The sequence below is a fragment of the Hoplias malabaricus genome, chromosome Y (assembly GCF_029633855.1).
Source record: "Hoplias malabaricus isolate fHopMal1 chromosome Y, fHopMal1.hap1, whole genome shotgun sequence".
NCBI classification, from domain to species: domain Eukaryota; kingdom Metazoa; phylum Chordata; class Actinopteri; order Characiformes; family Erythrinidae; genus Hoplias; species Hoplias malabaricus.
Genome location: NC_089820.1, coordinates 60,413,659 through 60,539,495, shown reverse-complemented (window position 1 = coordinate 60,539,495; position 125,837 = coordinate 60,413,659). Strand labels below are relative to the sequence as shown.

Here is a 125,837-nt window from a genome sequence, read left to right as displayed (position 1 = left end):
TACGTCCCAATAACTACAAAGACCACATTAATAACCAGTTTAATGATCCACGCGCAGGGCCGTTAGAGCCTGGAAGAGCGCTCAGAGCACATCCCTCATTAGAGCGATTGACATTTCTGGGTTTTTGTTTTTTTTCGCCTTTAATCTCTGGATCTGTGCGGAAACAAAGGGAGGTTGGGATTTAATTGTGCTCCTGAATCAGGTGGAATGAGCTTGTGGAAATGACGACCAGAAACACAGCAGCACCACGATGTCTTTAAGGCTTTCGAATTCATCAACATAATTGTCAAAATCAGCAGAAGCTTTTGATTAACGCAAGCACTAGGCCCAGGCTTTACCTTTCTATTTATTCTAATGGGATGTGGACGTGGGTATTTTATTTTATTTTATTTTATTTTTTATTTTTGTACATTTAACAAATACAAAAAAATGCAAGAAAAGCATGTGATGTTTGTGATAAAATATTATAAAATGAGTATAATGTATAACCCTTGCTTAAATTAAACTTGAACCATTAGAAAATAAACCAAAATAAACACTGTCACAATGTTGTCTCTGTGGTGGTACTGCACCTTTAATTGGTGAACATAATTATACCTTATTTTATAATAATTTCAGATTTTAAATTGTGTTGATTTCATACGCCATTTCATCTCCTGGACTTTTATTGTGTTTATTGGTGTATTTAACACATGGGCGGCACGGTGGCGCAGCAGGTAGTGTGGATAGTGTCGCAGTCACACAGCTCCAGGGACCTAGAGGTTGTGGGTTCAGTTCCCGCTCCAGGTGACTGTCTGTGAGGAGTGTGGTGTGTTCTCCCTGTGTCGGTGTGGGTTTCCACTCCGGGTGACTGTCCTGTGAGGAGTGTGGTGTGTTCTCCCTGTGTCTGCGTGGGTTTTCTCCGGGTGACTGTCTGTGAGGAGTGTGGTGTGTTCTCCCTGTGTCTGTGTGGGTTTCCTCCGGGTGCTCCGGTTTCCTCCCACAGTCCAAAAACAGCTAGGTGGATTGGCGACTCAAAAGTGTCCGTAGGTGTGAGTGTGTGAGTGAATGTGTGTGTGTGTTGCCCTGTGAAGGACTGGCGCCCCCTCCAGGGTGTATTCCTGCCTTGTGCCCAATGATTCCAGGTAGACTCTGGACTCACTGTGACCCTGAAATGGATAAGCGCTTACAGATAATGAATGAATGAATTTAACACAGTTCTATAATGAATGATGACAAATCTCTCCTTCTGAAGAAGAGAATGTAATGTACCTTTAAGGAACAAAACTGGACTTTTAAACACCGTTGTACCTTTAAAGGTACAATTACAAAGTTTGTACCTTTATTGACCAGCAGTGCACCTCTGAGAGTGTAAAAATTGTAAAATTGTGCTGATTTTGTTAATGAATGTGGAAATTAATCACCTTTAATCTGTTCAAATGTGTACCTCTCTGCTTTTAACTCAATAGAAAAAGGATAGAATTTCACTCCCAAATAAGACCCCCTTTAAAAGTTACAGATCAGTGACAGTGTGATAACAACAGAAACGTCCAGAGCCCCAGAGGCCCATCAGAGGAACTGAATGCTCAATGCAGTCACTTTCCAACACAATCCAGTTCCACTTGTTTTTTTTTTCTGGTGGAAACAGTGCTACTTTCCTAAAGCTTCGATTCAAGGCTTAGTTTCTGAAGGTTTAATCCTATAATCCTATAAAATACTTTGTAATCCATTCCTTTCACTTCACTGCAGCTCATGGGCTGCCTTTAAGCCATTGTTTCCCAGCGGTGATCTCGATTCCTCCCGCTTTAAGATGATATTCCCCAGGTCTAATGGACTGCCACTGTTTGAGCATTTTTTATTTTATTTATTTATTTATTTATTGGAATGAGAATGACTTAATAATAAACAAATAATAAAACAAAATAAAATAAAAAATAAACAGGACTGAGGGGGTCAATTTGCTTAATTTCAATAGATTCAAGTTGCATCCAAAAATGTGCCCCTTCGTGTCTCAAAGGATCACTATGCAATATTTTAACCTTAAAATTACAACTTTTAAGGTTAAACAGAGGAGAACAGAGCTTCTGTCATTGCTACTTTGGGCTCAGCACCGCAGAAACGGCACTATATCTTTCGGAGAAAGGTAGAAACCCGACCATCCCGTACCCTCCTATTGATTTCAGTACAGTGCTGTAAACATATATTACACTGGGGGTCATTCCAGGAGCAAAAACCCCAAATCTTACCTAGTGTTGCTTTAAACATCATATAGAGGGACAGTTCAGGAATTCTTAGCCATTGTTACATTTTTAGTGCTATTTTACATTCTGTATTTCACACTTTTGATAATCACAAACTTATACGTTTACAGTAAATGTGTATTTAACGATCTGTGGCTATATAATGGCCTCCTTTGGGTGTTTTTACTTGGTCATTTCTTGCAGTCACACACCCTCACATCCAGCTAGGACACACACACACACACAAACACACATACACACACACATACACACACACTGATCAGAAACATAGAGAAATCTGCTCTCATGCACTGTAGCCAAGCTTGCTAGTTTTTATACATTATGGGGTCTGAGCAATACTGTGTGTGTGTGTGTGTGTGTGTGTGTGCGTGTGTGTGTGTGTGTATGTGTGTGTGTGAAGATGTTTTAAAGTTAGACATTCATTCATTCAGTTGAAGCCCACATTGATTCATATCCCGCAAAATACATTCAGACTCACTGTTGTAGTCCAACAAGTCTCTGATAAAAAAATCATTATCAGAGTCTAAGAACCTGTCACAAACACACACACACCAACACTACCCCCCATTCACACACACATTCACCAGTCTGAAAATAACAAGACTGATGAATGCTTCAGAACCTCCCAGACACACATTAACACCCCAGAGACAAACACACTCACAAACCACCACACACACTCACATCCAGCAGAAAACAATACGACTGTTCAGAGCCTCAGAGCTATCTCTCTCTCTCTTTCTTTCTCTCTCTCTCTCTCTCTCTCTCTCTCTTTCTCTCTCTCTCTCTCTCTCTCTCTCTCTCTCTCTCTCTCTCTCTCTCTCTCTCTCTCTCTCTCTCTCTACCATCTAAACCACTCTGTCTCTGATTCTCGCTTAAAGCAAACTGTCAACACACTCCAGAATGTCCACAGCCTCTCCTTGTTGTTTTCCCACTTCCTGCAGGTTTTATCCTCAAATAAGAGCGGAGGTGCCGTCCAAGCTCTTTAAAAATCCTCAACATCTTACAAATCCTGACATTAAATCTATCACAGTGTACTGTATTTCCACAGAGGTGGAGTCAAAAGGCCAGCTGTATTTGCAGTTTTATGCACATGCCATATTTCATACACCCATGCATGGTGGAGTTTCACCTTCAGGACCCAGAACACACACACACACACTCATGCATCTCATCATGAGTTTGGACAGTCAGAGTGTTTGGCATGTTCCAGCGGGAAGAGATCACTTTAAATCACATAGAGACAGAGGTGTACAACTGGATAGAATGAGGCCATATGTGTGTGTGTGTGTGTGTTGTGTGTGTGTGTGCTGGAGGCCAACATGAAGCTGTCGAGGTGGTCCCACTCGCCTTCTTCTTCACACATACCTGTCCACACTCAACATCTAAGCCCCAACGTGTGTGTGTGTGTGTGTGTGTGTGTTAAACAGAGAGAGTGGAATAGAGAGACACAAACAATTTATTAATCGATTTATGTGTTGGGGGCTAAGCCTTTAAGGGGAGTCTTGAGAAATGCCTGGAATCTGTCTAATGTGTATAATGTGCGATATATATATATATATTTTAAAGGTTAGGGACGTATAACAAATCCGTCTCTTAGTGTAGACAGAGGAAAATGGCGTAAATGGCATTAAAATGTTTTATTGAAACGGGAAACTAGCTTTTATGGTCTGAGCACATATGAGGAATATGAGGGATATAAAATTACGTTATGGCCCCTCACCCCCCGAAAAAAGAGATAAAAAAACATAATAAATGAATAAAATAAAAGTCACTGTAAATATTTAAACTGCAGTGTTTAATGCATAAATCGTTAATAATCTTAATACTGAGATGTTACTGAGAAATAATAATAAAATATTTATAATAATAATAAAAATAATTTTTACAAAATTTTAAGCCTACGGTTAAAACTAGATATTAGATTTATTATTATTATTATTATTAGTAGTAGTAGTAGTAGTAGTAGAAGTAGTATTAGATTTATTGGCAACTCTTCTTACCAGCGTGAAAAACGGAGTGTTTATTTCTGACTGATAAAGCTCTTTTTGTGATATTTTTGACTAAAAATACAAAACGGCAATTGAAAATCTGTGAAACAGCGAGAGTATTTTAACACTGATATGACTGATGTTTAATAGCTGCGACATCCGGGGATTTTTTTTAGCTTTGAAATAGCGTGCAGAACCGTTGTGACGTCACCGTATCACCATGACACTGAGAAAGAGAGAGTCCCGGGGCTTTCTGCGACAGACTCCATTTTGTGAACTGCAGAAACTGAGGTCTGGTTTAGCTCTGTCTTCAACAAAATGTATTCGTGCTTTTTCGCGGTGTTGTTAGAGTTGGGTAAGTCTGAATGTACCATTTTACAGATGATTACTTTAGTAAATATAATCAGTTTCTAAATATTCTGAGATACCAAAAGGAAAAAAAAACACACTAAACCAGCTCCCATTTTCACTTCCCTAACACTTATTTCAGTTAAACACCTCAGTGCTTTTGCAAGTAAACGTGCATTACATTTCTCTCTCTCTCTGTGTCTGTGTGTGTGTGTGCTGTCTAGAATGAGGCAGAGATTTAGTGCAGGTGTCAGGAGTGTGGCTCTAACTCTGCCAGCCCCAAGTGGAATTTCCACATGCTACCAAGGTAAATACTAACAGTGTGTGTGTGTGTTGAGGAACATAACTCCAAAAATTAGTGAGCAGTTCAGGAGTTCACCACTAGATGAAGATCTTGTTCACCCAAATGTTTACTGTTGACTCACACTATTGTTGATTTTTAAAGAATTAAAAATAACTAATAAATAAAGAAAAACAAATCTCCATTCATCAACATTCACTCTCTCACCCCCCCCTCTCTCTCTCTCTCTCTCTCTCTCTCTCAGTGACTGCTCCTGTTGGTTGTCCTGCAATGACGAGAGCGTCACCATAAAGACAGGAACGGGTTGTCCACCAAAGGGTGAGCAGTGCTTATGTTTTACTCTGTGAAAGAAAGTGAGCTCTTACAGTTCTTTCAATATTTAGAAACATCTGATTAACAACACAGGACAAAGATCTGTTGTTCAGAAAGCTTTATTGTCAGATCTGCTGCAGTGTTGGGATTAACAGCGTAAATGATGGGGCAGATCAGACGTACTCAGAAGTCTAGTAGAGAGCAGTGTGTGCGAAAGCAGTTGTTTTTGGAAATGGGTTTTCCGTCATGAAGCTTGTAGTTTATTCCTCATCTTCCTCCTGAGCTGCTCCAGAGATGGAGTATGTTCTCTCCTGGACATCACTCTGCACCGTCTCATCATCACCTTTAATTGTTCTACAGGAGAAACATAGGCCAGTTAAGTACACTTTGTAACTATCAATGTTTTAAAGGGATGTTTAACAGAAATTAAAATGGTATGATGGAGAATGCAAATATTAACAGCAGCTTAATGCTATTGTCACACCAGACGTTTGCAGTTCACGTCGCTATGGAAAATAAGTATATATATATATATATACACACACACCAAGCAGTATCCTGACTGACAGTTTCCTGGGCCGCCTAATGTTTATTGGACCGTGTTAAAAATTTTGTGCTTAACCATGGCTACAATTACTTTGTCTCCATTCTGGATCTGCAATACTGCTGACCAAAGCCCCGCCCACTGGTCTGTTTATCGTGGGGGTAAATTTATGTGTCAGTTTTTACTCGCAAAATGTATTCTCCCCCGAAAGCTGCTGCAGGAAATGAATCAAAACTTAATGGGATTTCATTGATGAATATTTGCGGACTAACCTCTAGTGCGAATCCAGCCATTCATTCTCTATTTATAGCAACAAAGAGTGTGTTTCTCCCTGGATTGCTTTGTGAATGAGGTGAAATACAAGGCAGCCAATCAAAACAGAGACATTAAGTGTACAAATACAAATAATTCAAAGCTTTTTTTATGTAAAGTAGAATTGAAATTTAAACTTCAAACATTCTCCAGCTCAATGTTAATTTCACATCAACAAGAAAAATTTAACAGTGAAGTAGTTTGAAAATTGCAAGTGAGAAGAGTTTACACATCACTGCATTCCTTTCTGTTCTTGGGGATAATACTGTATACAAAATTACATGTGAGTTTTGGTTTAGATGATTTAAAGGTGATGATGTTGGCCATTGTGGATGTAGTGGATTAATACTAATTTTTTATTTGTTTTCTTTTGATATAAATCTATGCTAATTTTAACAAAGTTACAACAATTTAAAGAAAGGTTTAACATTTACAATTAAAGATTACACAAAAACATTCTAATCTTTTTATACATCTATAAAATAAATTACCAAAGCAGTTGTTTTAATAGAAAGGGGAAAATGTAAATAAAATCAAATAAATAATATAAAATGCAAGATAAAGGAGAAATGTAGGGTATGGGCCCTTTAACTAAGCTGTGTTTTTACTCAGTGCTTTTCTTCCTTAGTAGAATATTTCCAAAAGTAGGGTTTATGTTCTAATCTCACAAATAAAAATGGATCCATTACCTGATCAGAACGGTCTTTCTCTCTGTCATTTCCACAGCCTGCTCTTTGATGGTGGTGCCTTCTCCGACACTGGATCCAAAACCTCCACCCATTCCCATTACTCTGGCTCCAACACCTCCTGCAATACCACCTTTGGTCCCTAGGGCAGCACCAGTACCATCCAAGCTACTGCTAGAACCGGAGCCGGCTCCCAGTCCACCCCCAGTTTTAATCCCTCCCATGCTACCATCGGCACCAGTATCAGTAGCTCCCAGTCCTCCGTCAGCGGCCCCTAGGCCACCACCACTGCCTTTGGCCTCCAATCCTTTATCAATGGCCCCTATGCCACCATCAATTCCAGTTGTTCCCAAACCACCACCAGTGCTTTTGGCACCCAGTCCGGCTGCACCAGTGGATGCCAAACCACCACCAGTTCCTTTGGACCCCAGTCCACTACCAACGGACCCTAGACCACCACCAACTCCAGTGGCACCCAAACCAATGCCTCTAGCCCCCAGTCCACCAGCTGTAATGCTCCCCAATCCACCACCAACTCCAGTTACCCCCTGTCCACTAACAGTAGCTCCTAGTCCACCACCAGCTCCAGTTACCCCCAGTCCACTAACAGTGGCCCCTAATCCACCTGCTGCACTGCCCCCCAATCCACCACCAGCTCCAGTTACCCCAAGTCCACTAACAGTGGCCCCTAGCCCGCTGCTAGCCATCAGGGCCAAGGTCTGCATGCCGTGGAACATGCCGCTGAGACGGGAATCTTCACCTTCAATCAATTTCCTGTGGAAAACACCAACAATTATAAAATATAATTAAAAATATTTATATATTTTTATCCATATTCCAGTTGTCTGGGTTTTACCTGTAAGTGGTGATTTCGATCTCCAGAGACATCTTCACGTTGAGGAGCTCCTGATACTCGCGGAGGTGAAGAGCGATCTTTTCTTTGGTGGATTTCAGCTCCAGCTGAAGAGCTTCAATCCTCGCCTGGGAACCGAAAACAGCCCGTTAAGGTATTTTTTCACCCTGTTCTTCTATTCTTCTCAAGGAAAAAATCTTTATTAAAATGTGTGTGTGAGTGACTGTGACCTGCAGAAGCTCAAGCTCTTTCCTGTGTTTCTCCTGTTTCTCACGGATCTGAGCTTCCAGTAGTTCGTTCTTGTTCTTTAGAGCGTCCATGTCTCGTTCCTTGTTTTGAATCTATTAATATACACAAAGAGAAACACGAGTTTAGATCCAAAAAGAGGTGCATGTATGTGAGCACATGGGGAAATAAATGAGTGAATGCTTGAATGCGTGAGTATATATGAGTTAATAAGTGAGTGTTATGTGAGTGAGTGAAGGAGTATGTGAGAAAGTCAGTGTTTTCCAAGCCATTTCCATGAGGTGTGTCATGAAAAATAATGATATCAGTGTTGATAAAAAATAAAGCAGTAAAATACTCTTTTTCATATATTGTAAAACTCACATCTTTTTTGGCGTGTGTGATCTGATCTCTCGCATTCCGGACGGCATCCACCTGTTTGGTTGATTTGTTGCTCAGGTCATCAAATTTAGTTCGGTACCAGGAGTCCATTTCCTGGAGAAAATCAATATGAACGGATTATAATTTACTGTAAAAACTGACTAAATCCCCACACACACAGCTTCTTTATGCTAACAAAGCTTTACAAATATTTATTTATTTAAGAAACAGAAATGTAACAAGAAGCAGAGTGTCCATTAACATTGATTTAGTTGATGGAATAATGCAGGTAAAATGGCTGCTGACTCTGCTTTGAGATCCAGTTACAGAGACCTACCTGTAAGTTTTTGGAGGCGATGTCTGCGTACTGCAGCTGGACCTGCTCCAGCGCGCCGGTGATGTCAGGGAGGGAGTACGCGTCCTGGACTGAGACTTGGGCTAAATATATCTGTTTCAGTAGTTCTTCAATTTCCTAAAGAAAGCGCATGATATCAACACATTCACTAATCATTTAAAACATACTTAAAGTAACACTAGGTTGTGCTCCTGGAGCTCTGGTTTCCTCCCATGGTTATGTACATCCATCCATCCATTATCTGTAACCGCTTATCCAATTTAGGGTCGCGGGGGGTCCAGAGCCTACCTGGAATCATCGGGCGCAAGGCAGGAATACACCCTGGAGGGGACGCCAGTCCTTCACAGGGCAACACAGACACACACACGTTCACTCACACACTCACACCTACGGACACTTTCGAGTCGCCAATCCACCTGCAACGTGTGTTTTTTGGACTGTGGGAGGAGCACCCGGAGGAAACCCACGCGGACACGGGGAGAACACACCAACTCCTCACAGACAGTCACCCGGAGCGGGAAGCGAACCCACAACCTCCAGGTTCCTGGAGCTGTGTGACTGCGACACTACCTGCTGCGACCCAGATTTCAGTAGCATATACTTTGCCTCACCACTTTTAGAGGCATGGTTTCACCCATGGAACCAATTATATTTGCTCTGCCTTGAAGGCAGCGCTGCCTTCAGAACCATTTTGTGTAGTGATATTTCGAGAGAAAGAAGACAAACTTGCTCTATTAATCTCTTAGTTACGGATGACTGTGGCATCACTAAAGACTTGCTAAAGTATCCATTTAAATACAAGTTTAGCCCCACTGCTGACCTCTTTGTGGACCCTCTGAATGAACTCAATCTCCACCTCCAGGGTTTCCAGCTGTTTTTCCAGAGCAATGCGAGCAGAGGTTGCAGCATCAACATCCTGCGAATAATCAGAAGGCCACATACAGTAAAAAAGGATGTTTTATGAGTCAATGCTAATATGAGATGCTGAATGAGAGACGATCCTTTACCGGGCGGAAAGCTTCTATGTCCAGCTCGGCCTTCTTCCTCAGCTCCACAGCCTCCTCATACTTCACCTTCATCATTTCCAACTGACCAGCCATCGCGTCTTTGGCAGCAACAGCCAGTTCCTTAAAACCAACAAGGATTAAAGGGGTAGTGTCTACTAGCCGTGGTGGTATCTTTCTACCTTGGCCTACAAGGCTACTTGTTCAGCCCAGTGTGCATCAGCCATAACATTAAAGCCACCTTCTTGCTTCTACACTCATTGTCTGTCTTATTAGCTCCGCTGTCCATAAATGTGCACTTTACAATTGTACAATCACACACTGTAGTTGATGTTGCTCTGCATACTTTGTTAACTCCCTTTCGCACACTTCTTCAGTGGTCAGGATCACCACAGATTCGATTACAGAGCAAAAGAGGGTCCTGTGGGCTATGATGTCTAACAGAGTGGACACGGTTTAAAAACTCCAGCAGCACTGCTGTGTCTGATCCACTCGCACCAGCACAACACACACTAACACACCACCATTACATCAGTGTCACTGCAGCGCTGAGAATGATACACCACCACATCACACCTGCTCTCTGGGGGTCCTAGGTTTCTTCTGACCTTTGAACAGTAGGATGAAAAAAGGCTAATAATGTATGAACCGATGGATGAGTGTAGAATCTAGGTGATTTTAATAAATGGGCAGATCCATGTAAATGTTTTCTATGTTGATGTATTCTGTTGCATCACCGTAGATGACTGTCATAAGAGGGAAGAGTCTGTATAGTAATGTTCATTACCCGTTGCACTCTCATTTGATCTGCAATTCTGCGCAGCTCCTTCAGCTGCTCCTCATACAGCATGCGGATGCCGGTGGGCTTCAGGAAGCGGTTCTGGAGAGCTTCAATCTCAGACTCCAGGAGCTTATTTTGCTGCTCCAGAGAACGGACCTGCAAAACAGCACAGAGATGCTCTCCATTTCGAGTCTCAACATGGGAGTCCACTACTCTACACTTGGGCAAGAATCCCAATGCTATATTCACTTGTATCTGTAATGTGATAAAAATGTTAAAGTAACAGTAGGTAGTATTTGTACTTTAAAATGACAGCTTCAAAATCATTGGGATGCTTCACTGACCGGTAATAGGGAGAATAGAGCCTCTTTCTTTGCTACTCTAGGCTCAGCACTGCAGAAACGGCTCTATGTAACTTGGGGAGGAGCATAGGAAAACACCCCTCCTCCCTTCACTCTCCCCCTTGATTTCTGGACGGTGCTGTAAAAGTACGTTAGATTCTGAAAGTGTAGAGTTAACCCAGAAGCAAAAATACCAAGTCTTCCTTAGTGTTTCTTTAAGTGTGTGCCCGCCTCCAGAAGTCACATAGTGTGGTTTCTGCAGTGCTGAGCCTGGAGTAGCTCAACAGAGGCTCTGTTCTCACTATTACAGGTCAGTGAAACATCCCAATGATTTTGAAGCTGTAATATTTAAAGTAAAAATACTACCTACTGTTGCTTTAAGTTCTCCCATGTCTCCAGCATTGAGCTGTGGAGCTGGGTGCTCTGGAGAAGTGGAGATGGATGAGTTGGAGTGATGTTAGTGATCCGCAGCGTATCATCCAACACTAACGCATGATCTACGCAGTACACAAAGCTCAGGCGTCTGAGTGGAGTGTACTCTCTTGCCTTTTCGATGTAAACCGCCAGTCGGTCGTTTAAGGCCACCATCTCCTTCCTCTCTCCAGTTCTGGTGCTGACGAACAGCTGGTTTTCAGCAGCCACAGCGTCCAGATCGATTGCTTTTCCCCCAGCACTCACACACACTGCACCTAGCCCCATACTGTAACACACAACAGAACAATTACACACATAGCCCCTATCACACACAACACAATAATTAATAATTATTTATATAAGCTGCATTTAAATCCATATTCAAGCAGTAACACACAACAACAGCTGCACACACTCTGGAGCAACTGCAAATGAATATAAAGTCACCATGCCTAATATCAAACATGGGTTTCTAGGTTATAAAGTCCCTGCAGGGAGCACTGGGCTATGGAGCAGTAGGGCTGTGTTCTTTTGAGCAAAGGAGCTCCATCCAACACTTCTGGGATGAACTGGAGTTGTATTTATGATTCAGAACTCTGTAGCATCCACAAACTTTTGACCATATGGTGTATACCTTAATTTCTTTATGGATTTAGCCATTGTTGTTGTTGTTGTTGTTGTTAAAGCTTAACATAAATCAGGGGGTTTCAGTCTAGTGGGAGCCCACAGCCTTAAACAGCCCTCATCTGCATATCTTCCAGCTGTTAACACACCTGAGCCAGGTATCAGCATCCAGAGCCCCTGGTTACCTGGCTCAGGTGTGTGTGTGTGTTTGTGTAGAGCTGGAGGAGAATTAAATAAAAGGATAAAAATATCCTGCACTGGCTGAGGGTCTCTAAGGAGTCGCATGAAACCCCCTTGATGTCTTTGAAGACGAAGTGGCTGATATATTAATATATCACAGGGATGCTTCGTCTGTGTGTTATTAACCAGCTGTCCATCCGAGTAGACTGTTACTAGTGTGGGATATCTAACACTGACCTAATGCCAATGATGTTAAAGTCCAGCCGTTATTAAAATTCTGACATCGTTTATAACACTGTTGATCAAATTCATTGCTATAAATAGAGAATCGGAGCACTGGATGCTGGGCCATTTGTTAGCACACATACACAAGCACTTTGTAATACAATTACAGACTGCAGTCAACCTGTTGCTCTGCATACTTTGTTACCCAATTCTTCAGTCAGGACCTCCACAGGGTCACCACTGAGGGTGGTGGACCTTTCTCAGCGCTGCAGTGACACTGAGGGGTTTAAAAACCCGAGAGTCACTGCTGTGTCTGATCCACTTGTACCAGAATGATCTACCACCTGAAAAACCTACTCTGTATTGGTCTTAAGGGACACTAAGCATTGAAGAAGAGGGTGAAAGTTGGCTAACAAAGTATGCAGAGCAATAGATGGACTACAGTCTACATTTGCAGAACTAAGGGATGCAGCCATATGATCAGTAGAGCTGATAGAAAGGACTATGAGTGAAGAAACAAGCAGGTAGTTTGAATAATCAAATGACTTGCAGGCCACTCAAACAAACCTTACCTGCTGGTTATTGACCTGCCGCGAGAACTGGACAGCGTCCGGTGGCTTATGGCTCGGCCTCTAGTTGCTGCCGCAGAGGTGGTGCGGGTGAGACTAGCCGAACGACATCTCCCAGAGTCCCTTCTGACTGGTGAGGGGCTGCTGACCCTCACCTCATAGGACGAGGTGGAGGTGTCCTCAAAGTGGCGGCGATAGGAGGAGATTCTCTCTGGACTTCGACTCATGTTGGAAAAGAAATGGGCTTAACTTCTGTTCACTTCTCCTGACCGTAGCTACTCCTGACCCTTTCTGTGGCTTCTCTGCTCTCAGATCTAAACTGGATTGGTCCTAATATACTCCCAGCCCCAAGATGATCCAGCAGGTCTGGAATTTGGAGCTTCGATAACATAGAAAGCCACAGTTGCCACTCAAACATCTATCATATACATGTGAGGGCCAGAAGATGCCCCCATTAATCGCCAGAAGCCGATCTGATGAGATACACTGCGATATGTGCCTTTAATTACCAACTCAGCAGCAGAACGGGCCACTGACGCTGAGGTCAAGCTGTTAGCTGCAGCCCTCTGTCACCAGTGGTCCAAGGCTGTTGCCTGAAAAAAGAGCAGAACTGTGAGATTTTAATAGTCTCAGAATGAGATTGAGATGAGATGAGTAAGACTGGGGTTAAGAGCAAATCTAATATAACTTGATAAGTAGCTATATGTAACTTGTCAATCAAGGATAAATGATTAAAGTGGGTTATTTACTTTAAAATCATACACTGTATGGACATAAGTATTAGAAAACACCTCCTAATCACTGAATTCAACTGTTACATTCAGTTTTATTGCCACAGCTATATAAAATCAAGCACCTAGCCATGTAGTTTTTTCTTTACAAACATTTGTGAAACAATGAGTCATACTAAGAAGCTCACTGGATCCAAATGTGCTGTTGTAATAGGATGCCACCACTGCAACATATCAGTTTGGGACATTTTTTTTCCCTCCTAGATATCCCACAATCAACAGTGAGGGGTATTTTTTAAATGTGGAAGCATTTAGGAACCACAGCAACTTAGAATCAGATTGGCAGATCACAGAATGTTTGAGTGGGGGAGTGCTGAGGCGCATAGTGCGTAAAAGTCACAAACGCTCTGCTGACTCTGAAGGTCTGTCCCAAAACCCAGTGTGCTTCCTAAGTAGGCACTGAATATGTAGACAGCTGTTTAAGTCTGCAGCATTCTAACCGACCTCTGACCTTATGAAACGCTCTAGTTACAGAGTGAATGCTTAACTGCTTGTCCCTGCAGGCTTTACAGCTCCAAAATCAATGCCAGCACAACTATGCCCCAGTGCACAAAGCAAGGTCCATAAAGGCATAGTTGGGTGACTTTGGTGTTGAAGAACTTGACAGGCCCACAAAATGCTATTCTGGATGAATGCGCAAAAATTCCCATAGACACACTCCAAAGTCTTGTAGAAATCCTTTCAAGAAGAATGGAGGCTGGTGAAGATGCAAATGAGGGACCCACTTCATGTTAATTTCATTGGCTTTAGAATTGGATGTCGTAAAAACTACTGTAGGTGTAAATAATAACAAAAATAACAAATTACCTGCCAAATGGTGAGCCCCCATTAGTCTATAAGGTAAACCCTAGATCTTACTGGTCACTGACATCTATTCTGTCAGCTTCACTACATGTTCATATTCATTAACCCATTTTGTTAATGTGCTATAACTGCTTTTCAATTATTTATTAATGGTTTCCTGAGAGTAAAATTGCTAAAGCCTGACACTCAGCAGAGAAGGTTTGTTCATTTTGAGCAGCTCTGTGTTTTATCAACAGTGAAAGCAGGGAGAGGACAGGAAACAAATGTAATCAGTGTTTTGGAGATAGACAGTTATTTAAAGGAACACTAAGTAGTATGTTTAACTTAAAATTACAGCTTCAAATTCATTGATGCTTCACAGACGGAGAATAGAGCTTCGGCCATTGCTACTCCAAGCTCAGCACAGCAGAAACTGCACTATGTAACCTTTGAAGGAGGGTCAGAATCCACCCCCACTGCTCCCCCTTGCAATGTTCCAAACACAGTCTCAAATTTAGACAGCCAGGGTTTCTTACATCACAAACCTAAGGAACCAATCCTATGGAGGCGGGGCTTTGAGCTGCAGGTGTGTTGCCGATAAGTGGGTACAGACAGAGTCGGGGGCTGCTTGCATATTCATAGTTTAGAGTGTACACAATTAAAAATAAATAAAAGAATAGCAGGTAAGATTTTTATATTTAGCTATTGATTGCTCTTGAGTCTCCTCCTAGTTTCATTCATTTTACAGCACATTGCTGAATCAATGAGAAAGAGATGGTTTCCTACCCTCTTCCAAAAGATACATAGTTCACTTTCTGCAGTGCTGAGCCCAGAGTTGTAACAACAAAGGGACTATTCTCTTTATTACAGCTCATTGGAGCATCACAATGATTTTGAAGCTGTAATTGTAAGGTAGAAGTATCACATAGCGTTCCTTTAATCGACAGCACAGTTCCAATAATACAGAGAACAATGAGTGAGCTGGGACAGACAACCGAATGCAGGTGAACTGTTGTGTTTAAGAAGCTTGAAAGAGCCACCCCTCTATCAGTCTTTGAGCACTCTGCATTTCTAATATCATCCAGATTCCGTGGGCGAGATTCTTTCCAGAGAAGCTCAGTTGTGCCTTGTCTGTGAGTGTGTGTGTGTGTGAGTGTGTGGGGGGTGTTTTCAACATTAGACCAAGTCCAAACACTCAGGTGACATTTTCTCATTCAATTACAACACAATGAATCATCCACACTGAACTATCACTGACCACACGCCACAACCTCGCTTTCTCTCTTAGGGTTTATTTATTTCATTCATTGAAAAAAAAATTCAAGCAATTTAACAAATTAACGTTTTTAGTTTTCATTGAAGTTTTAGTAAGATGGAGAATTTTTCTGGAAATGAAGATTTATAAAACACATGTCTACGAAGATGACATAATGAGTTTGATGAATAAGATACTGAAGTGGATCATGGAGGACTTTCATTCATCAGAAACCCACTGGATCTCATAGGAACTTGCTGGGAATCACAAAAATGAGAAATTGAATCCATTCCCAGAAAAATATTAAACCTATTATTGTACACTTGCCTTTAAGTGAACCCTCAGCATATAGAGAACTAACAATTCTGCTGCGGATTTTTTATTCACACAATATTCTTAGGTCACAGGACTTTAAATTTCCAGATAATTAATACAATATGCATTCATTGTTTATTTCCACATAAGGCAAATTTTATTGATCTTTTTTGTTAGAGAATGTTAGAGCACCATGTCCTGTTTTTCATTACAAGTATAAATCAAGCCACTGTAATTTTAATGTAGATCATCCCAAGAGTTTCTGACAAAACTTCTACTGAACAAGCCCTTGTACTTCTCAATTTGTATAAAAATCAATTTCCTACTGATTTTTAAAAAATCCTGATTCATAAAGACTCACGTGTTTACTGCTCTGTTCATTTCCTGCTGAAGTAGAGGTGCTTCATTACCTTGTATCTGAACATTAATAACAATATAAATCCATTCTTTGGCATAAAATGCAAACGTTTTCTTATGTTTTTAGCCAATTCTATTCCAGTCTGAATTACTGTGTTTATTATTATTTCCGTGACACAAACCAGTTTAAAATAGATGAGGATAAGAGACATTATATAGACTTAAGTGTAATTCCAGTTCTTATTTTTTGGCGTTTATAACATCAACAGTGTCTGCTATAACACAGATAAAAAGAGGCCTGTCAGATTCTTCAGAAAGATTTAAAAGACTATGTTCAGGAGAAAGAGGAAAAGTGCTCCTTCAGGTGAAATGCAAAACTAATGATGGGGTTTTAAAGTCGTAGTTTGACATCAGTTCAAATTGACATTATTTTCAACTCCAGATGAAGTCGTTTGGAGCCCAAGAATTGCTTCCTTGTTTAAGACCTTGCGCTACAAGGTTAAAATAACTAACAAACAATATAAACAGTAGATGAATGGCCTTTAAAAGCATGTCTACAAATTTCTCTTAATTAAGATGGAACTGATGAGTCAATGTGTTTAGGATGCATTGTAAACAACTGTGAACTAGAATGTCAAAAAACTTTGTTGTATAGTTAAAAACATGACTATTTTTTAATCCATCTTGGATTTATGAAGATTTTTTGGGTGACTTTTAACGTCCTGTGTTTGTTGGACATATTTTTCTTGTAGCTCAAGTTCTAAAGTAAGGATGCCTTTAACTGGTGCGATACAATCAATAAAGAAAAAAATTGAGGCAGACACTTGAGGTCTGTCCCAAAACCTAGTGAGCTGCCTAAGTAGGCAGTGACTCCGTAGGCAGCTGTTTAATCGGCAGCATTCTAACCCAGGTCTGTCCTCATGAGGCAGATTATTGAGACGCTGTAGTTAGAGAGTGACTGTCACGGCTGGTTCCCGACCACTGCACCGAACTGGTGTTTACTTCCGTCAGTAGCCAGCGTAGCCTCAGCTTTTCATTGAGGTGGATTCTAGTCTTACCATTTTAATAGTGGTTTCAATTAGTTTTGCTCTAGAACAACAGCAAAGCAGATGGGAGTTGTTCTGCTGTTGCATCATGGGATAGCTTTAATGGCTGACGAACGGCATAATGCTGCTTTAAAATTCAGCCAGATTAAGGTATCTCAGTAGACAGCATATTTAATGTGTCTATGAATTAGGACAGTCTAGGTGTCGGGAGCACGGTGCACTGACATACAATGATCTCTTTATAGACAGCTCACTAGGATTTGGGACAGAACCTTCATATATATATGTCAATTCCACTCAGACAGAAATGGTAGTGAATATAAAACTACCACTCAGTTCACATTAAGCACATTAGCTATAACAATAACAAAAGGATTCATTCTTAAGCATGTTTATACTACTTTGGCTTAACTTCTCTTTTTCTGACAAAGTGAGGTCCATTATTGATACCATTCCAACAGCAGAAATGTTAAAGCTCTGCTGCTGCAGTTAATTGTTATTTCCCCCAGAGTTCTGAGGTATAACAATATACCATCTGAAACTGCACCTCACTGTACGCAGTTCTCCTTGTTTTTCCACTTTCATTTTGTCCACTAACACAGTGTTGAGAACTTTCCACGATATGCTTTAAATTATTCGATTTTTTGTTTCATTAAATCACATTGCTACCATAAAGCTGAGGTCATTTTTTGGTCTGCAGGATTTCATGTTTCGCCCAGTCCTGCCATCCTCCAGGATAATGCTGCGCACTGGAAAGAGAAAAGAAGACATTTAAATCCATTTTAAAATTTAAAGACAATGAATTATGTCAATTAAATATATACATTTTTTGTTTGTTTTTACAAGGGGTTTATTTTAATAATTTGAGTCCTTTTAGAACATCATACTATAAATACAACACTGCACTAATGATTAACAAAAATATACATGTATTTATGAATATTCTGAACAGCAGAAGTACATGAAAAAATGATGAATAATATAGGTGTGCTGTGTCTGTTTTATCTGAGTGTCACTCACTTTTGTTCTCAGTTTTGTAACTGTTGCAAATTCCAGCTAATGGCTGAGTGTCCCCTACTCAAAAACCTTTAAAACCGTGTTTAGGTGAAAAGGTGAGTCAAAACGACTTCTTACTTGGAATATCCTAAAGACAAAGCAGCTTCTAAAGCTCTGGAACTCCTAACTCCTGCCAGACAGGTGAAGACCACATTTTCGGTGGTTGATGGCATGTCGCCTCCGTACTTCTCCTTAAACTCTTCTGGATTCAGCTGTAGGGCTGTACTCAGCTGCCCCACTGTGGGTAGAACAACGCCATTAGAACCTGTCCAGACTCATGTTTATGTGGCTCAATAGCATCAAATACTATTCCAATATCTAGTGTAAAATGTTCCTAATTTAGCAGAGGCTTTTAATACAGCAAGGAAAAATCTACCTATTAATACCCTTTAATTCAGAAGAAACACTGGGCTAGTGTGAGTTTGCAGCCTAGTAGTGAACATATACCAACAAAATCACGTGTTTTCAAAGTCATATAGAAGAGTAAAAAAGGCACTCACACGGGACATTAATGGACCGTGGGATACTGCCATATTCACGTAGCTCCCAAGGCTCACGAACATCTATGACAACACCGGACCTGGACACCAGCAGCTTCTTCAGCTCTTCATAAGAAACGCCGACTGAAGGGTGGCTCGATGAGCAAAATCTCCTCCACAAACACAAAGGCCTCTGTTTTGCAATGCTTTGGTTATCTAAAAGAAAAAACACACCACAAGCAAAAATAAGCCTTTAGTTTAACTAAAGCCTTGCTAAAAATGCTCCTAATTAAACATTTGTAAAAGAAAATTATTAAATTATTGTAGCACCTTTCTGGAATATTATTGGAATAGTGAAACTGATAGAATAACTACAATAATTTAATATCTAGCACACTGGTTTTAAACCAATGCAGCTTTACCTCAAAGAATTTTTTTATTCAAGAGACATATTAGTACTATTGTAACATTTCCCTGTTTTATTGTATGATATGTTAGTAACTTACTAACTTTTAAAATACATGTATTAAACAAAGTGTCTTTTTTATATAACGCTGCTCAAAAACTATTCCTAAATGTATAGACTTAGCATTAGTTTGGAAACCCCAGTGTTTACAAGTCAGTCATATTCACTGGCCGAATCCTAAATGTCTCCCTGCAGCCTACATAGTGCACAGTTAGGCAATCCATTTTAGCTTCTGAACCCAAACTGCGCAATATCTGTCTAGCTCGGCAAAGTGTATGTAAATAAATCCTAAATGTCTCAGATTATAAACTGTGGATGTGACGGAACCATTATTTAAAACCTACTAGGTTCTAGTGCACTTCATAGGGCGTAGGGAGCGAGTTTCAAGACCCAACACATACCTTTACAGCAAAAGTAAAGCTGTAAACATGCCTTTATTTACGTATAATTACTAAAACTTATAAACACTGTAAATAATTCCTTACTAAGTAAATACTGTGTGAATGTTACGGTTCAGCTCTCACACTGTAAAGACTCCGCTGAGTTCAACGCTGGAGTTCTCGGTGTAAAAAGGACGTTTCTTCTCCCCAAACCTCGCACCAAGCACCATGTGAGGCGACAGCAGGTCTTCAACGCCATGTTACAGTTGGGTTTTACTCGCTAAAGCTGCATTAGACTGTGTTTTTTTTTTGCTTTTATATCTCTTTCGAATTGAAATCTCCCAGTTGCTCAATTCTTCACACAGGAGACTATCAGCGCGAGCTGCCCTCTGCCACCCCGACCACGAGACCTGCGTCATCACAACTTCCGTTTTTCAATTTGCATAATTACAAATAGACGTATAAATATGTGGATATAGATACACCCTCCTTGTTCAAAAGTAGTTACCTTTACTCAATTGCATTGAATATATGTACATTCCATATAGAGTATAATTTCAAGTCAAGTCGTTCAAATATCAAAATCTTTATACACCGTCTTATGTGAATAGATTGTATGATTATCTCTGGATCATAACAACACTCCAACTCACAAATTTTCCTGATGTAGCGTTATCACTTATAACAGTTCCACAGCTCTACGCCCACCATACTGTGAGCTTTATATTGCTTCATATTTGCATTTAACCCTTCAAACAAACTAGTTACCATAATTTAATTGTAATTATATAGTAATTACAGGATACGTGGTCCATTTATCACTCTGTTCTTCAACGATCAGAACCCCCTATGCACCACCAAGGAGTATTATTTGGGTAGCGGCCCATTCTCAGCACTGCAGTAACATTGACATGGTGGCGGCCTGCTTGTGTACTGTGCTTTGTGTGGGTGGATCAGACACAGCAGGGCTGCTGGATTTTATTATGTATTTTTTTATATATCAATGTCACCATTGGACCAATAAAAATCCACCAAGCAAAAACATCCAGCCAACTGTGTCCTGTGGGCAGTGTTGAAAGAGTGATGAAAGAGTAGAGGAATGTATGTAGCCAAAACGAGCTATTGTCTGACCTTACATCTGCAGGGTTGACCAACAAGGCGGATATGTCTAGAGCGGAGAGTGAGTAGCTGACCAGAATTCTGATCTGATCCACCAGTGCTACATATTACACAGTGCTTGGGATGATCCACAACCCAAATAATACCTATCACGACACCTGGAGAGGTGAACAAAGCACTGGAAAACTTAAATTCCACTGTACAAATGTCAAATTTCACCTGTATGATTAGTGGAGTTAATAAAATGGACAATATTTGCATATTGTCATAACGTTTTTATCTGTGTAGACACTTTTATCTGTTGTTTGACACTTCATTATTATAATTTGTAATTGTTTTTTAATTATTAGGAATATTACATGTTCTTATTTACAGTTGTAACCTGGTTATTATTATTATTCAAGGAAGAATGGTACATTTTCCCGCTTGATCGTTGTGGGCTTCCGTCGTGGTCCCGTTTGATCACGTGATCAGAGGTGTGCGTTTCTGTGGAAATGTCACACGCTGCGCAGAGAGTCTTTAATAATCGCAAACAGCCGCTTTATTTCTGTTGTTTCTGTCTTATTCGACCCTTAACCGCGTACAGATTGGTGCACAGGGGCAGATAAAGCCCCTGCTCTGTTTATTTCAGGAGTGTGGATCTTTTACTGCAGCTCCATTTTCAGCTGAGTGAGAGAAGGTGAGTTATTCTCACACTTACAGAACACAGGCAGCTTTTTGTCACCAATATTCTTATTTGTATACGTTTATTAACTCCCTCAGAGCGCTATAGCCCTTAATTGTATTGCTGTGGTGGCTTTAAAACGAACGGTATTAGTTTATAACTGAAACTGAAACTGGTCGCTTCTGTCTAATGCTAGCTGAATCGGTCAAGGATCCCGAATTTCTCTTTGACCCCTACTTCCTACTCCCTACATTGCGCCATGCGTAGGACACGAAATAATGACGTACATCTGAAACTGTTCAATTACTGTTAGACACGGGACCGCACACATTGTGGCTGAATATAAATTGCTTTATGTTAGCGCTATAAAGCGCCATTTATTTGTAGAAATGTAGTTTCTTTCCCTATTTAGTGCACTACGTAGGGACCATGGAGGTAATTGAGATTCAGCCTCTAGGCACTAGAGCTGAATGATTTGGGGGACATTCCTAATTGGGAATTGTTTCCTCACCAATATTGATCTTGAACTGGTATTATTTTTATAAATGGAACTTCAAAGGTTTGTTTTCTTAAGAAAGCAAGGGTATTTTTCTGGTTTGGGAAGTGAACAGTGACAGTTTACAAAGATTAATTAAATCTGGATATTGTGGGAAATTGTAAAATAAGAAAAAACAACAATAATAACTTTCAAAAAATAACGTAACATTTAATGTATATAATGCGATTCAAAGTGATTTACAATGAGAAGGAAAAACAAAATAATGGAAAATCATTAAATCTAAAAATATATTTTTAAGTTGTTGTTATTAGACTAAATTCTGAATCCAACCCGATTATCAGATTTCTGACATCTGTGAGAGTGGGATCTCAGTTTTTTCTGTATACATTGTGTGTCTCTCTGCTATATTTTGATTCACAATTTGTTTCACAGATACAAATGCGGCTTAAAGACCCCTTCTCCTTAAAAAACACTGAAATGACAAAGCGGTCAAACAAACCGAAGAAACCTCGCGATGAGGAATCTTCGGATGAAGTTAGCGGTAAGAAAGTTTTTGTCATTGGAGCAATTTTTTTTAGTGTTTTACAAAAGGGACTGTTCTGAACAAACGTAAAGGTTCTCCTTTCATATTAGTTTCTTAACAGGTTTTAAAGGCAACATCTAAGATTGTGGGCAACTGCAGTTCTCTCTGGTTTGTTGACGTTCAGAAGCTCTGTGTCTTTTAAGGTGGAACAGTGTGTTTGAGGGGGAAAAACGGTTTAACTTGTAGGTTTTTATCCACAGTCTGAATTACCACAGAAGCCTAGCATGTCTGACCAGCCCCCAGTTTTATAAAAAGTGTTTTATGATTACAACACTGAATATCGACTTTAAAGGTGTAATTCACGATTGTAATGAAAAATCACTTTTTATAAAATTCACCATTTCCTCACTATTTGCAGCCCTTCAGGCTGTTTGTGTGCTCAAAACCGCTCTGATGTGTTTGCGAAGCCCCACCTGTCTCAGTCCCGCATGCTAGTTTTTTTAGTTACTTGTGACAGAAGGTTCTGGAGTTGTTTTCGACAACAGAAAGAACTGTTTTGGATCACTTAAGGTGGAAATATATGTACCAAAAGTGCTACAAAACTAAACAACTCGAATTACAGATGAGTTTCTGCGGTAATTCAAACTGTGGATAAAAACTTAAAGACAAGTTACATTACAGCTGCGTACAGGCAACACTCGTTATGTCCGTCAAACATATCTTTCCACCTTAAACGACGCAGAGCTTAGAGCGGGGTTTGCCTACAATCGTAGACGTTCCCTTTAATACAGAGATTATTAATTCCTGGTAATGTTGGACCATTTAATTGTCCATTCATCATGTTTTTTTGCACATTGAAAAGAGCAGCTGGAGTAAAGGTATTTGCAGTGAAAGTGACGAAGGACATTTGGGTTTTGTCCTGTGTGTGCTCAGGGCTCACGTGTCAGCATGTGAGTAAAGCTGTGGAGCTGAACTCGGTGAAGAAGGCTGTAACTGGAAGCCTGTGGTCAGTGTGTTCAGACTGCATGAAAGAACGGGATGCAGTGGAGATGGAGCAGGTCGGGTCACACGACATCAGAGTGTGCCTCAAATGTGGCTTCCAGGTAAAACAGCTTGTAGTCTTACTGTATCATTTAACACTTAATGAATAGCTTTATTAATGTTTCTAGAACCACATATTGATGTAATATAATTACTTAAATGGCACTTCTGACATAATAAAGGAAATCTTTGTGCCACCCTCTCATCTGAGGATTGTCAGTCATGAATTGAAAGTGAAACGATCATTTAAAGGAACAGGCACTGAATCTGGTCGTTCTGAACGGCTTAGACAGGGCAAGCACAGTGCTGTGGTGTTTGATCCTTGTGGTCGTTTGACCAGACCTTTCATTAATACCTCAGAAACTGTGTTAATATGTGAAGAAGGGGTAAATCTCTCTCTCTCTCTCTCTCTCTCTCTCAAAGCAGGCATCTGTTACTAATCTAATGTGCTTCTTAATGCTCTAAGCATATACAGATGTCTATACTTATAGGGGTATAATTGTCATCGTAAAATTGGGGAGCATTATGTGTTAAGAAATCATTATTATCTGGTGTTTTGTTTTTAGGGCTGCAGTCAGTCAGAAAGCCAGCACTCGGTAAAACACCAGCAAACTCATCACCCGGACTCTCACTGCATCAGCATCAGCCTCAGCACCTGGAAGGCCTGGTAAACACACACACACACACACACACACACACACAACCTTTACTACAGGTCCAAAAGGCTCTGTAATTCCAACCTCCAGATTCCAACACAGATCAGAGATAGAGGTACATTACTATCACTAAAGGCATAAACGGTGTAAACGTACCTTTTTAAAGATACAGCAGTGGTGATAAAGTCCAGTTGTTTTCCCTAAAGGTTCATTACATTCTCATTTCTAGAAAGAGAGGTGAATGTTTGTACGATTTCATTATAGAACTGTCTCATAAAAAACAGAATAAAAGTCCTAGAGAAGAAACTGTGTGAATGAAATCAACACAACTTTTAAAATCTACAATTCTAATACAATAAGCTACAAATATCCATCAATCGCTAATTAAAGGTACAGAATAGGTTCTTTTGAAGGTACCACCACTGTAACGGACACAGAGAGTGTGCTCTTAGTGCGTTAGATCACTGCAAGTTATTTTTGAAGAAGCCGCAGAACGTTTATTTTAGAGTTTCAATATCTGCACCAAACACAAGCAGGTTGTTCCCCCACCACAGCTTCAGAAGCAGGTTAATACCGAATACAGACATGGATTTAAATCTGTGTATAGCACAATTTCAGATGATACGAGCATGGTTTTATCCCTGTGTGAAACTGAATGAGCAAATCGTGTGCTGTGTTCTGCTGTACTTACGTTTGGTAGAGAGATGGTCCACCCACTGGCAACTGGGTTTTCATATGTGCCGCATGTTGGGCCTTGGACATTACTGTAGCTCGTTTTAAAGCTTTAGTATCTGGATATGGTGCCAGTATTCTCAATATCTGAGGTTTTAAATATGGAAACGAAAAATACATTTGTGAGCTCTGTAGTGCTTTGACATTAAATTTCTCTCATTTATCTTTCTCTTTCTCCAGGTGCTTTGAATGTAACGAAGAACTCTCCACTCACTGCAATAAAAAAGCCTTGGCTCAAACACTAGACTTTCTTCAAAAGCACTCGGCAAAGACAGCCTCAGGTAATTCCACCTCTCAACTTCTCAAGCAGAGATTATACTGATGACCTGTTGGTATTATTGTGGCTCACTGGCTCCTTCTGGTGGCCAAGATTTCCACAGGTCAGTCTCTCTCTCTCTGACTCTCTCTGTCTGTCTGTCTCTCTCTCTCTCTCTCTCTCTCTCTCTCTCTCTCTCTCTCTCTCTCTCTCTCTCTGTCTGTCTCTCTCTCTCTCTCTCTCTGTCTGTCTCTCTCTCTCTCTCACTGTCTGTCTCTCTCTCTCTCTCACTGTCTGTCTGTCTCTCTCTCTCTCTCTCTCTCTCTCTCTGTCTGTCTGTCTCTCTCTCTCTCTCTCTGTCTCTCTCTCTGTGTCTGTCTCTACACTGTTGCTAAAGCATATTACAGAAAATACATAAACATATAGATACAGATACAGTTACAACAACAGGAAATGATATTTACAAGATTAATGATAATTAAATAAGAAAAGGAAAATAAGAGCATGGAGACAATATAGATGTTTAATAATCATTAATAATCAGTAATATTCAGTAATAATTAGTTACACTGTTGATTGTCCACACTGGTTGTCCCTCAGGTTGTGGCAGTCTGTCATGTATTTGGCTGCGTGTGGGATCAGCTCCTCCTTCTCTCCCAGTACATACTGGAGCTTCTCTGTATCAGTGAGGAGCAGGAACTCAGGACAGACTCGACTCGCTCTCTGGTAGAACCTGCTTCTGATGGATACTTGGGGCATTGGGTTAGGAAGTGCAGCTCTGTCTCCACCATCAAGAGCTCACAGTGAGAGCACAGCCTGTCCTCTTTGGGGACCCAGTTCTGTCTGTGACGACCTCAGTGACTTCTCTCTGATGGTTGTGAGGTATTTGGCCAGTTTGTAGTCTTTGCTGAGGGCTGAGTAGCTCTGTAGTTTGTGCTGTTGTTGTATGGTGTGGGTCCAGTGTGTGAGGTAGTTGTGTTGTTGTTGGGAGATGATGTTTTGGGGTCTGATTTTCTGAGCGAGCGTGGGGTGAGGATGTTTGGACTCGGTGATGTCATTGGGTTGTAGGTCACTGTGGGCCAGGACCAGCTGGCTGAGGGGACTCCTATCGATGTGGAGCTCCTGATTGGAGAGGGCTTTGTAGCACAGTGACTGGGGGTCACTGGATTTTAGATGCGTCCAGAAGTTCAGAGCTCTTTTCTGAATGGCTTTTCTGAATGGAGGGGGTACTGCCCTAGTTCGGCCCTGCAGCCATTATTGGGGGCCTTTCTCTGCACATGCAGGATACTTTTGCAGAATTCCATGTGCAGGGTTTCAATTGGATGTTTGTCCCAGTTGGTAAAATTGTTTTGTGTTAGGGGTCCCCACACCTCACTGCCGTACAGAGCGATGGGTTCTATAACCGATCTGAACAGTTTCAGCCAGATTGGAATTGGTATTTCGAAATTAATGGATTTTTTTATGGAAAATAGGGCTCTTCTGGCCTTCTCTCTGAGCTCCCTCACAGCCGAGTCCAAACCTCCCGTGGAGCTGAGGGTTATCCCCAGATACGTGTGTTTTAGTGTGTTCAATGTTGGTGTTGTTTATTGTAAAGGTGTAGTTCCCCTGATTTTTAGACCTCCTTTGAAATGTCATTATTTTAGTTTTTCTGTGGTTTACTGTTAGAGCCCAGTTTTGGCAGTAGTTCTCCAGGACGTTTAAACTTTCCTGGAGTCCTTCTCTGGTCGGTGACAGCAAAACAAGGTCATCTGCGTAGAGGAGGCACTTGACTTTGGTGTCCCCCAAAGAGAGGCCGGGTACTGAGTCACTCTGGTCCAGTTTATCAGCCAGTTCATTGATGTAGATGTTAAAGAGAGTGGGGCTCAGGCTGCAGCCCTGACATACTCCTCGAGACTGTGGGAAGAACTCTGTCCTGAACGTTCCCATTTTCACTGCACATTTACTGTGAGAGTACATTGATTTAATGACGTCGTATGTTCTCTCCCCAACACCGCTTTCTATAAGTTTATAGAATAATACTGTGTGCCAAATGGAGTCAAACGCTTTTTGAAAATCTACAAAACGACAAAAAAGATTTTGTCTTTATTGTGATGTACATGTTTATCTATCAGTGTGTGGAGGGTGAAGATGTGGTCAGAGGTTCGGTGGTGCGGGAGGAAGCCGATCTGAGCTCTGCTGAGGATGTTATGGTCAGTGAGGAAACCCGTGAGTCGAGTGTTGAGGACGCTACAGAAGACCTTGCCCAAGTTGCTGCTCACACAGACTCCTCTGTAATTGTTTGGGTCGTATTTGTCTCCGGATGTGAATATGGGGGATATGAGACCCTCGCTCTAGACGCTGGGGAAGTGGCCTGTGTTTAAAATTAGGTTGGAGAGTTTGAGAATGGCCGATTTGAATTTTGAATCTGTGTGTTTTATCATTTCATTCATGATGCCGTCTGTACCACAGGCTTTTCTGGGCTGGAGGCCTCTGAGCTGTTCCTCTAACTCTGACTCTGTGATGTGGAAGTCCAGTGGGTTCTGATAGTCTTTCTCTGTCTCTCTCTCTCTCTGTCTCTCTCTGTCTCTCTCTGTCTCTCTCAGTCTCTCTGGCTCTCTCTCTCTCTCTCTCTCTCTCTCTCTCTCTCTCTCTCTCTCTCTCTGTCTCTCTCAGTCTCTCTGTCTCTCTGTCTCTCTCTGTCTTTTTTTTCTCTCTCTCTGTCTCTCTGTCTTTCTCTCTCTCTCTCTCTCTCTCTCTCTCTCTCTCTCTCTCTCTCTCTCTCTCTCTCTCTCTCACAAACTCCTGATGCTTGCAGCTATTTTGACCAGTAACTGTCCTGTTTCCTATTATTATGTTTTTTTTATTTGTGGACGCCCCTTCTGAACTGAAGGGTATTCCTAGAGAGGGTTCCTACTGTTCATGGAATTTTTTACACTAGATATCAGACCACTTTCTTGAGGATTTGATGGCATTCAGCCACATAAACAGTTCTGAAGGCTGGTGCTGATTTTGTATTTTAACGTCTGAACCATAAATATAGGCATCAAAATAAGACTGAACATCATCATCATTATTATTATTATTATTATTATTATTATTATTATTATTATTATTAAAGGACAGCTTGTTGTGCTGTTCTCTCTGGTTTCTCTGTTCTGGGGCCATCGTATCAATTTGTTTGTCAATAGTTAAATTTCACAGGTTTTGTTTTTATATATTTTGGATATTTAAACATGTTTCATATTCCAATACCTTAACATTCTTAACAAATACATTTTTTCTAAAAGTTCATTGCTCTTTAAAGGGGTGCAATTGCTTTATTATGTCATTATAATAATATTATATCAGTGGCATGTCTTAAAATGACAATAACATTGTTTATCGCATATATATATAAAGATTTAGCTGAGGTTACAGTTGAATAAGCAGGAGGCAGAATGTGGTATGGTTTCTAGGAAGCACTGCAGCTGAGCTCTTCGACAAGGTTGTCTCCGGCTTTAATGCGTGCCACGGCATTTCGAGAGCTGAGAAATTTCAGTGCTTAGAGGGGGCAGGACCTTGGATCTAAGCGAGGGATTCCAGGAGAATTACAGCAGTTTGCGAATTGGAGAATTGATTTGTCTGTGTGCATTTACCATGAATGCCATAACATATTTGTATGATATTAATATTCCTTGGAGTGTTGTAGTCCATTGGTATTAAAAGTATATTGATATTGGCTTGGTATTCCTTTTTGGTCTTGTTTGAATTGGCTCATTTTGAATCATTCTGTTGATGTGTGTGTGTGTGTGTGTGTGTGTGTGTCTAACAGTGCCTGTTTCTGTCAGTTCAGGCTACTAATAGCTGAATAAAGAGAATGCGGCAGTATAAAGGTAATGAATATACGAGACAGAGCATTAATTAATCAGCACCAGCCCGAGCACTCAGTCCTGTTCCTGTGCTGGAATTCCAACAGGTTGCTCATGCTCAACTGATCTACCTTATTCATGTTTTTGATTAAACGCAATGAAAAGACACCCGTTTCTACAGTTCCGCTTTTTTGAAATGTTGAGTTAGAAAACCTAGCATGTAATTGTGCCCCCCCCCACCCACTCTACAATACTCTCTGAAAATGACCCTGAGCAGAGAATCTGAGCTTTTTAAAACAAGTTTACGCGTATTAATCCATCCTCCTCTGGCTGTACGCGCTGCAGTTTTAAAAGCAGCTTGAGCAAAGCCTCTGTTGTTTCTCTTTCTGGTCCATATTTGTCCTTGCAGTTTATTTTGAAGGCCATGCTATTAAAGACTAAAAAAAGAGAAAGAGAGGGGAAAAAAAATCCAAAAATTCATCCCTATAGCAATGAACGACCTAAAAAAGAAATAAAATAAAATTCCAAAAGTGTCCTGATTGGGTCCTTTTCTATAAAAGTAGTACAAAATTGCTAGGCTTTCAGACGGGACACAATTGCTGCCCAAATTTCTGTAGCTAGCCGCCTTAAATGCCACTGCTGGGAAATTTTTAAAAAATGTATTTATTTATTATTTGTGTGTGTGAGTGTTTTAAGCTCAATTCTTGGTTGAATTTATAGCTTTCTTCTTTATGAAGATTATGACTTATGGCCATTTAGAGCTGGACGATACGGCCAAAATTTATATCACAATGCATTTATTAATTTCAGTCGATACGGTATACTTCAGATATCGATATGAACAATGCAAAAGACACGGAAAAACTGCCCAGAACCAACAAGAAACATGACATTTAACATCAAACAACAACCTCTCGGCTTTTTCAATATTTATGTTTTGAAATTAACTTTTAAAATTGAGGGCAGTGAACTGACGGCGGCGCCCTGTAACCACCCCGGTGACAGATGTTGTAAATAATGAGGTTGCTAGCGCGTAGGTTCATGTGCAGCTGCTGTGGAATGTCCCACTGTATTCTCACGAGAGAGAGTTGCATTTAAACAGTTGTTGCTTCCTAAAGTAGTGTAATTCACTTATTATAAGGTGTGATCAGAAAGAAATTGAAATTAAATGTAATGGGAGAATGAGTTTAAAGCCAGGTTTAAGGACGTAGAGGAAGCTCTTGGCCTTTAAACTAAACTACAGCTGAACCCTGGATCCAGTCAGTTGCTTGAGTTGAGCTGCTGCCGCTTGGACGAGTTTGTTAAAGGCGCCAGGCTCCTGTGCAGGTTCCCTGAAGAACGGCAGCAGCTGCGTGGAAACACCCCCCCCCCCCCATAACAGCCCCCAAACACCCCCCTTCCCTTGCTAAAGAAACTCCAACGCCACCACCCCCCTGCCCCCACTTCCCAAAAGCCTCTTCCTTTTAACACTCTCTCAGGGCTCAGCCGGAAATCAATGTACAATAACACACCTGATTCTTTTAGAAATTTCAGCTAGCGCTGAACTCTTCTGGGAAAATATCAGTGTTATTTTAACGTTATTTTTTTAAATATATAAATGAAGTCCAAATTTATTTATTCCCATTTTTGTCCATTTTTATCGGAAACTGGCTTTAAATGCTTAAAAGGAATGTTATTTGATTTGATTTAGATTTTTATTAATATTTTAAAGGAACACTGTGTAATATTTTTACCTTAAAATTGCAGCTTCAAAATCATTGGGAATACTTCACTGACCTGTAATAAGGAGAATAAAGCCTCTGTCATTGCAACTCCGCACTGGCTCCACACTACAGAAACTGCACTGTGTAACTTGGAGGAGGGTAGGAAACCACCCCTTCTTATAGGTTTAGATGCTGGTGAAGCATGTATAGATAGATGTAGGGGGTAGGTTTAGATGCTGGTGAAGTGTGTATAGATAGATGCAGGGGGTAGGTTTAGATGCTGGTGAAGTGTGTATAGATAGATGCAGGGGGTAGGTTTAGATGCTGGTGAAGCGTGTATAGACAGATGAAGGGGGTAGGTTTAGATGCTGGTGAAGCGTGTATAGATAGATGTAGGGGGTAGGTTTAGATGCTGGTGAAGCGTGTATAGATAGATGAAGGGGGTAGGTTTAGATGCTGGTGAAGCGTGTATAGATAGATGTAGGTCGTAGGTTTAGATGCTGGTGAAGCGTGTATAGATAGATGTAGGTCGTAGGTTTAGATGCTGGTGAAGCGTGTGTAGATAGATGTAGGGGGTAGGTTTAGATGCTGGTGAAGCGTGTATAGATAGATGTAGGGGGTAGGTTTAGATGCTGGTGAAGTGTGTATAGATAGATGCAGGGGGTAGGTTTAGATGCTGGTGAAGCGTGTATAGATAGATGTAGGTCGTAGATTTAGATGCTGGTGAAGCGTGTATAGATAGATGTAGGGGGTAGGTTTAGATGCTGGTGAAGTGTGTATAGATAGATGTAGGTCGTAGGTTTAGATGCTGGTGAAGCGTGTAGGGATAGATGTAGGGGGTAGGTTTAGATGCTGGTGAAGCGTGTATAGATAGATGTAGGTCGTAGGTTTAGATGCTGGTGAAGTGTGTATAGATAGATGCAGGGGGTAGGTTTAGATGCTGGTGAAGCGTGTATAGATAGATGTAGGTCGTAGGTTTAGATGCTGGTGAAGCGTGTATAGATAGATGTAGGGGGTAGGTTTAGATGCTGGTGAAGCGTGTATAGATAGATGTAGGGGGTAGGTTTAGATGCTGGTGAAGGGTGTATAGATAGATGTAGGGGGTAGGTTTAGATGCTGGTGAAGCGTGTATAGATAGATGTAGGGGGTAGGTTTAGATGCTGGTGAAGTGTGTATAGATAGATGTAGGTCGTAGGTTTAGATGCTGGTGAAGCGTGTAGGGATAGATGTAGGGGGTAAGATTAGATGCTGGTGAAGCGTGTATAGATAGATGTAGGGGGTAGGTTTAGATGCTGGTGAAGCGTGTATAGATAGATGCGGGGGGGAGGTTTAGATGCTGGTGAAGCTTGTATAGATAGATGTAGGTCGTAGGTTTAGATGCTGGTGAAGCGTGTATAGATAGATGTAGGTCGTAGGTTTAAATGCTGGTGAAGCGTGTATAGATAGATGTAGGGGGTAGGTTTAGATGCTGGTGAAGGGTGTATAGATAGATGTAGGGGGTAGGTTTAGATGCTGGTGAAGCGTGTATGGATAGATGTAGGGGGTAGATTTAGATGCTGGTGAAGCGTGTATAGATAGATGTAGGGGGTAGGTTTAGATGCTGGTGAAGCGTGTATAGACAGATGTAGGGGGTAGGTTTAGATGCTGGTGAAGCGTGTATAGATAGATGTAGGGGGTAGGTTTAGATGCTGGTGAAGTGTGTATAGATAGATGTAGGTCGTAGATTTAGATGTTGGTGAAGCGTGTATAGATAGATGTAGAGGGTAGGTTTAGATGCTGGTGAAGCGTGTATAGATAGATGTAGGTTGTAGGTTTAGATGCTGGTGAAGCGTGTATAGATAGATGTAGGGGGTAGGTTTAGATGCTGGTGAAGCGTGTATAGATAGATGTAGGGGGTAGGTTTAGATGCTGGTGAAGCGTGTATAGATAGATGTAGGGGGTAGGTTTAGATGCTGGTGAAGCGTGTATAGATAGATGTAGGGGGTAGGTTTAGATGCTGGTGAAGGGTGTATAGATAGATGTAGGGGGTAGGTTTAGATGCTGGTGAAGCGTGTATAGATAGATGTAGGGGGTAGGTTTAGATGCTGGTGAAGTGTGTATAGATAGATGTAGGTCGTAGGTTTAGATGCTGGTGAAGCGTGTAGGGATAGATTTAGGGGGTAGGATTAGATGCTGGTGAAGCGTGTATAGATAGATGTAGGGGGTAGGTTTAGATGCTGGTGAAGCGTGTATAGATAGATGTAGGGGGTAGGTTTAGATGCTGGTGAAGCGTGTATAGATAGATGTAGGTTGTAGGTTTAGATGCTGGTGAAGCGTGTATAGATAGATGTAGGGGGTAGGTTTAGATGCTGGTGAAGCGTGTATAGATAGATGTAGGGGGTAGGTTTAGATGCTGGTGAAGCGTGTATAGATAGATGTAGGGGGTAGGTTTAGATGCTGGTGAAGCGTGTATAGATAGATGTAGGGGGTAGGTTTAGATGCTGGTGAAGGGTGTATAGATAGATGTAGGGGGTAGGTTTAGATGCTGGTGAAGCGTGTATAGATAGATGTAGGGGGTAGGTTTAGATGCTGGTGAAGTGTGTATAGATAGATGTAGGTCGTAGGTTTAGATGCTGGTGAAGCGTGTAGGGATAGATGTAGGGGGTAGGATTAGATGCTGGTGAAGCGTGTATAGATAGATGTAGGGGGTAGGTTTAGATGCTGGTGAAGCGTGTATAGATAGATGCGGGGGGGAGGTTTAGATGCTGGTGAAGCTTGTATAGATAGATGTAGGTCGTAGGTTTAGATGCTGGTGAAGCGTGTATAGATAGATATAGGTCGTAGGTTTAAATGCTGGTGAAGCGTGTATAGATAGATGTAGGGGGTAGGTTTAGATGCTGGTGAAGGGTGTATAGATAGATGTAGGGGGTAGGTTTAGATGCTGGTGAAGCGTGTATGGATAGATGTAGGGGGTAGGTTTAGATGCTGGTGAAGCGTGTATAGATAGATGTAGGGGGTAGGTTTAGATGCTGGTGAAGCGTGTATAGATAGATGTAGGGGGTAGGTTTAGATGCTGGTGAAGCGTGTATAGATAGATGTAGGGAGTATATTTAGATGCTGGTGAAGCGTGTATAGATAGATGTAGGGGGTAGGTTTAGATGCTGGTGAAGCGTGTATAGACAGATGTAGGGGGTAGGTTTAGATGCTGGTGAAGCGTGTATAGATAGATGTAGGGGGTAGGTTTAGATGCTGGTGAAGTGTGTATAGATAGATGTAGGTCGTAGATTTAGATTTTGGTGAAGCGTGTATAGATAGATGTAGGGGGTAGGTTTAGAAGCTGGTGAAGCGTGTATAGATAGATGTAAGGGGTAGGTTTAGATGCTGGTGAAGCGTGTATAGATAGATGTAGGGGGTAGGTTTAAATGCTGGTGAAGCGTGTATAGATAGATGTAGGGGGTAGGTTTAGATGCTGGTGAAGCGTGTATGGATAGATGTAGGAGGTAGGTTTAGATGCTGGTGAAGCGTGTATAGATAGATGTAGGGGGTAGGTTTAGATGCTGGTGAAGCGTGTATAGATAGATGTAGGGGGTAGATTTAGATGCTGGTGAAGCGTGTATAGATAGATGTAGGGGGTAGGTTTAGATGCTGGTGAAGCGTGTATGGATAGATGTAGGAGGTAGGTTTAGATGCTGGTGAAGCGTGTATAGATAGATGTAGGGGGTAGGTTTAGATGCTGGTGAAGCGTGTATAGATAGATGTAGGGGGTAGATTTAGATGCTGGTGAAGCGTGTATAGATAGATGTAGGGGGTAGGTTTAGATGCTGGTGAAGCGTGTATAGATAGATGTAGGGGGTAGGTTTAGATGCTGGTGAAGTGTGTATAGATAGATGTAGGTTGTAGATTTAGATGTTGGTGAAGCGTTTATAGATAGATGTAGGGGGTAGGTTTAGATGCTGGTGAAGCGTGTATAGATAGATGTAGGTTGTAGGTTTAGATGCTGGTGAAGCGTGTATAGATAGATGTAGGGGGTAGGTTTAAATGCTGGTGAAGCGTGTATAGATAGATGTAGGGGGTAGGTTTAGATGCTGGTGAAGCGTGTATAGATAGATGTAGGGGGTAGGTTTAGATGCTGGTGAAGCGTGTATAGATAGATGTAGGGGGTAGGTTTAGATGCTGGTGAAGCGTGTATAGATAGATGGAGGGGGTAGGTTTAGATGCTGGTGAAGCGTGTGTAGATAGATGTAGGGGGTAGGTTTAGATGCTGGTGAAGCGTGTATAGATAGATGTAGGTTGTAGGTTTAGATGCTGGTGAAGCGTGTATAGATAGATGTAGGGGGTAGGTTTAAATGCTGGTGAAGCGTGTATAGATAGATGTAGGGGGTAGGTTTAGATGCTGGTGAAGCGTGTATAGATAGATGTAGGGGGTAGGTTTAGATGCTGGTGAAGCGTGTATAGATAGATGTAGGGGGTAGGTTTAGATGCTGGTGAAGCGTGTATAGATAGATGGAGGGGGTAGGTTTAGATGCTGGTGAAGCGTGTGTAGATAGATGTAGGGGGTAGGTTTAGATGCTGGTGAAGCGTGTGTAGATAGATGTAGGGGGTAGGTTTAGATGCTGGTGAAGCGTGTATAGATAGATGTAGGGGGTAGGTTTAGATGCTGGTGAAGCGTGTGTAGATAGATGTAGGGGGTAGGTTTAGATGCTGGTGAAGCGTGTGTAGATAGATGTAGGGGGTAGGTTTAGATGCTGGTGAAGCGTGTGTAGATAGATGTAGGGGGTAGGTTTAGATGCTGGTGAAGGGTGTATAGATAGATGTAGGGGGTAGGTTTAGATGCTGGTGAAGCGTGTATAGATAGATGTAGGGGGTAGGTTTAGATGCTGGTGAAGGGTGTATAGATAGATGTAGGTCGTAGGTTTAGATGCTGGTGAAGCGTGTATAGATAGATGTAGGTCGTAGGTTTAGATGCTGGTGAAGCGTGTGTAGATAGATGTAGGGGGTAGGTTTAGATGCTGGTGAAGCGTGTATAGATAGATGTAGGGGGTAGGTTTACGGGACCTGTGACCAATGACCTACACTGACCCCTACGAGGGGCCCTTCTTCTCAGACAGCTCCTACTTTTTTAAAAGCAGCAGTGTCCAGATCCAGACGAGCAGCTAAAGAGGAGAGAGGAGCCCTCATCTTCTGGTGACCTGGCGGTGGTTTATTTGTTTATTTGTTTATTTATTTCTTTCCTCTGAAGACCATGTGCTAGCTGGTGGTCAGGCTGGTGGTGTTGGGGCAGAGAGGGCCAAACTGGCCCGGCCACCTCCAACCTGCATCCATTCCCTCCGCTTCTTTAAATTACCTGCCTCCTTTCTTCCCTGGACATTATTCCCGTCGGTTGGACTAAAAAGGAGCGGGCGGCCATTGTTGCAGTGGAATAGGCAGCTAGCTTGTGTGAGAAGAGCTGGTGAAATTGCATTTTTGCTCGAAGGCCAGGGTGTTCTCTCTCTCTCTCTCTCTCTCTCTCTCTCTCTCTCTCTCTCTCTCTCTCTCTCTCTCTCTCTTCCCTAAGGCTGCTGTTGTATTATCTTTCTCCCATAGACCCCTTTGGCACAAAAGAGCCCCGGCAAGAATTTTTTCCAGAGCCATAATAGTTTTGTACAACAACAGCGGCAGAGAAGAAAGAAAATCTATTAACTGTCCTCTCTCACCAACAAGGCCTTCAGCTCGAGTACCTGAGGCCCTCTGTGAGGAGACTTGACCTCAGTGAGCCAGACTCGCGCTTCAAACACAGCTGGCAGGCCTTTGTTTGAGGAAATTAAAATGTTTTTTCTCTCTCTCTCTCTCTTTCGCTTTTTCCCCTCCCCTCAATAGGCATCAGACCTGGCTCCCACAGCATTTCCCTCATTATTTTCCGCCATTGATTTGCCATACTTCCTCCTGAAGCTCTGTAAATGCTGGTTCATATTATCCCCAGCAGCAGGGTTAAAGACTGTGCTGATTTGTGACGCTCTGATTCTCAGAGCTGGAGTGGCAACTTTTTTACCTGCGGATGCACTGAGGTCTTCAACCGGGGCTCATCAGGGTCGTGGTTGCAATAAAAGCAGCGAAGAGCCTTGGTTCTGTTAATTAATAACAGCTCAGCAAAAGGGAAAAGCACTGGTTTGATGCTCTCCCAGTTTATCATTAATAATCACAAGTCTGAATTTTTTAGTGGTCAATAGTAAGTTAATAATTTAGAAATGCTTACAGAATAAAAAAAAGCAGACTGAGCCTTACATACATTATCCATAACATTTAAAGTCACCTCCTTGTTTTTGTGCTTAGTGTCTGTTTTATCAGCTCCACAGAAAATGTACCAGCTCCCCCAGAAAACTATTTCCATATCAAATGCTGTTGGTGTTTATTTAGTTATTTATTGTTTTTCTAATTATATTTCCTTAAGTACAACATAAAAAATTTGGATCTGACCTCAGTCCGAACAAAGCTCCAGAAATGAATTGAAAGAATGAATTGGATTAATGTGGTGGGGTGCTTCTTTATTTACTTTTTAAACTAAATAACATGTAGTTATAGCTAATGCAGTCAATATAGATCTCACACCTTCAGCCAGAGAAGTGTGGACTCAGTCTTTGTGTCTTGTGTCTGCCGCACTGAATATGGAGGAGAGAAAGAAGAGCAAGGAAGTATCAAAGTGGGAACCGGAATTGTCGAAAAACGTTGACAGTCTCAAGGCTACATTTGCAGAGGTCTTAAAGCAACACTAGGCAGTGTATTTACTGTAAAATTACAGCTTTAAAAATGATTATGATGTTTCACTGTTCTGTTGTAGGGCGAAAAGAACCTCTGTCATTGCGACTCTGCTGCATTATGTAACTTTTGGATGCGAGCAGAAAACCTTTAATTAAAATTAAAATAATAAAATTTCATGTTAATGTGCTTTAGTAAGTGGTTTCTGGGCTGTTCATTAATTCAAATCTCTGGCTAAGTATTTTATTTAAGAACTCTTTGTATTTATGGTGAAGATAACCCCCATCACTTTTTAAATTTCTCTTTACAGAGATATGGGACCCCCCCTCCCCAGCCCTTGATGATGATGATAATAATAATAATAATAATAATTAGGAATAATAATATTTAGGAATATGCATTAATAAGGCTGAATGTTTTGGGGGGAAATCATTGCTATTTTTAAATAATTCTTTACGTTTATTTAAGTTTAATAACTAAGTCCATATCTGTTGTTTTAAAAATGATGGTGGTATAAGGCTTTAAAGCTGACTGTGCTGTAACGCAGGGCTGGCTATTCGTGATTGTGATGTCATAGCAGGTTAGTTAGCAGATTCTAATTGGTCCAAGCTCTGACTTGAGTACAATGTCATAATCTAAAGCTAGTTGGCTGTAAATACATTTGTGGCTATGTCAATTTTAATATATATTTGAATTAAAATGACATGATTTAAAGCACTTGTACTGGATGATGATGTTCTGAAATGGCGGTCACTGATGTCAGTGTTAGTACTGTGTGCATGTTGCTGCTTATGTAGGCCAGCAACGTGTGTGTGTGTGTTTGTGTGTGGAATAAAGACGTTGGCCTCAGATGGCTGAGAAGCATGGTTTTTCATGCCCTATGGTTATAACAAATTAACAAATTAATAAGACATTTGGTGTTGCTCGTCCTTCCTCATGAGTGACTCACGATCTTCAGCTTGACGAGAGCCAACCTTCAAAATAAATAAATAAATAAATACATTTTAAAAAGCAGTCCATTGTATCTTCGCTCTGATTTCCACTCGTTTGCGTTTTTATAGATCAGTGGTGACCAACATTTTTTAAACCTGGATCTCGAGAACCTGCTGCGTTACAGGCTTTAGGACAAGGGCTTCACAAACTGATTACATATATTTTCTGAACTCTTTCATTTATGGTTTGGTTCTGATGTTTTTGGTATGATTCTGTATTATATTTGAAAGACATTATTTACAAGAACAATGAAACTTACAATAAGGGCTTGACGATACGGGCAAAATGTTTATCACGATATATTTCTACATTTCTGTCGATATGATATAATTCTGATATTGGTGTAAACAATATAGAAGCCACAGAAAAATTGTGGACATCACCTTCAAACATAAACATCTTGGCTTTGTCAGTAATAATATTTTTAAACAAACTTGAGTTAACTGAATGTAAAGAAATGACAGTGACCCTTAATGAACGTCAGTCAGTGACAGAAGCTGTTTACTGAAATATTGAAAACGTGATTAAATCTTTTCAGCTGAATACATGGCACAGAGACTACGTCTAATTTATATTTCATTGTAAAATCTTTTTATCTGCATTAATTTGGGACAAACACAAGCTATTTTTTTTAAAATTGGTTGAATATGTAACAAGGAATACACCACTAGAGGTGTTCAAGAATGACTCAGAGTTAATTTTGTGCCATTGACTTGCTCTGAAAGATAGCGATGTTTATTCCTCTTACTGTGAAGTAAAATTTTTGAAAACTCTGTTTCACTTCACGTGTTTCTAAATGTCGGTACCTAACTCGGCGAGAGCCAAGTCTCTGGGAGCCAAGTTGGTGACCTCAGAGCTGTAGATGCTAAGGAATGTAAATCATTTTTTTTGTGTGCCAGCACTCTTGTCGCTCTGGGGACATTGTCCACATATTTTCGGCTGCTGGCACTCGGTGGCTGGGTGCGGAGAGCCAGGTGGTGGAGCTGAGCCTGGCCTCGCTGAGTGCGGACGTTTCCCTGCTCCCAGAGCTGCGGGGAGAGGAAAAATCTGCTTTTCCATATGCTTGTGTTGGCCCGGCCCTCCCCCTCTCCAACCCATCCCTGGCAGATGGCTCCCTCAGCGCTGTTTACCTTGAGCATCCGTCCCAGATGCGGCATGTGTCCATGGGCGTTGCGGCTCTGCCCTAATATTAGATGGTCAAAAGTATTGAGACACCTGCTTGCCCAGTGGTTGTGTCCATGTGAAGATGCACCTATTGTCTCTGTCAGGTGCAATAACAGGTGGGACTTTGGACCTGAGCCTAAGTTCACCATGCTCTGTACTGGCATCAGTTAGAGGGGTTTAAATCCCCAGCCCTGGGATTGAGTCATGAAACACTGGACCTCTCGGGTTAGAGGATTTGATGGCATTCAGCCTCGAGAACATTAGAAAATCAGGTGCTTAATTTAGTGCCACGATCTGCACAGCTTTTTAAGGCTCAAATACAGATCACTGTGCTCTGAGCCCTAATCTGTGCCCCTGAAACCAGCTAATTTTTCTTTATAAGAACAGCTGTATGTGTGTATGTGTCCTGTGTCACATCCCTGTTCTTTTGTGTTCTTGAGGGATTTTTATTGATCGCTGTTGTGCGTCTACACTTTTTTTTGCGTTCGCTGTTAGTTTACGGACATATGGACTCTCTCCCGGATGACCATGTGGCTGCAGACTGGCTTCCAGATGTTTCTGTGTTAGATCCAGATGCTTTTGGCTCCACTAGGGAAGAGCAACACTCCAGTTGATCGCTTTGAAGCCTGATTAACCTCCGCGTCCCTTTTGAGGAAGCAGCGTAGGGAAGAGATCCCCTTGTGGACTGATAAAAAAGCTTTTATAGCCACTGTTAGGTAGATCACTGCTGTGAAGTGGCATTAAGTGTTTGATGAGGATTGGGATGCTGAGGGATTTACAGCCAGAGGACCATAAAATGCCTCTGTTTATCGTGAAGACTTTTAGACTGTTTGTCTAATCTATTGTTGAATGTTGGAATGTACTAGTTGTAACATATAATTGTATTTCAACATGTAAACATTCTACTCTTTTGTCTTTTAATGGTAATACATGCATTAACAAAATCACCATTTTCATTTTATAAAACAAAAAATGGAAGCATTAATACTCAACATTCATATTCACAGTTTTTAAATCATCAAAACCAAGACTCACATGTGCTTACAGTATTATCACCAAGAAGACAACAGGTTTATTTCCATTTTTTGTCATGCTTTTTCATTGGTGGAATTCGTAACTAGGGAATTCTGGGCTGATGCTGATTTCCGATATTATACATGTACATATATACAGATGCCAATATAGATAAGATGCCCCTGAGTAAAATTATGGACAAATCTAACATTTACTTGCAGAACATTTTAGCTTTTAACTTACTCTCTGCAGCCAGTAAAATGAAAGGTGTGTCCTGAGAAAATTGTTAGGAACATTTAGTTAATAACAAAATAATGGTCAAAATAAAACAATAGGTCTACACAAGGAAAGAAAATATAATAATAATAAAGTTAACTTAAAGCAAAGGATTAAACACAAAGAAAAACGACAGGACCTTTAGCAGTGTGACTGTTCCACTGTGCTTCAGCACTGCCTTTGAGCTTCTCCACACTGTCTGTACACTGACTGCATTCTTCAGTCTTTATTTTAGAACAAGAGCATTGCCAAGTTGTCTTGGTGATACCAAGTACCAGCCCAAAGCCATTATCTGCTGATACGTATGTAATGACAATATCATCATGCATTTACTCATAATGAATGCAATGAAGAACACATCTTTCTCTGCTTAACTTTTAGGTTGTTTTTGTTGAATAAACTGACAGTTGTCATTTTTAAGACCATGCAAACGTTACCATAAAAAACGAGCTGGGGTATGTTTGAATTTTGATTTACAGTCATGCGTTACACTAAAAAACACTTTAAAACCTGCACCTCATACTAGGATAGTAATACAAAATGTTTTCATTTTTTGGCAAATGTAAAACCCCCAAACAAAACCTTCACCTTTCTGGGAGTGTGTTTTTTAAAATGGCTCCATTTTGGCCAAAAATGCTCAAATGGAATGGTGAAATGCTTGGTGAGATTTCATTATGCTCTGAATCCTTTCTTTAGGACCTGTAATCCAATGAGAATCCCCTGGTTTCTGGACTCTGAAACGCTCCTCTGCGCTGTTTTTCAACTTGTTTTAAGAGCAGAAGCTTCTAAATAGGTCGAGTGGTTGGCAACTTCATGCGTCCAGCGAATCTGCAGGAGTGCGGCCCGTGGGAACTGTGGCACCTGGGGGATAGAGCAATTTACTTCTAAATCTGAGACGAGTTGACCTTGGTTCATCCCTCGATAAAGGCTACAGGGCTGAAGGGACACAGCAGAGGAGCAAGCAATGCAAGATGAGCCTGGGAAATAAAACTGTGGTGTTCAGTGTAGTGTTTCAGAACAACGCGTGCTGATCGTGAAGGACACAGATGAAGCAGATGCTTATTAAAAGAGAGGTGTACAGTGTCGTGGACACAGTTAAGTGTCTATAAATGGGACACGCTCTCCGCAGTGGGTGTCCAGTATGAGGTTGTGTTCTTCTTGTTGTCATAAATAGTGTCGCAGTGTGATGGCCGTTTTTAAAATTAGAGTGTTTATGTAGTCTACAACACCCACAGACATGAGTGAAGTTTGGGACTTGTCGGGGGAGGGTCGAGTCATCTCAGTAGGCTCAAATTACATAGCTCTGTATCTCAAATAAGTACCTGAAGGATATAAAAGAGAGAAATGCATGTGTCTAGGTTTCGAATATTTCACCCCCTCGCAACTAATTTATGCCATTTTAATAAGTTAAGCTATTTTATATTTATTCACGTATTCCATCTTTTATTTAGCAGGGACATTAAGACATTAATTATATCAAAATAAATCAGTCATCTCATTTTCATCTATTATTTCATTTCATTCTTAATGTTAATTAAATGCCATGTAATGGTTATTCAACTCTAAACATTTCTGATGAATGTAATTCAGATATTCAGATTCAGATACTTATGTTTGTGATTTAGCTCCATAATTCTGCGGATGAGGGTCAGTGGTCAGTGGTGAGGGAACAGGGCATGTGATCGGAAGGTTGCTGGTTCGATCCCCAGAGCCAGCAGGTCATGACTGAAATGCCCTTGAGCCAGGCACCTAACCCCCAGCCGCTCCCCAGGCGCCGTGGCTAGGGCCGCCCACCGCACCGGGCACTGCTCGCTGCCCCTAGTTCACTAGTGTGTGTAAATGTGTGTTTCACTGCACGGATTGGGTTAAATGCAGAGGACAGTAGCCAATAAAGTGATTCTTTTTCAAAACATTAACCAACAAACAAAACAACCAGATATGTTCTAATTCTAATATGTGCAATAAATCAGATCTGAGCCAATACCAGTCCAAACCCGGGCAGAATGACCTAGAGCCAGCGCTTCACTCATCACTGGCTCTCTGATGGTCACTTTGTGAGTCGCTCTGGATAAGAGCATCCGCTAAATGCTGTAAATGTAAATTAGCGTACATGATCCATTAAGCCACCAACCTTTTAACATTTCCCTCTCTCTTTTTTTTAAATCCTAAATCTTACCCCATTCACTGATCATTACCTTTATGAGCTTATAGCTAGAGCTCCCTCTATTCATTCACACTGACACCAGCCTCGCGATGTGGAGGCACGTATATGCACACGTTTAATATAAACTATCAATAGATGAGATTAACGTGAGCTCGTTTTACAGTAACAGTGAGGTGGAATGATAGCGAACAATATTAATAGTAATAATTTGCCCGTAGTACGGTTTGTTATACTTTAATCTTTGAGTTTCAGGAAATAATAGGTGGATAGTAAATGCAGGTGGATATTTTTGTAATGAAAGTATATTTTTAAACAAATAAAACTCATGGTAAATGTGCTTGCGTGTGAATGTGAATAGGAACACCAAGTAGGCAGCAAGAATTAATGGCATTTGACATTGATTTTAATGGGTTGCACTGGAACTAATAATTACTGCAAGGTTGGAATGCCTGGTATTTAATGGAGAAAATTATAAAATTATATTCTTCATTATTGTTAAGGCCTTGGTTTACTGGGATTTAATGATGGGTTTTAGAATCAGAGTTTGCAGTAAGCTGAGTGTGTTAATACGACCTAAACACTTAAGCATGAGCCTTTCTTATGAAATTTACTTTCTCTAGGATTGCCTGAAAATACACAGTATTTGTGGCCGTTTTATTTTTTTCCCCCTTGCCCCTCTCCATCAATTTTACACAAAGCCAAGTGTTTATTCTGTGAAAGTGACTCTGTAATCATCAGGTAGATGCTGCTTCTATACACACACACACACACACACACACACACACACACACAGAGCAGGAAGGACGAGCTGCAGAATGTGCATTTATTCTGATTAAGTGCCTTCACTATTGGCTGGTGTGTGAATAGCAGAGGCCAAAATAGTGTAAATAGCATGAGGGGGTTCTCTCTCTCTCTATTGCTCTCTCTCTCTCTCTCTCTCTCTCTCTCTCTCTCTCTCTCTCTCTCTCTCTCTCTCTCTCTCTATTGCTCTCTCTCTCTCTCTCTCTCTCTCTATTGCTCTCTCTCTCTATTGCTCTCTCTCTCTCTCTCTCTCTCTATTGCTCTCTCTCTCTATTGCTCTCTCTCTCTCTCTCTCTCTCTCTCTCTCTATTGCTCTCTCACTATTGCTCTCTCTCTCTCTATTGCGCTCTCTCTCTCTCTCTCTCTCTCTCTCTCTCTCTCTCTCTCTCTCTCTCTCTCTCTCTCTCTCTCTGCCCTGGGGTCTCTCGCTCATTTTGACCATTAAAGCTTAATGTGACGGAACACCACTTGTCGAGTGCTTCACGGAGCTAAGGGTCTGAATTAAAAACCATGAGCCGGGAGATACGTGTTTTATGCGTCTCTTTTGTTGGTTGTTCCAAGGCCTCGTCTCTGAACGCTGTGTTTACCAGGTCTAATAACAGGGTGGAGGAACAGATTAAAACCAGAGGATCAGGATGAATAAGAAAAAATAACAGCGTTGCAGACAAAAGCCCTGGAAGCTTTTAGATTATTTATTAATTATATTATTCCTTTATATTTTACGTGTCTAGGTGAATCTAGTTTTAAAGGCGGCCTGGATTAGAATCACAGAACATTTGGTACTGAAATGTATTACTTTAATGCTGTAATTACTCAGCTGTTTTAATTTTCTATTTGTAAGCGGACATACAATATGCAACATTCATCTTATAATCCATTTTTGATTTTTATTTGTCAGAATTCAATGGATTAGAAACAATAAATATCATTGTGGTGAAATTAGTAAAATACATTTCTCAGAAAACGAATATCAGTGAAGTGTAATAAATAAAGGGAGTTAAATTATATATATATAGTTATTTAATGCTGCATTTATGAAAGGCGGGGGTGGGGCTTCCCTACATATAACTTCATTTCTATAGGTATGTGAAGGTCAGTATAAAAATAAATGAATGTTGTTAGGCTGTGTACCAGGCATAAAGCGCTGAACAGACTGTATTCCATTCGCAGCACAGCCTTGAACAGACATGAGCCGAGAAGTCAAAGATGCTCTTGACACAATACAGTTCAGAAATATGAGAAACCAGAGCTGTTTCTGCCCACAGCTTTGAAAAGGGCTGTTTGGAAGACGGAACGTGGTGAGAGCTTTTAAAGAGAGCGCATTTCAGGCCCATCATACCAGTATACACCCACTTTAATCAGCTCATCATCACACGTTCTGTATCTCTTAGTCACGTTACGTCCAGAGGTCACTGCGTTCTTTCTCCGTGGCCTGGTGCCTCGTGGATAAACACAGGGTCACTTTTTTCCTTATATTTCTTTTTTGAAGCTGTGAATTCCTCCCTCGTTTGTACAAGAGCTCTCTCTGCTTTATGTAGCTAAACTCTTTTCACTTCATAGAAACACAAGAACAACTCGCCTTAACCTGTATTTTAGAAAAGGACTGCCATGTTCAAAACTAAGCATGTGTTGAATGCACCACAGAAGCCCAACTTTTATTTTTCAGCACTGTGCTCCTTCTTTCAAGAGCTCCGTAGCTTTTTAATGAATAACTCGTACTGAAATGGGAAAACATGACTTTAAATAGGTTTCAGAGATTTTGAAAAGAACCGGAAGACTAAACCTAAAGTGCATGACGTTATCACAATGTCTTCAAGGTTTAATAAGTTTCAGACACAAGCCACAGCTTATGTATGCACCGTATGTGTAGTTTTATTATTATTATATTCACAGTAATAGATTACGGTGTGAGTATATAGTGAGAATTTCTGTATTGTTTATTGAATTCTGGCCTAATATAATAATTATGATTATTTTTATAGATAGGGCTGGACGATACAGCCAAGATTTATACCACAATATTTTTCTATGATATAATTCCAATATCAAAATAAGCAACGTAAAAGCCACAGAAAAACTGCCCAGAACCAACAAGAAACATGGCATCACCATCAAACATGAACCTCTTGGCCTTGTCAATATTAATACTTTAACTTTAAAATTGAGGGCAATGAACTGGGCAGTGCCCTGTAACGACCGTCAGTCAGTGACAGATGCTGTAAATTATTTAAATGTTGAAAATGTGTAAAGATTATATAATTATTGAAACATTTTATATTGCGATATATATTGATATAGAATTATTGTCCAGCCCTGACTAATTAATATTGACTGCAAAATATATGCACCTGCCTTCAGTGAGGTAAAGAAAATATCAGTTCATCCGTTATTCTCCTTTTCGATATCACATTTTTATTACCATGTGTTGCAGCTGCAACCCCCCCCCCCCCCCATAGACATTGGTGTAGGCTCTCCTGGACTTGTGCTTTTCTCTGCAGACTTGCTGTTTTTCTCTGTCCCTTTCCCTGAGCTCTCTCACTTTCTCTCTCTCTCTCTCTCTCTCTCTCTCTCTCTCTCTCTCTCTCACCCTCCCTTCGTGGGGAGCAGCTGTGACTCACTTCTCGCTCCCAAAACATCTCGGTCCACTCCAGCTGTCGTCTCTCTCTCTCCCAGCTGCTGCCCAGCACGTTAACCCACTTCTCCTGTGTAAAAAATAAAAATCTAACAAATAAGAGAGAGATAAACAGAGCAGGCAGAGCCACTGGGACCAGGCCGAGTTCCAGTCTGGAACTAGCTGTGCTCAGCACACTCTCAGGAGACTGATATCACCATCCCTCACTCTTTAGTTCCACGTGTGTGTTTAAACCAACACACCTTATCCACTTGTGTATTCCCAAGGAACATCTGATACTTCAGAACATGGTGCTGCTCAGTAGAACTGCAGGCTACAACAGTTAGAGCTGCTTTAAACATGTCTTTATTAGTGCAATACCTACTGGTGCCATCCGTGTTTTGCCATTTTTGCCATTTGTCATTTTTTGGCATCAACACTGCCCTTAAGATTGTGTGAAAATGTCAAGATGGACAGAGCAGTAAAAGAAAAAGATCATGCTTCATTTATTTCTTCAGAAATAGTATCATGTTTTGAACTGACAGTGGCAGTGTGTTTATACAGAGCTCTTGTCTTTTTAAAAGCCCATTGTTTACTTGATTTCAAAAAATCTTTGACTTGGTGTCCCTTGTCTGTTTTCTTTTAATTCTTCAGGAACAACATCAAAACTCATCAAACTTCTAGAGGAACCAGCAGAGTACACTGACCCCCAGAGAGGGAAGAGTCTGGCCAACAGCACCTTAATCCCAGTCAAAGGCATCAATAACCTGGGGAACACCTGCTTCTTCAACGCTGTCATGCAGGTAAACACTGACTCCTCTTCAGTTCCAGGTGATAAATGTATTCATATAATCACCGCTGTAGGACAACCTCTGCTTCTTGAAGAACACCTTCAGCCCTGGTTTTTCATGCCAGTTGTGGGGTATGAACCTGTGACTTTCCAGTTCCAAGCCTGCAACCTCATAATTAGATGCCACTTAACCTTACACACTGCACCTTTAAGGAATGTGTTCTATGGTTAAGAAAGTACAATACATACTCATTATTTAAAAAGCTTTCACTTCTTAACTCACTTTTTAAAGGCTCATTAATAAGAAGCATTTTTGCTTTGTTACTTACAGCATTTTAACTTTAATAGAATGCAGTTGGACCTAATTTGAACTGTGTTATACATGTACATGTAAAGAAATAGATATTATTTATTGGAAGCAGTGCTACTAAAGCTTGGTATAGTGATTATAAACATGTGCAATTTGGTGTAACCCCAGACATCTACTGATAACCAGCCCAGCTTTTGTTAGCACTCAGATTCAACTCAATGTCTCATACCTTGAGACTGATCCATGTTTTTAATTTTTCAGAATCTGTCTCAAACACACATGCTCAATGACCTCATCCTAGAAATGAAGGAGAAAGGACACAAGAGGAAGATCTGTCCTCAGCCAGACACCAACCTTGTATGTATTTCTCTAATAGCTTCTAAAGTGAGAAGAAGAATATTCCACATGTAGGATGACCACTGATCATCACTGTGCATGCTAGACTGTTGTTAATCTACTAAGGGGATGTAACAGTAATAAAGCTGTGGTCCAAGGTTCATCATCATCTTCACCACCAGTGATGGACCTGTTTACTTCCAATTAGCTAAAATTCTTAGCATAACATAATCAACTGCTCCCTCACCATGAGTCCAGAAATGGTGCAGTTGGACCTGACGTTGTGTGTATGTTTTTATCAGGGTCCACTGACTGTAACCCTGCCGTCTCCTGAACCCCTGACCTCCGCCATGTTCCTGTTCCTCCACGGCATGAAGGAGCCCGGCAAGGGGCCAGTTTCTCCAAAAATCCTCTTCAGCCAACTCTGCCAGAAGTAAGAAAACATTGTGTGTTCATGTTAAGATTTTATAGAGATTTTATTAACTCTGTTACTCTGTTATTTCAATGAAACACCATCTGTTTCCAGAGGAAGATTAGAGAAGAATATAGTAAACCTTTCATCGGACTGGTTTACTTTTTATTCTGATTGCATAAAATGCAGCTTGGAACCACCTTGTGTGTGTCTGTGTGTGTGTGTGAGGAAGAGTGAGCTGAGAGAAAGACACTAGTAAACTAGAATGAACAGAGTGAAAACACTGTGACTTTAAGCATGGCTGTGGTCAACAACATAATAAAATAAAATAAAATAAAAAACATAAAATACTGCCCATTGTATCTGTGAGAAAGCAACATTAGATTACATTATGAATTGTGAGCACAGTCTAAGAGACGAGGAGCTGGTTTCAGCGCTGGATTACACTGACACATTTGAATTTATGAAATCAATTTTTTTCTGTTTTCAAGGATGTAAAAAATATCGAACCCAAAATTGTTGTCAAAAACGTGTTCACAAAAACTAATGTAAAATCTCAGATATGCAGCAGGGGGCCACTGATGTCTGAGTTTTTTGCTTATCAGATAATTGGGTAGAAGTGCCAAATCTCTGGCCAATTAAGTCATTAATTGCAATAAAATAATGCAATAAAATAATCCAACTTTAAATGGGAAGTTGCAATCAGGGAAAAATCAATTATACACTTTACTCAGTACTTAAATATGATCTAAGAATGATTTTAAACTTCCTACCCTCCTCTGGTCATTGCTTCTTTTTAAAGGAACACAGCTTCTAAACCTTTATGATGCTTCACTGACCTGTAACAGGGAGAATATAGACTTTGCTGTTCCAGTCTTAGCTCTTCAGAAATTGGTTGGTTGTGAAAACGTTGTTGTAATTTACCATCTGTGACAGTCACTCAAAACCTAAAATGTTGCCATGGTAAAACTTTTAATGGTTGAAAAATCAGATTATATTGACCTGCCCTGGGCTCTAGTGGTCACATCCGCTCTGTACTGCACTGACCAGCTGCCGCCTGCCCACACCTGGCACACACCTGCTCAAATGTGTTTGTGTAAATGCATTCACACTTTTGTCCGTACATTCAGACTCACTTTTTAATGACATTCAACAATTTTGGGATGCCTCATGAATTGTAACCACGGAAACGGGTGCATGGCAGCAGTTCAAGTTGCATGTTGCACTTCATTTTCCATCGTCACGGACATGAGTTACCACGGAAACAGTTGTAGAGCGAATGCGCATCATAACGATGGCAATAAAAATTAATAATAACTTGCCGGAATGAAAATGCTTTATTGGCTTTAATGCGGGTGGCGTTTTAAGAAAAAATCGGTTCCTTATGTTGATTTTTTTAAACACTTTTTGTTAATTCCAGTGATGAACTCCTTTGTAATATATATATATATATCTCAGCATTTGAACACACTGAACTGGAGCTACACTCTGCCCAGATGAAGTGAGTGTGTTTAAAGCTAGTGCTAGCACTGGTACCATCACATCATAGCTTTAAACACCACACTGCCACCTGGGCTGTGTCCCTTTTACCCAGCCTCTGTGTGTGTGTGTGTGTGTGTGTGAATGGTAGAGTTAGGATGGGCTCTGGCTGAGTTTAAAATGCACAGGTGAGGTCACTGAACTTTACATGGCTGGTTGGGCCTCTTTTTATGTTCCAGGTTGCTCTTTATTTTGAGCATGAATGAGTGGAGAATGTGTGCTTTATGAACATGGTGAATGGCTGGTTCGGCTGTGTGTGTGTGTGTGTGTGTGTGTGTACAGAGGGGGGCACTGCCTGCCTGTTGTTTTAGCCTGGTTTAATGTCAGGAGGGTACTTCTGTGTTATATGTGTGTGTGTTTGAATGTGTTTGTATGCATGGTCTCCTGCTCACCTGGTACCACCACAGCCTGAAGCATGAGAGGTGTTCGCTTCAGTGTACCTGATGCACATGCAAACACATGTGCGTGCACACACACACACACACACACACACACACACACACGTATCTACATATTTATCATTATTCACATCTCTCAGGGGTTTGTTCTTCTTTGCTGCGATGAAACTCTCCACTTTTCTTGGGAGATTCTAGACTAGATTTTGGAACATTTTCTGTGAGCATTTCCTTGAATTCAGCCTCAGAAACATTACCAAGGTCAGCTACTGATGTCAGACTCCTAGCTCAGCATTTCAACTTTCTCCCAAATTATGGAGCTCCGTCACCCCAGAGAACAACGTTCCACTGCACCACAGCCCGGTTCCTGAAGGCTTTGCGTCCCTCTGACTGCGTTTGACTTTAGACTTATTTAAAACTTTTAAATTCAGCAGATGTGGCAGGTGCCAGAATTGGTCAGTCATATTTGTACAAATTGAGGGGGCACAGATTTGTGTGTGTGTGTGTGTTGGGGGGCAGGGGGTGGGTGCAGCTGGAGGTTGCTGGCATAGTTTCTGTGGTCCAGACCTAATGCCAGCTGGACTGATCAGAATTAACCAGCGCCAGACCCAGTTCAGCAGGGACACAACACACACTGCTGACCACACACTGCTTCTGGTGCCAGTGAAGGTCACGGCCTGTGACTGTTCTCTTTAACACACACACACGTTGGTTTCACTATAGATGTTAGGTCTTTCCATAGACATAATGATATGTGGCTAATGTAACACTACACCTAACATTAACCTCAGTAAATAAAGGTTCATTTGGATTTAAAACGTCATATTTATATATATTTGGAATGAAAACATTTAGAAATGTCAGGACATGCTTTTTTATGTCCTGCCATTTCACCAAAACTGAGCATTGTAATGAGAATTGAGTGTGTTTTCCGGAATTTTGCCCTGACTCTTCATATAAACACACACACACACACACACCACACACTCCCTTCTATATACACCATACACACATGTGAATTTGATTAAAAGTCATCGTCAGAGATGTGTATTTTATAAAATAATTTTGTAGCTGAATTGAATGATTTAGTTTAGAGCCTTCTTAAAGAATACAGCGGTCAAACTACAGGTACATATTCCTTATTCCTGAAGAAATGTAGCATGAGCAGGTGTCAACAACCCTTTGTCCATGTAATACAAACTCAATAATACAAATACAAAATAATTCATTGTGTAACTAGCCTTGAAATTAAATTTGCAGAACAACTTTAACAGCTATAGACCTCTGATGGTTAATAGTCCATCTATAGAAGCCATTTATAAGGATTTTCTCGTTCCAATGTCATCCTTTGTTGGCTGTGGTGGGGTTTTATTATCGGCTGACTCTCTTTATCTCTGAGCATATGAATGTGAAAAGCCTGGTTATTTTATTGCGTATGGATTATCATGGGGTTTGAAACTGCAGCATATAGAACATACCGCTTCTGATTGGGGTTTATTCTTTACATATGCTTTTCCAAGTGCGTGTTTTATGTCCTTTTTTTAATGACAGTCAAGTGCTGAATAGAAAATAATAAGCTGGTGTGGAGTGATATAAGTAAGCCTAAGTGCATGTCTTTTTAAGTGCACAGAAAAATGTTTTCAATGCATTTAATTCCACATGAACGGCGTGTATTATTAGGTGTACAAATACATTTTAAAGCATTTTTGTGTAATTTTGTTTTATGTTAACTGTGGTGTAGTATTAAAACTATACATTGTTATTTTATTCAACATAAAATACTCTAAAATATCAGTGTTTAAAACGACTTTACAACATTTTTTAATATTTTAATGTTGGCGATTGTGAAGGTATTCGTGCCTCTACAAAGGTTAAAAAAGGTTAATTGTAAGCATTGTCAAACACAACAAGGACTTGCTGAACATTCATCCGTTTTTTCATTCACTGTCTGTAAGTCTTTATCGAGTTCAGGGTCGCGGTGGGTCAGGAGCCTACCCGGAATCACTGGGCGCAAGGTGGGAACACATCCTGAAGTGGGCGCTAGTCCTTCATATGGTGACTTGCTGAACGACTTGAAGTAACTCAATAAACTGCTTTAAATCCTTGACTCACAACAGGAAAGATTAAAAAGTAAGGTCATGTGTGGCAGAAGGGTGAGTGCAATTATGTCCGTACAACGAAACATGTCTTCCACATTTTACTCATCGGTGGCAGTGAACACACACACACTAGTGCACTTGGGGCTGTGAACACACACCCAGAGCGGAGGTTTGTGGGTTTGGCGCCTTGCTCAAGGCCCTCTCAGTTGTGGATTGAGGAGGAGGACCGTGCTGTTCCTTCACTCCCACCGCACCCAGTTTTCCTGCCACTCGTGGGAATCAAACCACCGACCTTTCAGCCCTAAGCCCTAATCTCTAACCATTAGGCCACATCCTGGAGATGTGAATGGGGTATAAAGGGGGTGCTGGTATGTTTTATTATGAACTTCTGGAACCAGGTGAAACTGAAACTACAAACAACTGATGCAACTGAAACCAAGGAATTGGTGGAAATCGTTAATTTATGGCAAAGTAAATTTCCCCAAAGCCATTTGTCGCAATCGATGCAGATGTTGCTTTTCAAAACCTTTAAAGACATGCGAAAATGAGTTCATGATTTATCGCCGTAAAAGATGAAACTTTATTCACTGCTGGAATTCATAAGCTGCCCGAAAGATGGCGTAAGGTGATGGATAACAACGGAGAATACTTTGATTAACATTTTTACATTGTTAAAATAAGGCATTTGCATAGTTGTAGAATGTACTTTTAAACGTTTTGGAGAAACACATGAGTCTGAACATATTTAGTGCTCGCTAGAGAGGTTCAAAGCCTAGGTCAATGCCTATATCTGATATTATACACTACATAGCCAAATTTTTATTCACTCATCCATCCAAATCATTGAATTCAGGGGTTCCAATCACTTCCATGGCCACAGGTGAATACAACCAGGCCCTCTGTCTACAAACATGGGTGAAAAAATGGGTCACTGTCCATCACCAGAGGGAACGCCATTCTCTGCAATGAGTTAGGGTCCAGAACTAATCATCCAACATCAGTACTTAACCTCACTAAAGATAATGTGGCTGGAAGCCACCAGATTCACAGCAGAGTTCCTACATCTAGTGTAAAGCCTTCTCAGAAGAGTAGAGGCCCTCAGCTCTTACCTCTGAACATCTGTGTCTTAAAGTAGCTGAACTGATTTTAAAGAGGGGCTAAACATCTTTGACATGTAGCGTATTGTACAGGGTCAGAGAGCACGTAATCCAGGCTGCTTCAGATTACTTGTGTCTCAGCTGAGTGGCTTCATTAGAGGGAAGAGGGAAATGACTGTACAGTCAATGCTTTTCACTGCTCTGTTGTACGAAGCCAGTAGCAGTGTGTGTTGTGTGTATTTAGTGCAGTGTATGTGATGTGGGGCTAACGCGTGTGAGTGTGTGTGTGTGTATCTGAGCATGCAGGGTGTGTTTTGCACGCTCAGCTGAGGCTGTGTGGTGTGTGGAGGGTGGGGGTAGGTTGGGGTAAGAGCAGTCTGGTACTAACTCATCCGCTGTTAATTGTGTTAGCGACTGCAGCTGTCCCACTGTGGCACGGCCAGATTGGACAGAAACGCTAAAGGCTCCTTCTGCTTCATCTTCCACTGCACTGAGCTTCCACAACATCTCTCTCTCTCTCTCTCTCTCTCTCTCTCTCTCTCTCTCTCTCTCTCTCTCTCATGTTCTTGCTGACTCTCTCTCTCACTGACTCTCTCTGTCTCTATCACGCTCTAGCTGTCTCTAGCTCTCTGTCTCTCTCTCACGCTCTAGCTGACTCTCTCTCTCTCTCTCTCTCGCTCATGCTCTTGCTGACTCTCTCTCTTTCTCTCTCACATGTTCTTGCTGACTCTCTCTCTCTCTTTCTCTCTCTCTCTGACTCTCTCTGTCTCTATCACGCTCTTGCTGACTCTCTCTCTCTCTCTCATGTTCTTGCTGACTCTCTCTCACTGACTCTCTCTGTCTCTATCACGCTCTAGCTGTCTCTAGCTCTCTGTCTCTCTCTCACGCTCTAGCTGACTCTCTCTCTCTCTCTCTCTCTCTCTCTCTCTCGCTCATGCTCTTGCTGACTCTCTCTCTCTCTTTCTCTCTCTCACATGTTCTTGCTGACTCTCTCTCTCTCTCTCTCTGACTCTCTCTGTCTCTATCACGCTCTAGCTGACTCTCTCTCTCTCTCTCTCTCATGCTCTTACTGACTTTCTCTCTCATGTTCTTGCTGACTCTCTCACTGACTCTCTGTCTCTCTATCACGCTCTAGCTGTCCCTCGTTCCCTGTCTCTCTCACGCTCTAGCTGACGCTCTAGCTGACTCTCTCTCTCTCGTTCTAGCTGTCTCTAAAACTCTCATTCTGTCTCTCAATTGCTCTCTCTTTCTCTCTAGCTGACGCTCTCTCTCTCTTGCGCTCTAGCTGACTCTATCCCTCTCTCACACACTTTCTCTCATTGCTTTCAATCTTCTCTTTATTCTTTTTCTTCACCTTCTCTCTGTTGCTCTCTCTAACTTTCTCTCTCTCTGTCTCTCTATCACGCTCTAGCTGTCCCTCGCTCTCTCTCTCTCTCATTGCTCCCCATCTTCTCTTGGTGTTTTTTCTCTCTTCTCCCTCTACCATTTCAAGTTCAAGATTTGTTTTATTGACATGACAAAATTACATTATAATTGTCAAAACATCTTACATTATTCATCAGATTCCTGCTCACATTTTTCTACCTTGTGATGATCTGCGAGGACTGATGTAGTTCTGATCCATCCACCGTGGAAAAGAGGAAGTGGCCGGGCTCTGAGCAAGGCACCATCCCACCATCTTCTTTTTTTCTTCTTTGATGGTGGGGTTTGACCCCTGACGGAGGGCCCTCTGGGCAGAGCTCTGTAGAGGAGAGAGAGGACAGCAAGTGAGGAGGAGGGGGGAAGGATGGAGGGATCTGGCCTGTGTTGAAGCAGGTGGCAGAAGCTCCTTCTCTGGACAAACCGTCAGAACTCATCAACACAGTGTGCCTGACCATTCATACTATTTCTCTCTCTCTCTCTCTCTCTCTCTCTCTCTCTCTCTCTCTCTCTCTCTCCTCTCCCTTTCACACACATAATCTTTAACACAGTGAATGAGCCAAGATGATTTTCAAACCTGGAATATTCAGTAGTTAATGATAATATACAGAGCCCTGAAGAAGGTAGATAATTATTTATATTTAAATACATTTTTAAATCCACTGTTAAAACATGATGTGTTTGTTTAGTGATGACTCTGCTCTGAGAGAGTAACACAGGCTTTTGTATTTTGTGATTTAGTTGTTATTGTTATTATTATTATTTTATCTGCAGTTTTCTTCTGTTGGAGTTTAGGGACTAAATTTGCTGTACGTATAATAACATCTGCCACCAAAGCAATCAGGAGATAGCAGTAGGTTTATGGCATTCACATCGACGAAGACACTGTTGGTATGGGAGTGTTTATTCAGGTTCAGTGATATCAGTGATGAAACTCTCTATGACGTGTACAAATACGTTTTAAAGCCTTTCTTCAGTATTAAAACATTCTCATGCTTTTGCCTTTTTACTGTAACTGTTGTGTAGTATTAAAAACAACAATTGTTATTTTATTCAACAAAATATACCCTAAATATTATGTCATTTAAAAATCGCAAGAGACAAGAGTCTTATTATTGAGCGCCACATTCGTTCTGAGCTCCATCAGCAAAAAGAACTGAAGACTGATGGATTTGGTCTGTTCTTGGGGATAATACTGTATCCAAAATGATGTGTGATGTTGTGTTTGGGCGATTTAAAGATAAACTGAGAGTTGTAATTTTTAATACTATGCAACCATTTGAGAATGTTTTGAATTTCAGTTCTACACTCATTAAGCACTGAATTATATTGGAAATTAACACAGGTAAATTATTTTTGTGGATCTTCAGGATTTAATATACTATAAAAACAAGTGGACAGTTATTTTAAAATATGTAGAGGCTGTGAATGAATAAACTAAGAGAACATTTTAGTTTTATTCATGAGAGAAAAGCCCAAGCATTTCCCTGAACTGTTAAGGCCTTCTTTTAAATGCGCACTTCAAAGACAACAGAAGCTTGAATGCAGAATTGGGACACACTCACACACTCCGCTCATGGCCTTTTTACTTAATAAGTACTTTATCAGTAAATTATCTCCCTAACTTCAGCTTTTTAAAACATATGGCCCTCAAACTATTCAATTTGTTTTATTCCGTTTTGACAAAAGAAAAATACAGAGACTCTTTTACATTTTCCAAGCTCTGTTTGTAACTGGGTTTTATGTGTGAGACATGATTTGGCAGTGGATTGTGGGTAATAGCCTTCACCAAAGTGTGGCTTGATGCGCACTTGCAAGAAGGGTTCATTTAAGTGCTCACGGGGGTAGGGGGGGGGGGTTAAAGAATGAATGACACTGGACGCCCCACAGCCGTGTGCACTTAACTGTGCACACAAAGGAAGGGTGCAAGTGTAAGTAATGGCACAGGGCTGTGACCTTTGGCCTTCCTTAAATTTGACGTCTGCGTATGACACCACACCAGCTGCTGCTGCACGGCTGCCACTGGAACAACAGGTTCTTCCAGCTCTGGCCTCAGTTAAACATCTGGCCACAGCATCTGGATCACATCTGGCCCAAGGTGGACAGGGAGAGTCCAAGGAGAGTGTGCTTCGTCATCTCCAGCATGACGGAGAATTGTACACTGAGTTTACATCAGGGTTAATTTAATGTTTCGTTATGTTTCAGCTGTAGACAAATGCAGTGGTGTGGGGTAGTTACCTAAGTGGAGAATCAAACCCTAGTCTTCTGCAAAGAAGGCAGTGATATAACCACAGGACTACATCAGCCGTACAGTCGGTTTTCTCCAAACTAACTAAACAACTTCCAACAGTTGGTGGGGAGTTTTCTCACTTCTCAGCATTTTCATGTCTCAACTTTGACTGATTGTGGTCAGATTTACACCATTAAAGGCAAAGTAGACGATTCTGATGATTCACTCGCAGCAAAACACACCCCCTCTGGTTGTGTGCATTCAGAAGCTCCACATCTTTTAAGGTGGAATGCTATGTTTGAGTAAGACAATCGACTGTTGGTTAAAGTTTCACTTGTCTCTATGTTTTTATTCACTGTTTGAATTACCACAGAAACTCATTTATAACTCGAGCAGTTTAGTTTTGTAGCACTTTCAGTATTTGTTTACGTTCATGCAGTAAACGCTCTCCCGGATTTGAAGTCAGTTCCTCCTTAAGTAAGAGTAAGCGCAAAAATAAGCCAGTGTTACCCCCCTATGGAGCAGGAATAGAGCAACATCCTCGTCTCTTTTCATGCTTTTCAACGTTCTGAGGTCTCGCCACCATCTAAATGCCTCCAGAGGGTTCAGACCAAGACTCTTAGTTTGTTTCCCATTTACTGAGCTAGGACTGCGTATAAACACCGGACCTTTTTCCAGCACCTAAACAGACTGGAGATTTAGCAGATGATGAGTTAACATTCTCTGAATGTTATACACAGAGATTTGAATTAAAATCATGAACATCACTTCATATTTCAGCGTCTACTTCAGTTTTCCAACAGCAAACTCTTAGTGCCTTAGTTTAGATCGAATCGGTAATACATTTCAGGAAATTATTAAACAGATGAGAGCAGCTTTAGGCAGCTATAGAAATGGTTTAACACTGTTTTATCTCAGCTAAACATATGTATTTGCTGTTGAAAAGCTATATATATTTAGATACGTTTATATTTTTGGCTTGTGTTAATCTAGAAGACATGTCTGTTCTGTCTTAAGATTTATGTGGCACCATTTGATCCCTCTGCCTTCTGTGGTGATGCCTTTAAAAAAATTAACAGAAAACCTGAAAATACGCTGTTTCCTTCAGAAGATTGTGTGTGTGTGTGTGACCCCAGCTGGTTGAATGAAAGCTGTCAGCAGGAGAATAAAAGCTGCTGTAAAGGACTGAAATCTGGAGAGTTTCCGAATGCAGTAACAGAGGAAAGGCCTTGAGCGAAGAGAATGGACATTCTTCCTCTTTTCTGCATTTGGTGGATGCTGTTGATTTGTATTTGTGAATGTGTGTGTGTGGGTGTGTGTGTGTTCGTACTGAAGTGTTTATGTTTTTGTTTGTTTATTTAGGGCTCCTCGATTTAAAGGCTACCAGCAACAGGACAGTCAGGAGCTCCTCCATTACCTGCTGGACTCGGTCAGAATGGAGGAGAGTAAGGTGAGTCAGTCAGTGTACAGTATACCACATTTTTGGTTTATACACTGATCGATCACTGGATTAGGAACACCCACCTTGTATCTGCACTCACTGTCCTTTTTATCAGCTCCACTGATCATACATTTCTCTGCATACTTTCTTACCCCCATCTTCCCTCTGTTCTTCAACGCTCAGGACCCCCAGAGAAGCAGGTGTGATGTGGTGGTGGATCATTCTCAGCGCTGCAGTGACACTGACGTGGTGGTGGTGTGTTAGTGTGTGTTGTGCTGGTGCGAGAGGATCAGACACAGCAGTGCTGCTGGAGTTTTTAAACCACACAGTGTCAACGCTGGACTGACCAACCGAAAACAGCCGGCAGCGTCCTGTGTCACTGATGAAGGACTAGAGGCGACCGACACACACTGTGCAGAGACAGATGAGCTACTGTCTCTGACTTTACATCTACGAGGTAGGTGTGTGTAACGGAGTGGACAGTGTGTGGACACAGGGATTAAAATTCGAGAAGCACTAACACACCCCACCACGTCTGTGTCACTGCAGCGCTGAGAATGATCCACCACCCAAATCATATCTGCCTCTGTGGGGGTCCTGAGCGCTGAAAATCGGGGTGAAATGGGGGGTAAGAACGTCTGCAGAGAAACAGGTGGACTACAGTGGGTCTGTGATTGTAGAACTACAATGTGCTCCTGTGTGGTCAGTAGAAACATGGTACGTGTTCCTAATCCAGTGATAGAGCTCTCTAGTGAAAATATTATGGTGCTGTCTGATCCATGCAAATGTTACAGAAAAGGGATTAAATAAAATAAATTATCGTCCCTTTCATTTTAACACGGAAATGGAGCCCAGTGGATAAAAGCCCCACAAACACAGCTATAATAAAAAATAAAAAAACAAATAATTAAAAAAGTGTGTTCATCAAACTATGAAACATCACACACACACACACACACACGATGGGGAGTTTTTGGGTCACCCCCCTACTCCCCTGTAAACCGCCCATTGAAACAGGCATGTGGTCAGAGTGTGGTGGTCTTGGCCGGTGGTCCGGAGGGTCCTGGGTACCCAGTGGTCTGAAGGATTTGGAAATAAACCTCAGTCAGACCTGTGAATGCTCACAGTTGTGGCACTTAGAGACCCTGCAATTGGGCAGGATGCATTGTAAAAGCCTGGGAAACACACAGCTGCTGAGTGAGACAAACACACACACACACACAGGGGGGAGGGGGCGAGACGAGGAGGGCTCACTCGTTAAACACATTTGTTCATTCATGCATGTGTGCGCGTCCCAGCCACAGTATTTACAGTTACATTATGGACATTGCTCTGAGGAAGTAAAATTACTGTAAGATTTTGATCCTGTGCTGATTCTCCGTCCTACATTGTTCTTCCCCGAAGTCCATTAACAAACTACAGCACTGTGCCTTAATCAGAACACCCTTCATTTATTCTATTTCAAGTCAGAATCACCATTAAAATAATTGATTATTCATTGTCAGAAAATGCTTTTAACAAAACGGTAAACAGAATCCTCAACGAATCTGCCCCGTGATTTAGAAATATGACAGGAACTTATAAATATTTCAGGACAAGACCTGTTTAAAGCTATTTTAAAGCTGTCTCCGGTGTCAAGGCAGCAATAAACTCATCAGCAGACGTCTGGTTCCTAATCACCTCCACTGTTAATAATGTATTTATTCATTTATTGATTTTAATGAAGCACTTGAATTACGATGTTTACATCTTATTCTTTTGATCGTACTCCTGTGTGAAACCTTGATTTCCACTTTAAGGTGTGTGTGTGTGTGTGTGTGTGTGTGTCTCTATGTGTGTCTCTATGTGTGTGAGAGAGAGAACCAAAAGCCCTTGAGCCAACCTACCACCAAACACCAACAAAATCAGCGTTTATTAGCTGTTAGCATGAACGATCAGAATATGCTAATTTGACCCTAGTAATTATCAGCAATTAACTTATCGTCTGATGATCCGGTGTAATGATAGGTTTGCGTGTAAGGAGGGATTCTTGAGAGAGGGTCACATAGTCTCCATTAAGATGTGTGTGTGTGTTTGTGTGTATGTGTAGGGCTGGTGATTAATTAGTGAGAGGCTCAGCGGGGTGCCTCTGTGAGAGGGGTTTTTTGGGGTGAAGGAGAGGGATTAGCCAGGCTTTTGACCTAAATAGCCGTGGCACGGAGACGGGACAATAGCAAAACCGGTCAAAACCCCCAGACAAACGCCACCACGACCAATTATCTATTGATTGGTGCTTTACTGAAGCTGTACGTCCTCACGGTTCTCTCACTAACACACTCACTGACCATGTCACCTCCCATTAACCTCACACACTCACTCAGACCCAAACATATATGGCCCTTATAGCCCTCATAATTAGCTACATATTTGAATATTTGGAGTATTTGTAGTCATAAGTAACCCACTCCGCATGAAGAGCATGACCAAGAAACATGAGACGTGGGGAAAGTAAGTGGTTTCCACGTCTCAGCTTCACTGAAAAATGACTCTAAAATAGACATACAACTATGCGCTCACACGTGTGTGTTCCAGCACATTCAGACGCAGTGTGTGGAAGGTCAGGGGGCTTTTATTTATGTAAATAATTGAAATTTGCATTCAGCAAACTCTTAAACACATGGAACATCTCACAATAAACACTCTGAGGTAAACACTATCTGGGCCACGGCGAGTGTTAATGAGTCCAACACACTCCTCACGAGAGGAGTCACGGCGTAAACGCATATGTATTTAATGAAATATAATCATTATAAAACAATAATAATGGAAATATAAATGGGAAAAAATAACGTAAATATGAATAAAACCAGTCGTGCAGTAAGACATTTGAATAAAAATGAAATAAGTGTTTGAAATGAGTTTGACCTTTTGACATTGGTTCTCTATTCATCCTTTCATTTTCAGTAAAATTAGGAAATAAATTAAAAGGTGTATTTGCTCTTTTAATATTCCATTTAATGTTGTGAATGAGTGGTCTAGGTCGAGGTCTCGAAACATAGACCATAATAAGCCTTGCAAACTGTTAGGAAATGTCACAATTAATCATTAAGTAACAATAAGAAACAGAACTAGCTTTAGCTAGAGTTGTTTAGGATTTTATAAAATATTAAAATAATACTAGCTCTTGATTAATAAACACTGTGCTCTGAATGTGTTTGTATGTGTGGAGTGTGAGGCAATGCTGGAGTGTGTGTTCTGATCAAGTCAGTGATTAGAGCTTTACCTGATCACTTATAAATTTTGTTATAATATTTTCTCGTCTTTGCGTCTACAGCGAATCAAATCTGCGATTCTGAAAGCGTTTAATAATCCAACAGAGAAGACTGCTGATGAGGAGACCAAGCGCAAAGTGAAAGGTAGTCTCTCTCTCTCTCTCTCTCTCTCTCTCTCTCTCTCTCTCTCCATTTATGTACACATTATATTTTTAGTCACTTATTCAGAACAATAGCACCATCTAGTGGCAGCGCTTCATTATAATAAGGGCTTGCACAAACTCACTCTCTCTCTCTCCCTCCCTCCCTCTCCCTTCTATCTTACATAATATGCAAATTTACCGTTTTCTAGATGTTAGAGGTCTGCCTGGGGCTGCTAAGCCACTCCCAGTCACTAGAGGGAGACATAGAGACACTATTCATTAATTTGAGGCAATTAGTTCCACCTGGGCCACTCCTGTTTAAGGGAAACCACCCTCGCTGCAGCGCTCAGTCTTGGGTTTCTCTTTTCAGGGTGCCACACAAGCATGACTGGTAATTTGGTAAAGCCTCCTCAAGGTTTCTGCTGGGTCTCCCTTTCTCTCTGTCTTCTGGTTCTCCACCAGAACATTCCCTCAGAGTTTTGTCTGAGGGTTTCTCTGGTTTCCTTTGGGATTCTATGTTTTCTTTTTCTTTTTTTTTTTTACCATTTTTGTTATAAATAAATAAGCAGAAATAAAATAAGTTGTGTTTTTGTTTCCCCTCTTATTCTTTGCCAGTGACTGCGTTCTATCATTAATTTGTTTTGTCTCTTCTTGTCCCTCACTTTTGTTTTGAGAAACTCTCTTGCCTTTGTTTTCTTTTGCTCAGTAATTTTGAGCTGATCAGTTTTCCTCTCTTGTGTTTCATTCGTCCTGGCGCTCTTTTACATTGAGGTTGTTTGTGAGTCTCTGCACTCGAGTCCTATTTCTCTAGTGCTCTGTTGGTAACTCGCCCTGTTTACTCTAGTCTCCCGAACCTGTGTGAACTGCCACGTTAAAGTAGATGCAAGGTTCCTGTCTAACAACAGTCTGTTGGTGGGTCCTTAAAGTCTGTTTTTTAGTTTCGTACCCAGCAGTGTTTATTTGATTGTCACCTTTTTATAGTCTTTCCGTGTCCAAAAATATTTTTCCTTGCACAAATTACCAGAACCTTTGGCACCAGGAAAGGATCCAGGGCTTAAGTTTAGTGTGGAAATGACCTGCTGTTTATTTGACTGTCTGCTTGGTGACATTATGTAATACTTTAGTCAATTTAGAGAAGTGCAGCTGAGGATAAGGGACAAACACTATATCATCACCAGTAAATCCACCAGAAGATTGTACATTGATATGCTGTCATTCGAAAGAGTTTATTAAGGTAATAGAAGGGAATTCGAAAGCTAACGTTAATTGCATTTATTCCCGTTTTCACAGAACATTTAAGGATTTAATAATCAGAACATCCTTTGAGGCCAATAAAAATGTCAAATTCTGTTTTATTTAAATAGCGTACGGCAAAGAGGGAGTGAAGATGAACTTTGTGGATCGGATCTTTGTTGGAGAACTGACAAACACCATCATGTGTGAAGAATGTGAGCATGTAAGTGTGTGTTTACCTTGTCTTAGAAGAATGGCCCTTGATGTCAATTGCTGGGAGCGAATGTGAATTAAGAGCTCTATAAAGGGCCTTGAACTGAAGTGTGTTTGTCCTCTCTCAGATTTTCACAGTGAAGGAGGCCTTTATCGACATCTCTTTACCCATCATCGAGGAAAGGGTGAGCCACCATTTTCATGTAGCCCCAAGTTTCATGACCTCTTGACCTTGAGGAGGTAGATCTGGCAAAAGAAATTATTATATCACGACTTACGTTTCATTGTATTTTATTATGGTCGCTTTTGATTATAATCCGTTTCAAAAGTACAGGGTCAATGTGTTTAAAGTGCTACGTTCATAAAGCTGCAGTGACATGTTTTAAAGCTCCAAACATCTGTTTTAAATGATTTTATTACAAACTCTTGTAGATCTCGAAGCCCACAAACCCCAGCAGATTGGGCAAATTTGGGCGGGATCAGGATGCCCCTGGTTTCCAAGGTGATGAGCCATCAGCACCACATCCTCAGGTGAATAAAAACAGCCGGAGACCCAGTGGACAGGTAAATAACTTACTACATCAAACAAGAAACCAAGAGAATCCCACATATTAGAATTTTTTTTGTTTTTAGACCTACCCTGTTTTTACACTCACCGACCACACAGGAGCACTTTATAGTTCCACAATTACAGACTGTCATTCACCTGTTGCTTTGCATACTTTGTTAGCTCCCTGTCATCCTCTTCTACAATCGTCAGGAACACCTCAGGACCCCCACAGAGCAGGTGTTGTTTTGGAGGAGGATCATTCTCAGCGCTGTGGTGACACTGATGTGTGTTTGTGAGAGTGGATCAGACACAGCAGTGCTGCTGGAGTTTTTAAACCCTGTGTCCACTCTCTGTCCACTCTGTGAGACACTCCTCCCTCGTTGGTCCACCTTGTAGATGTAGAGTCAGAGACAGTAGCTCATCTGTTGCTGCACAGTGTGTGTCGGTCGTCCTCTAGTCCTTCATCAGTGACACAGGACGCTGTCGGCTGGATGTTTTTGGTCGGTGGACTGTTCTCAGTGCAGCAGTGACACTGAAGGGTTTAAAAACTCCAGCAGCACTGCTGTGTCTGGTCCACCACAACGTCAATGTCACTGCAGCGTTGAGCATGATCCATCACTCAAATCTCACCTGCTCTGTGAGGGTACGAAGTGCTCCTATGTTGTTTTATCGGAGCTGATAAAATCAATGCTTGTTGATAAAAGGTAGAGGTCAGTGCTTAAAATAATGTAGATGTAGAGGTGTTAAATAAAAAATTGTCTTTTTAATCATAGTATAATCAGACAGATCTACTGATTTGTGCATGTGATTGTGTGTAAGAAGCTGCAGGGTCGAAGGTCATCCACGTGTCGAGATGAAAAAGGTGCAGACTCCCCTCAGAAAAATGAAGATGCCTGCCTTTCTGGGCAGGGCTTATCCGGTTGCCATGGAAGCACTGCAGGCAGTCAATCAGATGCGAGCGAGAAAGATTCATCTCCTCAGGACAGCAGCAATGACGCGGACAGCGAGGCGTCTGAATCCGAATGGTCGCCGAGATTTTCAGCAGGAGTGAGCCAGAGCAACACGGGGAATAAATCCTCTTCATCAGGAAATGCCTCTACACTGAGCCCCGCCCCTTTCTCCACACCAAGCCCTGCCCCTTCCCCTGTTCCCACCCACGGTTCTGTCCGGAGCCAGCCGTGTGGTGCTGTCGAGCAGCTGGTGAGCGCCGTGTCAAAACTGGGGCTTGTCCACACTCCCCTTGACCCTCTGCCCCTCGGCCACACCCTGGAAACACAAGCAAAAACACAAGAAACACAAAATGAAAGAGAAAAGGAGCGTTCCTACCACCACGGGGCATTCCAGGCCCTGTCTCACAGCTACACACCGGCCTCCAAAGAGTGCTCCGTTCAGTCCTGTCTGCACCAGTTCACCTCCGTCGAGCTGCTGATGGGAAACAACAAGCTGCTGTGTGAAAACTGTACAGAGCGAAGACACAAACAGATCAGGAGGAGCGGAGCTGCAGGTCGGTAGAGTGTATAGCATGGTGGATAACACCACACTGTAAACTAGGGTTCGGATCACTACACTAGTCCCCCCCCCCCGCCCCCCTGCCAAGAGTATGGGGAGATCAGGAGCAAAAATACCAAATCACCTAGCATTCCTTTAATTACTGAAATAATAAGAACTGATCCTAAACAAATGCTGCTCAAGAATCTAAAAATAAATGTGGACTCTTGCAGATAAGAAAGTGGAGAAAGTGTACACGAGCGCCCGGAAACAGATGCTGATCTCCGTGCTGCCCCCAGTGGTCACTCTGCACCTCAAACGCTTTCATCAGGTGTGTGTCTGTGTGTGTGTGTCAGTCTGTTTGGGTGTGTGTCTGTGTGTGTCTAGACTAACTGTATGTTCTCTATGTAACTATAGGCTGGGATGAATTTCAGGAAAGTGAATCGTCACGTGGACTTCCCCCTCGTTCTAGACCTGGCTCCGTTCTGCTCAGCTTCCTGCAAGGCAAGACCCATTATGTTCAGTACTAACACACTACAGTGCGGAATTAGTGCTGTCTTTTAGATATTCTATATATATTAATATGATTTTTAACTAATTTCTGAGTGTTATTAAGAAAATAAATGCACCCTTCTCATTTTACAATGATTTACAATGAACAGTCCAAAAACATGGAGGGTAGGTGAATTGGCTTCTGTAATAACTGTCCTGGTTTGTGAGTTAATGAGTGTGAATGTGTGTGTGCCCAGATATGGATTGGCGCTCTGTCCTGGGTGAAACCCTAGTGCCCGATGCAGTCCTCCAGGTGGACGGTCGTTTCTGGTTGAGAGTACGCTGTGCGCATTTGGCTGCCGCTTCTCACCAGTGTGTGTGTGAATTGAGCGTTCTGAGCCGTGTAGATTGTAAAGCGTCCTTGGGTATCTAGAAGGGCGCTATATAAGTGTAACGATAATAACAATAATAATAATAATTTACATTTTTTTTAATTCCAAAAAATTGCATAGATATTTAATATCAGCTTCACTGTAGATGCAAAAGTTAAGAGACCTCTTATACTTCTTGAATTCAGAGAATTAAATTGTATTAAATTGTGATTCCGTGTGTGTGCGTGTGCGTGTGCGTGCGTGTGTGTGTTTGCGTGTGTGTGTGCGTGTGCGTGTGCGTGCGTGCGTGTGTGTGTGCGTGTGCGTGTGCGTGTGTGTAACAGAACCTGGGCTCTGGGGATAGAGTTCTGTACAGTTTGTATGGAATCGTGGAGCACAGTGGCTCGATGCGTGGTGGACACTACACAGCGTACGTGAAGGTTCGGACACCACAGCGCAGGAACCAGTCAGGTACAAACACACACACACACACGCACCCGGACCCTAACCCCATTATTATTATTTTAAATTATAATAAAAGTGGGTGATGTATTTGAACGTATTCATATTTGCTCAGTGTTAGCTGTTGATTCAAAATCAAAGTAACTAACAAAACCTGCTCCTCACATAAACAGCTGAAAGCATAGTATTCTCAGGTGAACTAAGGCTGTTTTTATTTCCTATAAAAATGAAGCTTGTCCTGTGGCTTTGCGGAGCTGGTTGTGAAGTGTGTGTGTTGACTGTGTCCTGCCACTGTCTCCCAGCAGCCTTGAGTGTATTATTGGGGCTACGCTGAGCTGTTCATGTCTCTGTGTGTATTCTTCTTTCAAGGAGAAGCACTGATTGTCCTGGTAAAGAAATGAAGAACCCAAGGTTCTGCGTTTTCTGGGCCATCAAAAGGGCAGTAGTCCAGTTAAAGCCGTGGAATACAGACTTAACATCCACTTTACTCCCTCCAACACGTTCCCTTTTTACTCCCATCTTACCCAGATGTTCACAACCAGATGTCTGAGGTCAAGGCACTTAACAAACAGTCATTAAGCAACAAATAATACAGAATATTTTTTTTTATTTCCCCCGATCAGCAAGACATCTGCTCCACCAGTTAGCAATGCTTTCATCTTAAACTCAACCTCACCTTAACCTTCATTCATTCATTATCTGTAACCCTTATCCAGTTCAGGGTCGCGGTGGGTCCAGAGCCTACCTGGAATCACTGGGCGCAAGGCAGGATTACACCCTGGAGGGGGCGCCAGTCCTTCACAGGGCAACACAGACACACATTCACTCACACATACGGACACTTTTGAGTCGCCTATCCACCTACCAACTTGTGTTTTTGGACTGTGGGAGGAAACCAGAGCCCCCGGAGGAAACCCACGCAGACACAGGGAGAACACACCACACTCCTCACAGACAGTCACCCGGAGCGGGACTCGAACCCACAACCTCCAGGCCCCTGGAGCTGTGTGACTGCGACACCTACCTGCTGCACCACCGTGTCGCATGTCACCTTAACCTTGCTTTTAAAGTAAAAAAAAAAAAAAGGTGTATTTGGAAGCACTTTTCATTCTCACAAATGTGCTTTCAGTTTGTTTTATTCAGTAGTGTTCATAAGACTGGAGGAATAAAATATTTTATTGTAGTCGAGGGCTGGGTGGTAGTCGACAGCAGGGTTTGATAAAGTTGATCGTATTTAAAAATGATTGATACATCACACGTTTCTGTTCTACATCTGTCTGGTAAACTGCTCGAGAAAGAAGCAGGTTAGAACCACAACAGAATCACCCCCCACTGTTTATTGGGTCATGGTGTGAATGTTCTCACAGCGATAAGAAAGAGCAGATCAAACTAAATGGGCAGTGAATAAAGCTTTTGATTAAACTTCGCTCTACCTGCTTCACCAGCTGCTACAGCACAATAAAATCTCACTCCCTCTTAGTCCCCCGCAACGTCCAGCCGAGTCAGAACACATGGGATAAAAGGAGTCATTCTGATTTCACGCTGGTTCTTATTTAGAGTTGAGCTGTGCTGTTTGATCCTTGTGGTGTTTTTTGAAATAAAAATCTTTTTCTGTCCACAGGTTCAAGAGAAGCCGTCTGCCCTCTTCCAGGACAGTGGGTTTACGTGAGCGACACCAACGTCCAAACTGTGCCGGAGTCTCGCGTCCTGAACTCTCAGGCCTATCTGCTCTTCTACGAAGAGATCCTCTAGGAGGCGCCGTATCATCACAGCGGATGCACAGCTATTTTATCAGCACTGAGATTCTCTCACGGATGATATGGAGCTCATCCACTTTAACACCATACGAACTCTTCATTACAGAGTGCACTGCAGTGGACAAGTGTGTGTCTGAGATCGTATTATACACAGAAAATTCTATTCTAAATGTAGAAGTATTTATATTTTACGGTTAATTTCTGATTGTAGACTATCGTAAGCGTTCATCAGTTTGAAAACGAAAAAAGGAAATAATGTTGTTAAAAAGAATGCCAAAGACAATATAGGACACTGGAGGCTGGAGTAAAATGTGCCAAACGATTCGCACATACCTCAGAAACAGTACGCGGAAGTAGCTTAAGTGGAGTGAGTGGACGTCAGTGAGCGGATGATTCCGTTTCGTTTTGTTCAACACCAGGCAAACAGTCACTCATCAGCAACGTAGACACATTGTGCTGTGCTCATGAAGGGACACTTCTACACTCACCCTGTTGCCTAGCTACTGAAACAGTTACAAAGGCATATTGTTATATATTTTCTTTTTGGTTTTTACATTTATTTCATCATCTTTCATCATCTTGCCTTGTGTTTCAAAGACAGGATTCATTTGTAGGAACCCTACCAGCTCCGGAACTTTTGCTAACTCCATGACGTGTATTCAACTGAGTCATTACTTAAAAGGTCTTACAAAAATATTACAAATATCTTAAAGGAACACTATGTATGTTTTTTACCTTACAATTACGACTTCAGAACGAACGTGAGGCTCCACCGACCCGTCATAGGGAGAACGGAGCATCTGTTGTTGCTACTCTGGGCTCTGCACTGCAGAAACCGTGCTATGTAACTTTTGGAGGAGAGTAAGGAGATGGGGAACAACCCCTCTCTCCCACCCCCTTCCCATTCATTTCAGTACAGTGCTGTAAATATGAATCATACTAGAGGTCAGCCCCAGGAGCAAAAAATATATATATAATAATGATACTAAAACAAATCTTACCTAGTGTTCCTTTAATTAAAGCCTGTTTTTGAATGACGGCAAAACATGAGGACAATCTCAAAAGAGAAGAGAAGTCTTAAAGGGGAGTTCCACCAATGAATCAGAGTTTCTGCATAATTCTACTACAGCTAAATATATCTCTTTAATTTTTCTGATCAAGACTGTGACTGATTTTAGATTGCAGGGTTTTTTCAGTAAATATGACCCAGTCTGCATTATTGCGTTTTTTCAGGAAATCTAAAAATGATCCAGTTACAGAAAACACATCAGTGCCAGTTGTGCACAGGTTTTAGAGGCAATAAATGTATTGCGATATTAAACACTTTGGACGTTTGGTTCCTGTCACCATCAGCATAAGTGTAAGTAGTTCTCCAGGCCTCAGCAGGTTTCTCTAAGTCTGTTCTGATTATGCAGGAAGGTTGAAAAGTGGTGCTATTCCTCTTTACTCCTCCCCTCTGTGGCTTGTCTTTTTGCTGCTATATCAGTGCCTACAGCATCCAGGTCGGCTGTGCATGGACAGAGATTATGAACAATAACTGAAATCATATTAAAACCATGAGGAGAAGCTTTCTGCTGGTGGTCCGCAGTATGTTTGTATGTTAAGTGTGTCCACACTATAAGGTTAACATGTATAATATGTATTTAGTGGCGTATGATAATCACATCAGCGTGTTGCCTCAGGTTCCAGGCCTCAGGCCTTTTTTCTTCAGCTTGGTTTTTGTGTATGATCAAACAGTACCCAGATAATTGAAGATGACATTTAAAAAAAACATCTCAGTGAAATGCATTCAATGCTGTGTTGGGTTTGACTCATTCATTGCTTTTAAAACATTTTTCATCTGTTTTCTTTTTGTGCAGCTTCTGCCGAGTCAGAAAACATGGGATAAAATGAGTCATTCTGATTTTACGCTGCTTCTTACATAGCGTTCAGAGACTTTAGAGTGTGGTTTGAGTCTCTCCAATCACAGAGATGGGACTGCGTTTATGTGAGAGCGCAAAAGCCAGGTATAATCAAGTAAAACGAACACCGGTGCGAAGAAATTATAACTAATTAAATACAGTTAAAACGAGAGCCCAGAAGAAAGGGAAGTAAAAACCAGAGCTTCTGTTCCTTGCTCCTCAATCCTTGTGCTGAACCGAGCTGTGGCTCATTCTCATTTAAAAGAACAGGACTCACAAAACCAGCTGTTCTGAATTGTGCTGGTGGTGTTGGATCCTTGTGGTGTTTTGACAAAAACATTTCACAGAACACCTGAGATCTCTTCATGTTCACACACAGAGGTAAGGAATGTTGCTTTTATTAAAGAGCCATAGGCAGCTTTAAGGCCTTATTTAAATGAACAAATGCTGTTATTACTAGGTTTTTAAACCATAACAAAAAAAAAAACTTGTGGAAGCCATGTTTTAATCTTCAGGAGGTTGTCGAATGGGTATTTTGCCGAGTTAAATGTTAAATTTAAAATTCAGTTCACAGTAATTGACATGAATTAACATTATTCTAATATTTAAAATAAAGATCTTTCACTGGAACTATTAAATTAGTTCATATCTTTTACGTCCCCAAACATGCCACTGGTTACGGCCCGCTGCTAGTGTTTAGAGAAAGCTGTACGCTATGATTATGAGGACACACTGCTGCCCTTTGCGTACACTCCCTTGTGTAGAAATCTGTTCTTGTGCCCATTAGTGTGTTCTGTCACTGCGTATTTTCCAGTGCGGCACAAAAAGGAAAAAGGCCACTGTCCCAAACCATCCAGCAGCCTCTCAGTGACGCCCTCGGACCAAAATGTTGGGACATGCGAATGTCACGGCACCAACTCGAGCTGGCGATGGATTCCGGCAGGGTGTCAGGACACCAACGACAGCTGGAGATGTTTTCGTGAAGCTTGTGTCCTGTTTTTTGCAGCTGGGAGATGATTTAATGTGAGTTAATGATGACAGGGTGACAAGGGGGTGATGGGTGAGGGGAGGGGGGTCCTTCACACACAACCTGCTGCTGAATGTGTGGCAAAGCAGCGCGGTCTAAAAGCATCTACCAGACAAGCTTTACATGTCTGTAGCACTTTTAATGTCCTGTTTTTAGTGTGTGTGTGTGTTCCTTACTCTCGCCTCCAGGGGAGACAAACCAATTGGTCACATCACATTTAGCCTCAATGATGTGCTTCAACCTTTTTATTTCTTGCTGAATTTGGCTTGTAGGCTGTCTCTGTCACTTCAGAGAGTTTATATCTTGTTTTAAAATCCCATCCAAACCCTAAATTCCTCAAAACCATATAAAATATTAAAAATATATATTAGTCCCATATTAACAATGAGTGTTATTTTCGAAACACAAAGCTCACACATCAGTCTGCCCTCAGGACGACGGGTCTCAGAGTCTGTGATCGAATGTGTATTTATTTATAAGATAACAACATATTAAAGTAACACAAATACATATTTCACCTTAAAATTACAGCTTCAAAATCACTGTGATGCTCCACTGAGCTGTAACATGGAGAACAGAGCCTCTGTCATTGCTTCTCAAGGCTCAGCACGACAGAAAGTGCACTGTGTAACTTTTGGAGGAGGGTAGTAAACCATCCCCTGCTCTGTTCCTTATGTTACACAACAGACTTTAGGTTTAGATATTAACAGGATCCGTTTTTAAAATGGCTGCCTCCATGTGGGGGACCCATGCTTCAGAGAATAAACTGTATTTATCAGACATTACAAATCAATTTGGTTGTTGTTCCAGTTCATTAACAAATTCTAAAAATGATAAATAATCACTTCCATAAATAAATACAGTGGAATTATAGAGTGGTAAAATAACATACTGCTACTTTGATGATCCACAAGTGACAGGAATCTTACTGAAGATTCTCTAAGTTTGAGCTTCACAGACGGCTCTGAGTTGAGAAATCTCCGTCTTCTGTTTAAATGCTCTCTCTTTGCTGCTGTTGGTCCAGGTCCCTGGGGGCAGTTTAATGGACTTCATCAGCTCAGTGAGTCGATTCTGTCCAATCCTCACCCACAAAGGCCCGGAGACACGCCCCCTTTTCAGCTCAAACCCCACCTCTTTCTGGTCCAGCTCAGACTCAATGCTCAGGAGATCTTTCCTGTTCTCTTTCTTGCAGTAGTCCAGAGCAGAGCTCCAGCTCATAGGCTCAGCACTCACATGGATGGACGCTGACGGAGGAATAAGAGCAGAAATGGATTTATCAGAAGCTGATTTGTGTGTGTGTGTGTGTGTGTGTGTTTGTGTGTGTATGAATGCTGAAACAAGTGATTGTGAAGTCTTGACTTACTGCGGTAGCACAGAGCAGGCTCAGAATTAGTGCATGACACTGAGTGATTTCCCATTGCTCAGTTTTGTACAGTTTGATGGTGATGGTCGAGGCTGATACGTCCCCCAGTTCCTGTAGGTAGAGCGTCCTCCATCAGCCCACTCCCAGTCGTCCCTCAGCAGACCGATCCAGAACGATCCACTGCTGCTCCCCCATTCTTTCTTCACTTCTTCATTTTGGGTCTGATCTCTGATGCTGACCAGATCAGTGTAGTTCTCCCTGCAGTGACTCTGAGCTTCGTACCAGGTCAGATTCTTCAGAACTAAACTATAGCTGAAGGTGAGGTCAGTAGCATCTGTGGAGGTTAAGGAATATAAAGATAGGAATAAATAATTAATAGACTGTGGTAGAATTAATTTGGCTGAAGTCTCTGTAGTTAATGATCAGTAGTTACCTTGTTTATAGCACATGAAAGTTCTGTTCTCTGTGCACTTAAGACTTTCCCATGATCCATCAGCCTTCACAGCAGCACAGCAGGGCCCTGTCCCACAGTCCCCTGTCAGATCACTGAATGTAACATCATCACCATTAGACCATTTAAAACTGGGCTGACTGCGGTACAGACCAAGCCAAGGTGGATCAGTCGAGTTCTTGACCAGATCACTGAGTGCAGCATTGTCTTCCTCACTGTACACAGTGACCAGGTCAGTGTAGTTTGTTCTGCACGCTGCTCGAGCCTCAGACTGAGTCATCCACTTCTCAATGAGGTGGAAAGTCCTAAGACTGCTTTGATCTGCAGGACGAAGACCTGGAAACACAATCTCTGGTTAATGTACTAGAACAGAACTGACATCCTGTTTTCTAAAAAATCCTGTTAAAACTTTGTATGTTAAGCTAAAAATAGTACAAGGTTTCTTTTAAACAGCCTGCAGGATACTGAGGCATTACTGAAGTCTTAAAAAGGCTAAAGCACTGTCGTTGTGTGTAGTTAGAGTTAAATAATGACCCATTCCTTAAGAGACAAACAAATAAATTGTCATTTTAAAGCACTTGTATGTTTCTTCCTCCTGTGTCAGAATGATTGACTCTGCGTGGGTTGTTCATTATTAAAACACATCTCCACATTTACTTACGGCAAGAATGTTGATGTACCATTCACATGGAGCCAATGTAAACTAGATCTTTGTCTGCCGTGCACATGGGGTTTGTTAATATAATCAATAATGACAGCCCTAATCTTCCTGTTTATGTCCAGTGCATGTTATTAAACCATATTTATTTAGAATGTAAGGAAAATGGCCTCCTGGAGAGACACTGTGGCCTTGCCCTTAAGCGAGGTAATGCCTCACACTGCAGGACTGAAATCTCAGTCTCAAAAGACAACCTTCAACTCGCCAGATGTGAGAATGTGAGACACTCCCTCGCTTAAGGGCAAGGCCTCCCTGTCTCTCCTCTGGGAAGAGGAAACTCCAGGCAGGAGTCTCACTCGAGTGTGGGAGGCTGGATCTATGGGAGCACAAGCAGAACAGTGGTCCCCCCATGACACATAGACCTTCACCTTTAAATCCTTAAGGAAAACTAAAAATATAGTTTTAATGTTGGGTTTATATCAATATAAATTCTATTAATGAGGCTCTTTAGCCTCTGAATGATGGGGAAAGTGTAAATTCAGCATTAGATCTTTTAAATAACCTTTATTTTATTATCTATATCAGGTGTGAAACAAATAGTGATCATTGAGTGACCATTGATTCTGTACTTTTACATACTGTACTTGAAGTATTCACAGCTGCATTAACATCCTTTATTTTATTAATATTTCCCCGTGTACTCTCTAGCATTAGAGCAACTTTAATCTGGTAAAATCACCCCTAGATAGATGTAGCACACTGAGAAAGTAGAGCATTACTACACTGTAAAGGACATGGTCATTTAAGATTTGATGTTTATTCCATCATTTCTTCTTGATATTAATGATGTCTACACAGTAATAGTTCATAAAGTCTGGATATTTACCAGAAAGCAGGAGGAGCAGGACAGAGATGAAAGTCATGGTAATGCCATGTTCCTCTGGTGCTAAGCTGGTTCCCGGCTGGATTCAGAAAGATTGACAGAGGCAGGAGCACAGCTGCAGTCTTCGTGATGGGCTGCTGTCGCTGAATCAGTAGCTAATATTTAATCCATAAAAGTGATATTTATTATTGTGATATTAAATATACATGAGTGGGCGGGGTGTTCAGGAGCACACTGCTGTCGTTGTTAGTGGGTAATAAAAGCGTCAAGCAAAACAAAGACAACCTCAGAGTCAAATGTAAATGAAACCCATGACGCAAACGAACACAGAAAGAGGGCCTTCTAGAGAAGTGCAAACAAACAAAAAAAAAACTGCAGACGATGACTTACAACAACCAACAAATATCTAGAAACTGGATAATCTTATAATAACGTCACACAAACCTAAGATACATGTTCGTGTGTGAACTATGACCAGTCTGGATCTTCTCTTCCAACAAACATGCATCAAGATGAGGTTAAACCTTACAGGCCTGGTATCATTGCTCATGCCAGTGAAATATATTACAATATTACGGATGGTTTCCGTGATGCAAATCTATTTACAGTCGTGATGATGTTTCTATGAGCAGCCCTTGTTTTTACAGGACACACATTTGCCTTTAGTTTCCACAGCTCTCCTCTTCTTTCATAATTGTATGGGCTCCAAACCGCTCCCATGTAAATCATCGACACTGAAACTACAGCTTGTGTTTACAAAGCAGTGAGCTTAGATTAGAAGCAGATTTCTTTATATATTCATCATAAACCTTCACATATCCCAGCAGCAGCAAGGTGACCTTTACTCGTTTATAGAGGCACTTGATTAGATTCTTCTCCTCATGTTACGTTGTACATTATTGGACTGAGCAAGTGTGTGTTTGTTGATTTTAAAGGTTTGTTTACTAGTACAGTCTCAGAAAAAAACTGTGCCTGTGTTGGTACCTTTTGCTGTCACTTGAGGTTTATACAGGTACCACATTTATACCACTGTTGTACCTTTAGTGACAAAAACGTACCTGTACACTGCTTTATTTTCTGACAGTTGTGTTACTTTTTGTCCTTTTCTTACAACTGCAGTCAGAAATAAAGAGTGGTGACCATTTAGTCACAGCCCTAAACAATCACCAGATCGGTGAATATTTTCTTTTTAGTGCACAATAATTTAAACAGTAAATTATTTTTTAAGTAAAAAATGTTGTATATTTTCTGTAGTAAATGTCATTTATGTAGATTTCAGTATCTACTTGAGCACCAAACATCTAACATAAAGTAATCATAAATGTTATATGTGAGGTGGAAATGCTCTCTGTATGCACTGGACGGTCTGACTGTAGAGCTACCGTTATTGGTCGATAACCTTCTCTGTAAACATTTAATTGGTCAGTCTGCACGTCAGTAGTCCTTGTTTACGTCAGGCAAAGCTCATGTAATTCCCATGTTTTGTGTAGCAAATAAAGGTGTAAGGGACCTAAGAGCATACATAGGTTCAGCTAAGAATACAACGGCAGCGAGGGGCGAGACCTAATCCCCCCCAAGGCGTGTCCTCTTTTTCACCATCTCAGATCTGGTCACCCTAATTAAAATCAAATCTCAGAAAGTCAACTTTCTCATTAGAAATTAATACACATTCATCATATCACACTACATATCCCCCTTTTAGTTTGATATTTTCCCTCAGAAAACATCGGACCAACAATATGGCAATGAATGGAGATGGTCAATGGAGACATTCATTCATACACTCAGGGTGATACCTTTCTGGGATCATTTAATATGGGAATAAACCTTTACTGGACTTGATCCAATCTGCTGGTATGAGTGTTCACCTTACGTTAAAAGTGTCTGTTAACTAGGAAATATTATTGTTATCAAAAGAAATTTTCAGGGGTAGTTACCCATGTAAATGCTTTTAATAATGTTTGCCTTAGTGATAATTACTGGATAAGCAGAGTGTTCCTCTATAGCTGAGCTGACTACTAAGAACACTGATTTAACCTAACTAGTGGGAATAAACCTGTTCGGCATTGAATGTGTGCGTTGTCACCTTAGATTACTGAAGAAACAAAGAAAAATTTCAGAAAAAATGAAAACAGTACTGTGTGCTGACTGCATCAACCCCCTTTTGAATAGTTTTTCGTGGATTAATGAATTAGCGATGGACGGCGATACACAAGTTAGAATGGAATACAATGCTTAAAATAGAAATTAGAATTATTTTTACTTCTAGATCGATATACCTCGGATTACTTTATCAGACGGACGCAACGTGAGTACAGATGAAATTGTGTTCGTTTTTTTTTTATATATATATACTCTGTTCTGGAAGCTGACGTTTAATACAATTAAAGGTATTCTGGGTGTCTGCTGCTCTTTTATGTCTTAACAAGGGTGTGGTTGTTCCCTACATGTCCCATGGTGATTTGGTGAGGTTCCATCTGGTTGTGGTGAGCCCATTTGAAGTCAGCGCTTTGCTGATCTTTATTCACATTCCTGGATAAAGGATGAATGGTGGGGGAAAGATTTAGGACCCTGTGTGGGTCTGACCCATGTGGCAGGAGCTTATAAACTTGTTTCTCACTTTTCATGGACTTTTAGGGCAGCAACAGAGTTGTACTTTTGCAACTTGTCCCCCCTTTTCAGCCTTTCATGGAACACATTTTGGTCATAACCATTTTTGCATCCCCTTTTTGCTCTTTTCCAGCCTTTGTTGGCTGACTGCAAATGCGGCTCTGATGAGTTTTGCAAATTGTCCCTATACTGTTGTGTGTTGCAGTTGGCTAAGGAACTTTCTCACAGACCGTGTACAGAGAGTTAGAGTTGGCTCACATCTCTCCACAGCCCTCACAATCAACACTGGGTCTCCACAGGGTTGTGTGCTGAGCCCACTCCTCTATACACTGTACACGTATGACTGCATCAGCAGCCACTCAGACAACGTCACAATCAATTTCGCTGACGACACTACTCTGGTCGGACTGATCTCTGAGGGTGATGAAACGTCATACAGGGGAGAGGATCAAAGGCTAGTGGAGTGGTGCTCAGTGGACAACCTGGACATTAACACCTCCAAGACCAAAGAACTGATTGTAGACTTCAGAAGGAAGAAGTCCAACCAACTCTACTTCCATTCCCGGTTCATTTCAGGGCCCGAAATATACTTGTCTATAGTGATAGTATTCAGAAGGAAGAAGTCCAACCTGCAATCAATCTGCATCAATGGACAGGATGTGGAGAGGGTGTCCTGCTTCAAGTTCCTTGGGGTGTATATGGACGCAGAACACTTCAGTGGTGGTGAAAAATGCCCAGCATCGTCTTTATTTCCTGAGGATCCTTAAGAGGCTGAATCTGGATAAGAAATTGCTGACTGTCTTCTACCGCTGCTCCGTGGAGAGCGTTCTGACATACTGCATCTCTGCATAGTTCTCCAGCTGTACCACAGCACATAAAAAAACCTTATAGAGGGTCATCAACACGACACTCTCTCCCCTCCATGGAGGACCTCTACAGCACTCGCTGCCTTAGGAGGGCTTACACTATTATCAAGGACTGTTCACACCGAGGACACCAGATGTTTGAAATGCTGCTCTCAGGCAGATGTTACAGACAACTTAAAACAAGGACAAACTATTTGAGGGACAGTTTTTACAACAGGGCCATATCTTTGCTAAACAAATACCAAATAGTTCCGGTATAAACAGTTCTGGTTTTGTTTAAACAGGTTCAGTGCAATAACTGATGCTGCTAAAAGTTACATTGTGCAATAAGCGATGCTGCAGTTGTGGATTGTGTACATAGGAGAACTCATAGGTAATTAATTATGTTATGATCTTAAATTCATTTACTGCTTCCTTAAATAATGTTCTTTTAATTGTTTCTTGTGTTAACAATTTTTTCTCTCTTAATTGCACCAAGGAGGGGGGGGGGGGGGGGGGGGGTTGTGGTCACTCTGGTTTGTCAGGTCTTTTCATTTATCTCTTACCGGAGGCCATTTGGGATCTGAATGGGTGTTAGGAAAAGGAACTGTTACTGTTTGGACAGTCATTTGCGAAAACACCTGTTCAGTGGTTACTAGAATTTCTGTGCTAATTCCAGATACTTCAGACACATTCACATCATCTGAGCTTTCACACTGGTGCCAGTTCTCATCCCTGTTCTCGTTACTCGAGTTAGGACAGGGGCTTTTGTCTAGGGTTTCGCCACGTGTGTGCGAGTTTTGGGGACACACGTAGTCCACCATATTTTCCTTAGGTGCTGGCTTCTCATGCCTACTGGCGGGGAATTTATTCTGACGGTGCCCTGACATTATCGGATTAACACAGGGGTTTGAGTGATGTTGGGTTTCACCTGACCATTGAGGACTAGAGTGAGGAGAACTCCTATTGTTTTGTAATGTTTTATTATTCTCCTGATTTTCTGTAAGCCTGTGAGATGGAGAGGGTTTTGGATACCATGATTCAGCCTTAGGGGCTTAGTCTAGCTCCATGGGGGAAGGCTGAGTATAACGGCAAACATTTTGTGGTATTTCTGGCCATTGGTTTAAAGTTTGCTGGTCTTTAAAAAAGCCTCTGAGTGCTAAGTCACGCAGCTCTTTGCTAGACAAGGTGCGTGGACATGCTGCAACCCCTAGATAATGAATAGTGTTGGGATGGAGATTTAGGACAAACAGTGTTTTGAAATTCAACTCTACTTCCATTCCCGGTTCATTTCAGGGCCCGAAATATACTTGTCTATAGTGATAGTACTGATGGTGTGACTGCCTGTGAAAGCTGATTGGAGAACTCCTTCTCCAAAGCGTCACAGAGCACATCATATTGTCTCCTGACATAGTTGGGTTGCCGTTCAGTGAAACTGTTGACTGCCCTGCTTGATGTCATTCTGATCAGGCAGATTCTGTCATCTACCGTGGCTCTGGGGAACCTTTGCAAAAAGTAATCTATATCTTTTAGGTACAAATAGATTTCATATGAGCCATCCGACTTTGACTCGAAGCACGTTATGTGGTGCGCGATTCTGTCCAGGTCCCTGTAGGAGGGAGTCTGGTACTGTGCTGAGGGCACATAGCTAAACTGAGAGAACCCATGTTCAGCTGTGTTTGGGAAGACTCTGTTAGCCTCCAGTGGTGGAGCTGGTGTAGGGGCTGTTGGTGCTGGGAAAGGTGACTCAGGAATAACTTTGGACTTTGAATTCTGCAGCTCCCTATGAGTGTGAGTAGTCCTCTGTTGGTTGCTAAATAGCTGTGAGTGTACCTCCTCTAGCTCTACTACTAATACTACTACTAATAATAATGATAATAATAATAATAATAATAATAATAATAATAATAATAATAATAGTAATAATAGGTTACATGTATATAGTTCCTTTCTAATGCCCATGCTTCACTCGATGTTGTTTGAGGTTTGAAAGGTTTGGATGTTGCTTTTAAAACCATTTACATTTCACTCTCTTAGGAGGGTAAACACTAAACCAAACACAAAACTAGTGCAGATATTTACAGCGTGGTTCTGTCAACTTTCATAAATTTGTTTACCAGCTCCTGCCCACACTAGGCCTGACTGCTTCACGAGCATTATCTTCAGCATTTGAATAGTTCCACCTCATTCAGTGACACACTCTTCATCAGGTGAGAGTCTTGTTTACCTTTGTCTTTCTGGAAATGTCTCTGCTACTGATCCGTTATAAAATAATTAGGATGTAATTAGTGAACTCACTATTTTTATCTGCATTTGACAAAATAGTTACGACTGTGAGCTAAATCCTCTGAACATTCAGTCTGATACAGTACACCATGTGCTACAGGTTTTAAAACAGTGACGTCCATCTTGGTAAACTACTATTATAATATTATAGGAGAGACATATGCAAAATTAAACAAATAGCAGTGAAATAGCAGTGTTGATTGATATTTAAATAAGTTTATTAGCAGTTATCATAATATGGTGTGGTCTGATGGACTAAGCTGATGGTGTTGGAGTGATGTTACAAGCCCATTTGATTTACACAGGTTGTACTTGTAGGACACGGACACGTTTGTTTGAATATTGTATGCCGTGTATTACTAAGAATGAGCAAATGTGTTCTAAACAGAGATAGATGCAGATAGAAGTGGTGATATGTCTTTGTTGTTATTGTTTCAGTGCACAGAAACAAGCTGCAAATCAGTTGTGGTTTTCATACCCCTGCCAGGGACTTTTTATCCCCACGCCGTGCCCTGTCCCTCTTTTAAAAGACACTAAACTGAGTAGTTTAGCGAAAAGAATACGCTCCATTTTAAATCCACAGACACCAAACCTGCGCTGGAGGGAGGGGTTTTGTCACCATGGCAGCCGTCCTCATCTTCCTCATCGTCTCCTCAAGTAAGTTTATTTACATAATGAAAATGATGTGTAATAAACCTAATCCTGCTGCACCAGCCAGTCACTCACACACCAGAAGAGTTTGATGAAATTAACGTAGCACCATAAATACAATGACGTAGCTTGGGGGTGGTGGTTGCTATGAGATTTGGGCGGCGCATGCGCAGACCTTCATGTATGTAGGTTTTAGCAGCAAGGACTGTTTTCCAAAGCAAAGAGATGCTTTATATTCAAGAGTGAGTAACTTTAATCAGACATAAAATGAGTTAGCGTTTCCTCACTGTCCTTTACAGTTTTAAACAACGGGAACACCGGCAAAGTGTGTTTATTTACAAATTAATATCTCCGTGTTGAGGTATTGTTCTGTTTAATTAAAACGTGACGAATAACGACGTGGGACAGACAAAGTTTAGTTCAGTCAAAAAAAGGGCTGTGTCTCTTTACAATTATGCTCGAACAAGATATGATGTTTTGCTCATGCGCAGTCCAAATCGGTCAATCTAAAATGCAGCTTGTCGTTTCTATTTGCATTTTTTCACAAACTCAGTTTCCCGTCTAGAGGTCAAGTTTAGCAGATTCAAAATTCCAAGGTCAAGAATCTTCCCCACACAGACATCAAATAAACAATAAATAAATTAATAATAATAACAACTGTGATGGTGAGTTTGATGTGCTCTCTCCGTGTCCGCGTGGGTTTCCTCCGGGTGACTGTCTGTGAGGAGTGTGGTGTGTTCTCCCTGTGTCCGCGTGGGTTTCCTCCAGGTGACTGTCTGTGAGGAGTGTGGTGTGTTCTCTCTGTGTCTGCGTGGGTTTCCTCCGGGTGACTGTCTGTGAGGAGTGTGGTGTGTTCTCCCTGTGTCTGCGTGGGTTTCCTCCGGGTGACTTGTCTGTGAGGAGTGTGGTGTGTTCTCCCTGTGTCTGCGTGGGTTTCCTCCGGGTGACTGTCTGTGAGGAGTGTGGTGTGTTCTCCCTGTGTCTGCGTGGGTTTCCTCCGGGTGACTGTCTGTGAGGAGTGTGGTGTGTTCTCCCTGTGTCCGCGTGGGTTTCCTCCAGGTGACTGTCTGTGAGGAGTGTGGTGTGTTCTCTCTGTGTCTGCGTGGGTTTCCTCCAGGTGACTGTCTGTGAGGAGTGTGGTGTGTTCTCTCTGTGTCTGCGTGGGTTTCCTCCGGGTGACTTGTCTGTGAGGAGTGTGGTGTGTTCTCCCTGTGTCTGCGTGGGTTTCCTCCGGGTGACTGTCTGTGAGGAGTGTGGTGTGTTCTCCCTGTGTCCGCGTGGGTTTCCTCCGGGTGACTGTCTGTGAGGAGTGTGGTGTGTTCTCCCTGTGTCCGCGTGGGTTTCCTCCAGGTGACTGTCTGTGAGGAGTGTGATGTGTTCTCCCTGTGTCTGCGTGGGTTTCCTCCGGGTGACTGTCTGTGAGGAGTGTGGTGTGTTCTCCCTGTGTCTGCGTGGGTTTCCTCCGGGTGACTGTCTGTGAGGAGTGTGGTGTGTTCTCCCTGTGTCTGTGTGGGTTTCCTCCGGGTGACTGTCTGTGAGGAGTGTGGTGTGTTCTCCCTGTGTCTGCATGGGTTTCCTCCGGGTGACTGTCTGTGAGGAGTGTGGTGTGTTCTCCCTGTTTCTGCATGGGTTTCCTCTGGGTGCTCCGGTTTCCTCCTACGCTCCAAAAACACACATTGGTGGAATGTGCGAGTGTGTGTCGCCCTGCGACGGACTGGCATCCCCTCCAGGGTGTATTCCCACCTTGCGCTCAATGATTCCAGGTTGGCTCTGGACCCACTGCGACCCTGAACTGGATAAGCGCTTACAGATAATGAATGAATGAACTGTTTTTTTTCTATCTTTATTCTTTATTTAAGCTTGCGTTTTACGTTGAGGAGAACCCTCATTTAATCTGAAAGTCAAATTTAAAATAACCCTAGGAGATAGTGGTGAGTTGAGCTTTAGAGTAGCAGTTCACAATGAATAATAACTGTTTTATAGCTAACAACATGCTCAGAATATGCAGGTTCTAATTAAATCTATAAAATCTCCATTTTGGTCATTTTTATCCTAGTTATCAATTTACAAAAGACACAGTGCACAAAGCAAGAATAAACTGCAGGCAAATACAATCAAAATACACGTCACACCTACACCTGTCATTTCAGTTCTGCTTCATTAACTAGAGAGCACTTTTACAGTCTTTTCATCTACAGACCAGAGAATGTTCAAGACTTTCCACCTCATTAAGAAGATGATGAATCAGTCTGAGGCTCGAGTGGCGTGCAGAACAAACTACACTGAGCTGGTCACTGTGCACAGTGATAAAGACAATACTGCACTCACTGATCTGGCCAAGAAGTTGACTGAGCGATATTGGATTGGTCTGAACTGCAATCAGCCCAGTTTTAAATGGTTTAATGGTAATGATGTTAAATTCAGTGATCTGACATGGGACTGTGGGGCAGGGCTCTGCTGTGCTGCTGTGAAGATGGATGGGTCATGGGAAAGTCATAATTGCACAGAGAAGAAAGCTTTCATGTGCTGTAAACAAGGTAACTACTGACTGTTAATCATCTGAACTGTATTTGTCTGCTTTTAAATACTCACTGATATTTCTGATAAAAATCAAGCACTAATTCTGAGTGTCACTTTTATAAGCATCAGTTTCTGAAGCTTCTGAACAGTGACTATGATACAGTGGTAGGAACAGCTGTGCAATAGTGTAATAAACTGATCTGCAGTTTGAAACATCAGTGTGGACTGGTCACACAGCAGTACTCAGATCTGAATTATGGGGATTGTATATCATTGCTGTCCAATATAAATTATGTATCTCCAAAAATAGTAATTTACAGTCGACGTCATGAGTGTTTCTAGCCTCTTTTTTAAGTTTTGAGTCCAAGCGCCTGTAAAAATATGAGGAAAATGTCTTATTTTATGGTTATCTCTCATATATCAAAAAAAATAGTGTGCACGCACACACACTCGAGTGCAGGTTTTCTGACGACTTGTGCTACTTGTCGAAATGTGCTACTATGCAGCTCTGCAAATGCTCAGACCCAAAATATTCATGCTTTTTATGTGATAAATCTTTTTTTTAGTCTGTGTTATAGTCTGTGAGTCTGTCATATCCTCAGAATCTGCATATGATCTTCATAATATTGATAACAGATTATTAGAATCAGGGTGTGATTTGAATAAGACTAGCCCACAGCAGCTCAGTGTTTTAGGAAAAAATGCTATAAGTTGAAATTAATCTATTTATTTGTCTGTTATTAGTTTAAAATACTCATTATTTGTGTCATTTTTGTCAGTTGTTTGGCAGCAGAAAGAGGGAAATTGTAAGAAGAATGGACAGCAAAAAGCAGGTGAGAAAGTTGACAGTTAAAATTAGTGAAGAGCACATTAGTGATAAAGCCATGACAGCTTTTGTTTTCCACAATGATTTCACACAACCAAACTGAGCATAAACTGTTAATTCTCCACAACCAACTCTTACATTTATTTATACTTCTCAAATGCTTTTGGTTATTATTATTATTATTATTATTATTATTATTATTATATATTAGTATTTATTTATTTCTATTCATGTACTTTTCAGTCATTTTCAATTTATTTGTGTATAAATAAATATAAAATTAAAGTAATAAAGATGGAGACCGGACAAGAGCATGAAGAACCAGGAGAGAAAACAGACCTGTAGTGAGTAGTGGCAAAACAAAACAGTAACTGTCAAAAACTTCCTGTTCACAATATAAATATATTTATGTCATGGAGGGTGTCCCATCTCCCTTTATTTTTTATTTATACAATACCTCTCTTTTCATCTTATCATTTTAATCAATAATTCATTTACAGTACTTTCTCCTTCACCAGAATGGAAATAATTCTCACACAAAAGTGTGTGTGTGTGTGTTCCTTAAATCGCCCCTGGTCGAAGTCAGTGTAAAAACCAATTTTACTCCAAGTGATTTTGGAGTGTTTCTATTCGTCATGAAACGTTCACAGTGTGAAGGACAGCTGCTGTAAAATTGACGAATCTAGCTGAAGGTTTTTGAGTGAAGAAGTGAGACATATTTTTACACAGTGATAATCTGAATGAATATTCAAATTTATATAAATGCTGTTCAAGCCATAATTAACACAGATTAATGATGAAGATTTAAATTATTATACATTTTTTTATTATTTTGTTTGATCCATCTTCAATATTCAACAAGGGTGGTACAGAGGAGCAGCAGGTAATGTCTCTGTTACAGCTCCAGGGACCTGGAGGTTGTGGGTTCGAGTCCCGCTCCAGGTGACTGTCTGTGAGGAGTGTGGTGTGTTCTCCCTCTGTCTAAGTGGGTTTCCTCCAGGTGACTGTCTGTGAGGAGTGTGGTGTGTTCTCCCTGTGTCTGCGTGGGTTTCCTCCGTGTGACTGTCTGTGAGGAGTGTGGTGTGTTCTCCCTGTGTCTGCGTGGGTTTCCTCCGGGTGACTGTCTGTGAGGAGTGTGGTGTGTTCTCCCTGTGTCTGCGTGGGTTTCCTCCGGGTGACTGTCTGTGAGGAGCGTGGTGTGTTCTCCCTGTGTCTGCTTGGGTTTCCTCCTGGTGACTGTCTGTGAGGAGTGTGGTGTGTTCTCCCTGTGAGGAGTGTGCTGTGTTCTTCCTGTGTCTAAGTGGGTTTCCTCCAGGTGACTGTCTGTGAGGAGTGTGGTGTGTTCTCCCTGTGTCTAAGTGGGTTTCCTCCAGGTGACTGTCTGTGAGGAGTGTGCTGTGTTCTTCCTGTGTCTAAGTGGGTTTCCTCCAGGTGACTGTCTGTGAGGAGTGTGGTGTGTTCTCCCTGTGTCTGCGTGGGTTTCCTCCAGGTGACTGTCTGTGAGGAGTGTGGTGTGTTCTCCCTGTGTCTGCATGGGTTTCCTCCAGGTGACTGTCTGTGAGGAGTGTGCTGTGTTCTTCCTGTGTCTAAGTGGGTTTCCTCCAGGTGACTGTCTGTGAGGAGTGTGGTGTGTTCTCCCTGTGTCTGCGTGGGTTTCAAAAACACACGTTGGTATGTGGATTGGAGACTCAAAAGTGTCCGTAGGTGTGAGTGTGTGAGTGAATGTATGAGTGTGTGTCGCCCTGTTAAGTGATTCCTGGTATGTTCTGGACCCACTGCGACCCTGTACTGGATAAGGGTTACAGACAATGAATGAGTATTCAACATTACTCTTTCCGTCCTTACACCTCCACAGGTGTTGCTGCCCATTTCATTATTTACCAGTTAATTACTAAGAGTCTGCACGCGTCTAAAGCTCAGAGTCGCTGCAGGAAGCTCTACGAAGATCTGGTCCGCATCAAACATCAGACCAGGAGCGGATTGTTCTGGATCTGTCTGCTGAGGGACGACTGGGATTGGAGTGATGGAGGATGCTCTGCCTACAGGAACTTGACGAATGGTCAGCCTCGGCCATCATCATCATCACCATCATCATCACCACCACCATCATCATCATCATCATCAAACTGTTCACATCTGAATAATGGGAAATGGGAAGCAGTGCCATGCCCTAATGCTCAGCCTGCTCTGTGCTACCGCAGTAAGTCGTAAACACACACACCCTCATTCTCAGCAGCTTCCAGAATAAAACACACCTCAGTGCATCATTTTATATTTTTACATTGATCTAAATCTTACAAACCAGGCTCAGTAGCTCTCTCCCTCCGTTACCTGCTCAGCCACAGCTGAGAAACAGCATCCGGAGGCGTTCGGACAATGGAGAGACCTCAGAACATTAAAAAGCATGAACTTTAAACTTCAAACTACACACGGTGTACACAGGACAGTGAATGTGAAATGAGAGCTCAGATTCAGTTAGTCTTCCTCGGTTCATAGTTAATAATTTATCACAAAATGTTTCAGAAGTAAACTGGGTCCCTCTTGTGGTGCTGGATCGGTGTGTCATTTTGGTGCCAGTTCAAATCGACCCAGCTCAGACGAACAGTATTTTTATCAATCAGTCAATCAATGAATTAATTAGGGGCGGCAAGGTGGCGCAGCAGGTTAGTGTCGCAGTCACACAGCTCCAGGGACCTGGAGGTTGTGGGTTCGTTTCCCGCTCCGGGTGACTGTCTGTGAGGAGTTGGTGTGTTCTCCCTGTGTCTGCGTGGGTTTCCTCCGGGTGACTGTCTGTGAGGAGTGTGGTGTGTTCTCCCTGTGTCTGCGTGGGTTTCCTCCGGGTGACTGTCTGTGAGGAGTGTGGTGTGTTCTCCCTGTGTCTGCGTGAGTTTCCTCCGGGTGCTTCGGTTTCCTCCCACAGTCCAAAAAACACACGTTGGTAGGTGGATTGGCGACTCAAAAGTGTCCGTATGTGTGTGTGTGTTGCCCTGTGAAGGACTGGCGCCCCCTCTTATTATTAATACACAAATAAATTGAAATTGACTGAAAATTACATAAATAAAAATAAATAAATACTAATATATAATAATGCCCTGTGAAGGACTGGCGCCCCCTCCAGGGTGTATTCCCACCTTGCGCCCAATGATTCCAGGTAGGCTCTGAACCCACCGTGACCCTGAACTGGATAAGGGTTACAGATAATGAATGAATGAAAGGATTAATTAATTAATTAAAACTGAAATTCTACATAAAATTCAAATTCAAAATCCTTTTATCCCTAATTTGGCCAAAATGTAAAAATAATCCAGTTTTACCCCAAATGTAGTCAAATCAGACAACACATATTTGGCATCTGAAGTTCTCTTCACTAATAGTTTACAGTGATGTGATGTTTATAGCGTTGAGCAAACTACAAACCTAAATTATTACTTCATTGTGCATCAGCTTGTAAAATGATGTCTAACAGATTTGGTCGTGTAGTTTCTGACACTGTAGGACACAGTGTTATCTACAAAAACTGGCTTAGATTCATAGTGAGCTCAGGGTCGTGGCTGTTGTTACCATCATCGCTTTTTGCCACTACTTTAGCAAGTTTACTTCAGAAAACCCAACACTGTTTGGGGAAGGTTTATGTTCATTAATGCACTTTACACAGTGAAGTAATTGTTGGGGGTGGATCTGTCTCAAAACATTCATAGCTCCAGTAGAAAATGAAGGAATCACATTTCTGACACCTGTGTTTAGAATAAATAAAATATTTCAATATTTCTGAAACACCAAGTGCCAAGAATAACCACATACATCACATCCAGCCTTGTGACTGTTCTCTTACTGAATTAAATAAATAATTTTTTATTTTATTTTCCACAGCCTTCGACAGGAGACTCCAAAATTTCCACATCATTGAGAAGCAGATGAATCGGTCTGAGGCTCAAACAGCTTGCAGAGCCTACTACACTGACCTGGTCACTGTGTACAGCGAGGAAGAGAACACTGTGCTGAGTGGTGTCTGCTCTGCCTGGATCGGTCTCTATCGGAATCAGTCGAACTGGAGTGGGAAATGGTCTAATGGAGATGACGTTACATTCAATAACATAACAAACAGGTGTGGATCAGAGCCCTGCTGTGCTACAGTGAAGGCTGATGGTCAATGGGATTGTCTTCAGTGCACGGAGAACAGAACTTTCATGTGCTATAACCAAGGTAACTGCTGACAATGCTTAGAGAACCTCCTTCTCAAACTCACTCTGTTCAAAGTGTTTTCTTGTTTGTGTTCAAGTGAAGCACCATTAATTAAACTCCATTAACTTTAACTCTAGCAAATTTAATGTGTCTATTTATTTCTGTCCACAGATGTTTCTGACCTCACCTTCAGCTATAGTTTAGTTCTGAAGAATCTGACCTGGTACGAAGCTCAGAGTCACTGCAGGAGGAACCACACTGATCTGGTCAGCATCAGAGATCAGACCCAAAATGAAAGAGTGTACAATGAAGGGAAAAGCAGCTCCGCGCAGTTCTGGATCGGCCTCCTGCAGGATGACTGGCAGTGGACTGATGGAGGACGCTCTGCCTACAGAAACTGGGCATCTAGTAAACCTCAAACTTCATCACCACAATCACCAGATTGTGTACAGTTGAATAAAGGATTGTGGTTCTCTGTGCCGTGCAGTAAACTGACCTCTGCTCTCTGCTACAGCAGTAAGTCAAGACTTCACACTCTCTCATTCTCAATAGTGTACAACTTTAACTCTAAAACATCCTCTTGTGTTTGTAACTCTGTCTCTCACAGCGTACATCCATGTGAGTAAAGATCTTATGAACTGGGAGAGTGCTCTGGACTACTGTAGGAAAGAGAACAGGAACAGTGTCCTGCGCATTGAGTCTGACCTGGACCAGAAAGAGGTGGAGAGAGAGCTCAGGAGGAGGGGTGTCTCTGGGACTCTGTGGCTGGGGCTTGGACAGAGTCGACTCTTTGGGTTCTGGATCTGGGCCAATGGGATCTCTGTGGAACCCTTTAGCAACTGGGTCGGTGGGAGAGCACCAGAGGCTCCACTGTCTCATAACTGTGGGGCTATCGACACAGACTGCAGGTCAAAATACAGGGTTCTGTGTGAAGAAAATTAATCTTCTTTATTTACCCTCTTCCTCTGAGAGCACAGTGGAGCAGCAGGTAATGTCTCTGTCACAGCTGCAGGGTCCTGGATGTTGTGGGTTCAAGTCCCGCTCCGGGTGACTGTCTGTGAGGAGTGTGATGTGTTCTTCTTGTGTCTGCGTGGGTTTCCTCCGGGTGAGTGTCTGTGAGGAGTGTGGTGTGTTCTCCCTGTGTCTGCGTGGGTTTCCTCCGGGTGACTGTCTGTGGGAAGTGTGGTGTGTTCTCCCTGTGTCTGCGTGGGTTTCCTCCGGGTGACTGTGAGGAGTGTGGTGTATTCTCCCTGTGTCTGTGTGGGTTTCCTCCAGCAACCAGTAAGAATGGAGCTAATTTACATACATCATGCTTGATTAAAAGCACAGTGGCATAAAAAGGGGGATAAAAGAGTTATTATTGAACATAAAAACATATCAATATTTAAACAGGGCATGATCTTTTTAATAAAACAAAATATTAACTTCATTGTCTCTCTGTAATAATTACATTTCCGTAAATGACTGAAGTTTATTGATCAAAATAAAAAAGAAAAATGGGGAAAAATCTGCTTCTTTTCTTTATAGCCAATGTTTTCTGTGAATTTATTAAATAAACTTTGTCTGAGTCTGAATGTTGTTGCAGGAAACAGAAATAAAAGTCAGGAATAATAAAGACCACTCAATCTCATACAAAACCAAAACTTTAATATAAAAAAATATTTATTACCTTTTGTACCTTTATCTTTTGTGCTTGTGGTGGACGTAATGAAAGTGGAAATGTAGAGTTCACAAAATGTTTGTGGAAAAAAAAAAGTAATAAAAAATGTAAATATTTATTATTTTGCGGCGTGTCACAAAACACCTCAGTTTCTGAACATGGTTCTCATTAATGAAACATAATTAAACAACTGTTTGTAGTGTGGTGTTTATCACCTGCTGCAGTGAAGGTCTGCGGACACTAGATGGCCACATTCACAAACTGCTGCAAGAGAACACACCACTTCATTATAGTGTCACTCTTCATTATAAAGCCTTATGAATGGTTAATGAAATGTGCACAAATATAAACCACCTAAAATACACATTAATGACTTTAAACACATTATGAATGTTTAAAAATACAATATTGAGTGTAAAGTTATTGCTTATGTTTTTATAATAAATAATAATGTAAACCATCAGTGACTTGAAGCCCACAGTGATGACATTTTCAATAATGTATTCACATTTGATACTATGTATTACAGGCGTTTTATAATGATGCACATGTCATTATCCATTTAAAAGGCTTTATAATGAATAGTGATAAATGTGTAGAAGTTAAAAAATAACCAGTTATAGCTCAGTATAAGAGTCTGATGAGGCATTAGTAGAGTTTAGGTCAAAGTATTATTACCAAGTTACAAAAAGCTATAACCACATTTATTTAAATGCTTCTAAATATGCGCTTCATAGAAAGTGTTACTTTTTATTTTTTTTCAGTGTACAGTACCAGTCAAAGGTTTGGACACGTCTCCTCATCAGTGATTGGTGGAGTAGAGCTAGTCACTGTATAGAACTGTGTACCAGCCCCTACCTCTGCACAGCCCCAGTTAGTCTCGGACACATTCAGAAGAGAGCGGTTCTACAGATTAACTCTCGACGAGGCCACAGCCGTTCACTGAAAACCGTTCCAGGTGACGACCTCATGAAGCCGACTGAGAGAACGGAGAGAGTGTGTGAAGCTGTCAGAGGGTGAAAACAAATAACTGCTTTGCATACAGCATGTACAGCACCAGTCAGAACTTTGGACATCTTCTCATTCAGGGGTTGCTCTCTGATGAATGTAGTGAACCAATAAATTTGATGAAGCAACGGGGGGCTACTGTGAAGAGTCTAATTTATTAAACATATTCTGGTTTCTTTAACACTTTATTGGTTCACTACATAATTCCATATGTGTTCCTTCAGAGTTTTAATGTCTTCCACATTCATTTACAACGTAGAGAATAATAAAACACAAAGAACAACCCCTGAATGAGAAGATGTCCAAAGTTCTGACTGGTGCTGTACATGCTGTATGCAAAACAGTTATTTGTTTTCACCCTCTTTCCCGGGGTTTTTATGGCTCCACATCGGTAAAACTGATTAAATATGCAAAGTGAAGAACATTGCACCCACTCTGTGATCAAGACAAAAAAGAAACAGAATGAGATAAACATGAACCATATCATTTACATAGTTTTCCTCGTTTATCTTTAACCACACGCACAGCCAACTGCACCCCACCTGCTCTTCACAAGCCCCACTGGAGCATGATACAGTTTTACAAGGCCAAAAGTTTGGGGACACCTCGTCTGGCACTGTTCATCCTGAATGTAGGGTATTAATTGTGTATCTGCACTTTTTATTCCAGTAACAGCCTGTGATCTTCAGGAAAATGCTGCAGTGATTGCTGAAATGTTGAAACATTGCTGTGAGCCTCTGATCTCAGTCACAGAACTTTAGTGAAGTCTGGAGCTGATGTTGGATTACTTCCAGCGCTCCTCATCATCCCAAAGCTTTCAGATGGAGCCCCAGGTTCACACCTGACGATGGGCAAAGTTACCATTTCGTTTCATGCTCTTCTCTAGAGGTAAAACAAGCTGTGTGTACAACATCTGACAGACGTCACCTTGTAGAAACATATTCTTCATTTAAACGTATGGTTGGCTTCAGATCATTGGTTCCTCCAACACATTTGTTTACTGGGTCCTGCCCACGTTCCTCCTGAGGCTGTGACATCAGAGGATCACTTTATAGCTGTACTTTGGGTATTTCTGATTTATTCAAGGACTGGTGCTTCATGAGGTAAGACTGGTGTCACTGCATCTTTCTGGACTTTACCTGTTCAACATCATTGATTAGTTATTAGTAAAATTAACTTCAGCACGAAGCAAGCTGTTGTTTTACAGAGTGTTTGTTTTTACACATTTTCTAACATCATTGCTGTACAATTAAAAACACGTATCTCCATTTTTGTCGATTCATTTGAACACTGTGTGAAACATTAATGAAGAATGGACCAATAGAAATGCTCCAAAATAGATTCATCTTTCATTGTTATTACATTGACTTGAAAAGGTTTTTTCCTTCTCCTGTGATCATTAAAATTTAGGAGATACATGTTTTTCTTGCACAGTGCTGACATTTTTACACCTCTCCTACGGACGCAAATCTGTTTCATCAGACTTTGAAATACTACCACCTTTGAATTTGTAGAACTTTTTTTTTTTTTTGCACTGAAATTATTATTATTCATCTGATTATAATTGCTCTTGAATAGAACTAGTGAATTTTCAAGAACACATTTTCACTTTTATTATTCAAGGTTAATAAATTCAGATAAAAAAATTCAAGCTCAAAATAATTCAAACAATATATTTCGAAGTGGCTCAAATTCGATAGACGACATTCAGACACCAAAATACGAGTTACAAAAAATTCAGATACACATCCGGGACACCAAGGATGATCAATCGATTCATTTGGATTTTCTCTTTCACCTTAAATGGTGCAGCAGTTACATTCTGTCGCCGCTAGATGACGAAATACGAACACAACTTCCACACCGTGGAAAAACTACACGTTTAGCTACATTCCGCGGATATTATCTCTTTATTTTCTGTGGAGATGTTTTGTAATGACCCTGTGAACAGAGCATGTGATTTGACAGAATGTGGAAACATGAACTGTGGGGATACATTCATGTGAAAATTAGAACACCCCATGAAAGCCTTTGTCTTTTTGAACATATTTAAACATATGTACATTTGACTTTCATTTGAACAGCACTGAGAAATGGAGCTTATACAAATAAAACTGAAGAAAATACTTATAAACATAGGTTGTACAATGTAATTGTCTTTGGCAGAGAGGGTTTGGCAAATTTTTCATGGGTGCAACCCACACACTCAGCTCTACTGCTCCTCCCACAAATACATGTTCCTTACAAATGTGGCACCTTTGAAAATTAATAGGCTTTTCAACGGTATAAAATTTATTGCCAAGAAGCATTGTTTAGGGTGACCAAACGTCCTCTTTTCGCCGAACATTTCCTCTTTTCGAGACCTAAAAAATGCGTCCGGCTGGGATTAAAAAACTGTCTGGGATTTTGCCATCCGCAGTCTCCCCCTGTCCCAATTCTTACAATAAACCCTAATTCCTTTCTTGAAGTGTGCACTTTGATGACGTATGATGACGTTGTTTTAGGTGAGCAAAAGGGGCGTGCAGGGATCAAGTGTTCAAGGGGTCAGAGCTCAGAGCGGAAATGGGACACTTCTCCGCGCGCACCTTCTTGTGTTTACATCAATTTCAGCCGAGCTTTACATCACAGGTGTTTTACTGGAGCCTCGAACATAAATGTGTTGAAAGTTGTTAAAGTAATTTATCATAGGGTTTTCTTTGTATCTGGAAGCGTTTCTGTGTCACACGAGCCTTTCACTTTCTGCTCTATGTTTTAAAAAACTGAAGGTCGTCACTTCCGTCCCTATAACGACACAAATACACGGACACACCTGACCGTTACTGACTTTCTGACGAGTTAATTGTGGTGGGGGGCACGCTCCAGGGCTACTATGAACCCTCTATAGAATAAAAGAGCTTATCACCACATACAATAACCACGACTACGCCACCCCAATTGTCTAAAGTGTATGGGGATCCCTGTCAGGTTTCTCAAATAAATGAGTAATAAGGCTGCTTAACAAAGGGCACTTTATTCAGTCAACACAGCATAAAATCAAGTCACATTAACACGGGTCTTGAATTCAATAGTGAACAACGGGACCACACCCATTCAGCCCAACACTTCTGGCAAAGTCTAAAAGGTTAATAGCAAGATGCCCACAGAGTAATAAAGGGGTTCCAATTAATTACCCCAAAGAAACAAACAAAAAAAGAAAACACTTCTAAAAATAAACCACTCACAAGAAGAAAAAAACACCAAAAGTACTCAAACTTAAGCCTTGGGGCAGAACACTAATAATTACTCTAGGGCCATCACGATTAAGACTTATTCAAATGTGTTAAACACTAAATGGGCATAAAAGGCAACCCTTGGTAACACTGAGTAAAAGCAGTGGTCCTATGGTCCACTAAGAGAAGGAAATTAAAAGACAACAGTACAGATGGCTCAGTAAATCACTACAGTACTGCTAAAATTTGGCATGAGAGGCAAGCAAATAATATAAAGGGAGAGAAAAAAAAAAAGAAAAGGAACAAAAGAAAACAATGGCCTACAGGCAACCAGGCCTGGCGCCACTGAAACAGAAAACACAGGATCAGTCTACATTTCAGTACACTCCTGTCCTTAAAACATAACAATCAAAAATGCTAAGATGAGATGCACTAATACAGGGGTGTCAAACCAAATCCATGGAGGGCCATGTGGGTGCAGGTGTTCTTTTCAACCACACAAAAGCCCCACACTACTGAAAGTCAAGATCTATTGATTCAATGATTAAAAACAGGTGGAATGAGGTGTGGCTTCTGTGTGGTTGGAAAGAAAACCTGCACCCACACGGCCCTCCGTGGATCTGGTTTGACACCCCTGCACTAATAAAAAAAAAAATAAACACCCACCTAGAGGCTGCAAAGCACGATCAACCGGCACAGGAAGTGTGACATTCAGGCCACCGCGGTCAATTACTATATTGAAGTTAAAACATAAATCGCCATTAACCGCATTGCTCCCCATATCACAATTCCCAACCCACCAAGATAAGATGCACTAATATAAAAGAAAGAGAAAAACCAACCTAGCTGCTGCAAAGTGCGATCAACCAGCACCGGAACAATGACATTCAATTGCAACTGCAATCAAGTATAAGCCTTAACGGCGAAGTCAGTTATCCCGTGGCCTTGAACCACCATCTACCCTATAGCTCACTGGGTAGTCAAGCAAGGCTAGAAACCTGCTTAAAACTCGGACACTTGGCTTCCAATTCAGCCAGGGAAATACAACTCAGCTTCCACTGCCACGACGACGCTGCACGCCCACACACACCACCTTGGTTGATCAAAAGCGGAAGTCGAAATTATTGGTGATCCTGGGGCTTTTATCGTCCTATCCAACACACCAGGTGGCGACAATAATACCCTCTTTAGCGCTCCCTGTCAACCATACCACATAATCATGACTTTTTTTTTGAGTCGCCAATCCACCTACCAACGTGTATTTTTGGACTGTGGGAGAAAACCGGAACACCCAGAGGAAACCCACGCGGACACGAGGAGAACACAACAACTCCTCACAGACAGTCACCTGGAGCAGGAATCGAACCCACAACCTCCAGGTCCCTGGAGCTGTGTTACTGCGACACTACCTGCTGCACCACCGCGCCACCCCCTGTCAAAAATATTATATTATTTTTGCTTAGGGCCAAATGTTGAATGGAAAGAATCTGTCTAAAAAGGCATTTGTTTTTTATCCTGTTAACGAGTATCTGTTTATGTATTAAATTTCAGCAGCATAGTTACATGGGTATGGAAACATTTGTGCTGCCAGCCTGCTCCATGTGTCCTCTTTTTTGAAAACTCAAATATGGTCACCCTACCATTGTTACAACAAATAAATAATCTACAAACACAAATATCTATATAAATATTTATAGTAATATTAGAAATAACCAGACATTGTTAATACACACACCAACATTCAGTGTTTAAACAAACATAACTTTATGAATTAAACTCTGCACTTTGGGATATTATATTTGTACTACACCTTCTGTAAAATCAATTTCAGATTCCTGATAATCTGACAATTAAAAAATAAAAATGCCATAGGACATACTCCACAGTTCATGTTTCCACATTCTTTCATATCACATGCTCTGTTCACAGGGCCATTACAAAACATCTCCACAGTAAAATGTCTTCATCTTCAGGATATCAATAGTCTGTTATATTGTGTCTTTAGTGAGACTTTCAGATTTTTGAGACACTTTGAAAATAAAGAGATAATATCCGCGGAATGTAGCTAAAAGTGTAGTTTTTCCACGGTGTGGAAGTTGTGTTGGTATTTTGCCATTAAACGCAACTATTGCAACATTTAAGGTGAAAGAGAAAATCCAAATGAATCGATTGATCATCCTTGGTGTCCCGGATGTGTATCTGAATTTTTTGTAACTCGTATTTTGGTGTCTGAATGTCGTCTACTGAATTTGAGCAACTTCTAAAAATATTGTTTGAATTTGTTTTATCTGAAAGTATAAAACTTGAATAATAACAGTGAAAACGTGTTCTTGAAAATTCACTAGTTCTATTCAAGAGCAATTATATTCAGATGAATAATAATAATTTCAGTGCGAAAAAAATCAAGGTGGTAATATGTCAAAGTCTGATGAGACAAATTTGCTTCCATAATTTTAACACCCCTCCTCCCCAACTTCCTTGGACAGGGCATCTATTCAGCACCTGTGGGAGTTTTTGGCATTACCATGGCAACCGCCCTCACCTTCCTCCTCCTCCTCTCAGGTAAAGACCTTTTCTTTAAGATTGATATCTAAACATCAGATAAATGCATGTTTATTGAGGAGCACTGTGTATTTCTACAGTTACAGACTGTGCTTCATCTGTTGCTCTTCATACTTTTCACTTGTTACTCCCCTTTCGCCCTGTTCTTCAGCGGTCAGGACCCCCACAGGGCAGGTGTGAGTTGGATGGTGGATCATTTTCACTCTTGCAGTGACAGTTACAAGGTGGAGGTGTGTTAGTTTGAGTGGATCAGGCACAGCGCTGCTGCTGAACTGAGAATAGTCCATTAACTAAAATATCCACTGCTCAAATAAGTGTTCTGTGGGGGTCCTGACCATTGAAGAGCAGAATGGAGCAAAAGATGAGCTGAATTATGTGACTGAAGAACTATAATTACAGGTATACAGTCTGTGGACAGTGAGGTGGTTGTAATGTTGTGGCTGATTGGTGTACACTTGGTTTTCCAATGTTTTTTTTCTGAAATGAAGAGTATTAATCTTCTGAAGTGACTACTAAGTGTTCAGTGTGTTTCCAGGTTTTTCTCTTGCAGACCAAAGTCAACTCAGGACTTTCCACTTCATTAAGTGGATGAATCAGTCTGAGGCTTGAGCGGCGTGCAGAACACTCTACACTGACCTGGTCACTGTGTACAGTGAGGAAGACAATGCTACACTCAGTGATCTGGTCAAGAACTCGACTGATCCACCTTGGCTTGGTCTGTACCGCAGTCAGCCCAGTTTTAAATGGTCTAATGGTGATGATGTTACATTCAGTGATCTGACAGGGGCCCTGCTGTGCTGCTATGAAGACTGATGGATCATGGGAATGTCTTAAGTGCACAGAGAACAGAACTTTCATGTGCTATAAACAAGGTAACTACTGATCATTAACTACAGAGACATCAGCCAAATTAATTCTACCACAGTCTATTAATTATTTATTCCTATCTTTATATTCCTTAACCTCCACAGATGCTACTGACCTCACCTTCAGCTATAGTTTAGTTCTGAAGAATCTGACCTGGTACGAAGCTCAGAGTCACTGCAGGGAGAACTACACTGATCTGGTCAGCATCAGAGATCAGACCCAAAATGAAGAAGTGAAGAAAGAAGGGAGTAGCAGCAGTGGACGTTCTGGATCGGTCTGCTGAGGGACGACTGGGAGTGGGCTGATGGAGGATGCTCTGCCTACAGGAACTGGTGGAACGGTCAGCCTCGAGCATCACCATCAAACTGTACAAAACTGAGCAATGGGAAATGGTACACAGTGCCATGCGGTAATAATCAGTCTGCTCTGTGCTACCACAGTATGTCAAGACTTCATAATCACTCTCTCGTTCTCAGAATAAAACATATCTTATGTTCATCAGTGTCTCTGATCCCACTCTAAAACATCCTCTTGTGTTTGTAACTCCATCTCTCACAGCGTACATCCATGTGAGTAAAGATCTTATGAACTGGGAGAGTGCTCTGGACTACTGTAGGAAAGAGAACAGGAACAGTGTCCTGCGCATTGAGTCTGACCTGGACCAGAAAGAGGTGGAGAGAGAGCTCAGGAGGAGGGGTGTCTCTGGGACTCTGTGGCTGGGGCTCGGACAGAGTCGACTCTTTGGGTTCTGGATCTGGACCAATGGGATCTCTCTGGGACCCTTTAGTAACTGGGTCGGTGGGAGAGCACCAGAGGCTCCACTGTCTCATAACTGTGGGGCAATCGACACAGAGAAAGGCTTTAAATGGCGTGATAGAGACTGCAGGTCAAAATACAGGGTTCTGTGTGAAGAAAATTAATCTGAACCAGTTCACACACTAAGACAGGTCTGATTTAGCTACTCCTTTAGCTCCTCTGCTACATTAGAGTTTTAGTAAACGCCTGCAGTGCTCTTCCCTTAGAAATGCTTTCTGTTTTGTTTAAACTAAATGTAACGTATTTATAAAAGAACTAATTTTTCTAATTAATAAATAATTTTGTATTTATCTCAACACAAAGTGTGATTGTAAAGATATTTGAGCTTAGATACCATTTATTTGAATGAGTTGGGGTTGTAATGAGTGTTAAAAATAACGTAATCACAACTTGTAAAATGCCACATGTTCTTTCCAATAAATAAAAGTTAAAGAGGTTTTCATTTGTGTGAGATGTGTTTTGACTGAAAAACAAGCACCGTTTCTCAGTGAATACTGTGTAATGCTTGATTTGTGGATTATATAAATATGTTTAGGCGGCACGGTAGTGTTACACCCTGAAAAAGGGGGGTTAAATCAATAAAGATGCTCGGACACAATGCTTCACTCTCAGCAGCTTCATTGAGAATTAATATTGTTGAAAAATATACAGAGGTACAAAACATCAGTATAAAAACTGTAACAATCATCAATGCGCAACATCTTGGTCCTAAGACAATATTCCAAAAATTATATTAGTTACGTTCATTTTTCCTGCACAGGTAAGTAGCAGTCTTATACCGTGTGCAGTACAATATTCTGTCCTCTCTTTCAGGTGGACGCAAACATGACATGTACGAGCTTATAAAAATGGCAGACAAACCAATAAACAGAAACATCATACCCACGTGTGCTGGAAATAAACATCTATGTGCTCATTTTCGCATTTCTATTATTACAATGTCCCTTTTACAATAGTTTCTCACTACAAACGGAACAAATACATAAACAGAATCTCACCACCGCATGTGCTATGCATATTTCAGGCGGCAAAGTGCTCTCTGCTAGCCACGGACGAAGCGTGCTTAGCTTAGCTAGCCAACTAACAAAAAAATACAACATGAAATAAAGCTTCCAAACATTTGGTGAACCCGTTTACAAACAATCAAAATAACAGCGGTAGCATATATATGCCCACAGTTCAAGTACATGCTCATTCCATACCTGAAAAAGGGGGGTTAAATCAATAAAGATGCTCGGACACAATGCTTCTCTCTCAGCAGCTTCGTTGAGAATGAGGCTTCGCGACCAAAGCGCCCCCTTCCAGCAGCCGAAGGCATAACCAATCAATCAACCATATCACATCACAAAAAAAAGGACTCAACAAGTCGATCACAGATTGAAACATGACATATTCTTATGAGTTCCACTGAGACTTTTCTACATCATTTATGAACTTATTCTTTTTCGATTAATTATTTAATTTTTAACCATGGCTATTTTACTGCCGAATGAGCATTGATTATCAATCCATACAATGATAACAATCAATCTATCACAGTAACAGGTCGTGTCGCAGTCACACAGCTCCAGGGACCTGATTCCCGCTCCGGGTGACTGTCTGTGAGGAGTGTGGTGTGTTCTCCCCGTGTCCGGATGGGTTTCCTCCAGGTGCTCCGGTTTCCTCCCACAGGCCAAAAACACACGATGTAGGTGGATTGGCGACTCAAAAAAAGTGTCCGCAGGTGTGAGTGAATGTGTGTGTATGTGTATGTCTGTGTTGCCCTGTGAAGGATTGGTGCCCCCTCCAGGGTGTTTCCCGCCAGGTAGGCTCTGGACCCACCGCGACCCTGAATTGGATAAGCGGTTACAGATAATGAATGAATGAATGAATGAATAAATGTTTATCTCATAATCTTGTTCTTTAGGGTTAAAATATTAATTGTACAAAGTTTGATACTTGAAACATTTTTAATACATTTTCATGTAAGTTTTATTTCTAAATATAAAAATCACACATTCTCCTGCTCTGTTCTCACTGTTAAGAGAGTAACTACTGCAAAACACTCTGGAGCCCACCCGGTATCCACCCATCAAATCCTCACAGAAATGTTCTGACGTCATAGTGTAAAGTTTCCAGAAGTGTGGAGATATATAAATAAACACACACAGTAGCAGTCTAATGTTAACATGTCACAGATAGTCTTCTTAACACCTGATGCAGACGTGTTTACAGTCACTGTGTCTCTGATGAAAAAGGTTCGCATGCTCTGCTGTTATTTTCTTTTTTGTTTCCATATTAATTTCTTGGAGTTTATCCTTCAAAACCTGCTAACGTTAATGCTAATGTATGACTTTCTGAGAAACTGGTAAGAGCTGGCATCTCTCTGTAACTCTCTGTATATTTTAACTGTGACTTTATTTTATCATTCGTTATTAATTCCTTGTGAATTCATATGCTGTGATGAAGATATATTTATTAATATAAATCGCTCTTAAGTCAATGTATCTGTATCTGGAATTTTTAATTCTTAGAATATGGTAAAAAAAGTATTAAATTAATTAAATTATCTAATCTAGTTATTTACAAAGTAAAGATAAAGTAAAATACCTATTGATACTTTATAACCACAGTGTGGTTGTTTGGAGTGAAGGTGTAGGTAACTAGATCACATAATAAAGAGTATTAAAAATGAAATACAGGTATGCATTAAAAATTTAAAAAGATAGATACAGATATAAAAGAATTCACTTACAGAGAGTGATACAATACATAAATAAATAAATATATCTATATATCTATATCTATCTATCTATCTATCTATCTATCTATCTATCTATATATATATACATTTTTAAATTTATTTATTTATTTTTGCTATTAAGATTACAAAAATTAAAAAAGTGATGTTTTCTCTCTTCTTTTTTAGTCTTAATACTAGAATATGCCTCCCCCTTATCCATCCATACCCTCACCCCATTCCCTGTCATCCTGTAGATTTAGATAGTAGATATAAGGCACATATATACTCTGTGCTTTCTTCAATCAAGTGGAACTCTCTTGATTCACTATCCTGGTGTCAGTGTCTCTTGACTTCCCTCAGCCACAGAGGAGATTGAACCTGAAGGTCTTGGTCAGTTTGGACCAATTTCTAACAAATGGGACAATGTCAAATACACAAAAGATTTTCCCAAACCCTTTTAAGAATATGTCATCTCCATAGCTTTATGGATTGTAACATTTATACAGAAAAAGATTTTTCAGAATTTCTGGGCACCGCCAGCGTTTCCTTCTGAGTTCCACTGGTCGTTTTGTTTGCCAGTCCTATTTAGCCAGTTTTCTTGCAGTAGGAGGCGGTTCTTCCAGTGGGCGTCTTCACACAGTTGGCAGCGTGAGGAAAGCGTAGCCAAGTAAACGCACTAACATATGACTCAGTCTGCGTGTGGACAGAGCAGCTGTGACAGAGACTGATATTTTTTTTAAGTTGAGCATGTTTCGTGAGGCAGATTCAGTATTAAAATGGACCGACCGTGGCCGCTTTGGACTATGATCTCGGGCTAGGCGGTGTAGTGAGTCATTTCTTCCATTATTTATTTGGACTAATTTGAGTTGAGTTGTATATATTTGAGTGTACTTGGGTAAACTTTTTTTACAACAAAAACTTACAACAAAGTTTTTTGCTGTATTTGATCAAATTGTGAAACACAGTTATACTGTTTGTTGTTTTCCTCAGGAGGAGTCAGTAAAGAAGGGGATGATTTTAAGTGTCTGCCTTTGACTCAGAGCTGGGAGACTCCAGCGTGGGGACTGGTCTGCAGGAGGCACCAGCATGTCCGCGGCTGAGACGAAGAAACACTATGAGGACATCTGTCATCACTCCCACGTTCTTTAGAGTTCATGGAGACCACCACTGGATCTTGAATCTTATTTGGTTTTAGAGCAAGGGGAAGGGTTGCTGACTAGTGATGTAGCCGGCTCTTGTAAACGAACGATGAGAGCTGGTTCCCGTCTGTGACGAGCCAATTTTTTCTAAGGCTTGTCATTCAACCAATCAGAGAACACCAAGTAAGCTCCAACCCTCCAACCCTCCAGGCTGAGACACTTGGTTTTCCTGAATGTCAATCTGCCTTCCAAATAGTAGAAGAAAATGTTAAATCAGTTAAATGTTTGTTGACAGTTGTGGTTGTTTTAATCACTACCGTTGAATGCTGCTGTTTTGCACTTTGCAGAGTATTTGTTTATTTTATTACCCAGAAATCGATGATTATTTAATTTAATAAGCTATTTTGTACTTTTGGGTTCCATTGGCTGTATTTCAGAATTTACAAGCAATTTTTTATTAAGGTGTTTAAATAAAAATCCAGTTATTTATAAAATTGAATGTGTGAGTGCAGTCAGTGAGTTATTACAAGACAGCCATAAAACAATTGGCCATTGCAACTAAGTGGTAAAACAAAGAGCCATTTAGGAGCCAAAAGAGCCGGCTCCCCAAAAAGAGCCGAAATTCCCATCACTAATGCTGACTGACTGTAATGACTGTATAATTACATAGTGAACTATAAAAGGAAGTGCAGCCATCATTTTCCAATAGAGAGATGTGTAAGGCGCTGTGTTAGTGTTATTATTAATCTGACTTGAGATCCGTTCCCAGTTTGTGTGTGTGTGTGTGTGTGTGTGTGTGTGTGTGTGTGTGTGTGTGTGTGTGAAGAAGTGCATGCAGCACCTTGTGACTCAACCTCATTTCTCGGAAATGGATAGATTGAAGCAGTCTGCACCTTGCACACAGAGATGCAGTATAAATATCATAACATTCAAACTACATAAATGAAGAGGAGGCTGATTTCATTTGGATAATGAATGAGAAAGTTTGAGCAGCTTTACGTGGTGCCTATATACAGAGAAGAAACAGCCAATCTGCCTCATAGAACCAGAACCAAAAAAGCCTTCCATCTGTTGTGGTATATGCTTGAATTGAAGCCAGGATGAGCTGAAAAAAAATCAATGTTTTGGGAGCTAAAAAGATTAAACATCATCTATAAAAGGAATGCCTAATCTATAAGGAATATAGGTTTAAATAATGATAAATAATAATGAAAAGCCTCAATAAAACAAAACTGACTTAATCATCTGTGTATGTCTGTTATTTACAGAGTCTACACACACACACACACACACACACAACCCAATCAGCCTGATGGTGGCACTATAGAGCAGAGGTTTGTGTTTTGGCCTATATCTCTTTAAGAATGGCACCTAGACTGAAAATTCTTACTGCATTTTGTTCAGTCAAGTTTTGTGCATTTTTGGCTCATTGGGTGTGTTTAGCTGCTCCGACATCCACCCCTTCCATATTTGGCAAAAACCACAAAACCATAATTTTTCTACTAGTCCTAGATTTTATTGATGAAGGAACGCCTTAGTTTAATGTAATACAAAGTTTAGATTCATATTTAAATGAAAAGACACAGTTAATGACCAGAACAGGATTTAAGGGCAATTTATATGTTTTTATTGTTTCTCGGATTTGACATGGATTTCCCCTCACACTTTATTTGCCTGTGTGTTTAAAATCATTGCCAGTGTTTCCTTCACGCTCAGGGAAGTGAGGCGTGAGGATGGTTCGTGTGCCCAGCATTTTGAGATCAGCTTTCCTATCTGCCACAGACACTGTACAAACACACAACACACATTGGTTATTATAATCATACACGAGATGTAATGGATTGGCATAGGATATTTTACATCTTATCTTGTATATGATTATTACTGGTCAGTATTTTGGTTTCCCACTGGCTTTGGGCAAATGATGTAATCAAAGCAAACAAACAAAACTTTTACAAAATGTTTGGAAATCTCTTGATTTAAATGGAATTTAAAAGAAAAGTTGATAAAAACCAAAGTCAAAAACCAGAGTAGATTTTAGGTCAAGGGAGATATTGATAAACAGTTTCTGTGTATGCATTTTGATGAGTACCGCATTGTTGATCCAGTGATTGCCAAAGGAGGGTCGCTGTCTCTTTAAACACACAATCTCCTTCATGTCTTCATAGGATGGGTTAGTGGGCACTAGGTCATGGTACGGCAGCTGATACTTTTCCACGATTCCTGTGGGAATAAATAAAGCCACCTGTGTGTATTATTTTTAATAATCCAGACACCTTCATTCATAATCTAAAACATGAACGGAAACAGCGGGTGTGACGGGTGCCTCTGGTCATGTTCTGGACTACAGGACCACATTTTGGTCTGAATTAAGTGGTGGTCTCAGTGCGGATTAAACCAAACCAAGGTCTGTTTCATGTGCCGTGTGAAAACCTTGTTATAGTTGGTTCGGATTTCAGACCGATTACAAGTTGAGGCAGATTAAATAACAAATGTGGACATGACCAGTTAATTTACTCACTGCATTCATTCCAAAAAGAGCAGAAAACACTTTAATTTAACTGTACATACATTACAGACAGAGAATAAACTATAACCCCTCTCTCCAGTCTCACACAGGGTCCTTGCTTTTGTCTTATGTTACTGTAAACAGAAATAAAAACAAAAACTTAATCAACTGTCATCCCCAGTGAGTCATGTTTGCTTTATCCAACCCGCACACTAGCATACTGCATAGGGTATAAAATACTGCTTCGTTACTGGATGGATGCTTAGTAGTGTAGTATGTAAAGTGCAGGCATGTGTGATTTGGGACATAGCATTAATCTGAATTCCACCATTTAAGGTGGAACTAGAAATGCAAATAATGAGCTAGTAAATAATCAGGTTAATGATTAGAATACACACTGTATGTGTTTGAACTTTACATAAGATATATATTGATAATTTCTTTACATATGTAAAGAACAAAAAAATGTAGAAATGTGTTTTTTTTTCATTAAATAATTGATTGAATTAATACATTTTTTCCAGACTCCCACCAAATTGACCAAACTCTGTCAATAAACACATACCCATTTACCCTTTGCTAATTTGCAGTGTGATACCACAACTTACTGGGTCAGATGTACAAAATGTATCAAAACATGAACAGTAGTTCAGACCTTGGTCCAGAAATGTGTGAACATTTTTTTTTTTTGGTTTCGTTTTGTTTATTTTAAGGGAAAATTATCCTGTTGGTTTATTGTTACGCTGCGCTGTGTATGTGTATGTTTTCTCTCTTTCTCTCACACTCTGTCTCTGTAAAATTCTAGGTTCTGCAGTCTGTTCCAGTCCGTGTGTTTGTTCGTCCGTCCAGCGTTCGTTCCACATTCAAGTCCATGTATTTGTTCACATCCATACCACAGTCCGGTCCATGTGTTCTGTCTGTCACCGTTTCCTGTATGTCATCTCGGCGGGAATCATAAAGACACCTGTGAGAATGCTGCTAGCCAGCTGTGTTTTGTGCTCTGTGATATTGCTGTGTGTTTTGAATTCTGTGTTTCTCCTGGTTTTGACTTTGTGATTTCTACTTCAACTACGAGTATGTTTCGCCCCTCTTTGGTTCCTGAGAGAAGATTTATTTTTGTAAAGTTTGGTAAACACTGTGTATGTATATATTATATGTACAGGGTGTGCGTTTTATATGGATACACCTTAATAAAATTGGAATGGTTGGTGATATTAACTTCCTGTTTGTGTCACATTATCATATGTGGGGGGGGGGTTCAAGATGGGTGGTGACCATGGTGGCCATTTTTAAGTCAGTCATTTTGCACACCATTGTTTTTCTTGTGAAATTCCCAATAAGTTTGATGTGTCACATGACCCTCTTCCCACTGAAAAAAAAACAAAAGGGAAATTTTAAATGTGTGTGTTTTTCTTTTACAAACATGTGCTCATTGAATCACTGGTAATTAGTAGTAATCACTATTATTTAGTAGTAAATACTAGTAAAGATGAGCTGTTTATGAAATGTATCAGTGGCGGATGCTGGTCTTTCAAGGAGGGGAGGCTCAATTTCAGCCTACATCATAAAATGTGTCGGTTTATTTATACGTAAATTCTACCCTCCGTTCCTGTTCAAGAAAATGATCTGTGACCCTGTCGTACCAACAAGGCGTCTTTTCCAGGGACTGGACTAGTGTCCTCTCAATGGTCAGCAGAGCTAGGCTGCTTAAACGGCCTTGGCCCATGTGAAGTGTGTCCGCCTGTGCTCCCACGGGTCTTTACACCAAAGGATCGCTGATTCGCTCATTTCGCTGTCAATCAAAAAGGCATTCAGCCTCAGACAGATCATCCAATCCTCATGCAGAAGCTGAGTGTCCGATGGGCGGGACAAAGCCCAGCATTTATCCAATGACCCGTCTCGTTTCGCTGCACTTCGCTGCTTCGCTATTGAACTCTGTTTAAAGCACTGTGAAACTGCGGGAATGATTGAGAGGAAAGCCGTGTCTTTACCGGTGATAAGAAGCTGATTCTGAAGAAATGTTGTATACTTATTCAATGACATGTACACACAACTGTATATATTTGATCACTTATTTTTTGACATTTGAGGGCAGGGGTCGGCAACCTGTGGCTCCAGAGCCACATGCGGCTCTTTAATCCCTCTGATGTGGCTCAGCTTTTGAAAATAATGAGTATTTAAATAAAATGTATTTTACTTTGGTTTGTTCATTTTCAAAATGTAATTCTATGAAGATTATCGTGATCTTGTAATATTAATTTTTAATTGTATTATTTATTTCTCAATTAATATTTAAAATATTTTTCTCGCTCTTAATACACGTCACAACTTCCAATGTGCAACACCCGTTAGTGTGCGGTTTCTTGAACTTTTTGACTGCTGACTGCACGCTGCCAGTAAAAGGATGACGGCACGCAGAGAGAGGACAGCATTGTTGTTTGCTGCCAGTGGATAATTTAAGTTCTGCGTTTTTTTTTTTTCCATTACTACAAGGACTCAAATAGACATTGAATATTTTACTTAACCATTGAATATTTTTTTCGGAGTTAAAAATGTTTTGTTGTATGCAGAAATGTTATTTCATTTTCTCTGCAGGAGTTCATTGATTTCATAAATGTAAGACCCTTGCGGTCTTAGAGCAAATCTGAAATGTATGTGGCATTGTTCTATCTTTAGTCAGCTGAGTAGAGTAAAGGAATGTGATGGGAGTATACAGGAGTGCACAGGAGTTATACTCCTGCATCCAAGGTACCAAGGACGTTTTTTTTTTCTGTTTTAAAGAGCACGAGATGTAGCTGGTTCATAAAAATGTGTTTCTGTATGAAACTGTTATCTGTTTCCCCTGACAGGTGGCTCAGCTAAGAAAGAAGGGAAGAGGTTTAGTGCCTGCTTTTAACTGCTCTCAATAAAGGTGACTCAAAGACCCCTTCCGGTCTCATTCCTTATTATTAGTTGATATTTTCCACGGTCCCCCCCCTCCCATATACTAATGTGCCACAAACAGGAAGTTAATATCACCAACCATTCCCATTTTATTAAGGTGTATCCATATAAATTCATATAAATGGCCCACCCTGTGTGTGTGTGTGTATATATATATATATATATATATATATATATATATATATATATATATATATATATATCACCAGAGTAGGGTTGGCATTTGTTTTGGGAGTGGATTTTGTGTGTGTTTTTGTGTATACCTAGGGAGTGAGGTAAGACATTAGGTAAGTTAGAGTTGCCTGTGTGTCAGTTTGGTGGGGTGTTTTTTTTTTTTTTCCCAGCATAAGGCCATCCTGAAGTTCACTGGTGTTTGTGTCATTATAAATATCACATCTACAATATATTCTGTTCTTTATCCATTGTGTGTTGCCGGTTTTTGTCCACATTCTCATCTGTTTCAGTTATTCATTTCCCATACATTAATCCTAACACACACCTCATTCTGTTACGGCTCAACCCTAGACTGGGTTGTAACATAAATATGTGTAGTAATTAGAACAATCATTCAGAAAACATTTCCTCTGAACTGACTTCTTGATTCCTCACTGACCTTCTGACACACATCTCCTGCTGATCTCCCATAGAATCAGACCAAAGCTGTACATGTCAGCCGTGATGTAGGACTGAAAACAGTTCCGGTTCAAGGTCTCATCCAGTACTTCAGGGGGCATGTAGCGCTTGGTGCCTACCCGTATGCAGGATGGGATTTCCCTCACATTTGTTTCACTGCTGGCCAGGAGCAAACAGGAATCATTGCAGAACCATAGCAGTGATATAACTCAGACAAATTTAGGTGGTTCTTCACCAAAAGCATGGGATTTTGAGCCCAATATAATGACAAACAGCTGAATGCTAGCTTTCCCTTTAAAGCTTATTTTGTGAAATATGTATTTTGTAAATGCGTTTAAGATCTTTTTAGCACTATTCTTAAAAAATAAATAAATCTGTGAATGAAATGGTGAATGGCTTTTTCCCTGCATTTGAAGGTCTTGCTGGATAAAAAAACCTTCTCATCTGAAGGAAAGTTTTGAGATACTCTATATGGACAAAAGTACAGGGAAAGAGCACCTAATCTTTGGATTCAGGTGTGTAGATGAATAACCGACATAATCTTGGACTCTAAATTTTTAATTAGTAATTTATTTTAATAATAATTATTATTATTAAATAATAGATTTTTAATGTACAATTATATCAGAATTTTTTATACTTAATTAAATTTATAGGGCATTTGATAAGTATATTTTTTAAATGTTTGGATTAAAAAAAAGTCAGATTTTAAATATTCAGATAAAAAAATATCTATACCCATAAATAAAATTTTTTTTAAACTCTGACCTCAGCTCTATGGACACAAATACACGGGGAGTTTATTTGTATAAATACCATGCAGAACAAACATGTGCATTCCTACCTGGTGGATTGAATGGCCAGACCAAAGTCTGCAATACAGCAGGTACCATCCTTCTTAACTAGAATATTTCTGCTTTTCAAGTCCCTGTGTGCAATGGCAGGTTTGCTCTGAGTTCCAAAGATTTCCATGTGCAGGTGACAGAGGCCTGAGGCAGCTGAGGAAGCCAGCTTTAGCATAGTCTGAATGTCCAGTGTGTTCATCTCGAGGTAGTCGTACAGAGAGCCAGTTTCATGGTACTCTGTGATCAGGTAGAACTGTGTCCAGGAACCAGTGTCAGTAATGTCTGCCCCAATGAATCCTGAGGAGCAGTTACATGACCATGAGGCTTGACATTTTCCAGAAAATCCAGTTAAAACTGATCACAAATCATTACAGGAGACTTAGCTATATATGTGTTTATTTTACTACGTGATGTGTTAAGCAGCACAGTGCATCAAATATGAGAATACCCAACATGACATACAGGTCAGTGGAGAAGTCTGAATTTTTCAAAAGGGGTTCTCACTGGAAGTTAAAAAAAACCCTGCAAACATGCTTTAATCATTATTAAACAGCAGACAAAATATGTGGACCCTATTACACAATGTACTGAACTGCTGGTCCTCCCAGCCAAGCAAGCTATTCTCCACAACATATCCCTATCAGTGGCTCCCACCAAGGCTGTAAGAAACCTGGGTGTCATGGTTGATGACCAGCTGACCTTCACAAATCACGTTACCGCTGTAGCTCCATCGTGCCCCTTCTCCCTATTCAACATCAGGAAGATTAGGCCATACCTAACTCAACATACAACATAGCTACTCGTTCAGATGTTAGTAATCTCCCGTCTAGACTATTGCAACGCCCTCCTGACAGGTCTTCCGGCCTGTGCTGTGAGACCGCTACAGATGATCCAGAATGCTGCAGCACGCCTGGTCTTCAACCAACCAAAAAGAGCACATGTCACGCCCCTATTAGTTGAGCTGCATTGGCTACCCTTAGCTGCTCACATCAAATTTAAATCACTAATGATGGCCTTCAGAGTATTCACTGGCTCTGCTCCCATCTACCTTAATAGACTCTTAAAACCATACGTTAGCGCCCGCCCTCTCCGTTCCTCAAAGGAGCACCAACTAACACTAACACGACCAAACCCCCGTACAGGTCAGTCGAGGCTATTCTCCTCTCTGGTACCACGCTGGTGGAACGAGCTTCCAAGCACCATCAGAGCAACAGAAACCCTCTCCGCATTTAAGAAATCCTTGAAGACCCAGCTCTTCCGAGAGTATCTTTTGCACTGAAAGTCTTTCTTTAATGCACTTATTACTTCCTGCATATTGCACTCAATGTAAGGTATTTTGTATAAATCGTGCTGTAGTTTGAATGTTAGATGTGTTAAAATGTTAGAATTACATGTTACAAATGTAAATGTAAATGTAGTTATTGGAGTAGTAAAATAACACAGAACTCAGAATGGTAGGCAGCCACGTGTGCACTTTTGCCATTCAATCAGTACCCAGGTGCCTATGTTTCCAGCATGGAAATCAAACCAGGAACCTTTCTATGTCGTGTTCACTTCTCTTTAGGCCATGGCTGTAGAACATTTATGCATGTTTTAATTTTAAAAACAGAGCATCCAGAGGAACCCACACAGACACAGGGAGAGTATATAATAAATCCTAAATAACACTACATCCAGTTGGTCAACACAGTGTTAAATCAAAATACATCATTAATATCTGTTCAATTTGTGGGTGTTATCTGTGGTAGGGTTAGGGTTCTTACCTAGGATATTTTCATGCCTTATGAGCACAGTCTGATATATTTTGGTCTCTTGGAACCAGCTGTCCTCCTCAGTGGGCCCAAAGACCTTGGCAGCCACTCTGTCTGCCCTCCAGTGTCCCATCCACACCTCTCCAAAGCGGCCCTTCCCAATCTGCTTTATCATCTGGATCTGCTTAGCTAGGGTATCCTGCATCTGCAGAGTGGAGAAGAGGCCAACTTCAAATGTGAGGTGCTGGTTTCTACAGAGCCTATACAGTCTTATGGTGGAAAACTTGTACTGAAGTTTTTTTTTTATAATATTAATAATAATAATAATAAAAATAACAATAACAATAATAATATTTTTGCACCATAAGACTTTAGGGGCTCAGTTAAGGGCTATAAATGCAGTAAATGTGGCACATCTTATGGTCCGCTCAGATGTGTAAGTATACAGTGGATATAACTGTAAGCACCAGTTGATCGTAGTGACAGTGTGTATTTGTAGTTTTTCGGGCTCACCAGTGGTGAGCCCCCCAGTCTGCTGTCAGAGCTCTGGGACTGCTTGATCATATTCAGAGACCCTCCTGTAATGGTATTCAACTTGTCCTGCTCCAGACCCATGTTGAAATGTGGTCTCAGCTCCTGCTTTTTGAATCTAGTTCACACACAATGGTAATAAATGTGATGGATTAAAATAAGGACAATGAAATGCAATGTTGATTCTGCTAGAAATCACAAATTAAACTGTGCAAAATTACAACATAATACAAAAAGTATATATATATATATATATATATATATATATATATATGAATAATGATTTCTCAGTCTGTTTGTGTAAGTGTAATCCTAATCTAGAGAACTTCTTAGTAATATGCAACATGTACACAGGTGCTTACTTGAAGTAACAGAGAATGATGAGGAGGATAGATATGATGCTACACACGGTCACAGAGATGCACGGAACAGTGATATATGCAGCAGCCCACATATCCTGCAGAACCTCCACACAGAAAGCAGCCACTTTCAGGCCAGGGTAAGAATCCATCAGGCCCTACCCATACAGAACAGACATACATGAGATAGACGGTGGGGGTTAAGTTAACGGATAGCAGAAATGGAATTTCAGGAGAGGGCAGCTGAAGAAAGAAGATAGGACTAGTATAAAAGCCTTAAGAAACCAAACTATAAAGAAAAATAGCAAAGTAGGACCCACTTCTGAAAACAGAACATTAATTAAAGCTATAAATTGGTAAAACGGGGCAGCATGGTGGCGCAGCATTTAGTGTCGCAGTCACACAGCTCCAGGGACCTGAAGGTTGTGGGTTCAAGTCACATTCTGGGTGACTGTCTGTGAGGAGTGTGTTTTGTTCTTCTGTGTCTGTGTGGGTTTCCTCTGAGTAACTATCTGTGAGGAGTGTGGTGTGTTCTCCCTGTGTCTGTGTGGGTTTCCTCTGAGTAACTATCTGTGAGGAGTGTGGTTTGTTCTCCCTGTGTCTGTGTGGGTTTCCTCTGAGTAACTATCTGTGAGGAGTGTGGTGTGTTCTCTTTGTGTCTGCATGGGTTTCTTCCGGGTGACTGTCTGAGAGGAGTGTGGTGTGTTCTCTCTGTGTCTGCGTGGGTTTCCTCTGAGTAACTATCTGTGAGGAGTGTGGTGTGTTCTCCCTGTGTCTGTGTGGGTTTCCTCAGAGTAACTATCTGTGAGGAGTGTGGTGTGGTCTTCCTTTGTCTGTGGGTTTCCTTTGAGTAACTATCTGTGAGGAGTGTGGTGTTTTCTCTGTATCTGTGTGGGTTTCCTCTGAGTGACTGTCTGTGAGGAGAATGGTGTGTTCTCCCTGTGTCTGTGCGGGTTTCCTCTGAGTAACTATCTGTGAGGAACTGGGGCTGTAGCCGCATGACCATGTTTGGGCACTCCTGAAGAAATGACACCCGTTTATGAATTTGAATTAGAAGCAGCCTTTAAAAATGTCAATTTGCTTTTTCCCCACCGATATTTATGCAATGAAATCAACAGGAAAAAAGACATTAAGGCTCATTAAATATGTTACCTGTTTAAGGGCACTAATATTTTTTTGGACATGACCCTTCAGTAGCTGAAGAAGATAATTGGTTAATTCAGTTTAAATTTTTCTTTCTAATTCGCATTTATAGCTGTCACAAATGACAGCAAAATATATATAAATATATATAAATATTTATATAAAATAAATACATAAATAAAGGTTGCAGTTAAATACACCCAGCGTCTGAACGAGGCCCGTAAGTTGACATTTATGGCCAGTTAAATGAAGGTGAGTTCTCTATAAAAGCAGCAGACAGATTAAGATTTACGAACCTCAGTTGAGCGCGGACATACCACAATAAATAAATAAATTTAATTAATTAATTAATAAATCTTAGAGTATATTAAACGTAAAATAATATTTCCGTTTCACTTACGTTCTCCTGGTGCTCTGAAAGGTGGCGAGACTGCAGCGTCTATCGTTGGCGGCTCCTGACGAAATTACAAAATAACCCGGTGAGGTGTGAAATGGCCGCACGCGCAGAACAGTGGCTCCTGTGCCGGTACACCCAGCAGAACGTGTGATGTGTGAAATGGCAGAACAGCGTCCTATGTTCATTCATTCATGTTTGACCGCTTGTCCAGTTCAGGGTTGTGGTGGGTCCGGAGACTTGGAGAGTCCTTGAGGCTTTCACAGCGTCTGCAGCTGTGTGCTGAGTTTTATCTCACAGGTGATAAGGACGGTGGATCCCTCTTTTTATCATAAAACACCAGAAAACATCAGAACATTTTAGAACTACAAGCTACTTATTTAACGATGTTAAATTGTTTATATAACATTGTTTACAAGCCAATCTAAGAAATAAGGAGTAAATATACATATAACAAAAAAATCAAACAAAAAAACAAACAAAAACAAATTAAACTTGAATAATGTTTGACAATAAAGCTTATGTATCAAGCAGCACAAACAAACACCTGGGTGCATGTTAATATGTGTGAATTTGCTAATCAAAAGTGGACATCCACATATATATCCACGTTTCTTTTTGAAACGTTCTTTGGAATAACTGAATTAAAGGAACACTGGGTATGATTTGGTATTTTTGCTCCTGGATTCCCCTAGAGTGGATGAGTTTAATTCATTTTTACAGTGCTGTCTTAAAAAACTGGGGAGGGAGGGAGAGTGGTTGATTTCCTACCCTCCTCCAAAAGTTAAATAGTCCCGTTTCTGCAGTGCTGAGCCCAGAGTAGCAAAAACAGAGGCTCCATTCTCCAGTGAAGCATCACAGTATTCTTAAAGCTGTAATTTTAAGGTAAAAATACCAGCGAGATTTGCTTTAAATTAGGTAAGAAAATTAACTATGGTCAAAACAGCTACAAATAAGTAGCGCAAAGTTTAGAGCTTAACGAGTCAAAAGAAGGAATACCAAAGTCATTATATTATTCATTTTCTGTAACAGCTTTATCCTGTTGGTGGTCACAGTGTGTCCAGATCCTATTTTATCACTTTCTATCACTAACAAATTATGAATCGAAAAATATAATATCTGTTACTATAATTTACTAAAAAGTAACTTGAAAAACACCTAAACAATTGTTGAATAAAAAGATGCACTCAGAGCAATTCCAAGCATAAGTGAACAGAACTGTACACAAAAGGCACAGCAGTAAATTTAAAAACAAGAAAAATAAATTATATTTATTAGAAAAAAAGGAAGAATTACCTGGATTTCTCCATCACTGATCAAATCTCTCAAACCCTTCTCTTTCAGGACTGAGAGGAGACTGGAAGTAAACATATGTAAATTCACTAAATGGCTGCTTTGGCCAGTATAATTGGTTCGTATAATTTGCCATTTGTAAAATATAACATAGATTGGTCACATACTTTGTATATGGGTAAGGTGAAGGTATGTCACATCCACATTTAAGACTCATATCCTGCAGGTTTGCTTGCTGTACACCTGCGCAGTCTGTATGAAGCCAGTTTTCACATACGTCACACTGTACCCAGGTAAATTTAGAAACATCTGGATACAGGGGTCTGAATAAGTTCACAGTCAAATGAAATTAGTCAGAACACAAATTTGACCTAAACATCTGAATTAAAAAAGTGTTAAGGAGTATGTACCATCTTCCTCTCTCCTTTCGGTCCAGACATACTCTGGTGCGTGCACGCATACATTTTGCCAGCCAAGCAAACTGTGTCACCTGTTGCAAGTGTCTGTAATAAACAATGATTAAATATCATTACAGGGTGACAGAGCATGGCATTTTAATTGAAGATGCTGGTTATATAAATAAACTAATCATCAACTTACAGGCAGAATAGCTTCTGCTGCTAATGAAGCTGCATGATATTTACGCAGGTGAAGGAGTTGTTTCTGAAACAGAGTTTCGTTTCACTTACAGCTTTGATATTCCTCACTTCCAATTCAGCCATCTATTTTAACATAAGGAAACATTTGAAGTGGCATACTCACATAGTACATATGATGTAACAATCCATGACAGATGTCTACCGCCTAAACAAATACCCCACAGTTATCTGAATCTGACTGATTCCATTGGCCTGGATTCTGTATTCTCCAAGAGCTCAAGTCCCAAACGTTCTGAAATGCCTTACTGGGAATAAAGATAATTATAATAACAGTAAAACTCTTAGTTGTGGATGGCAGCATATGAATTTGTCCAAATCCAAGCTTCTGAAATAATTTCTGAAGACAATCCTTTTGAGTAAACATTAGAATAAACAAACTTCACGTTTAAATGAGTACATTTAATGTTTGTTGACAGCTGGGATTTATAAATCTTTAGTTAATATTACAGCTTAAGAACAATGAGGCTACCCATATTTCCACTGTGTAGCCTACTCAGTGATACTAAGTAGTTAAAAAGCAGTACCAAATAATATCCAACAAACAAGATTCAGAAACAAAAGTTTATGCTTTATTTGTAAGGTGGAAAGAAAAAATATATATATACTATAACAATTCCATGTCCTGGTCCTCAATTGTTTTTGTTTTCCCCAAAGAATCATACAGTCTGTTTTAGGAGGTCAGACCATCAAATACCTATTAAAAATTAAAAATACTTATATTGATGGTAGAAGGACCAAGACATCAGTAAGAAAAAAATACATTTCTGTTTTTTAAAACGACTATACACACCCACAAAATAAAGTGGGTTCCAGATTCTGGGGTTTTGTGTCCAACAACATGGGGAATAAACACTTTTGTGTTTTCTTCTACATCCTTTAAAGAAAGACTTTTTAATTGATTGTACCTTAAAATTAAGCAATGAAGTATTGTGAAATGCAGAGACAGAACTTCACAAGGTATGCAGTCAATCTACCACTTTTTAATTAACACAGAATACTTTGAGGCATTTTAAATGTACATCTTGTATTGTTTTGTTTTTCTGCCAGTCTCTCCACCAGAGTATGAAATTAAATGTTGGAATAAGGATGACCTGGAATTAAAAAGTACATTTATTATGATTTTTAAAATTCTGCAGAAATTCATAATCACAACAATAAAATTTACATTCTGTGCTCCTTCAACCAGCTGAGAAAGTCTGGTGTCTACTACCTGTGAGAAAAGCAAGCTCACTTAATATTTTCGAGTTGATTTCTGTTAAATATAGAGAGCACTTGTGATATTAATACTCACGCTATCCGTCCGCCAAGGCATTCTGATGTTTCCTATTGACTGCTCCTTGGTATTCATTATTTCAGGGGGGCACAAACACTTTAGATCATGAAGGTTGACAGTGCAGTTTCCAATCCTTATTAAGGTTAGATGCTCCTCTTTTTGTTTAGCACAAAGGACTGCCAATTTTTCCTAAACATTATAGACATTACAACATTTCTAAAAGCACTTATTATACAACACACTTTATTAATATAACAAAAAAATTAACATACCTCTTTTGATGGGTCTATTTGAAAAAGATCATCTGAAAAGTGCTGGCAGCCCTTTCTGTTCTCTTCTTCTTCTTGGGGCAACTCTATCATTTCCACGCCTTCATTTACCCCCTCTTTCTTGACTGCACTTGTAATTATAATTAAAACTATTTATTTACCTTTACTGATTCAAATTATGAAAAAGCTAATAAAATGTACAAACCTTTTCCAGAAATACCAAGTCTTCCACTTCCACTATCTACTTCCATTTGGTCCAATGAAATTCTCATCATGTCTTCTTTGAATTTCTGATTAACCTTCTGGTTATGCAGGTGAAACATCAGTCTTAAGGAAAACATAAAATGCCTGTCTTTCATATTACAAAGAAAATACCGACTTGAGGCCAGTTCTCGGTTAAGTTGTTCTGCCACTGCTGTGTTTAAAGTGGGGTGAAGCTCTGGAACAAGATCTGTCATAGAGGCTGTAGCGTTCATTATTGTTCCTGTCACTGGATGTGGCCTTGAATGTACAGCAGTCCTGTCCATCTTTTGATGTTTTTAGGCTGATTAGCAGTAAGCCATGGCAGGGAAATCTGTAAAGACTTCTTTAATGCCTTTTCAATATTCTCTTTGGTAGGTTGGCAAAGTCTTCTATCATAAGGCTGAAAAAAATATTGTTCTGTTCTGTTATTGAGGTGTCTTGCTACACAGCCTGCTAAATCAGAAATGTAAATATTTGGAGGGTGCTTAAAGCTTAGGAGGGCATCTGCATGGTCCCTTGCAGTCTCCTGCCACCACAAAGCAGAGCAGTAATAAACAATTGAATGGGGGCAAGAGACATGTAACACACCACCTATAATAGACCAGAGAAATATACTACTTAGTATAGATACGTACTTAGTAAAACATTTTGTTTACATAATACTAAATATATTTAATTTGTATTTCAATTACCCCCAGCTTTCTGCAATTTCACAAACATTTTTGGATAAATATCTTTGTACAACAGAAGTTCCTGTAGCCTGTTCAGAATGTCCTCTCTTGTTCCCTCTGCTGAAACACCCAGTGTTTCACAAGCTGAGACCAGTTCTGCCTTCTGTGCCTATAGAAAGTACATCTCTGTGCTACATTGTTTAATTTTTTACCATAACCAAGGTATCTGAATTAATTATTTTTAGTGTATACTCAACCTTTTTTTTTCAATCAAATCTAGAACATAATCTTCATTTATTTATACGTATGCATTATGTACTCTACAGACTTAAAATTGGGTTATTCATGGTTTACTTAACAAAGTTTACTTTACAAGGTTGGCAGGGGGTTAGAAGGCCATGACTGAAGTCCCCTTTAGCAAGTCACCTAACCCCCAAATGCTAACAGAGAGCGGATCAAACATAATGGATTATTCCTTCAGTTATTATCTGTAACCCTTATCCAGTTCAGGGTCGTGGTGGGTCCAAAACCTACCCAGAATCATTGGGCGCAAGGTGGGAATACACCATTGAGGGGGCACCAGTCCTTCACAGGGCAACACAGACACACACACACAATCATTCACACACTCACACCACTATTTTTTAATTAACAATCCAACTACCAACGTGTGTTTTTCTACTGTGGGAGGAAACCAGAGCACACGGAGGAAACCCACGCAGACACAGCAAGAACACACCACACTCCTCACAGACAGTCACCCGGAGGAAACCCACACAGACACGAGGAGGACACACCAAACTCCTCACAGACAGTCACCCGGAGGAAACCCACGCAGACACGGGGAGAACACACCACACTCCTCACAGACAGTCACCCGGAGGAAACCCACACAGACACAGGCAGAACACACCACACTCCTCACAGACAGTCACCCGGAGGAAACCCACACAGACACGAGGAGAACACACCACACTCCTCACAGACAGTCACCTGGAGGAAACCTACACAGACACAGGGAGAACACACCACACTCCTCACAGACAGTCACCCGGAAGAAACCCACACAGACACAGCAAGAACACACCACACTCCTCACAGACAGTCACCCGGAGGAAACCCACACAGACACGGGGAGAACACACCACACTCCTTGCAGACAGTCACACGGAGGAAACCCACACAGACACAGGGAGAGCACACCACACTCCTCACAGACAGTCACCCGGAGGAAACCCACGCATACACAGGGAGAACACACCACACTCCTCACAGACAGTCACCTGGAGGAAACCCACACAGACACAGGGAGAACGCACCACACTCCTCACAGACAGTCACCCGGAAGAAACCATCACAGACACGGCGAGAAAACACCACACTCCTCACAGACAGTCACCTGGAGGAAACCCACACAGACACAGGGAGAACACACCACACTCCTCACAGACAGTCACCCAGAGGAAACCCACACAGACACGGGGAGAACACACCACACTCCTTGCAGACAGTCACCCGGAGGAAACCCACACAGACACAAAGAGAACAAACCACACTCCTCACAGACAGTCACCTGGAGGAAACCCACGCATACACAGGGAGAACACACCACACTCCTCACAGACAGTCACCTGGAGGAAACCCACACAGACACAGGGAGAACGCACCACACTCCTCACAGACAGTCACCCGGAAGAAACCATCACAGACACAGCAAGAACACACCAAACTCCTCACAGACAGTCACCCGGAGGAAACCCACACAGACACGGGGAGAACACACCACACTCCTAGCAGACAGTTACCCGGAGGAAACCCACATAGACACAGCGAGAACACACCACACTCCTCACAGACAGTCACCCGGAGGAAACCCACACAGACACGGGGAGAACACACCACACTCCTCACAGACAGTCACCCGGAAGAAACCCACACAGACACAGCGAGAACACACCACACTCCTAGCAGACAGTTACCCGGAGGAAACCCACATAGACACAGCGAGAACACACCACACTCCTCACAGACAGTCACCCGGAGGAAACCCACACAGACACGGGGAGAACACACCACACTCCTCACAGACAGTCACCCGGAAGAAACCCACACAGACACAGCGAGAACACACCACACTCCTCACAGACAGTCACCCGGAGGAAACCCACACAGACACGGGGAGAACACACCACACTCCTAGCAGACAGTCACCCGGAGGAAACCCACACAGACACGGGGAGAACACACCACACTCCTTGCAAACAGTCACCCGGAGGAAACCCACACAGACACAAAGAGAACACACCACACTCCTCACAGACAGTCACCTTTTTTTTTCCAATCAAATCTAGAACATAATCTTCATTTATTTATACGTATGCATTATGTACTCTACAGACTTAAAATTGGGTTATTCATGGTTTACTTAACAAAGTTTACTTTACAAGGTTGGCAGGGGGTTAGAAGGCCATGACTGAAGTCCCCATTAGCAAGTAACCTAACCCCCAAATGCTAACAGAGAGTGGATCAAACATAATGGATTATTCCTTCATTTATTATCTGTAACCCTTATCCAGTTCAGGGTCGCGGTGGGTCCAAAACCTACCCAGAATCATTGGGCGCAAGGTGGGAATACACCATGGAGGGGGCACCAGTCCTTCACAGGGCAACACAGACACACACACACAATCATTCACACACTCACACCACTATATTTAATTAACAATCCACCTACCAACGTGTGTTTTTGGACTGTGGGAGGAAACCAGAGCACACGGAGGAAACCCACGCAGACACAGCAAGAACACACCACACTCCTCACAGACAGTCACCCGGAGGAAACCCACACAGACACGGGGAGGACACACCAAACTCCTCACAGACAGTCACCCGGAGGAAACCCACGCAGACACGGGGAGAACACACCACACTCCTCACAGACAGTCACCCGGAGGAAACCCACACAGACACAGCGAGAATACACCACACTCCTCACAGACAGTCACCCGGAGGAAACCCACACAGACACAGGCAGAACACACCACACTCCTCACAGACAGTCACCCGGAGGAAACCCACACAGACACGAGGAGAACACACCACACTCCTCACAGACAGTCACCTGGAGGAAACCTACACAGACACAGGGAGAACACACCACACTCCTCACAGACAGTCACCCGGAAGAAACCCACACAGATACAGCGAGAACACAAAACACTCCTCACAGACAGTCACCCGGAGGAAACCCACACAGACACGGGGAGAACACACCACACTCCTTGCAGACAGTCACCCGGAGGAAACCCACACAGACACAGGGAGAGCACACCACACTCCTCACAGATAGTCACCCGGAGGAAACCCACGCAGATACAGGGAGAACGCACCACACTCCTCACAGACAGTCACCCGGAGGAAACCCACACAGACACGTGGAGAACACACCACACTCCTTGCAGACAGTCACCCGGAGGAAACCCACACAGACACAAAGAGAGCACACCACACTCCTCACAGACAGTCACCTGGAGGAAACCCACGCATACACAGGGAGAACACACCACACTCCTCACAGACAGTCACCTGGAGGAAACCCACACAGACACAGGGAGAACGCACCACACTCCTCACAGACAGTCATCCGGAAGAAACCATCACAGACACGGCGAGAACACACCACACTCCTCACAGACAGTCACCTGGAGGAAACCCACACAGACACAGGGAGAACACACCACACTCCTCACAGACAGTCACCCGGAAGAAACCCACACAGACACAGCGAGAACACACCACACTCCTCACAGACAGTCACCCGGAGGAAACCCACACAGACACGGGGAGAACACACCACACTCCTAGCAGACAGTTACCCGGAGGAAACCCACACAGACACAGCGAGAACACACCACACTCCTCACAGACAGTCACCCGGAGGAAACCCACACAGACACGGGGAGAACACACCACACTCCTCACAGACAGTCACCCGGAAGAAACCCACACAGACACAGCGAGAACACACCACACTCCTCACAGACAGTCACCTGGAGGAAACCCACGCAGACACAGGGAGAACACACCACACTCCTCGCAAACAGTCACCCGGAGGAAACCCACACAGACACAAAGAGAACACACCACACTCCTCACAGACAGTCACCTTTTTTTTTTTCAATCAAATCTAGAACATAATCTTCATTTATTTATACGTATGCATTATGTACTCTACAGACTTAAAATTGGGTTATTCATGGTTTACTTAACAAAGTTTACTTTACAAGGTTGGCAGGGGGTTAGAAGGCCATGACTGAAGTCCCCTTTAGCAAGTCACCTAACCCCCAAATGCTAACAGAGAGCGGATCAAACATAATGGATTATTCCTTCATTTATTATCTGTAACCCTTATCCAGTTCAGGGTCACGGTGGGTCCAAAACCTACCCAGAATCATTGGGCGCAAGGTGGGAATACACCATGGAGGGGGCACCAGTCCTTCACAGGGCAACACAGACACACACACACAATCATTCACACACTCACACCACTATATTTAATTAACAATCCACCTACCAACGTGTGTTTTTGGACTGTGGGAGGAAACCAGAGCACACGGAGGAAACCCACGCAGACACAGCAAGAACACACCACACTCCTCACAGACAGTCACCCGGAGGAAACCCACACAGACACGGGGAGGACACACCAAACTCCTCACAGACAGTCACCCGGAGGAAACCCACGCAGACACGGGGAGAACACACCACACTCCTCACAGACAGACACCCGGAGGAAACCCACACAGACACAGCGAGAATACACCACACTCCTCACAGACAGTCACCCGGAGGAAACCCAAACAGACACAGGCAGAACACACCACACTCCTCACAGACAGTCACCCGGAGGAAACCCACACAGACACGAGGAGAACACACCACACTCCTCACAGACAGTCACCTGGAGGAAACCTACACAGACACAGGGAGAACACACCACACTCCTCACAGACAGTCACCCGGAAGAAACCCACACAGACACAGCGAGAACACACCACAGTCCTCACAGACAGTCACCCGGAAAAAACCATTACAGACACGGCGAGAACACACCACACTCCTCACAGACAGTCACCTGGAGGAAACCCACACAGACACAGGGAGAACACACCACACTCCTCACAGACAGTCACCCGGAGGAAACCCACACAGACACGGGGAGAACACACCACACTCCTTGCAGACAGTCACCCGGAGGAAACCCACACAGACACGGGGAGAACACACCACACTCCTCACAGACAGTCACCCGGAAGAAACCCACACAGACACAGCGAGAACACACCACACTCCTCACAGACAGTCACCCGGAGGAAACCCACACAGACACGGGGAGAACACACCACGCTCCTAGCAGACAGTCACCCGGAGGAAACCCACACAGACACGGGGAGAACACACCACACTCCTCGCAAACAGTCACCCGGAGGAAACCCACACAGACACAAAGAGAACACACCACACTCCTCACAGACAGTCACCCGGAAGAAACCCACACAGACACAGCGAGAACACACCACACTCCTCACAGACAGTCACCCGGAGGAAACCCACACAGACACGGGGAGAACACACCACACTCCTAGCAGACAGTCACCCGGAGGAAACCCACACAGACATGGGGAGAACACACCACACTCCTCGCAAACAGTCACCCGGAGGAAACCCACACAGACACAGGCAGAACACACCACACTCCTCACAGACAGTCACCCGGAGGAAACCCACACAGACACGAGGAGAACACACCACACTCCTCACAGACAGTCACCTGGAGGAAACCTACACAGACACAGGGAGAACACACCACACTCCTCACAGACAGTCACCCGGAAGAAACCCACACAGATACAGCGAGAACACAAAACACTCCTCACAGACAGTCACCCGGAGGAAACCCACACAGACACGGGGAGAACACACCACACTCCTTGCAGACAGTCACCCGGAGGAAACCCACACAGACACAGGGAAACCACACCACACTCCTCACAGATAGTCACCCAGAGGAAACCCACGCAGATACAGGGAGAACGCACCACACTCCTCACAGACAGTCACCCGGAGGAAACCCACACAGACACGTGGAGAACACACCACACTCCTTGCAGACAGTCACCCGGAGGAAACCCACACAGACACAAAGAGAGCACACCACACTCCTCACAGACAGTCACCTGGAGGAAACCCACGCATACACAGGGAGAACACACCACACTCCTCACAGACAGTCACCTGGAGGAAACCCACACAGACACAGGGAGAACGCACCACACTCCTCACAGACAGTCATCCGGAAGAAACCATCACAGACACGGCGAGAACACACCACACTCCTCACAGACAGTCACCTGGAGGAAACCCACACAGACACAGGGAGAACACACCACACTCCTCACAGACAGTCACCCGGAAGAAACCCACACAGACACAGCGAGAACACACCACACTCCTCACAGACAGTCACCCGGAGGAAACCCACACAGACACGGGGAGAACACACCACACTCCTAGCAGACAGTTACCCGGAGGAAACCCACACAGACACAGCGAGAACACACCACACTCCTCACAGACAGTCACCCGGAGGAAACCCACACAGACACGGGGAGAACACACCACACTCCTCACAGACAGTCACCCGGAAGAAACCCACACAGACACAGCGAGAACACACCACACTCCTCACAGACAGTCACCTGGAGGAAACCCACGCAGACACAGGGAGAACACACCACACTCCTCGCAAACAGTCACCCGGAGGAAACCCACACAGACACAAAGAGAACACACCACACTCCTCACAGACAGTCACCTTTTTTTTTTCAATCAAATCTAGAACATAATCTTCATTTATTTATACGTATGCATTATGTACTCTACAGACTTAAAATTGGGTTATTCATGGTTTACTTAACAAAGTTTACTTTACAAGGTTGGCAGGGGGTTAGAAGGCCATGACTGAAGTCCCCTTTAGCAAGTCACCTAACCCCCAAATGCTAACAGAGAGCGGATCAAACATAATGGATTATTCCTTCATTTATTATCTGTAACCCTTATCCAGTTCAGGGTCACGGTGGGTCCAAAACCTACCCAGAATCATTGGGCGCAAGGTGGGAATACACCATGGAGGGGGCACCAGTCCTTCACAGGGCAACACAGACACACACACACAATCATTCACACACTCACACCACTATATTTAATTAACAATCCACCTACCAACGTGTGTTTTTGGACTGTGGGAGGAAACCAGAGCACACGGAGGAAACCCACGCAGACACAGCAAGAACACACCACACTCCTCACAGACAGTCACCCGGAGGAAACCCACACAGACACGGGGAGGACACACCAAACTCCTCACAGACAGTCACCCGGAGGAAACCCACGCAGACACGGGGAGAACACACCACACTCCTCACAGACAGTCACCCGGAGGAAACCCACACAGACACAGCGAGAATACACCACACTCCTCACAGACAGTCACCCGGAGGAAACCCACACAGACACAGGCAGAACACACCACACTCCTCACAGACAGTCACCCGGAGGAAACCCACACAGACACGAGGAGAACACACCACACTCCTCACAGACAGTCACCTGGAGGAAACCTACACAGACACAGGGAGAACACACCACACTCCTCACAGACAGTCACCCGGAAGAAACCC

At 41.5% G+C, this 125,837-nt stretch overlaps 4 protein-coding genes, 1 long non-coding RNA gene and 1 pseudogene across 5 annotated transcripts; 3 read left to right on the top strand and 3 right to left on the bottom strand.

Annotated features, from left to right (window-relative positions):
• Positions 1 to 4,451: 4,451 nt before the first annotated feature.
• LOC136679651 (uncharacterized) lies at positions 4,452 to 6,912 on the top strand. The gene is made up of 4 exons (XR_010796562.1): positions 4,452 to 4,586; positions 4,804 to 4,886; positions 5,125 to 5,198; positions 6,775 to 6,912. It is a non-coding gene; the product is annotated as an uncharacterized lncRNA (long non-coding RNA).
• On the bottom strand, positions 5,374 to 12,913 carry LOC136679650 (desmin-like). The gene is made up of 11 exons (XM_066658295.1): positions 12,690 to 12,913; positions 11,221 to 11,374; positions 10,340 to 10,489; positions 9,556 to 9,675; positions 9,369 to 9,464; positions 8,531 to 8,665; positions 8,197 to 8,307; positions 7,818 to 7,928; positions 7,591 to 7,715; positions 6,738 to 7,508; positions 5,374 to 5,546 (listed from the first exon to the last, which is right to left on the bottom strand). The coding sequence occupies exons 1-11, from the start codon at positions 12,911 to 12,913 to the stop codon at positions 5,453 to 5,455; spliced, it is 2,091 nt and encodes a 696-aa protein (XP_066514392.1). The 3' UTR covers positions 5,374 to 5,452.
• Positions 12,914 to 15,590: 2,677 nt separating this feature from the next.
• On the bottom strand, positions 15,591 to 20,007 carry LOC136679160 (thiosulfate sulfurtransferase/rhodanese-like domain-containing protein 3). The gene is made up of 4 exons (XM_066657510.1): positions 19,759 to 20,007; positions 18,790 to 18,984; positions 18,368 to 18,527; positions 15,591 to 17,982 (listed from the first exon to the last, which is right to left on the bottom strand). Exons 1-4 carry the CDS (start codon positions 19,871 to 19,873, stop codon positions 17,916 to 17,918), a joined length of 537 nt encoding a protein of 178 aa, XP_066513607.1. The 5' UTR covers positions 19,874 to 20,007; the 3' UTR covers positions 15,591 to 17,915.
• A 1,257-nt stretch (positions 20,008 to 21,264) lies between these two features.
• LOC136678361 (ubiquitin carboxyl-terminal hydrolase 45-like) lies at positions 21,265 to 70,034 on the top strand. Its single transcript, XM_066656397.1, has 18 exons — positions 21,265 to 21,412; positions 22,329 to 22,437; positions 23,353 to 23,522; positions 24,027 to 24,127; positions 25,029 to 25,129; positions 47,023 to 47,171; positions 47,730 to 47,825; positions 48,107 to 48,237; positions 58,358 to 58,445; positions 61,750 to 61,831; positions 63,195 to 63,286; positions 63,405 to 63,461; positions 63,709 to 63,840; positions 64,646 to 65,330; positions 65,548 to 65,645; positions 65,732 to 65,818; positions 66,522 to 66,648; positions 68,261 to 70,034. Exons 2-18 carry the CDS (start codon positions 22,335 to 22,337, stop codon positions 68,389 to 68,391), a joined length of 2,430 nt encoding a protein of 809 aa, XP_066512494.1. The 5' UTR covers positions 21,265 to 21,412; positions 22,329 to 22,334; the 3' UTR covers positions 68,392 to 70,034.
• Positions 70,035 to 83,578: 13,544 nt separating this feature from the next.
• On the top strand, positions 83,579 to 89,990 carry LOC136679776 (macrophage mannose receptor 1-like). The gene is made up of 6 exons (XM_066658447.1): positions 83,579 to 83,608; positions 84,371 to 84,424; positions 86,273 to 86,617; positions 88,288 to 88,620; positions 88,771 to 89,115; positions 89,207 to 89,990. The coding sequence occupies exons 1-6, from the start codon at positions 83,593 to 83,595 to the stop codon at positions 89,539 to 89,541; spliced, it is 1,428 nt and encodes a 475-aa protein (XP_066514544.1). The 5' UTR covers positions 83,579 to 83,592; the 3' UTR covers positions 89,542 to 89,990.
• Positions 89,991 to 104,241: 14,251 nt separating this feature from the next.
• Positions 104,242 to 117,277, bottom strand: LOC136678485 (bone morphogenetic protein receptor type-1B-like; annotated as a pseudogene).
• Positions 117,278 to 125,837: the final 8,560 nt, after the last annotated feature.

Bases quoted from the DNA above. Each gene is read 5' to 3' on its own strand.
- LOC136679650 (XM_066658295.1), bottom strand. From the start codon at position 12,913: ATGAGTCGAAGTCCAGAGAGAATCTCCTCCTATCGCCGCCACTTTGAG. The intron at 9,465-9,555 runs GTAAAGGATCGT...GATTATTCGCAG, and splicing joins ACATAGAAGCTTTCCGCCCG to GATGTTGATGCTGCAACCTC. The intron at 7,509-7,590 runs GTAAAACCCAGA...TGTTTTCCACAG, and splicing joins ATCGAAATCACCACTTACAG to GAAATTGATTGAAGGTGAAG.
- LOC136679160 (XM_066657510.1), bottom strand. From the start codon at position 19,873: ATGGCGTTGAAGACCTGCTGTCGCCTCACATGGTGCTTGGTGCGAGGT. The intron at 18,528-18,789 runs GTGAGTGCCTTT...TTCTACCCACAG, and splicing joins ACGGTCCATTAATGTCCCGT to TGGGGCAGCTGAGTACAGCC. The intron at 17,983-18,367 runs GTAAGAAGTCGT...TTCTCTTTCCAG, and splicing joins TTGTCTTTAGGATATTCCAA to TGCGCAGCATTATCCTGGAG.
- LOC136678361 (XM_066656397.1), top strand. From the start codon at position 22,335: ATGCGGCTTAAAGACCCCTTCTCCTTAAAAAACACTGAAATGACAAAG. The intron at 24,128-25,028 runs GTAAACACACAC...CTCTTTCTCCAG, and splicing joins CTCAGCACCTGGAAGGCCTG to GTGCTTTGAATGTAACGAAG. The intron at 47,172-47,729 runs GTAAACACTGAC...TTAATTTTTCAG, and splicing joins TCTTCAACGCTGTCATGCAG to AATCTGTCTCAAACACACAT.
- LOC136679776 (XM_066658447.1), top strand. The intron at 84,425-86,272 runs GTGAGAAAGTTG...ACACCTCCACAG, and splicing joins GAATGGACAGCAAAAAGCAG to GTGTTGCTGCCCATTTCATT. The intron at 86,618-88,287 runs GTAAGTCGTAAA...TATTTTCCACAG, and splicing joins GCCTGCTCTGTGCTACCGCA to CCTTCGACAGGAGACTCCAA.